The 144,179-nt window shown below is 40.8% G+C and overlaps 6 protein-coding genes and 1 pseudogene across 15 annotated transcripts in view; 2 read left to right on the top strand and 5 right to left on the bottom strand.

Annotated features, from left to right (window-relative positions):
- Positions 1–3,491, bottom strand: part of SAAL1 (serum amyloid A like 1) — a 23,067-nt gene extending 19,576 nt beyond the window's left edge. For both annotated transcript variants that reach the window (XM_007174849.2, XM_007174850.2), the window contains exons 1-2: positions 3,322–3,491; positions 1,769–1,882 (exon numbers count right to left, since the gene is read on the bottom strand). In XM_007174849.2, coding sequence (XP_007174911.2) covers positions 1,769–1,882; positions 3,322–3,456 — 249 coding nt within the window. In that variant the 5' untranslated portion in view covers positions 3,457–3,491. The remainder of the gene's footprint in view (positions 1–1,768; positions 1,883–3,321) is intronic.
- Positions 3,492–7,363: 3,872 nt separating this feature from the next.
- On the bottom strand, positions 7,364–11,230 carry LOC103021129 (serum amyloid A-2 protein-like). The gene is made up of 4 exons (XM_007174848.3): positions 11,157–11,230; positions 10,485–10,579; positions 8,033–8,171; positions 7,364–7,642 (listed from the first exon to the last, which is right to left on the bottom strand). The coding sequence occupies exons 2-4, from the start codon at positions 10,573–10,575 to the stop codon at positions 7,480–7,482; spliced, it is 393 nt and encodes a 130-aa protein (XP_007174910.1). The 5' UTR covers positions 10,576–10,579; positions 11,157–11,230; the 3' UTR covers positions 7,364–7,479.
- A 19,756-nt stretch (positions 11,231–30,986) lies between these two features.
- On the bottom strand, positions 30,987–34,234 carry LOC103020590 (serum amyloid A-2 protein). The gene is made up of 4 exons (XM_007174846.2): positions 34,128–34,234; positions 33,708–33,799; positions 31,661–31,799; positions 30,987–31,270 (listed from the first exon to the last, which is right to left on the bottom strand). Exons 2-4 carry the CDS (start codon positions 33,793–33,795, stop codon positions 31,108–31,110), a joined length of 390 nt encoding a protein of 129 aa, XP_007174908.2. The 5' UTR covers positions 33,796–33,799; positions 34,128–34,234; the 3' UTR covers positions 30,987–31,107.
- Positions 34,235–47,797: 13,563 nt separating this feature from the next.
- Positions 47,798–51,036, top strand: LOC130708843 (serum amyloid A-2 protein-like). Its single transcript, XM_057552979.1, has 4 exons — positions 47,798–47,904; positions 48,224–48,315; positions 50,224–50,362; positions 50,753–51,036. The coding sequence occupies exons 2-4, from the start codon at positions 48,228–48,230 to the stop codon at positions 50,913–50,915; spliced, it is 390 nt and encodes a 129-aa protein (XP_057408962.1). The 5' UTR covers positions 47,798–47,904; positions 48,224–48,227; the 3' UTR covers positions 50,916–51,036.
- Positions 51,037–63,574: 12,538 nt separating this feature from the next.
- On the bottom strand, positions 63,575–108,962 carry HPS5 (HPS5 biogenesis of lysosomal organelles complex 2 subunit 2). Of its 9 annotated transcripts, none has more exons than XM_057552273.1 (25): positions 108,802–108,962; positions 108,105–108,368; positions 104,220–104,334; positions 103,454–103,617; positions 101,617–101,727; positions 101,382–101,446; positions 100,729–100,921; positions 99,269–99,402; positions 95,520–95,732; positions 95,140–95,211; positions 91,180–91,268; positions 89,960–90,138; positions 89,358–89,516; positions 88,585–88,771; positions 87,782–87,905; positions 86,601–86,750; positions 85,306–85,383; positions 84,419–84,999; positions 80,161–80,281; positions 79,808–79,963; positions 78,918–79,037; positions 77,617–77,730; positions 76,112–76,218; positions 65,839–66,109; positions 63,579–64,414 (listed from the first exon to the last, which is right to left on the bottom strand). In XM_057552273.1, exons 4-25 carry the CDS (start codon positions 103,559–103,561, stop codon positions 64,354–64,356), a joined length of 3,393 nt encoding a protein of 1,130 aa, XP_057408256.1. In that variant the 5' UTR covers positions 103,562–103,617; positions 104,220–104,334; positions 108,105–108,368; positions 108,802–108,962; the 3' UTR covers positions 63,579–64,353. The 9 variants fall into 9 exon arrangements, with proteins under 9 accessions (XP_057408262.1, XP_057408256.1, XP_057408257.1 ...); XM_057552274.1 differs by lacking the exon at positions 108,105–108,368 and adding an exon at positions 105,425–105,548; XM_057552279.1 differs by lacking the exon at positions 108,105–108,368 and having other exon boundaries at positions 63,575–64,359.
- Positions 108,963–109,181: 219 nt separating this feature from the next.
- On the top strand, positions 109,182–143,166 carry GTF2H1 (general transcription factor IIH subunit 1). The gene is made up of 15 exons (XM_007174844.3): positions 109,182–109,412; positions 117,029–117,197; positions 120,594–120,786; positions 121,650–121,815; positions 122,767–122,860; positions 124,777–124,926; positions 126,461–126,540; positions 129,999–130,126; positions 130,240–130,327; positions 133,326–133,414; positions 133,796–133,913; positions 137,885–137,975; positions 138,455–138,570; positions 139,648–139,740; positions 142,141–143,166. The coding sequence occupies exons 2-15, from the start codon at positions 117,044–117,046 to the stop codon at positions 142,225–142,227; spliced, it is 1,647 nt and encodes a 548-aa protein (XP_007174906.1). The 5' UTR covers positions 109,182–109,412; positions 117,029–117,043; the 3' UTR covers positions 142,228–143,166.
- Positions 125,009–126,284, bottom strand: LOC103019826 (heterogeneous nuclear ribonucleoprotein A1-like; annotated as a pseudogene).
- Positions 143,167–144,179: the final 1,013 nt, after the last annotated feature.

Below are 144,179 nucleotides of genomic sequence, written 5' to 3'. Positions count from 1 at the left end.
AAACACACTAACTAGAACTGGTTATCCTTAGGCAAAAAAAAGTGAAATTCAGTTCATACCTTACATCAAACACAAAAATTAAGTCAAAATGGATAACAGCCCTATAAATAAAACCTAAAATCATAAAACTTACAGGAAAAACAACAACAACAACACAATTAAAAAGTGGGCAAAAGATTTAAACAGCCCCTTGCACTAAAGAAAATACACAGATTGCAAATAAGCACATGAAAATATGCTCACCGTTATTAGTAATTAGGGAAATCCAAATCATAATTACAGTGAGAATCACAACACACTTATTAGAATGGCTGAAATTAAAAAGACTAACCATACCAAGTGTTGGTAAGGATGAGAAGAAATTGGAACTGGACTGTATCTCATACACCACTGGTGGCAACGTGAAGTGTAAAAAACACTTTGGAAAACAATTTCATCTTTTCTTTAAAAGTTAAACATACACCTACCATATAATCCAGCCACACTACTCTAGGTACTCACCCAAGAGAAAGGAAAACATCTATCGATACATACTTATACACAGACATTCACAGAAGCTTTATTTGTAATAAACTGTAAACAACTCAAATATCCATCAAAGAATCAATCATGGTATACACATATAATGGAATACCATTCAGCAATAAAAAATAATAAACTATAGATATACACAACAACAAGGATGAATCTAAAATACTGATGCTGAGTGAACGAGCCAGACTCATCCGAAAAAAGAATGCAATCCCATTTATACAAAACTCTAGAAAATGCAAACTACTCTGAAGTGACAGAAAGCCCATCAGTAGTTGCCTGGAGAGGGTAGAAGCAGGGTGGGGTAAGATACTGGGATTACCAAGGGGCATAAAGAAACTTTCTGGGGCTGACAGACATGCTCTCTGTCTTAATTATGGTGATGGTTCCATGCGCAAATACATACATTAAAATTTTTCTAATTGTACACTTTAAATATGTGCAGTTTTTATACTTCAATTATACCTCAAAATATATGCAGGTTTTTTGTGTCAATAATATCTCAATAAAGCTGTTTTAAAAAATGGTTGAAGACAATGAGTAGCCATTGACAAATTTTAAGAGAGAATTTTAATACAAGTAAATCTGTGTTTTAGGAAAAAGATAACTTGGGTAGCAATGTGGAGGACAGAGGGAGGTGAAAGAGACTAACACAAGGATTTTAATCAGAAATCTACTGCAAAAGTCCAAGTAATAAAATGAGAGATTATGTAAATCAACCTCTTTTTTTGTCTCTTTTCTTACCTGTAAAATAAGGATACTACCTATGTCACAGGGTTACTGTGAAGAGCAGATAGAAGGCTTTCAAACTACAGAGTCCAATACAAATGTTAAAATATTATTGCAATTATATACATGTAATTCCTTCTTGTCCCTTTCTTCTAGTTTAATTGTGGTACCTCAGTGGTCTCCTAACTCCTAACCTGCTCTCAAATACAAGGCCAGTATTCTTTTTAGGTAGATAAGTATCAGAACTTTCCTGGGCTACAAGCATTCCCGCATTCATGAGAACTATCTACATAGCCCAAATCTAATGACACTCAGATTTTCTGCCTTCAAAGACAAAAGTTCAGCATTTACAGCTTCTGGGACCTCATCCCTGTACCATAAATAGGAGTGACTACAGACCTTAAAGTTTTTCCCCAGAGACTTAAGGACTGAACCTAAAAAAAAGAAAAAAATCCATTCACCACCTCCTTACCCAACAGTCTTTTCAGTTCCATTTCCAACCCCATACCTCATCCATTGACATATCCCACACTCTGCAGATTTCATTCTCCATTTCTTCATCAAGCTCCATCTGCTGCTCCTCATCATCTGAGCTGGATTTGGAGTTTTCAGGGCTAACAATCTTCAGAAACACAAAGGAAGGAGATGAATAAAGGCTGTCCACAGTTCTCCTCAAGTACTATTATCCCACAATCATTTAGAGATCACAAAAAAAAAAAAAGGGGGGGGGGGGAATTCCCTGGTGGTCCAGTGGTTAGGACTCCGAGTTTCCACTGCAGCAGGCACGGGTTTGTTCCCTGGTTGGGGAACTAAGACCCCGCATGCCACCCGGTGCCGCCAAAAAAAAAAAAAGGGAAATTAGTACCTTGGGTACCTTGGGTAAACACTGTTGCTAGGCACTGGGTAGAAATACAAAGATAAACAAGATTTAATCCCTTACTTCCAAGTAGTTTAGGATCCAGTGGGGAAAAGACATATAGACTGATAATCACAACAGAAAGAGCTAAGTGATCCAACTGAATTGTGGACAAAGAGCCGTGAGAACAAAAATGATGGACCAATGACCTACGTCTGGGAGAAGTTTTCCCAAACTTCTCTTAGGAAGTGATACTGAAGCTAAATCTTTGAGGGGTGATCGAAGTTTGTCATGTGAAGAAGGGAGAAGAGCATACAGAAGAAAGTACAAGAGTTCAGAGTTAAGAAAGGGCCTAGCATGTGTGGGGAATGGTGAGCAGTTTAGTGTGTCATGGGCAGATGAAGCTGGAAAAGTTGCAAAGAGTCCTGGATTCCAAGCTAAGAAATATGTATTTTTCTCCTGTAGGCAAAGGTAACTCTGAGGAGTTCCCATAGACGGCCTTTTTTTTAAAGATTATTCTCGCAGCTGTGTAGAAGATAGAGTGGAGAGGACAGTGATTGGAAGTAGGAAAAAAGTTAGGGAAACATAAGAACGTTCATATTTACTGAGAGGTTCCTATGAGGCAAACACTACAGTAAGCACTCTATGGCTATTATAATCTTACATAATCTACGCAGTAACTCTATATACAATAATATAAATATTACCCCACTTTATAGAAACTGAGAAAGAAATCGGTTAGGCGACTTGCCCAAAGTCACGCTGGGCAAGCCGCGCTGTTGACAACAGGGCTGTTTGACCGCAAAATCACCATTTATTCTACTACAACGAAAGTCCTCGAAACAGATCAGTTAGGACCTGGGCTTCAGAAACGACAGTGGGAATGAGAAGCAAAAACCCTAGCAATGAATTTACATGGTCACGTAGTTTTGGAAAATTTTCAAAAGTAAAACATTTTAATTAGAATCATTCCAGCATCCCTGCCATTACACTTCCCTTCGTGTTGAGGGGTACAGGGAGTGGCGCCCGGCAGTTTTGGGGTCCGGGAGACGGCGAGGACGCAAAGGGTGAGGCCCGGCCGCTGGGGCCTGGGGAGGGGGTCGCCGTGGGGACGGCGTCTCCCCCGGTAGTAGGGGGCTGCCAGAGGCGGGGTGGGGGTCTGGGGGAACGCACAGGGAGCCCACGCGAGGCGCGAGTTTCCGCACCTGGATGAGCCCGCTGAGGACGCCGAAGAGCCAGTGCTTGCTGTAGACCGTGCTGCCTATGCAGTCCCCCCCGGCCGCCTCCTCCTCCTCGTCCCCGTCCCGACTCAGCGGCGGCGGAGAAGGATTGCGGTCCATGACTTGGCCGCCTCCAGCGCGCGAGAACCGCTCCGGAAGCCGTCGGAGGAGGAGAGAGGCCTCCAGGAGCCAGAGGGCACAGCGCGGCTCCCGCCACAGCGCCCCCTGCTGTCGGAGCCCTGCCAGTCCGAGTGCCCGAGCAATATGCCCATCAGACTAGGGAGCCCAGTTGTCTTGACTTACCCGACGCTCTACCCAGGACCCCAGCGCGGTAATATTCATAATTGTTATTTGTCACCCTCACTGGACCAGATATTCCATCTCTCCAAGAGCCCTTAGTCTGATTGGAAGGGACGAGGGGTGCGGGCACGGAACAGGACAATGTCTCTAGTACAGACGTGAAGCTATCGGACCTCTGACCTCTGGGCACACTTGCCATTCTTAAAGACATCATTCTTCCCCAGGTGTGGAAAAGACGAAAGTCACCAGGAAGAACGTCAGTATTACAACTCCCTGTGTTTTCAGTTCCTGCTTCTATTTAGTTTGATGGTACTCAACATCAGACCCAACGCTCCACCAAACCCCACAGCAAAAATTTTAGAACACCATTTTTTAAATTTTTAATTAATTAACTTATTTATGGCTGTGTTGGGTCTTCGTTTCTGTGCGAGGGCTTTCTCTAGTTGCGGCAAGTGGGGGCCACTCCTCATCGTGGTGCGCGGGCCTCTCACCATCGCGGCCTCTCTTGTTGCGGAGCACAGGCTCCAGACGCGCAGGCTCAGCAATTGTGGCCTAGTCGCTCCGCAGCATGTGGGATCTTCCCAGACCAGGGCTCGAACCCACGTCCCCTGCATTGGCAGGTAGATTCTCAACCACTGCACCACCAGGGAAGCCCCAGAACACCACTTTAATGAAATGAAATTTATAGATGATATAACCTACCTCAACATGTAATTCCAATAATACCAATATGATTCCCTTACAGAAAGGAAAAATAAAATTAATTTTAAATAAATATGTATTTTAATGTTTTAAATGCTCCGGCACAAATGTAGTAGAAGATATAACAAAGATCTCCGATTTTGGCACATACACATCAAATTACTGTGAGCCCCACATTTACAAATGCAGAATGACATACGTGTGGTTCCTCAGGGACCCTGCTTCTCAAAATCATGAACAGATGATGGTAAAATTTCTAACAAAATAATGTTCCAATTTACACAGCAATTGCACTTATGGAAATTTTTAAGGTATATTAAAACAGGACAAAAAATACTCTGTGTTAATACATAAAATACAACTAGATCCTAGGCTCAAATAATTATAAACATTTTTTCACCTTTTGTGCAGGGGCAGACCCAGGTTTTGTGGGGCCTGAATTATGCAATTTCAGAAGCTCCTTTTAGGGAAAACAGTACAAAATTACAAATATTAAATTTGTTACAATAGGAAATATTTATTTAGAATGGGAAAAAAGAAATCACAGTAAATCACCAATTGTAAGAAACCAACAAATACCTTAAAATGAAATCCAGAAAAATATACAACTGTTTTTATTAGTAAGTAGCCTGACACACTTCTACAATCCTTTTTCTTTTTTTAGTAGACTTTATTTTTGGAGCAGTTTTAGCCACAGCAGTACTAAGCAGAAGGTATAGAGATTTCCCTTAGAACCCTTGCCCCCATTCATACATAGCCTCTACCATTATCAACATTCCCCACCAGATACAATGTACAACATTTGATGCAACTGATAAACCTACATTGGTGCATCATTATCACCCAGAGTCCATAGTTTACATTAGGGTTACTCTTGGTGTTGTACATTCTATGGCTCTGGAAATTTATAATGGCAGATATCTACCATTATAGTATCATACAGAGTAATTACTTTCACTGCCCTAAAAATCCTCTGTGCTCTGCCTATTTACAATCCTTTTTTAATATACTTTTTGCTGAGGTTTCTTTGATCATTTTTTTATATAACAGTGACCTTGTAAGATCATTTTCTGTAACAAAAAATAGGTAATTCTGTCTTTAGCATAGTTTAAATTTTTTTTTTTAATTTTTATTTGTTTATTTATTTATTTATTTATTTATTTATTTATTTTTGGCTGTGCTGGGTCTTTGGTTCGTGCGAGGGCTTTCTCCAGTTGCGGCAAGTGGGGGCCACTCTTCATCGCGGTGCGGGGACCGCTCTTCATCGCGGTGCGCGGGCCTTTCACTATCGCGGCCCCTCCCGTCGCGGGGCACAGGCTCCAGAAGCGCAGGCTCAGCAGCCGTGGCTCACGGGCCCAGCCGCTCCGCGGCATGTGGGATCCTCCCAGACCAGGGCTCGAACCCGTGTCTCCTGCATTAGCAGGCAGATTCTCAACCACTGCGCCACCAGGGAAGCCCTAAATTTTTTTTTTAATAACACTGCCATATTCTTTTTTTTTTTAACTTATTTTTTAAAATTTATTTATTTATGGCTGTGTTGGGTCTTCATTTCTGTGCGAGGGCTTTCTCTAGTTGTGGCAAGCGGGGGCCACTCTTCATCGCGGTGCGCGGGCCTTTCACTATCGCGGCCTCTCTTGTCTGGAGCACACACTCCAGACACGCAGGCTCAGTAATTGTGGCTCACGGGCCCAGTTGCTCCGCGGCATGTGGGATCCTCCCAGACCAGGGCCCGAACCCGTGTCCCCTGCATTGGCAGGCAGACTCCCAACCACTGCGCCACCAGGGAAGCCCAGTTTAAATTTTTTAAAATTATTATTGGTAGTTTAGGAAATTATCAGTGGCTGAAAGTTTCTTTCAGCTTCACAACTTGTTATTGGTAATATTCTGTAAAGTTTTTTTTTTTTTTAGCTACCTAGTTTTTTAAATTAATTAATTTATTTATTTTTGGCTGCGTTGGGTCTTCGTTGCTGAGCGCAGGCTTTCTCTAGTTGCAGCAAGTGGGGGCCACTCTTCGTTGCGGTGCGTGGGCTTCTCACTGCGGTGGCTTCTCTTGTTGCGGAGCACGGGCTCTAGGCATGCGGGCTTCAGTAGTTCTGGTGCATGGGCTCAGTAGCTGTGGCTCACAGGCTCCAGAGCGTGGCTCAGTAGTTGTGGCGTACGGGCTTTGTTCCCTGGGAGCATGTGAGATCTTCCCAGACCAGTGCTTGAACCCGTGTCCCCTGCACTGGCAGGCAGATTCTTAACCACTGTACCACCAAGCAAGTCTTGTAAAGTTCTGACTGCTTAAATTTTCCTTCGATTTTCACGGTGTCAAATTTTCCTACCCTCACAGAAAGGATGGGGATATTTTCTACTCTGCAGAATTGTTTGTACAAAAAAACAATCATTTGTTTTTTTGAAGTGTTAAATTGTCTATAGAACCATCTGGGACTGCTGTTTTCTCTGGGGGAAGATTTGATCTTTTATAATAATTATAGAATAATCCAAGTTTTCATTTCTTCTTGAGTCAGTTTTTGTAAGTTGTATTTTTCTAAGAATTTGTTGATTTTTATCAAGTTTTAAGCTTTATTGCCAAAGTTGTTCATGGTATTCTTATTATCTTTTCCATGATTTGGAACAGGGAGTTATGGACTGATAATTGGTCCATATAATGGTACATATATGGTTTATATAGTAGAGTCTGTGTTCTGGGCATACAGCTGACCTGCTCTCCACATGGGTGGGTTCCACTCAGCGGATGTGGAGAGCCAACTATACTATGGCATTTTATATGAGGCACTTAGTATTTGTGGATTTTGCTATCCGCAGGGGTCCTGAAACCAATCCCCTGCAGATACCAATGGATGACTGTGTAGTTTTACCCCAAATTATTACTATTGTTTATTAGTGCGTTATCTCCTTTTTAAAAACTGTGATGTTTATTGATCATCCCCATGGTATTAAATAGGCTCATGTTCCCAAGAAGACTGTCATATGCTGTTTCCAAATGCCAAGGACAAACTGGATTTCACAAGCATTTGTTAAACATTTTTATGTGCTCTTTATCAACTATAAAGAACTACAGATACAGAATATAGCAACCTAGCTCAACACTGTCCCCACTCCCTTGAGCCCTGTCTCCTGAGCAGAGGGAGAAGTAGCTCAGTACTTGTCGGGCAGGCCGGCAGGTCTGAAGTGATTGGGGTCTTTGCCGCTCCGGCCCCATTCATTGGCAGCCTGGTCAGCCCTCGAGTCCTCCAGTCCGTGGCCACTGTCTCCATGTTTTAAAAAGTCTGTGACTCTCGGAATCATCTCTCTGGCATCGCTGGAATGGAGGAGGGCAGGTAGGGGATTACTCCAGGGCTGACGAGCAACAGCCCACCCTCCCCATCTCTCCTCTTTCCAAGGAATCAAGGACTCTGACAGGAGCTAGGAAAGAGGGGATGAAGCCTGAGGCTGCCCGGGCTCAGCACACCTCAGCCCTGCGGGTCCCCTTATGCTGGGTGAACAGCACCCATGGGGGAGGCTTGGGAATCATCTGTCCCACCAGCCTTGCTCTGCTCTTCAGCCACTCAGACCCCGCACAGGACACAGCGGGTGAGGGTGGATAAGAGGAGGAGAGGCCACAGCCCTACAGGAAGTTCTCCAGGGCTTGGCCCCTCCTGGCTGTCCGAGGCTCTCACACCCACCCCTGCCTCCTCAGGGCCCCTGGTACCTGATCACTTTAGCAGCCCAGACGCCCCCAGGTCCCCTTTCGGCAGCGTCACGGTTGCCCCGGGCGTGGAAGTACTTGTCTGAATTTTTGTAATTGGCTTCTCTCATGTCAGAGTAGGCTCTCCACATGTCTTTAGCCCCTGGGAGGAAAAGAAAGTGATGATATGAACGTGATCACGTCTCAGCAAAATAGAGAAAGAAAACATTTCCCTCCCACTGGGTCCAGATTTCAGCCTTTGACTAAGCCCTTGGAGATTATTATATTGGTTTGAAATGAATATTCCTTTACTTTTCACTTCCCTGGGTTAATGTTATGAGAATCATACTTGGTGCAAGTTTTACTCTGTTTGATTCCATCCTAAGTCTCTTGGTACTTCGTTTTTGGTTGTGTGTGATGTGTGTGAAGAGGAGGTTGGATGCTCTTTAAGGGATGTTTGGTTGTACAATGAACCTCTACCTGGAAAGATACAGGAAACCCTCTGACCAGAGTTTGAGAACAAAGGTGATTCTGAGGGAGGCTGCAGACATAGGATGCTCCCAACCTAGTCAAGGGGAGAAATCCATCCCTGTGGACAAAGTGAGGACAACTCGGTCCTGAGTACATCTGAATGTCCGGGGCATATTTGGACCTGGCCAACTGTCAAAATTCAATCAGCAGGTGATAAAGGTGAGTTCCCTAAGAGAGCTTTGGAGAAACAGGGTAATCAGATGCAGAAAAAGGGCAACCGATGCACCAACTCTAAAGCTCAGTGTCCTCTCCAATAAAATGGAGGAGTATTGCCTCCCTCAGAGTGGTTACACGGAAGAACTGAGGAAATACACGTTTAACGGCTAAAACGTTGTAGGTGCTCAGTATACTATGACCTCTCTAATCCTTAGGAAGAGTGGGACAAAAAAAAAAGAAAAAGAATGAAGATGAGGAGCAGGGAGTTATGGACAGAAGGACTCTGATCAGCTAGAATTAAATGGCAAAGTTAAAAAAAAAACTTATCAGGACAAAGAGAAAAATCCAATGTAGAGTTATAATCAGGGTTTATATAATGACTCTATGAAATAACTTATCTTCATATTATATATTTGTCATGTCTGGCATTTGGAAAGATAGTTTTGTTGATAGTTATGACATTACTCCTATACTTATTCCCACTGAGTTACTGATTTAAGTAGATCCTTGAAGTCCAGACTTTCTTAAAAAGTATTTCCAAAATGCCTGGCATATCATGTCACCTAAGGTCAGCAAAACCAGAGGTACTGTGCACACTTCAGTGTGCATAAAAATCAACTGGGGTGCTTAATAAAGGCCAGATTTCCAGTCTCAACCCCAGGGATTGTGACTCAGGGGAAGGGTTGTGTGTGGCCCCAGGCACCTGCCTTCCACAAAGCACCCCAGACCACGGGTGATTCTCATGCAAGTGGCCCTAGAACAGCCCTTTGAAAAACACTGACCTAAGACATGAAAAAATATTTTTAGCTGGATCTGTGAGAATTTAGATAGAATGGCCAGCAAACTCTTAAAACAATTATTCAGTAACTATCACAGAAAAATAATAACACAAAATAATTCTGTGAAATAAACATTTTTGCTACTTCACTCTGGCTAGTGAGGTACATATCTCTTGCTATTGGTTTCTGGCCAGGTCTCAGCCTCAGTAGAACCATTGTCAAGGTAATTCATTGTGCCATTTATGATGGGGAGAGGAGCTCTATCAAGTTGCCTTCTAAAGGCACCACATCCCTACTATTTGCCATTTGCTCAGATACAGAGCAGGACATGTGTTCACAAATCCCTCACTCTCCCACGTGTACTCTTGTCTGGGAGGCATATAGTACCTTGGTTAATAGCAAGGTCTGGGGGAGCTCAATGTCTTGGGTTAAATCCCACTCTGCTGGAGGACTTTGTTAGGTGTCTTAATCTCTTGGTGCCTCAGTTTCTCTGGTAAGAGATAATGGTACCAACATTGCAGGACTAAAGGATTAAAACATGAGGATGACAAGGAGTTCACTCATGCATGCAAAACTCTTAGAACAGTGCCTAGCAGGTATTAAAAGCTCAGGTATTTTAGTTATAATTATTAAGTGGATGGGGAGGGTGAACATTCCCCACCCATTTAATGCATCCACTTCATGGTACCTGAGACTTGGAAATGAGCCATCCCTGCTTGCCCACAAGGGGGCAGCGGAGCCCCACTTGTATTTAGGGAACATGCACCTCCGGAACCCAGATCTCTTCCTCACTCCTGCTGAAAGTTGGGGCCCAAACTCTATGCGACCTCGGGCTTGGGAATCCCAAGGGTGCAAAGCTGGCCAGAAAAACCTGGGGAAGTGCTACCACGATAACCAAGCTCCTTTTTTTCCCTCTTATGGCCTTTGCCCTGCGGGGATGTGGCCTCTGCTCAGGTGAATCCTGGGAGCTTCAGATGCATCCTTCCCCTGACCCATCCTTTGATCCTTACCCTGACCAGCTTCCTTGAGGAATGTAGCCCATCTCTGGCTGCTGACGCCCAGGATCAGGAAGCAGAAAATGATGCCCGTGGAAAGCTTCATCCTGCTGCAGGGAGATGAGCAGACACAAACAAGGATGACTGGTCTGGGTTTTTGTTCTTGTTTTTGTTTTGTAATGTGGATACACCCTTGCATTCCAAAAATAAATTCCACTGACTTTTATCTCAATATATAGACGATAGATAGATAGCATTACAGAGGATCCAGTTCTCATTTCCGTGTGTCTCATTGGAATCCCAATGATTTCCTGTGTGAGGGATTGCAATGGGCGGGCTTTTGGTATAAACCACTTTCCAGTCTGGTCATCCCCTATCAGCCCTGAAACCCAACTGCACAGCAAGTTTCCCAAAGGCATTAGGAGTTTGGGCACTATACCTCTCTGTAATATGAGATGAGGTAAACAATGCACAAGCATTTGTAGACTGCCTGCTCTACCTATCACTGACTTCACCCAGAAGAAGCATATGGAACCCCTACCCCCCAAAGTATTCACAGCTGGTGAATTCTGATTGTCAGAATAGTAGATTCAGGAAGGAAGCAGAGGGCTGGGCTGCAGCACAAGAATGCTGGTGAAGAGAGAGAATCTCCAAAGAGGAAAAGTTTGGAAAGTTCTAGCACCTCACCTTTGGCTGTGCCTTCCTGCTGAGGCTGCCGGCGAAGCTGAGTTGCCTGTGCTGCCTGCCTGGGAGACGGGGCTGGTGCTTTATATACTGACACTTGGCTAGTGGAGCAAATGAGAAGACAGGTTTGAACCAAAAGAAAAAAAAAACAAACAAGAAAGAAAGAAATTTGGGAAATCCCTCTTGACAGCATTTCAAAACAGCAGGGTTATTCTTCACACATCTAATTTTCCTGGATTGTGCAATCTGGCAACTTTCAAGAGTGTAGCAAGGTGGGCTGCTTCTATCTGTTTCCAGTCTCACTCCTGGTGGGGAAAGCTGTTTTTCCCCACATGATAATGTACTGACATTTGCTGTGAAGGGTAATCAATATGAGAAAAAAGAGTTGATTGCCTAAAGAATGTGAGGATACGGGGCAAAAGGAAGAGCAGTATGGGGCCATTGCAAGGGACAGCTCAGGATGAAGCTGGGACCCCAGGGTACAAGAGTCAGAAAGGAAGGAGATAGAAACCCAGGAAACCCGTGGGTGTAAGTCATCAGGAGGCGGAAGCGCAGCAGGGGTGGGAAGGTGGTAGAATGCTGCATTGAGCTCGGTTTGCCGGTCTTTAAGTGGTCGTACCCGCTTGGAGAACACGACCAGAAGGCGAAGCAGTCCCGGGCTCTCTAGCCTCGAGGTGACTGTAAAGTGCAAACCACTTGCCACAGAACATAGTTGAAACAGAAAATAGGAAGAAGGCAGCAAACCCTTCAGGACAAGAGCATTAAAAATTCACCCCAGAGACAGCCTCATCTACCAGAGGGCAGACAGCAGAGGCAAGAAGAACTACAATCCTGCAGCCTGTGGAACAAAAACCACATTCACAGAAAGATAGACAAGATGAAAAGGCAGAGGGCTATGTACCAGATGAAGGAACAAGATAAAATCCCAGAAAAACAACTAAATGAAGTGGAGATAGGCAACCTTCCAGAAAAAGAATTCAGAATAATGATAGTGAAGATGATCCAGGACTTCGGAAAAACAATGGAGGCAAAGATCGAGAAGATGCAAGAAATGTTTAACAAAGACCTAGAAGAATTAAAGAACAAACAAACAGAGATGAACAATACAATAACTGAAATGAAAACTACACTAGAAGGAATCAATAGCAGAATAACTGAGGCAGAAGAATGGATAAGTGACCTGGAAGACAGGATGGTGGAATTCACTGCTGCAGAACAGACTAAAGAAAAAAGAATGAAAAGAAAGGAAGACAGCCTAAGAGACCTCTGGGACAACATTAAATGCAACAACATTCACATTATAGGGGTCTCAGAAGGAGAAGAGAGAGAGAAAGGACCCGAGAAAATATTTGAAGAGATTATAGTTGAAAACTTCCCTAACATGGGAAAGGAAATAGCCACCCAAGTCCAGGAAGTACAGAGAGTCCCATACAGGATAAACCCAAGGAGAAACACGTCAAGACACATAGTAATCAAACTGGCAAAAATTAAAGACAAAGAAAAATTATTGAAAGCAGCAAGGGAAAAACAACAAATAACATACAAGGGAACTCCCATAAGGTTAACAGCTGATTTCTCAGCAGAAACTCTACAAGCCAGAAGGGAGTGGCATGATATACTTAAAGTGATGAAAGGGAAGAACCTACAGCCAAGATTACTCTACCTGGCAAGGGTCTCATTCAGATTCGATGGAGAAATCAAAAGCTTTACAGACAAGCAAACGCTAAGAGAATTCAGCACCACCAAACCAGCTCTACAACAAATGTTAAAAGAACTTCTCTAAGTGGGAAACACAAGAGAAGAAAAGGACCTACAAAAACAAACCCAAAACAATTAAGAAAATGGTCATAGGAACATACATATCGATAATTACCTTAAACGTGAATGGATTAAATGCTCCAACCAAAAGACACAGGCTTGCTGAGTGGATACAAAAACAAGACCCATATATATGCTGTCTACAAGAGACCCACTTCAGACCTAGGGACACATACAGACTGAAAGTGAGGGGATGGAAAAAGATATGCCATGCAAATGGAAATCAAAAGAAAGCTGGAATAGCAATACTCATATCAGATAAAATAGACTTTAAAATAAAGAACGTTACAAGAGACAAGGAAAGACACTACATAATGATCAAGGGATCAATCCAAGAAGATATAACAATTATAAATATATATGCACCCAACATAGGAGCACCTCAAAACATAGGGCAACTGCTAACAGCTGTAAAAGTGGAAATTGACAGTAACACAATAATAGTGGGGGACTTTAACACCTCACTTACACCAATGGAAAGATCATCCAAAATGAAAATAAATAAGGAAACAGAAGCTTTAAATGACACAATAGACCAGATAGATTTAGTTGATATTTATAGGACATTCCATCTAAAAACAGCAGATTACACTTTCTTCTCAAGTGCGCACAGAACATTCTCCAGGATAGATCACATCTTGGGTCACAAATCAAGCCTCAGTAAATTTAAGAAAACTGAAATCATATCAAGCATCTTTTCTGACCACAATGCTATGAGATTAGAAATGAATTACAGGGAAAAAAATGTAAAAAACACAAACACATGGAGGCTAAACACTACGTTACTAAATAACCAAGAGATCACTGAAGAAATCAAAGAGGAAATAAAAAAATACCTAGAGACAAATGACAATGAAAACACGACAATCTAACATCTATGGGATGCAGCAAAAGCAGTTCTAAGAGGGAAGTTTATAGCTATACAAGCCTACCTCAAGAAACAAGAAACGTCTCAAATAAACAATCTAACCTTATACCTAAAGGAACTAGAGAAACAAGAACAAACAAAACCCAAAGTTAGCAGAAGGAAAGAAATCATAAAGATCAGAACAGAAATAAATGGAATAGAAACAAAGAAAACAATAGCAAAGATCAATAAAACTAAAAGCTGGTTTTTTGAGAAGATAAACAAAATTGATAAACCATTAGCAAGACTCATCAAGAAAAAGAGGGAGAGGACTCAAATCAATAAAATTAGAAATGAAAAAGGAGAAGTTACAACAGACACCGCAGAAATACAAAGCTTCCTAAGAGACTACTACCAGCAACTCTATGCCAATAAAATGGACAACTTGGAAGAAATGGACAAATTCTTAGAAAGGTATAACCTTCCAAGACTGAACCAGGAAGAAACAGAAAATATGAACAGACTAATCACAAGTAATGAAATTGAAACTGTGATTAAAAATCTTCCAACAAACAAAAGTCCAGGACCAGATGGCTTCACAGGCGAATTCTATCAAACATTTAGAGAAGAGCTGACACCCATCCTTCTCAAACTCTTCCAAAAAATTGCAGAGGAAGGAACACTCCCAAACTCATTCTATGAGGCCACCATCGCCCTGATACCAACACCAGACAAAGATACTACAAAAAAAGAAAATTACAGACCAATATCACTGATGAATATAGATGCAAAAATCTTCAACAAAATACTAGCAAACAGAATCCAACAACACATTAAAAGGATTATACACCATGATCAAGTGGGATTTATCCCAGGGATGCAAGGATTCTTCAATATATGCAAATCAATCAATGTGATACACCATATTAACAAATTGAAGAATAAAAACCATGTGATCATCTCAACAGATGCAGAAAAAGCTTTTGACAAAATTCAACACGCATTGATGATAAAAACTCTCCAGAAAGTGGGCATAGAGGGAACCTACCTCAACATAATAAAGGCCATATATGACAAACCCACAGCAAACATCATTCTCAATGGTGAAAAACTGAAAGCATTTCCTCTAAGATCAGGAACAAGACAAGAATGTCCACTCTCACCACTATTATTCAACATAGTTTTGGAAGTCCTAGCCACGGCAATCAGAGAAGAAAAAGTAATAAAAGGAAAACAAATTGGAAAAGAAGACGTAAAACTGTCACTGTTAGCAAATGACATGATACTATACATAGAGAATCCTAAAGATGCCACCAGAAAACTACTAGAGCTAATCAATGAATTTGGTCAAGTTGCAGGATACAAAATTAATGCACAGAAATCTCTTGCATTCCTATACACTAATGATGAAAAATCTGAAAGAGAAATTAAGGAAACACTCCCATTTACCACTGCAACAAAAAGAATAAAATACCTAGGAATAAACCTACCTAGGGAGACAAAAGACCTGTATGCAGAAAACTATAAGACACTGATGAAAGAAATTAAAGATGATACCAACAGATGGAGAGATATACCATGTTCTTGGATTGGAAGAATCAATATTGTGGAAATGACTATACTACCCAAAGCAATCTACAGATTCAATGCAATCCCTATCAAATTACCAATGGCATTTTTTATGGAACTAGAACAAATCATCTTAAAATTTGTATGGAGACACAAAAGACCCCGAATAGCCAAAGCAGTCTTGAGGGAAAAAAACACAGCTGGAGGAATCAGACTGCCTGACTTCAGACTATACGACAAAGCTACAGTAATCAAGACAATATGGTACTGGCACAAAAACAGAAACATAGATCAATGGAACAAGATAGAAAGCCCAGAGGTAAACCCACGCACCTATGGTCAACTAATCTATGACAAAGGAGGCAAGGATATACAATGGAGAAAAGACAGTCTCTTCAACAAGTGGTTCTGGGAAAACTGGACAGCTACATGTAAAAGAATGAAATTAAAACACTCCCTAAAACCGTACACAAAAATAAACTCAAAATGGATTAGAGACCTAAATGTAAGACCGGACAGTATAAAACTCTTAGAGGAAAACATCGGAAGAACACTCTTTGACATAAATCACAGCAAGATCTTTTTTGATCCACCTCCTAGAGTAATGGAAATAAAAACAAAAATAAACAAATGGGACCTAATGAAACTTCAAAGCTTTTGCACAGCAAAGGAAACCATAAACAAGACCAAAAGACAACCCTCAGAATGGGAGAAAATATTTGCAAATGAATCAACGGACAAAGGATTAATCTCCAAAATATATAAACAGCTCATTCAGCTCAATATCAAAGAAACAAACACCCCAATCCAAAAATGAGCAGAAGACCTAAATAGACATTTCTCCAAAGAAGACATACAGACGGCCACGAAGCACATGAAAAGATGCTCAACATCACTAATTATTAGAGAAATGCAAATCAAAACTACAATGAGGTATCACCTCACTCCTGTTAGAATGGGCATCATCAGAAAATCTACAAACAACAAATGCTGGAGAGGGTGTGGAGAAAAGGGAACCCTCTTGCACTGTTGGTGGGAATGTAAATTGATACAGCCACTATGGAGAACAATATGGAGGTTCCTTAAAAAACTAAAAATAGAATTACCATATGACCCAGCAATCCCACTACTGGGCATATACCCAGAGAAAACTGTAATTCAAAAAGACACATGCACCCGAATGTTCATTGCAGCACTATTTACAATAGCCAGGTCATGGAAGCAACCTAAATGCCCATCAACAGACGAATGGATAAAGAAGTTGTGGTACATATATACAATGGAATATTACTCAGCCATAAAAAGGAACGAAATTGAGTCATTTGTTGAGACGTGGATGGATCTAGAGACTGTCATACAGAGTGAAGTAAGTCAGAAAGAGAAAAACAAATATCGTATATTAATGCATGTATGTGGAACCTAGAAAAATGGTACAGATGAGCCAGTTTGCAGGGCAGAAGTTGAGACACAGATGTAGAGAATGGACATATGGACACCAAGGGGGGAAAACTGCGGTGAGGTGGGGATGGTGGTGTGCTGAATTGGGCGATTGGGATTGACATGTATACACTGATGTGTATAAAACTGATGCCTAATAAGAACCTGCAGTATAAAAAAACAAACAAAACAACTAATACTAAACTTTCATTGGGTTATTTGTATGGAAATATGTTAATATAAATGTTTCAGACATTAAAAAAAAAAAGAAAAAAGAAAAAAATGTGTGCTATGACCATATCTTTTGTTGAGCAGTTTTAGAATTTATGTAATTTTGTTCATATGAAGGATCAGTGGCAGAATAATTAAACTTAATATATTACTTTACCATCTAAAACTTTTAAAGTATCCCCCCTCTGGAAGTCCCCCAAGCAACACAGGAAAAAAGATATTACTAACATCGCAGAAGCCCCTTGTGTCCCTCTCTCTGCTGCATGCTTCTCCCTGCCCTTTCTCCAAAGGTAAACTCCTTCCCAAACTTTGTGTTATCATTCCCTTGCTTTTTTTTTTTTTTAATTTAGTGGGAGATTTTTGAATGAAATTGATATGGGCTAAAGTTTTTTTTTTTTTTTAATTATTAGCACCTTTAATTATTATTTATTTATTTATTTTTCGGGGCTGTGTTGGGTCTTCGTTTCTGTGTGAGGGCTTCCTCTAGTTGCGGCGAGCGGGGGCCACTCTTCATCGCGGTGCGCGGGCCTCTCGCTATCGCGGCCTCTCTTGTTGCGGAGCACAGGCTCCAGACGCCCAGGCTCAGTAGTTGTGGCTCACGGGCCCAGTTGCTCCGCGGCATGTGGGATCTTCCCAGACCAGGGCTCGAACCCGTGTCCCCTGCATTAGCAGGCAGATTCTCAACCACTGCGCCACCAGGGAAGCCCTCCCTTGCTTTTTAAAAAATTGTTTTTTTAATCACATATGCATATCCATAAACAGTATATTTTTACGATTTTTCCAGGTTTTGAACTTTCTGTAAATAGATTTCTATTGTATGGACTCACTAGTCATTTGTTTATTTTGGTCAACAATATGTTCTTTAGACACAGGCATGTTGATGACTGTTGCAGTAGTTCTTTCATTTTCAATGCTGAAGACTATTGCCAAGTATGAATGTATCACAGCTTATTTCAACATTTGGGTTTTTTCTGTTTTGCTATTACAGTGTTGCTTCTGGCAATCTTGTGCAAATATCCCATTACAAGAGTTCAAATGGTACAGACCTAGAATTGAAATAGAATATGATTATTTTGAACTTTAGTTGGTAATACCAAATTATCTTTCCAAAATGGTTATATATATATATATTTACAATATATGTTTATATTCCCACAAGTAGTGGATACATGGCTCCCTTGCTCCACATCCTAGGCCATATTTATTTTTTATGTCAAGTTGGTGAGTGATAAATAGTATCACATTGTAGTTTAAATTTGTGTTTTCCTGATTGTCAATGAGATTCCCCATTTTTACATATTGATGAGCCATTTGTACTTCCTCTTCTGTGAAATTTATATTTATTTCTTTTTCCTTTTTTATTGATTAGTAGGAGTTCTTTATATACTTCATATAAAGCCTTTTTGATTATGTATGTTACAAATATCTTCCCCCAGTTTGTGGCTTTTATTTTCATGTTTTCAGTCATTTTTATGGGAGTAATGTATTTGGTTTTATATTTAACAGACTTATGATTCAACAAAATTATAATGTACAGGTATGCACTAATTCTTTTAAAATGCTTTATTTCCCTTTATTTATCAATTTTTAGAGTAATAAGTTTAATCCTAGCAACTGCAAAGTTGTCTAATAAATTTGCTTTTTTAAAAAGTTTCTTTATGGTATCTTTTGATGAGCACTAATGTTTACCTTTGTTGTAGCTTTTTTTCAATTAAGAATTATCTTTTAAAGTGGAAAATTATCTTATTCATTCTCTGACAACCAACTTCTATAACTTATTAATGTATTTGCTCAAGGTACAGAATATATATAACCTATGACGTAGCTATCTTTGCAAGCACTGTGGGAAGTAAACTTTAATTTTTCTCTCAAGAGAGTTTTCTTAAAAAGCCAATACTTTTCATTATTTATTTATTTATTTATTTATTTTTAAGCCATGCTGTGTGTCATGAGGGATCCTAGTTCCCCAACCAGGGATCAGACCCGTGCCCCCTGCATTGGGAGCTGAGAATCTTAACCACTGGACTGCCAGGGAAGTCCCAAGCCAGTGCTTTTTAAAAGAGTTTGGTTTGCTTCCTATTTTCACCTGGGAACTCTTTGAAACTTTCAACTTAGTTTCAAAGGTATAGCTGGTAGTCTCTACCCTTTGGAAGTGGATTACCTTCTGGTGTGCTGGAATCAGCTCATACTAGCTCAGGAGAGCTAACTGTTAAATTTTCTGGGATTTTGCAAGCCAACTGTTAAGTCTTGGTCATTTGAAATTAGCCGTGGTGGCAGTATTTACACCATGGAAATTGACAAACACTTAAGTCAGGGTTTTTGTTTTTTGTTCTTTGTTTTTTCTTCCAGAGAGCCACCTCTTAATTCCCAGCGCATGCCTGGGACTACTTCTAATTCCAAGTTCCACAGATCCTTTCTTTGTTCTTCTAGGCACTGACAAACCCATCCTTGAGGCAAGGGCAGCTTCTGCAAATACACAGCTTCAGCACCAGAAAGGGTGGATTCCCCATTCCCTATCCTTCAGTTCACTCAGGGAGATTAAAAGAGAATATTACATTCAAACAACTTAAGAAATATTAAATTCTTGTGTACACTCTTGATTATATGACTGCATTTTCTCCCCAAGAAAACAAACATGGGGGGCAAATGCATACATCAGAAAAGGAAACATTTTTTGCACAGCTGCTCTGAGCTTCCTGAGACGAGGACCTACACTTACCTATATGTTTATCTGGTAGAGGGCAGCAGCTCCCTAATACTGAGGCGAGGCAACCTGCTAGAAGGTGGGTGCTTTGTGCTGTGGGGGGCTCCTCACTCTTCCCATGCTCCAAGAGTGCAGGAAAACAGCCTCCACTGGACTGCAAGTGTCATAAAGAAATGACCGACTTCCTAGAATCACACACAAGTCTAATACAACTCACTATCAAACCTAGAAACAACCATTTAAGAGAATAGATCTACCATGTTTCTCCTCTCAGTCAACCACTGGTGGCTCACAGGTAAGACTGCACCTGCATTCTTCTGGCAGAAGCCACAAGACAGCAATCAACAACGACTGGACTTCCCCGGAGGTCCAGTGGTTAAGACTCCATTTTTCCAATTCAGGGGACTTGGGTTTGATCCCTGGTTGGGGAACTGGGATCCTACCTGCCGCATGGCGCGGCCAAAAAAAACCAACAACAATAACTACAACACAACCAAACCCAATAATTATCCTACCTTTAAACGACTATAGCATTTCTCAGCATAAAAGCTCTTCAGCAGCATTATTCTGAGCTAGTTAGAACGAGTTCACAGAGACAGAGAGATTCCCTATATAGACCCAAATGAGATTAATCTGAGTTCCCCTTTCCTTGTTCAAATTTGGGCTTAATACAGAGTCACTGTTCTCAGATCTTCATATAATCAACTTACCGGTGACACACCGTTTGTTAATTTAGATGAACTAACACCCTCAAGGTTATTTGTTTAAGTAAGCATCCTTTTTTTAAAAAATTTATTTATTTATATTTATTTTTGGCTGTGTGGGGTCTTCGTTTCTGTGCGAGGGCTTTCTCCAGTTGCGGCGAGCGGGGGCCACCCTTCATCGCGGTGCGCAGGCCTCTCACCGTCGCAGCCTCTCCTGCTGCGGAGCACAGGTTCCAGACAAGTAAGCATCCTTTTGATGCAACGAGACATAGACATCTTTAGGAAACCAAATAAGTATTAGATAAGTTGAAGTGGTTGTCAAAGATCTCTCCTCCCAGTATCCCCCACTAAGGCCAGATGGTTTTTCAAGACAGTCTGCTAAAATCTCAGGGGATGGTTAATTCTAAGTTACACAGATTGTTGTAGAAAACAGGTAAAGAATGAAGTAGGACAGCTCATTTTAAAGAAGCTAGAGTAACTTGGTTCTAAAACAAGAGATGGGCAATACAAGAAAACAATAGTCCCATTTCAATTCCAAAGGTGCAAAAAATTCAAAACACAGCATAGTGTTACCAAACCAAATATGTGCATTAAAAATGCCTCATAATTGAGTGTGGTTTATTCTTGGAATGTCAACATTACAGAATCAATGTAATTCACCACAATGATAGCTTAAAGGAGAAAATAATATTATCTCAACTGATTTTTAAAAAGCATTTGATAAAGCTGAAGGCATATTTATGGTTTCTTTTTTAAAATCCTTTAGAAAACTACATATCAGAGTGAAATTTCTCAATTTTATAAGGTTATTTGCCAAAAAGCTACAGCACATATTTTATTTAATGGAAAAACCTTTAATTCATTGCCGTTCAGGATCTGGAATGAGAAAAGGAATGCTACTATCACCACTGTTGTGTAACACAGTTCTGGAAGCCCTGGCCAAAGCCACAGAAAAGTTTCAAAAGTAAGAGATACAAGGATTGGAAAGGCAGAGATGAAACTGTCATATTTGCAGTTAGTATAATCTTCAACCTCAAAAAGCACACAAAATCAACAAACTGTAGAATTACTAAGGAAATTTAATAAGGTTGCCCAACACTTGATCCAAAAACCAAAAGCATTTCTCCATAGCAGAAATAACCAAATGGAAAATATGATTTATAATAATAAACAATTCATGGTAACAACATAACTATAAAATTCCTAAGGACTTTTTTCACCAGTAATACACAGCACCACAATGGAGATTTCAAACCTCTAATAAACACCTTAAAAGATGATTCAAACAAATGGAGAGAAGTTCCTGGCTCACTGATGGGATGACTTAATATTGTAGACATGTTGATTCTACCCCAAATTAATCCACAAATTTAATGCAATTCTAATGATAATTCCAGTTGAATTTTCCCAGAACTGAAGAAAATTACGCCAAAATTCATATCAAGAAATAAAGGTTCATGCATACAAAAGTCAATCCTAAAAAAGGAGAATATTAAGAAGAGGCACTTACCATACGAGGTGTTAAGACATACAGAAGAGCACAGTAAAAAACAGTAGTATTTGCTCAACAAAAGATATATTGACCAATGGGATAGAGTGCAGAGCTAGGGTCACACATATAGGACATTAGTATATGATCAAGGAGACATCACAAATCATTGAAGACAGGATGGGTTACTTAATAGTTTTGGAAAGAGAAAAATAAAACTGGATCCTTACCTAATACATATACAAATGTTGACTTCAGAAGTATTAAATATGTAAACATGAAGGTAAAACTATAAAGTTAATAGAAAAGAATATCAAATATTATATTTGTGATGTAGAGATGGGGAAAAATTCTTAAACAAAACTTCAAAAGCACAAAACATAAGACATAAAATGGTGAATTTCATTACATGAAAATTAAGAATTTATTTTCAGGTAGAGAATGGGAAAAGGCAACGTCTAAATTACGGCAAGGGATTAATATTTCAAATATACAAGGAACTTTTGTGAATCATTAAGAAAAAGACAGCAACCCCAATAGAAAAATGGGTGAAAGATACGCAAAAAATAGTTTACAGACAACACACAATAAGTAATAAGCTCACAGAGGGATGCACAAATCATTAGTAACCAGAAAAACGCAAATGAAACAAGCAGACGTTACATGCATTAGACCAGAAAAAAGATGACATCCGCAATGTGCCATGTATATCAAAGGAGTGATATTGCTGGTGTGCATATCCTTATTTTCACTGTGAAGTGTCACTCTGCTGTCCAGGAGGACAGCCCTGCCCACATGCCCTCCAGCAGTTTTTTTTTTTTTTTTTAAAGGATTTTCTTATTTATTTATTTATTTATTTTATTTATTTTTGGCTGTGTTGGGTCTTCGGTTCGTGCGAGGGCTTTCTCCAGTTGCGGCAAGCGGGGGCCACTCTTCATCGCGGTGCGGGGACCGCCCTTCATCGCGGTGCGCGGGCCTTTCTCTATCGCGGCCCCTCCCGTCGCGGGGCACAGGCTCCAGACGCGCAGGCTCAGCAATTGTGGCTCACGGGCCCAGCTGCTCCGTGGCATGTGGGATCTTCCCAGACCAGGGCTCGAACCCGTGTCCCCTGCATTAGCAGGCAGATTCTCAACCACTGCGCCACCAGGGAAGCCCCCCTCCAGCAGTTTTGAGGACTTCTATAGCTCAGTGCCGTTGCCTTGGCATGACCCAGCTATCCGCTTTTCCAGTCTAAAAGCTTCCATCAAAAAAGAATTTTGCTTCAAATACACAGATTAATGTCTAAATAATAAATAAAATATTACAGGGTTGCTCTCACAGGACACAGTGACAATCTCTGATGTCTCTTTTGTTGTTTTTGCTTTTTAAAAAAACTCCTCTGTTAGAAATAACTTTTCTGGATACAGTTTTTGTGATCCTATCTGCTATTCTTGCAGCTCCAGGATAGAGGGAACATTTTCTATTTCTTATCTTGAGGAGACTTCTTTCGCCAGAGGTGAGTAGGGCCTGTAGTTTTCAAGGTCAAGTGCTGGAAACACATTGTTTAACACTGAAAGAGATGCAGTCCTGAGAGAAAAAGAAATCATATGGAAAAGAAAAGGTCAGAATAGGATTATTAACAGATGGAATATGGCACATGAAGATTAGGGACATCTTTTTTCCTCTTATCTTCCATTATACATTTTTTATGTGACTCTGACACGTTTATCGATTCTTATCTTATAATTGTGGTTAATTTGGGTGCATTATTTATGTGTATGTATGTGTTTGCACATTTAGTGTTGTTGTGGGGAGGTGTGTGTGTAAAGAGAGAGAGGCATATACAGGTCAACTATATTATAAATGGACATTTGCTGTTTTTCCTTGTCTCATCCTTGGAATCCCAATCAGGACAGGAACTGGGTTGTTGGTTTTCTTCATCATCATACTCAGTACCTAGGAAAATGCCTAGACACAGGCAGACTTAATGAATCTTATTGGACAAACATGTTCACTGAAGAAAATTGAAAATTTTAAAATAAGTATAAAGATGAAAATAAAAGCAATACTAATTTCATCAGCCTAGACGGGGCGGTGTGGGGGGGGGGCCGGTGTGCAGGAAGAACCTCTGTAGAAACTTCATGTTTCCAATCTGTTGTCTCAGTGCATGTAGACATATGAACCCCTACACAAAAACAGGGTGATATAATACTATCGTTTTATGTTCTGCTTTTTCACTCCACAGCTTATCATAATCATTTTTGCATGTTACTACCCTTACCTACCACAAAGTCAGTGGCAAAGCCGAAATTCAAATCCAGCCTGTGAAGACTGAGCGTTTGGATTCTTAGCCATAGGTTATAGAGTTGACACCTGAACTTGGCAGCTGTTATAGCACATAAACAAATAACTGGACAATATATTTTAATTCAATTTCATTAAATACTGATTAGCTTAATAATACCTCTCCAGTGAATTGTACCTGCATGAGAGCACTGATCTTGTCTATCTCAGATTCTCAGGGCCCAGCACAGTTCCTGCCACATACTGGGGGGATCATTAAACGGGTGTTGAATAGTGAATAAGAGGACGAACGAGTTCTGTAGGTATCTTTACCGGAAGGATAAATTGAGGCTTTTAGAGACTCTTTGTTAGAATCTTTTGGACAGTCCCAAGTCCACCCTGCAGAGAATAAAGGATGATCTCAGTGCACCGGCTCCCTCCCGGGTCAGTTGGTTCAGGCACCAGGCACGTGGGCCAGCCTGAGTTATTGTCTGTTTGCCCAACTCTTTCAGGAAACGTATCAGTGGGTCATTGAAGGGAGATTTTGCAAATACGGTTTAAACAGAGTGGTTTGACAGGGCTCCACAGGTAATAAATGTGTGTGTAAACCAAGCACACTATTCTCAGAGAGGACCTGGGTCTTCTTTCCCATAATTTACAGATTTCAAAAAGCAAACCTGGGAAACTAGAGAATTGTGAAAGGGCTCCCTCTGCACCCGAGAGTGAAAAACAGGCTGTTGAGTGATGCTTCTTTTCCATCACCCACAGCTGAGGACACAGTGGCTCCAAGTACGCCACACCCTAGAGAGGGCATCCAGGAAGCAGGGCCAGACCTCAGTAAACTCCCAAGGCTGACAAAGAGGCAGCAGTGCCGGCCTCTGCAATCAACACCTCCCCAACCCATTCCACCTCTGGTCCACTTAGGAAACGCCAGAGGAAAGGGAGGGAGAGACGGCAGGCTTGTCAGTCTTGTGGGGAGTGCAGTATTTGTGGAGAGAGGTGATTTCCTCAAATTGGTTCAGGGTGCCAAGAAGAAAAGAAGAATGCCTGTTCAGTTCTCAGCTGGGTGCATGCTCACTGCAAACACTCCCAGCTCATTCTGGTGCCCCTATCAAAGCAGAAGGGAGTGTGGTGAGGGAGTTCTTGAGAGAGTTGACATGTGTAGGAGCCGGTGACTGCTCTGGGGATTTCTAAAGGGTGGAGTACCCATGCCAGCAGAGTTTAAAGAGGCGGTGGTGGAGTGGGACTAGGAAGGAGTTGGGGTGAGCTCTTTCCCATCTGCCATCTCTGCAGGAAGAGAAGAGGCCCTCAGTCATTCTGGGGGCTCCACTGGAATCCATTGGAAAGACCCCTGAGGTTAGAGGAAAGGCAGTGCTGCGCCAGGTGAGGCGACCCCTCAGCTAGGGAGGGAGCTTGGAACGTGGACCATTGTCAGGACCAGTTGTGGATAACCTGCTCCACTCTGGGGAGGTCCTCCATAGCTGAGGGGCTGGTGTGAAGCTGAACCTCACCTCAGGAGCACCCCCATCACACCTGATGATTAATAACAGCTCAAAGCTTATTATTATTTCTTCTCAGTAAAAAGAGTGAGAGAGAGAAAACTTGTATAGGTTTACATTTAAGTCTCATATTTCATCATTTCTAAACCACACATTTCTTGATTATACATTTCTGAAACTAGGACGTGTCTTACATTCACTAATGACCAGGCAGCACTCATGAAATTGTTGTCATTGCTTTAGGATTCATTTTGTGTATGCTTTCCTTTTTGTTTATACACAAGAGTGATGTAAGATTAAAATCCATGTCTAAGTTTAAAAGAACTCTCTCAGTAAGTGTAAAATAAAAATTCAGAGTGATAAGAAAACATTATGTCTGAATCTAAATGGTAGCATCTTTTTTCTTGGTGGTGTATAAATAGTAACACATCTTTCATTCTAGGGGTCTTAGACTCGGAGAAATACAGTGTGTCCTTTTTCCCCCTCCTCTAGTCTCACAGAGTGTTCTCTGCTAACTTGCCCCTCTGATAATCAGCACAGTACTTTGGAAATTCAAAATATTCATTTATTTCTCCCAAGGGTTCTCATCAGCTACCACAATGACTAACAGTTTATTTGCACATGGTGTTCCTAATTTTCATTTCTATGAGAGAGTGTGCACAGTATCGTTGGAGAAAACTAAATATTTTCTATGATGAAGTAAAATTATATCATTTTGCCTGGTGTCAGTATGATATTTGTACAGATTTAGTAGTCACCTCAAAGTGACTCATTACCACATTCTGCAGATCCAGACCACATCCATACTTTCTACAACTCCCAAACCCTCCTCCCAGTTCTGTTGACTTCTGAACAATACCTCTTCTCAGACTTTATTCATTCATTTCAACAAATATTTATAAAGCAACTACTATTTGTGAGGCCCTATGACAGGCACTGTGGATACAATGACAACACACAATAAAAGAAAGAGACAGGCCTTTGCCCTTGGATTCCCTACCTATTGGCTCTAAAGACAGACAAGAAAACGGGCAAACACACTGGAGTGTGACGAGTCCCGGGGACAGTCACCTACAGCAAGAGCAGGTACAACCAGATTCCCGCAGGTCCCTGTCGTCCATCTCAAATGTGCTGCATCCCCTGACCCCACTCTCTTCACCCTCGTTCCTTTCTCAGAGCCAGAGAGCTTTCTGCTCCCCTTGGGGTTAACCATCCTTTGTGGGCTTGATCCCTCTGCCTCTTGCTTCCCCTTGACTCTGCTCTTATTCCTTCTTCTTTATCTTTATTATCTCCCTCTTCCTTAGCTCCTTCCTGTTCCTTATAACTAGTCTGACCTTCTTTGAAAGAAAACCTTTCTTGTATTAGTAAAATAAAAAATTAGGTCAATCATTCATTTATTCGTTTTCAATAAGCATTTGTTGAGATGCCATTATATGCCAGGTACTGGATATTAGGGGTGAACAAGAGAGAAATAGTCACTTTTCTCACTGATTTTATAATACAGGGAGGAAGATGAACCAAAAGAAAATCCAAACAAAAATCAGAAGAATAAACCAAAAAATTTAGTAAAAGAATCCCACATGTTAAAAATTGGTAAAATGTGAAGAATAACCAGAGTAGGTCAGCCAGGATGATCAGGAAGGCCTCTCTCAAGAAAGAGTGAATTTGGGAGAGCCCCACAGGTGAGACATTCCCATCCATGTGAAAAGCAAGGAGAGGAGTGTGTGGGCAGAGAAAATGTCACCTGCAAACGTCCTGTGCCAAATAACATCTTGGTTTGTTGGTGATACTGGAGAGTGGGGAGCTTGGGAGGGGGTGGCGTGAGATGCTGCTGGAGGGTGGCCAGGGACAGATCACACTGGGCTTTGTAAGCCATGATAAGCACCTGGGTTATATTCTAAGGGACATGGGAGTCCATTGAAGGATTTTAAGCAGGGGAGAGACATGATCTGAGTATAGTTTGTATGCTAGACCGAGAGGTAGGGTAACTACATGCCCTGTTTTGCCCAGGACAGTTCCAGTTTATTCCTGTGATCCAGGTATAATTATCAATAATGCCCCTTTCACAATGGAAGGTGACTTGGCTTAGATGATAAACTATACAGTCACACTTAAGCAGAGGCGGAAACCATGAAGATGGGGAGACTACTGAGACAGCTGTTGCAGGAACCCAGGTGAGAACAGGTGTGGCCAGGAGCGTGGAGGTGCACGTGAGACCAAGCTGATGGGCTAGAGATGAATTTTGGAAGTAGAATCACAGGGCTTGCTAGTGGATTGGATGTGGAGGTAAAGGCAAGGGAAGCATCAAGCACATTTCCCAATATCTGGGGTGAGCCACAGAGGGAAGAGTCGTTTCCTTTGCTGAATTGGAGGGGCCTGGGGGTGAAGAGTTCTGGAGGGGGACGAGCGCTCCCTTTGGACGTGCAGAGTGTGAGATCTCTGGAAGCCATCCAATCAGCGGTTTCAGGAGGCCAATCAGATAAACAAGCACGGAGCTTGGGAACCAGGTTCTGAGGGGGAGATATAAGTTTCAGAGCCGTCAGCATGTAGATACTATTTGCTGCGCTTGTTGGGGAGAATACAGAGAAATAAAAAGTGTGAGCCCAGAACCAAGTCTGAGGGACACTTAGAGTTTGGGGAGATGAAAAGACCCAGCTAAGGAGGTAAAGGAAAACTGAAGGGAAGCAAAAGGAGAGTGTGGTACTGTGAAGCCAAGAGAGAACCTTCCAGGAAGGAGGGAGAGGACAACTGGGCTGAGCATGGCTCAGAGGCCTCCTGATACGAGGAGAGAAACATGTCAATTGTTTTGGCAACATGGAGGTCAGTGGTGACCAGAGCTGTTTTGCTGAGTGGTGGGGACAGAGGTCAGGCTGGTGTGGGGTCAAGTGTGAGTCAGAAGCGAAGAATCAGAAAGTGCAGATGGGCAGGTTTTCAACAAGTCTGACTATAAGAGGAAGAGGAAAACGTGCAAGAGTGAAGAGTGATGCGGATTGAAGTCAGGGTTTTCAATGTGGTGCTTTATTAGGAAAGCTGTTACTGACTGTCTGGACTCTGCAAGGTTTTGCCCATGTGAGGAACAAGCACATTTTCCTCCCTGGCGTGAGTGTCACTGGGTGTCCTGTGCAAGAGGAGAGCACCACAGGAGCTGGGCAGAAGGAAAGCACAAACCAGGAAGTGTTTGTGTCCTGCAACGTCCCTCCTGCGCCCTGAAAGGACAGAGATTAACACCATGCCCGGCTGGCACAGAAGAAATGATCACAGGGTCCAGTTCCAGGATCACAAGCGGGGCAAAGAAGGGTGGATGTGGAGCTCAGAGTTAATAAACTGATAACCGGCACACACTTCTACTCTGAAAGTGGGATTGAGGAGCACTCCTAAGGGGAGATGACTAATGATGAAATGATCTCTATCGGGGAAAGACAAGTTTAATTTCCTTGTCAAGGAGGAAGAAAAAGTGTGTCTATAAGGTAGTTAGTCACAAGAGAACTTTCTCATCCAGTTCCCATCAGAAGGCACTGTCAGAAGTGTACGTAGAAGAGGTTTAAGGAGGATTAAGGCTGTGTCTCAGAAAAGTGAGTGTGACAGAATAAAGCAGGGGCAGGATAACTGGGATGAGGGAGAGTGCGGTGGCAGATTGGCTGGCAAGAACAGGCTCAAAGCACTGCTGAGTTTAGGGTTCTAGTGGTAAAGTCTCAACAGACCCCAGGTTGTAAGGAAACTCCTGTTACAAGAATGTTCACGATTAGATTTCTATCCCAGGTGCTGAAGGTATAGATTTTTGCAAAATGAGGGGAAAGAAAGGAAAAGCAGGAGAAAGGATGACTTGAAAGTTTGGATAAAGCAAGTTCTCCAAATTTTTGTAAATAGGAAAAATTTAATAATCAGCCTTTTTATTACTTGAAATAAAAGTTGGATACAGAAGTCTATTCACCATTCTTTTTTTTTTTTTTTTGCCTACCTTGGGTCTTCATTGCTGTGCGTGGGCTTTCTCTACTTGCGTCTAGCGGGGGCTACACTTCGTTGGCGGTGCCTGGGCTTCTCACTGCGGTGGCTTCTCTTGTTGCGGAGCACGGGCTCTAGGTGCCTGAGCTTCAGTAGTTGTGGCGTGTGGGCTCAGTAGTTGTGGCTCACGGGCTCTAGAGCGCAGGCTTAGTAGTTGTGGTGCACGGGCTTAGTTGCTCTGCGGCATGTGGGATCTTCCCGGACCAGGGCTCGAACCCGTGTCCCCTGCATTGGCAGGCGGATTCTTAACCACTGCACCACGGAAGCCCCTATTCACCACTCTTTAAAGTGTTAGATCATTTTAGTTCTTGGAATCTGTAATCTGAAAAAACCAAACACCAAAACCAAAGTTTTTATCCAAGGAAGAAGGTTCTTGGTTTATCTAGGAATTTGTGATTTATAGAGTCACTCATAATTCCTGGGCTCTAACAGGCTCAAACCCCTTTTATTAGACACTGTTTTCCTCAATAAGAAGTAACATGCTGGGACTTGCGTGGCAGTCCAGTGGTTAAGACTTGGAGCTTTCACTGCCGTGGGCCTGGGTTCAATCCCTGGGGGGAGAACTAAGATCCCACATGCCATGCGGCATGACCGGAAAAAAAAGTAACGTGCTGCTGGCTTTCCTCTGTTGGGAAGGGTCCAGGGAGGGAAAATGACTTCTTCTCAAGGACCTGATACATATCCAATGCAATACAAAACCTCCTGATACTTAATCTTGATGTTGTCCCTATGCCTCCGTTTCTTGACATGTCTGTTCCTGGACACTTGCATAAGGCACGGAATATAGAGCGAAGGGAAGCTGCTTTGGAGGCACTTCTGGATGGCACAGACAGAAATTGGTTCATAGATGGATTTGTAGGTGTTGCTGAGAAATGAACAGAAGATCAAGGTGCAGTTGCTGGAGCAGGATTCCACGATCCAGTCCTCCCGAGGCTGTGTCCCCTGCCCGCACACAGGCACCACTGAGGACAAACTAAGGGGACTAGACCCCAGGGCAGAGAAGCTGACAGGACACAACTGCCAGGGAGTGAAGAGGCCTGAATAGAGAAGGGCCTAGAAAGAGCACCACTGTGACCAGAGGGGCCTGGAGGGGCGCGGGTCTGATTAGGGGAAGGGGTGGAGCAGGGTGTCTGCCCTGTATGATGCTGAGATTGTGTCCCCGACACCCAAGACACAGGCACAGACTCGGCCTTCACGTGGGTGTCCAGCCATCACCCCTTGGGAACAAACAGGCTGTCCTTATATCAAAGAATAACACACAGTTTTCAACATTCAATCTCTTAAGCATTTATTAGATCTGCTGGCATCTGTGGACAGAGAACTCACTAGCTCAGCGTCCCTGCCCTTGGGGACTCACAGCCCCGTCGTCTCCTGAGCAGAATGAGAGGCAGCTCAGTACTTGTCGGGCAGGCCGGGAGGTCTGAAGTGATTGGGGTCTTTGCCGCTCCGGCCCCATTCATTGGCAGCCTGGTCGGCCCTCGAGTCCTCCAGTCCGTGGCCACTGTCTCCATGTTTTAAAAAGTCTGTGACTCTCGGAATCATCTCTCTGGCATCGCTGGAATGGAGGAGGGCAGGTAGGGGATTACTCCAGGGCTGACGAGCAACAGCCCACCCTCCCCATCTCTCCTCTTTCCAAGGAATCAAGGACTCTGACAGGAGCTAGGAAAGAGGGGATGAAGCCTGAGGTTGCCCGGGCTCAGCACACCTCAGCCCTGCGGGTCCCCTTATGCTGGGTGAACAGCATCCATGGGGGAGGCTTGGGAATCGTCTGTCCCACCAGCCTTGCTCTGCTCTTCAGCCACTCAGACCCCGCACAGGACACAGAGGGTGAGGGTGGATAAGAGGAGGAGAGGCCACAGCCCTACAGGAAGTTCTCCAGGGCTTGGCCCCTCCTGGCTGTCCGAGGCTCTCACACCCACCCCTGCCTCCTCAGGGCCCCTGGTACCTGATCACTTTAGCAGCCCAGACGCCCCCAGGTCCCCTTTCGGCAGCGTCACGGTTGCCCCGGGCGTGGAAGTACTTGTCTGAATTTTTGTAATTGGCTTCTCTCATGTCAGAGTAGGCTCTCCACATGTCTTTAGCCCCTGGGAGGAATGCATATAGAGAAAGGATTATCAGGTGGACAGAAAGCTGTGACACACCTTAGAGAAGAAGCAAGGAATGAAAAATCTTCCACTGACTCAGTTTCATCCTGTGGCCATAGCACCATGAGTGCCATAGGTTGAGAAGAGCATTCTTTGTGCCTAGTTTCCTGCTCCTGGTAACTCGAATGAGAGTCGTTATGGGGGGAGGGGCACAGCTGTGTTGGACCTGGTTGTCTGGCCCCTATGATGCCGTCTCTGGACTGCATCTCACTTAGGGCTCTGTGTGATATGTTTAAAGGAGAGAAGGGAGCCATCATTATAGGGCAGGATTCCTCAGCTTCATACTATTGAAATTTTAAGCCAGATAATTCGTTGTTGTTCAGGGCTGTCCTGGGTATTGTAAAACGTTTAACAGCATCCCTGACTTCTACCCACTAATGGGCAACCTATTCCCCAAGTGTGACAACCAAAACTGTTTCCAAACATTGCCAAACATCTCCAGGACACAAAATTGCCTTGGCCCCGAACCACTGTTATAAAAGGAAGTTGCATAGGATAAGATCCAGGGGACTTGGGTGAGTGAGGAGGTGACATGGAAGACAGATTCTGAGAAAGGGGCAGACATGCAGCACCTCTGCTCTCACGCCTAAGAAATGTATTCCTGCTGCGCGAATGTGCTAATTGTGACTTGATTCCCCTGCCTGTTAGACACGTGAGTGGCATCTTGAGAACTTTCTAGTGGACGGTATTGATGATGTGGGCTGCTTGAGGAAGCAAGCCCTCGAGCAGTGGGTCTTTTCCTCAGCCTGGTTACACTTTCCAATCATCTGGGGAGGTACTGAAAGTCCCATGAGACCTACCTCACACCCCAGGCCAATTACCTCACACACTCTGGGGTGGGTCTCGGGCATCAATAGTTTTCATTGCTCCCCAGGTGAATCCAACATGCAGCTGAGATTGACTAGCCCTCAGCTTGACAAAGTGGTACTAGGACAAGTCTACCCAGCAAGAGCTTTGGCCTCATGCACAGCTGGGTTCAAACTTCTGTCCTGCCACCTGCTGACTGGCACTTAGTCCCTGGGCAACGGACTCAGCTGCTCTAAGCCTCGGTTTTCGCCCCTTCAGATGGGGGAAGATGCCTCCCTCACGGAGATATTCTGCAGGTAAGTAGGTGACCAACTGTCCCAGCCTAACCAGAACTGCCCCTGTTTTCCTGGAACTGCCCCAGTTAACGTTGAAAGTGTCCTGGAAAACTCCTCAGACCTGGGCAAAGCAGGAGAGTAGGTCACCCTGAAGTGCATGTAAGGGCCGAGTTCCTATTGGAAGCTTGATATATGTTATTAGGTTCCCCCCTCGGTCGCACACGGGTTTTTTTGTCAGTTAAAAGGCTAGAAAAGGGTGGGAAACAGACTAAACCAGGGACAGTGTCACTGAGTATAGGAAGCAGGAGCAAGAGCTAAGCTGAAGGTCCCTGAATTATCCAATTAGGAAATGGAAGGTAAGAAGGAAGCGAAGAAGAAGAGTGGAAGGAAGGAAGGAAGGAGGAGAGAAAGGGAGGGAGGAAGGGAGAAATGGATGGAGGGAGAGAAGAAGAGAAGGGAAATAGATGGATAGCTTTCATCCTACTTCATGCAATTGGTCTGAGGGAAATGCTGTACCATTTCAAGACTTACTTTGTGTCTTCCAGTCAAACTTCCATTTCAGCTGGGAATGAGGATTGTTCTTTCTCTAGTAACTGATTGACATAAATCCTGTGGTTTTCAATCTGTCTGAATAAAAGCTCCCCAAACACCTGGCACCTTCTACCACATAGGGCAGCACCGCCTAAGACAGTAGCTCCAACCCTTAAGAGTGCTCAGGGTGAATCCCAGAGGCCCTTGGGTGCCATCCCCCCTCCACCAGCCTTACCTTCATAAGCCTCTCCGAGGAAGGAGAACCATCGGCTGTGGACTCCCAGCACCAAGGAGCAGAGAACGAGGCCTGTGAAAAGCTTCATTGTGCTGAAACGAAAGGAGAGGGTCAGGGAGACACGGACAAGCCTTGCACACCCACTTTGGGGTTTGTATGTCAAGGAGAGCCCATCTGTTCTTTTCCACTTGTTCTCATTAGACTCTCAGTGGTCCTCCTAGGGAACATTGCAGTAGGACCTCACTCGGAGCCGCTAGCCCTCAGTGCTGAACCCACCAACCCTGAACCCAAGACTGTCTAAGAGGTCACCAAGGTGTCTACGGTGGAAGAAGAGGGCAGCTGGGGCCTAGCTGTGTCTTGCTAAAGCAGCCTGTAATTAATCAAAAAGCATTTCCCGTGCACCACTCTGCCAGCATTCACCTTATACAGGACAAATACAAAATAGAAGAATTAAAGTGTTTTCAAAGAAATCACTCCTTGGAGAAGTTTCTCACCTGAAACCGGTGGAGCAGACCTGCTGGGGACAGGTGGCTGTATTTATACTGAACCATCCCTGCTGGGGTCATGGGGTGAGAAGGAAAGCTGGACTGGTGCCTGGGGGAGAGTCCCTGCAGGTCATTTCTCCTACAAAACTGCAAAGGGTAACTTACTGGAGTCCAATGGCTGTCCTCATCCACAGGTCATTTTCCTCATTGTGCAACCCTGAGAAAATAGGTAGGCCTGTTCTGCCTGGTGGCCACTGTCAGGGGTGGAGGTGCTGAGGCCCGGGCCACCCGGGCTGCGGAGAAGAGGGTGTGGAGCTGCAGGATGGAGGCCCCCTGGCTGCTGGAAGGTGTGCGGTTAGAGGATGTTCCTTCAGCCTGGACCTTGCTTTCCTGGTCATTTCCTCAGGATGGTCCCTGATGGGCCAGACAGCAGATGTGTCAGAAATTAAATCCTTTGAACTCATGTGTAAAGCCCTTGAGCTTCAAAACTGACAGGCCACCCCACCGAATGTTGTGGGTGCCCTGAGCACTTTCCACCACTCTGTGTACCTGTGCTGAGCTCTCAGCTCCAGGGCAGAGAAAGCCCTCTCAGCCTCTCAGCCATGCATTTCATAAGGGTCAACACCTATTATGACAAAAAAAAAAGAGAGAGGTATAATAAAATAATGAGAAGCTTTTTGACTTGATAAAGGTTAAATACCAATAATCTATAGCAGCAGTTCCCATAGTGTGTTCTAGGGAAACCTGAGGGTCTCTTAAGACCCTTTCAGGGGGGTCTGTGAGATCAAAACTATTTTCACAGTAACACTAAGATATTCTTTTCCTTTTTCATTCTCATTTTTTTCATGAGTGTGCTGGGTATGAAATGTTCATTGATATGGGTTTAGATTTCTACATTGCAACTGACCTTTAAGAAACTACCACTTGTCAAGTTTTGGTATCATATCAAAGAATTGCCTGAATTATCTTAAAATGCTATTAAAATGCTCTCTTGTTTTCTACCTATATGTTATATCTGTGTGATGTTGAATTTTTTCGTATACTTCAACCCAAATAATGTATTGTGACAGATTGAGTGCAGGATCAGACATGAGAATCCAGCTATCTTCTATTAAGCTAGATATTTAAAATTTTTCAAAAACGTAAAGCTACTATTTTTGTTATTATTTTTTTTGTTTTGGAAAAAGCTTATTTTCATTAAAATATATTATTTATGTTAACGTAATGGATTTATTATTGTGTTTTTATTTATTCATTTATTTATTTGACCATTTTTTAAGATACTCTGCGAAGGGTTTTTCATAAATTAACTCCATCCTCATAAAACTTCATAACAGCACAATATATTATTGTGTTTCTAAATGCTTAAACATTTTTTCTTTGCAGTGTGTTAAATCCTGATAGAGTCAGGATAAATAAAAGTTCTTTGAGGTCCTCAATAATTTTTAAGAGTATAATGGGACCCTGAGACAAAAAAGTTTGAGAATCATTGCTTTATAGCAAATATTATGTGTAAAGAAGAAACTTTAGGTGCATTCTCAAGAAGGCCAAGAATGAGACATGGATGTCCTATTCTGATCACCTCAGTTTCACATTCTCCTGGAGGACCTGCCCATTGCTAAGACAAGAAACATGAGGAGGATAAGAAATGGAAGAGAAGAAATGAAACTATCATTAGTTCTAAATGATGCAACCTTTTACGTAGAAAACCCATCAGAATCAAATGGCACACTAATGAAGCCATTAAGAGAATTCAGTGAGATTGCCATGTTTCACATAAAAAATCAATTGTGTTTCTCTACACCAATTCATTTTTTTTGGCTGCGTTGGGTCTTCGTTGCTGCCCACGGGCTTTCTCTAGTTGCAGTGAGCAGGGGCTACTCTTCAATGCGGTGCACAGGCTTCTCACTGCGGTGGCTTCTCTTGTTGCGGAGCACAGGCTCTAGGTGTGCAGGCTTCAGTAGTTGTGGCTCGCGGGCTCAGTAGTTGTAGCTCGCGGGCTCTAGAGCACAGGCTCAGTAGTTGTGGCGCACGGGCTTAGTTGCTCCACGGCATGTGGGATCTTCCCGGACCAGGGCTCAAACCCGTGTCTCCTGCACTGGCAGGCGGATTATTGACCACTGCGCCACAAGGGACGTCCCAACACCAATTCTTAACAGTTAAAAAAATACAATACAAAATAGTACCAAAAACATTAACTATCTAGGGAAAACTTTAAAAATACACAAACATTTACAGAGAAAATTTAAGTTTGTTAAGGGATAAAAAGTGGGGGATGTATGTCATGTTCACGGAGAGGATGTTTGAACTTAGTAAAGATATCAGTTCTCCTTGGATTAATTTATAAATTCAGTGCAATGCTAATCAAAAATTCCTAGTGGAATTTTTTAAGGGACACAACAGATTTATTTTTTATGGGTGAATAAAGGTCCATGAATAAGTAAATGAAAAAAAATAAGGGCCAAGAGGGGACATGCACTGGTCTCTGAGATGCGTGATCTTGGGATTTACCCCAAGGGGGGAGACAACTGTGACTGCTATCTCTGTCTTTGGGCCAGAGGGCATCCCCAGGGACCAAGAGAACGGAGAGATGTTTGCAGCACCAGTTATGTCCCTAATAGGCACCAGAGAGGTAGAGCCACACAGCTTTGAAGATCATCCTTAACCCAGGTCTGGATGAAACAATTTCACATCAAGCAATGGGGACCCACGGAGAAGTGTGCGTACCACCCTCCGTCTCACCATCCTACAGGCAATGTTAAAATGGTGTTGGACTGCACCTGGGGACGGTTCATGGGAGATGTGGCAGAGATGGTGAGGACCCAATGGGCATCCGATCTCATCCTCCCTGCACAGGCACAAGTAGTGCAGCCAGTGCTCTGTGGCATCAAGGTGACCGGATTGTTACTTGAGGTGTGGTGCAGACCGGGGAAAGAAGAGTGTGAACAGTGGATGGAACACACTGGGGATGTAGGAATGGAAGCTTCCGCGGGATGGATGCAGGCAGGTGGCGGAGGACATAGAGAGTGCACTTTTTGGGTTGTGATTGTGGAGTGGCAGGCTGGGGACAAAAATGTGTAAAAGCCGAGAAAAGAGGAGGCACTTGCACTTTGACTGACAAGAACTCTAGAACATAGTTGAACCTGCCATTGAGGAGTTCACTAGGTCCTTGACCATTCTGCAGAGGAGGAAGAGTGGACCGCTGGGTGTGGATTGAGACTGGAGACATTTAGGTAGAGGAGTAGAGATTACAGGGATTTACAACAAGATAAAGCAAGCCAGGCAAGGATCCAACATCCACTGATAAGAGCCTCATACAGCCTGGCTCATCTGGCAGCAGCGGGATGCCTGAGCCACTCCAAGGATGCCTCAGAAGTTGTGTTAAACATGTTTTTCCATTCTGTATCTGTGTTTTTGATGCTTTCACATCCTGGGGCCTCCCTGCCCCTGAAGGGACTGCTTCTCCCAGAGGTAGCCAATTCTTACAGGTTAGTAAACTACCCTGTGATAGTAAACTAACCTGTGAGTGAGCCTTTCAAATACAAACCAACCAATCCAGATCTCACACCTCAACCACCTCCTTTATTGCGCCCTCACACTCTGGGCCACTATCCACCTGCCCTAATCACACCAGAGCCAGGTACCAGACAGCTAGGAACCAGCCCCTATGCCGAGCGAGAGCCAGCTGAAAGTATTCAAAGGAGCCAGTCCTAAACCCGCTCACCCTGCCTCACTGGTCCTCCCACAGAAACCACCATAAAGGCGTTTGTCACGTTTTCTCCCACTCTCTCTGTCCCCTGGCCCACCCTGGGTGCTTCCTCGTGTGGCCACCCCGTCCCCCTTGGTGTGATGTGTCCCCTTCTTTGGGGATCTGTGAGTAACAAACTGTGTTTTTAATGGCAGTTGTCTCCTGATCTGTTGGCCTTACCATCCATACCTGAATAATAAGAAAACCTATATTTTGAACAGAAATCGTCTTATTGTTACAAGTATTTCAAGAAGAAAAGAAAGCTAAAACGTTGAAAATAGAAAAAAAAGAAACAACAACCAAAAACCCCATACACATTGTAAGAGGGACAGAAAGCATCTTGAGTCAGCCAGGCGGGAATACTAGTTGAGAGGCAGGGTGAGGTGCTAGCCCTGACGCATTACAAAAAGTCAGGATTTATTTTTTTTTAACTTTTTATTTTATATTGGAGTATAGCTGATTAACAATGTTGTGATAGTTTCAGGTGTACAGCAAAGTGATTCAGTTATGCGTATACAGGTATCTATTCTTTTTCAGATTCTTAGAGCTTATAAATCTCATTGGAGTTGGGATGGGATTGGGGTGAAGGTCTGAGGAAGCACAAAGTATTTCCTTCCCCAGCTGATGACTCCCCATCTGTCTGAGGGATCCCACAAGATTAGAGTTGGGGAAAAGAGAAGTCCTGGTGGAAGTTGAGAAGCACATTTAGGACATGCGGTAGCCAGCTGGACCACAGGAAGCCATGGCTGTTTTTCCTTGACCCTAAAACCTTCTCACTGGTCCAAATGCCAGTAATTCCAGGCCTTTCTCAAGTGTACAGGTCCTGGAGGTGGGCAGGTCTGTGCGCCAAGAAGGGCAGGTATGCCAAGCAGAGGCTCATGTCATTATCCCCAGTCTTTCTCTGAGTGGCACCTGCCCCAGCTTCCCTTCTGACCTGGGGTCAGGTCTCCATGCTGTGCGTTACCCATCCCTGGAAGTAACTGGTGAGCCTGGAGCTCCTGAATCAGGCTGGGGGCTTCGGAGAAGTGGGGTCTCTGCTTCTGGGCAGTATGCTCATCCAGCAAGTCTGACCAGAGGATACACTGCTGGGAGTAAGGCAAGACACAATGTATCAAGAGAGATGTGAGTCTCCATTTAGGCAGAGAATCAAGTTAGTTCAAAGAAAATTGGAAGGCGAATCACTTGGATCTGGACATACTTCGTTTATTGAACCACTGTGTTGTAAGTCACATTTCTCGGAAGAAAGACTAAGAGAAACCAGGGAGTTCCAGGATGTTTAGGACAGAGAGAGATAAACAAGCACTCCTTGTTTTGTTAATCAGGTTGAGACAGACTCTCCTGTAAAATCTAAATGTTTGACTTTGCTCAATCATAAGCAGTAAATTTCCCAAGTTGGATTTTCCTGCCAATGAATGTAGAAGGAAAAGGACTCTCTTTTTGACATAACATTTTATTGTTCATCTAAAATGAAAACCTTTTCTATTTTATAAAATTGAAAAACATGCTTAACAATTTGAAGAGCCTAGCAAGTACAGAAGGTTTAATATGATTCATAAGATATACTTACTGTTAATCACTTGAAATTTAAACTAAACTTAAGAAGAATTATTGGGACTTAAAAAATTTCCCCTCCCACATGATATCACATATATGGAATCTGAAATATGATACAAATGAACTTATTTACAAAATAGAAAGAGACTCACAGACATAGAAATCAAACTCATGGTTACCAAAGGGGAAAGGGGGTGGGGGGAGGGATAAATTAGGAGTTTGGGATTAGCAGATACACATTACTATATATAAAATAGATAAACAACAATGTCCTACTGTATAGCACAGGGAACCATGTTCAATATCCTGTAATAAACCATAATGGAAAAGAATATGAAAAAGAATATATGTATATATACAAATATATATGTGTATAACTGAATCACTTTGCCATACATCAGAAACTAACACAATATTGTAAATCAACTCTACTTCAATAAAAACAACAACAACAAAATTATCCCTTCCCCAAATGAGTTCTTAGTTTCACCAATATTACACAATTCCATAAGAGATTTGGAGCTTTGCATTGTCTATAATTCAGTACTCCCTTTTGCAAGTGTTTAAAAAGAAAGAAAATAAAATATTTTAAAACACAGTGCAGAGCTTTTTGGTATGTTGACAACACCAGTTGCCGGCTCTGAGGGTAGCCTTGCTGTTGCTAACAGGGGGCTGGTGACATAACCCCCACCGTGCTCCCCTGCACGTCCATTATCTTGATCCATTCCATCAGTTAGAATCCAGGAGGCTTCAGAGGAGCAATACAACAGCCTTTGGGGGAAGAGACTCAGAACTAAGTACAGACAGGTTCAAACCGGGATTTCCTGGTGCCTGGAGGATGCAGATTGGAAACTCTGTGCTAGTAGGAGAGTGTTCTCTCTCATGAGGAGGTGTGGGCTTTGCAAGAAGGGACACACACCAAACAGAATTAGGAGTCCATATCCTTAATTAAATTGTTGGTCCTGGACTTCCCTGGTGGCGCAGTGGTTAAGAATCTGCCTGCCAACTCAGGGATCACGGGTTCGAGCCCTGGTCTGGGAAGATCCCACATGCCGCGGAGCAACTAAACCCGTGCGCCACAACTGCTGAGGCTGCGCTCTAGAGCCCTCAAGCCACAACTACTGAGGCCGGAGCGCCTAGAGCCCATGCTCCGCAACAAGAGAAGCCGCCGCAATGAGAAGCCCATGCACCACAACGAAGAGTGGCCCCCGCTTGCCGCAACTAAAGAAAGCCTGTGTGCAGCAACGAAGACCCAACGCAGCCAAAAATCAATAAATAAATTTATTTTAAAAAAGTGTTGGTCCTTTTACGTGCTTAATGATGAACATGTTAGGTAGAAGAAACAGGAGGAAGATCGTTTCCCCCGCCCTCCCTACCACAGTAATGGAGAGCCTGCTGGCTGGAGGAAGTAAAGGCGCAGGGAACCTTTGACAGCTGAGCCATTTCTGATTTTATTAATTTTAAGGAGGACAGGATGGGAATGAGTCATGAAGTTAATATCTGAGGATTGTTGTTCTTTGGGGGAGATAACAATCTTAGGGGGATGAGTGACACCTTGCCTTCTCTTTTCTTTCACTATACTTTTTGTACATAGTCTTTCCATTTTATTTATTGGAATCTTACTGATTTTATCATAAAATAAGTATGAGCTTTCTCTCCTATGCATGTATAATCATTTTTCTCCCCAATTACAAGTCTCATTTTCATGAAGGCATAGCCTGGACCTGGTTATTTCTTGTCCCCTCTCCCTGCAATATATGCCCAACATCTAGTGTAGTGGCTGTTGCATTGAAGGTTGAATAGTTGATGAATGAACATATTGTAGGAAATCCTAAAAACCCAGAATAAGATGAACACTTCCCACTACCTAGAAACGTGGATACCATTTGATATACAACTTCCTAGGTTATCTTTCACAGTCAGAGAATGTGTTTTAACAAACGTGGGATCATATTCTATTACATTATTTTCTCCTTAGATGTTAACTATGCTTCTCCAGGTCAGTAAATGCTCTTCCACAATATGAGTATATGACAGAGCAGAAGTCATACTAGGTGTGCCCAAATCCAGGGCTTGGCTCTTAATGCTGCCTCTAAGTCCAGGTGGCTGGGTTTTAGGGTCTGTGATGGGAACTCAGTGTCACAATCTCTACTGGGATGGTATTCTGGTGTTTCGTAATGAATCTTTCTATCCAAGATAAGCGTGGAAAGATAGAATGGGCAAAGTTCTGGTTTCTACTGCCAGAAGCTCAGATTGCTGTGTCCAGTGGCATTCTCCCAAACCAAATCATGCAACCTAGAATTACCATAAACCATCCATCATATTTTTAAGAGGTTTGCCAGTTCTCAGAAGAGAGAATTTGTTAAGTTATGGAGACAAGGGACTGGAGTAGAAAGAACCGGCCAAACCTTTGTGTGCATTCTTGGTTCTGGTACTTGAGTAAGCCATGTATATTCTCTACAGCTTCTCCATCAGAAAGGAGTTTGGAAGTGGATTGTTTCTTTCTTTTTTTAAAATTTTTATTGGAGGATAGTTGATTTAAAATGTTGTGTTAGGGGCTTCCCTGGTGGCACAGTGGTTGAGAATCTGCCTGCCAATGCAGGGGACGCGGGTTTGAGCCCTGGTCTGGGAAGATCCCACATGCTGCGGAGCAACTGGGCCCGTGAGCCACAACTACTGAGCCTGCGCGTCTGGAGCCTGTGCTCCACAACAAGAGAGGCCGTGATAGTGAGAGGCCCGCGCACCGCGATGAAGAGTGGCCCCCGCTCGCCGCAACTAGAGAAAGCCCTCACACAGAAACGAAGACCCAACACAGCCAAAAATAAATAAATAAATAAATAAATTTTTTAAAATGTTGTGTTAGTTTCAGGTGTACAGCAAAGTGAATCAGTTATACATAAACATGTATCCACTCTTTTTTAGATTCTTTTCCCATATAGGCCGTTACTGAGTATTGAGTAGAGTTCCCCGTGCTATTCAATAGGTCCTTATTAGTTATCTATTTATATATAGTAGTGTGTATATGTCAACCCCAATCTCCCAATTTTATCCCTCCCCCACCCCTAACCCCCTGGTAACCATAAGTTTGTTTTCTACATCTGTAATAGTATTTCTGTTTTGTAGATAAGTTCATTTGTATGGAAGTGGATTGTTTTCTTAATGAGTAAAAGAGAGGCATTCCCAGGAGACCTGGTATACATGTGAGAAAGAATGAATTGGCTGTGACTCTATAAAAGATGAATTCATAGATAAATAGAGCACCCCTGCCCTAAGGAGAAAATTGGGATCCTCTTCCCAGTAATTAGAGATCTCGGAAGGTAGAAAGACCTGGCCTATTAGGCCTATAGACACTAAGTTTGAACACTGTGTGTCAGCTTGAAAGACCAACTTCTCATAAATATTTCATAGTAAACATGTATTGGGTGTATACCTTACCTACTCTCTCTAACCTCTCTTTCCTACCCTGCTCCTTTGTTGTTCTAGTCTCTCTAGAACTTCTGTTAATAGGAGGAGGGGGAGATCAGAAAGGCAACCCCATTGTTTCATTTTACAGTCCTTTTGGACTTTGGAGTGGGGGGCAGTTCTACTGGCTCATCAGTATCAGCTTTCCACAGCACAGCACTGCACACTCAGCACAAAGCAGTAAATGATCCCAGCCTGCTGTCACTAAACAATACTCTAAACCACTATTTCCTTTACCCCTGTCATCCTGTCCCTTCTTTCACTTAACAGAAACTAATTGCTCTATGGGTCAGACTCAGACCTCTTTACATTCTACCTGCCCTTCCTCTGAGCCCTGGGTGAGAAGGCTTTGTGGTGAGTACTCCCCTTTATCTTTGCCTATTTCTTTTCCCTGTTAGAAAAACCTGAAACTTGCCTTTCCCATGTCGATTCCACTTTATTGTCACCTTCTCCCCTGGGGTACACCTCCTGCAATTCCGGAACAATAGAATGGGGAAGAGGGGGGTCTCCATCGCCTTTTTCCTCCACTGCCATTTCCGCAGAATTTACCCCCGATGCTCTTTGGAGTGTCTTCCCCTAAGTCCCTGTCAAATTCTTAACTGCTCTCTCTCCAGACCAATGTTCTCTACACAAGTGATTTCCAAAACAGGGATATTTTGAAACACAGGCATTCAAACTTGCTGAATCAGAACCTTCAAGATTCTGGCCCATGACTCTGCATTCTTCAGACGCCCACAGGATGCTTCTGAAATAGACAATCTGATTAGCAATATTTGGGGGCAAAGCATGTCTCTATTATATTTGCTGATAGATCTCCCCAGTCCTCTCCCACCTTCCTGGAAAATTTCCTCATGTCACTTACAACCCTCATTTCAACATATTTGCTGCCAACACTCTTAGTGACATTAATTATGTTGTTGAACCTTCTTGCATCCTGAAATTTAAGATCTTGCTCTTCCCAAAGCCCCAGTATGCAAATATCTGGGAAAAGAATGTTCCAGATGAAAGGAATAAATAACTAAGCCCCTGGGGTGAAATGTGCCTGGAGTGTTTAAAGATCAGGGAGGAGACCAGTGTGGTGGATGGAGGGAAAGGAGTGAGAGGAGAGACATAGGCCATGAGGTGTGAGTGAGACAGAGCAGAGTATTGTAAGCCATTGCAGAGCTTTGGTTTCAGCTATGGGTAAAACTGAGATCCTCTTGAGCAGAGAGTGACATGATTTGCCTTGTGTTTTAACAGTCTGGGTGCTGTATTGAGAAGAGACTAGTTGGGAGCCAGGGTGGAAATATGGAAGCCAGTTAGGGATTCATCACAATAATCTAGATGATGGTGCAGAATAATGAGATGGAAGCTGTGGAGGTGGTGAGAAGTGTTTGCTTTCTGGATATATTTTTTTTGACCGTAAGTTCAGCCATTCAAGTAGGCTGGGTTTTCACTGCATATAAACAATGTCCATATTCATCTCTAAATGACTGATACTACACAGTGCACATCATTTCAAAGCTTTTTCATTCTTCTTAACTTCCAAACTCTACCTACACACGACCTCTAACAGTCTCCTCCTTCATTCACTCATTGATTCATTCAATCAATAAAAAGAACCTGTTATAGTTGGGGTGCTGTGCTAGGTGTTAGAGATACAGCAGATTGTTCAATAAGTCAGACAAGGTTCTTACCCCTGGGTTTTGTGCACTGTGGTGCCAAACTCAGAAATGCAAACAGGTAGAGAGTGATGAGTCCTGTGACAGGTAAAGACAGGTGTTCCTGGTTTCCCTCAGTTCTCTATCCTCTATCTCAAAATACATCTTCCTCATCCTCTCTCCTTTCCTTCCCTTATCAGAGAAAGACCTGCTCTCCTACTACACCTGGGCAACCACATCCCTAGTGGTCCTGTGGACTCTTGGACCTTGGAGTATCTGTTATGCCCATCTTTCACTCTCAGTCACTCTCCCTTTGTTAACTCTCTGCCTCTATACTTTAACCCTCCCTCATCTTTAAATGAATTCTCCTTTGACCTTTGCATGTATTAATTCATCCAATGATTCAACTAGTATTTAATGAGTGGTGATATCCAATTCCCCACTTACTTCAAGTCTACACTTTGGCAACTGAATGTGGTCTGAGAAAAACACACAACCACAGTGACTGGTCTCACTTTCAATTCATGGTCATTAACCTCGAGCTGCCTTGCAATCTGACTACACTTCCTCAGTTCATTCCCTGTGCCATTCTCCTAGATGATGATTTTTCACTTTTCTCCTGAAACTTCCAACACCTATTCCTCCTCCATCCTCCTCTCAGTTGATGACTTTGCTCCATATTTCACTGAAAAATAGAAGCAATCAGAAATGAACTTCCAGGGCTTCCCTGGTGGCGCAATCGTTGGGAGTCCACCTGTCAATGCAGAGGACACGGGTTCAAGCCCTGGTCTGGGAGGATCCCACATGCCACGGAGTGACTAAGCCTGTGTGTCACAACTACTGAGCCCATGTGCCACAACTACTGAAGCCTGCGTGCCTAGAGCCAGTGCTCTGCAACAAGAGAAGCCACCACAATGAGAAGCTCGCGCACTGCAACGAAGAGTAACCCCTTTTCACTGCAACCAGAGAAAAGCCAGCACACAGCAATGAAGACCCAATGCAGCCAAAAATAAAATAAATAAAATAAATAAATTTATTAAAAAAAAAAAAGAAATGAACTTCCACAAGGTCCCACCACCAAATCCACTGACTTACTTGCATTTATTCCCAGATACTCTGCTATCTCTCTGGTATGTGATATGTGTGATGTGTGTCAATATCTCTACCTAAGGCCACCCTTAGGTTTAGACCCTGCAGACAACAGTGATGCCCATTGCCAGAGTGATCAAGACACATTAAACATTAATATCTATTCAAAAATTTAACTGCAAACACAGTCTCATATTATCAGGGTGATAAAAAGTAAAGGCAATATAAACAGACGTCCATTTAACATGTTTGTGTGTGCGTGTGTGTGTGTTTCAATAATTGCATCATCTATAGCTTCAGACCATTGTTTACAACCATCTGTATACAGAATTTCCAGTGCCAGGTAGAAAAGACTGTCACCCAGCTCCTTGAATTTGGACAGAGATTAATCTTAGATGTGTATTTTTTAAGTTATTCTGTCGCCAATATTCCTGTATATGTTATTATACAAAAATTATTGGCATTATCTTTAAAATTTTTTTAATTTTTAAAATTTACGGTGCATATTTGTTGCAGTATAGGAAGAAAACAGAATTTGTGTTCGACTTTCTAGAGTATTAGTGTGGATTTCACACAAGACACTGACTAATGGGCTCATTAATTATTAAAAAATTAGGCAATTGGTATTTTGTTTTATATTGTGTAGATATCATTGATAGATTGTTAAACAGGTGTTTGAGTATTTCTGATATTATTTGTAAAAATTGGCTAGGGAGGGATTATTATTTTTTCTCTTGTAATATAATTGATATTCAAAAATTTGCTACCCTTGACCCCCAAAAAACCACTGCTCCGCAACACACTGTCAGGAATGGATTAGATTTAGATAATGAGGGATGTCACTATTTGTGTTATATACTTATTGATTAATCACTACAACATAAACACCATGTGGCTAGAGACATCCAGCACCCAGGTGAGTGCTGGCATGTAGGGACAGCTCAGCAAGTAACTGTAGAATGAGTAAAGTAATGAAAGAGTGCCTGTTATTTACCAGATAGCATGATAAGCACTATATGTACAAAGGTGACAAGACAGACATGGTTTGTGTTAATTTAAATTTAAATTGGTCCTTGGAAGAGGTTTTTAAAAATAGTCCTATAAGGCACCTGGACTTGAGAAATTGTTTGCATTTCTTGTACTTTTTAATCTCCAGGTTAGGATGAGGCACAAAGGATTTTCCCTTGAGAGTTGAAAGCTCTGTTCATATATACACAGGCCTCATCTGCTGGGAAGACCCTGCTGATATTTTTGACTCACAGTGACACCCCACACACACCCCGACCAGGAAAATACAGCAGACACCTCCACCATTCCCCTGACTAGGAGCCTGGCACTTCCCCAGTTGGGCTGCCATTTTCTATAACAGCTGTTAACACCCCTCTGTCCTATTAGAGGTTTCTTAGAGTTTACACAGTAGCCCCTTGCACCAAAGCACTCTCACTCCCACTATGATGCATCTCCAGGGTGCAGGAACTAGCAGGAACTCCCCTCTACTAAGATTACCCCCATCTCAAGAGCCGGCTTAGACAATACACCTCCTGTTGGCTAGGAGGCTGAGAGGGCTCTCTATTGCGTTGGAGCTGAAAGCTCAGCATAGGCACACAGAGTGGTGGGAAGTGCTCAGGGCACACGTGTGATTCGGTGAGGCTGGCCTGTCAGTTTTGAAGCTCAAGGGCTTTACACATGAGCTCAAAGGATTTAATTTCTGACACATCTGCTGTCTGGCCCATCAGGGACCATCCTGAGGAAACGACCAGGAAAGCAAGGTCCAGGCTGAAGGAACATCCTCTAACCACACTCCTTCCAGCAGCTGGGGGGCCTCCATCCTGCAGCTCCACACCCTGTTCTCCGCAGCCCGGGTGGCCCGGGCCTCAGCACCTCCACCCCTGACAGTGGCCACCAGGCAGAACAGGACTTCCTATTTTCTCAGGGTTGCACAATGAGGAAAATGACCTGTGGATGAGGACAGCCATTGGACTCCAGTAAGTTACCCTTTGCAGTTTTGTAGGAGAAATGACCTGCAGGGACTCTCCCCCAGGCACCAGTCCAGCTTTCCTTCTCACCCCATGACCCCAGCAGGGATGGTTCAGTATAAATACAGCCACCTGTCCCCAGCAGGTCTGCTCCACCGGTTTCAGGTGAGAAACTTCTCCAAGGAGTGATTTCTTTGAAAACACTTACCTTAATTCTTCTGTTTTGTATTTCTCCTGTATAAGGTGAGTGCTGGCAGAGTGGTGCATGGGAAATGCTTTTTGATTAATTACAGGCTGCTTTAGCAAGGCACGACTAGGCCCCAGCTGCCCTCTTCTTCCACCTTGGGGACCTCTTAGACAGTCTTGGGTTCAGGGTTGGTGGGTTCAGCACTGAGGGCTAGCGGCTCCGAGTGAGGTCCTACTGCAATGTTCCCTAGGAGGACCACTGAGAGTCTAATGAGAACAAGTGGAAAAGAACAGATGGGCTCTCCTTGACATACAAACCCCAAAGTGGGTGTGCAAGGCTTGTCCGTGTCTCCCTGACCCTCTCCTTTCGTTTCAGCACAATGAAGCTTTTCACAGGCCTCGTTCTCTGCTCCTTGGTGCTGGGAGTCCACAGCCGATGGTTCTCCTTCCTCGGAGAGGCTTATGAAGGTAAGGCTGGTGGAGGGGGGATGGCACCCAAGGGCCTCTGGGATTCACCCTGAGCACTCTTAAGGGTTGGAGCTACTGTCTTAGGCGGTGCTGCCCTATGTGGTAGAAGGTGCCAGGTGTTTGGGGAGCTTTTATTCAGACAGATTGAAAACCACAGGATTTATGTCAATCAGTTACTAGAGAAAGAACAATCCTCATTCCCAACTGAAATGGAAGTTTGACTGGAAGACACAAAGTAAGTCTTGAAATGCTACAGCATTTCCCTCAGACCAATTGCATGAAGTAGGATGAAGGCTATCCATCTATTTCCCTTCTCTTCTTCTCTCCCTCCATCCATTTCTCCCTTCCTCCCTCCCTTTCTCTCCTCCTTCCTTCCTTCCTTCCACTCTTCTTCTTCGTTTCCTTCTTACCTTCCATTTCCTAATTGGATAATTCAGGGACCTTCAGCTTAGCTCTTGCTCCTGCTTCCTATACTCAGTGACACTGTCCCTGGTTTAGTCTGTTTCCCACCCTTTTCTAGCCTTTTAACTGACAAAAAAACCCGTGTGCGACCGAGGGGGGAACCTAATAACATATATCAAGCTTCCAATAGGAACTCGGCCCTTACATGCACTTCAGGGTGACCTACTCTCCTGCTTTGCCCAGGTCTGAGGAGTTTTCCAGGACACTTTCAACGTTAACTGGGGCAGTTCCAGGAAAACAGGGGCAGTTCTGGTTAGGCTGGGACAGTTGGTCACCTACTTACTTGCAGAATATCTCCGTGAGGGAGGCATCTTCCCCCATCTGAAGGGGAGAAAACCGAGGCTTAGAGCAGCCGAGTCCGTTGCCCAGGGACTAAGTGCCAGTCAGCAGGTGGCAGGACAGAAGTTTGAACCCAGCTGTGCATGAGGCCAAAGCTCTTGCTGGGTAGACTTGTCCTAGTACCACTTCCTCAAGCTGGGGGCTTATCAATCTCAGCTGCATGTTGGATTCACCTGGGGAGCAATGAAAACTATTGATGCCCGAGACCCACCCCAGAGTGTGTGAGGTAATTGGCCTGGGGTGTGAGGTAGGTCTCATGGGACTTTCAGTACCTCCCCGGATGATTGGAAAGTGTAACCAGGCTGAGGAAAAGACCCACTGCTCAAGGGCTTGCTTCCTCAAGCAGCCCACATCATCAATACCGTCCACTAGAAAGTTCTCAAGATGCCATTCACGTGTCTAACAGGCAGGGGAATCAAGTCACAATTAGCACACTTGCGCAGCAGGAATACATTTCTTAGGCGTCAGAGCAGAGGAGCTGCATGTCTGCCCCTTTCTCAGAATCTGTCTTCCATGTCACCTCCTCACTCACCCAAGTCCCCTGGATCTTATCCTGTGCAGCTTCCTTTTATAACAGTGGTTTGGGGCCAAGGCACTTTTGTGTCCTGGAGATGTTTGGCAATGTTTGGAAACAGTTTTGGTTGTCACACTTGGGGAATAGGTTGCCCATTAGTGGGTAGAAGTCAGGGATGCTGTTAAACGTTTTACAATACCCAGGACAGCCCTGAACAACAACGAATTATCTGGCTTAAAATTTCAATAGTATGAAGCTGAGGAATCCTGCCCTATAATGATGGCTCCCTTCTCTCCTTTAAACATATCACACAGAGCCCTAAGTGAGATGCAGTCCAGAGACGGCATCATAGGGGCCAGACAACCAGGTCCAACACAGCTGTGCCCCTCCCCCCATAACGACTCTCATTCGAGTTACCAGGAGCAGGAAACTAGGCACAAAGAATGCTCTTCTCAACCTATGGCACTCATGGTGCTATGGCCACAGGATGAAACTGAGTCAGTGGAAGATTTTTCATTCCTTGCTTCTTCTCTAAGGTGTGTCACAGCTTTCTGTCCACCTGATAATCCTTTCTCTATATGCATTCCTCCCAGGGGCTAAAGACATGTGGAGAGCCTACTCTGACATGAGAGAAGCCAATTACAAAAATTCAGACAAGTACTTCCACGCCCGGGGCAACCGTGACGCTGCCGAAAGGGGACCTGGGGGCGTCTGGGCTGCTAAAGTGATCAGGTACCAGGGGCCCTGAGGAGGCAGGGGTGGGTGTGAGAGCCTCGGACAGCCAGGAGGGGCCAAGCCCTGGAGAACTTCCTGTAGGGCTGTGGCCTCTCCTCCTCTTATCCACCCTCACCTTCTGTGTCCTGTGCGGGGTCTGAGTGGCTGAAGAGCAGAGCAAGGCTGGTGGGACAGACGATTCCCAAGCCTCCCCCATGGGTGCTGTTCACCCAGCATAAGGGGACCCGCAGGGCTGAGGTGTGCTGAGCCCGGGCAGCCTCAGGCTTCATCCCCTCTTTCTTAGCTCCTGTCAGAGTCCTTGATTCCTTGGAAAGAGGAGAGATGGGGAGGGTGGGCTGTTGCTCGTCAGCCCTGGAGTAATCCCTTACCTGCCCTCCTCCATTCCAGCGATGCCAGAGAGATGATTCCGAGAGTCACAGACTTTTTTAAACATGGAGACAGTGGCCACGGACTGGAGGACTCGAGGGCCGACCAGGCTGCCAATGAATGGGGCCGGAGCGGCAAAGACCCCAATCACTTCAGACCTCCCGGCCTGCCCGACAAGTACTGAGCTGCCTCTCATTCTGCTCAGGAGACGACGGGGCTGTGAGTCCCCAAGGGCAGGGACGCTGAGCTAGTGAGTTCTCTGTCCACAGATGCCAGCAGATCTAATAAATGCTTAAGAGATTGAATGTTGAAAACTGTGTGTTATTCTTTGATATAAGGACAGCCTGTTTGTTCCCAAGGGGTGATGGCTGGACACCCACGTGAAGGCCGAGTCTGTGCCTGTGTCTTGGGTGTCGGGGACACAATCTCAGCATCATACAGGGCAGACACCCTGCTCCACCCCTTCCCCTAATCAGACCCGCGCCCCTCCAGGCCCCTCTGGTCACAGTGGTGCTCTTTCTAGGCCCTTCTCTATTCAGGCCTCTTCACTCCCTGGCAGTTGTGTCCTGTCAGCTTCTCTGCCCTGGGGTCTAGTCCCCTTAGTTTGTCCTCAGTGGTGCCTGTGTGCGGGCAGGGGACACAGCCTCGGGAGGACTGGATCGTGGAATCCTGCTCCAGCAACTGCACCTTGATCTTCTGTTCATTTCTCAGCAACACCTACAAATCCATCTATGAACCAATTTCTGTCTGTGCCATCCAGAAGTGCCTCCAAAGCAGCTTCCCTTCGCTCTATATTCCTTGCCTTATGCAAGTGTCCAGGAACAGACATGTCAAGAAACGGAGGCATAGGGACAACATCAAGATTAAGTATCAGGAGGTTTTGTATTGCATTGGATATGTATCAGGTCCTTGAGAAGAAGTCATTTTCCCTCCCTGGACCCTTCCCAACAGAGGAAAGCCAGCAGCACGTTACTTTTTTTTCCGGTCATGCCGCATGGCTTGTGGGATCTTAGTTCTCCCCCCAGGGATTGAACCCAGGCCCACGGCAGTGAAAGCTCCAAGTCTTAACCACTGGACTGCCACGCAAGTCCCAGCATGTTACTTCTTATTGAGGAAAACAGTGTCTAATAAAAGGGGTTTGGGCCTGTTAGAGCCCAGGAATTATGAGTGACTCTATAAATCACAAATTCCTAGATAAACCAAGAACCTTCTTCCTTGGATAAAAACTTTGGTTTTGGTGTTTGGTTTTTTCAGATTACAGATTCCAAGAACTAAAATGATCTAACACTTTAAAGAGTGGTGAATAGGGGCTTCCGTGGTGCAGTAGTTAAGAATCCGCCTGCCAATGAAGGGGACACGGGTTCGAGCCCTGGTCCGGGAAGATCCCACATGCCGCAGAGCAACTAAGCCCGTGCACCACAACTACTAAGCCTGAGCTCTAGAGCCCGTGAGCCACAACTACTGAGCCCACACGCCACAACTACTGAAGCTCACGCGCCTAGAGCCCGTGCTCCGCAACAAGAGAAGCCACCGCAGTGAGAAGCCCACGCACCACAACGAAGAGTAGCCCCCGCTCGACGCAACTAGAGAAAGCCCACGCACAGCAACGAAGACCCAAGGTAGCCAAAAAAAAAAAAAAAAAAAAAGAATGGTGAATAGACTTCTGTATCCAACTTTTATTTCAAGTAGTAAAAAGGCTGATTATTAAATTTTTCCTATTTACAAAAATTTGGAGAACTTGCTTTATCCAAACTTTCAAGTCATCCTTTCTCCTGCTTTTCCTTTCTTTCCCCTCATTTTGCAAAAATCTATACCTTCAGCACCTGGGATAGAAATCTAATAGCGAACATTCTTGTAACAGGAGTCTCCTTACAACCTGGGGTCTGTTGAGACTTTACCACTAGAACCCTAAACTCAGCAGTGCTTTGAGCCTGTTCTTGCCAGCCAATCTGCCACCGCACTCTCCCTCATCCCAGTTATCCTGCCCCTGCTTTATTCTGTCACACTCACTTTTCTGAGACACAGCCTTAATCCTCCTTAAACTTCTTCTATGTACACTTCTGACAGTGCCTTCTGATGGGAACTGGATGAGAAAGTTCTCTTGTGACTAACTACCTTATAGACACACTTTTTCTTCCTCCTTGACAAGGAAATTAAACTTGTCTTTCCCCGATAGAGATCATTTCATCATTAGTCATCTCCCCTTAGGAGTGCTCCTCAATCCCACTTTCAGAGTAGAAGTGTGTGCCGGTTATCAGTTTATTAACTCTGAGCTCCACATCCACCCTTCTTTGCCCCGCTTGTGATCCTGGAACTGGACCCTGTGATCATTTCTTCTGTGCCAGCTGGGCACGGTGTTAATCTCTGTCCTTTCAGGGCGCAGGAGGGACGTTGCAGGACACAAACACTTCCTGGTTTGTGCTTTCCTTCCACCCAGCTCCTGTGGTGCTCTCCTCTTGCACAGGACACCCAGTGACACTCACGCCAGGGAGGAAAATGTGCTTGTTCCTCACATGGGCAAAACCTTGCAGAGTCCAGACAGTCAGTAACAGCTTTCCCAATAAAGCACCACATTGAAAACCCTGACTTCAATCCGCATCACTCTTCACTCTTGCACGTTTTCCTCTTCCTCTTATAGTCAGACTTGTTGAAAACCTGCCCATCTGCACTTTCTGATTCCTCGCTTCTGACTCACACTTGACCCCACACCAGCCTGACCTCTGTCCCCACCACTCAGCAAAACAGCTCTGGTCACCACTGACCTCCATGTTGCCAAAACAATTGACATGTTTCTCTCCTCGTATCAGGAGGCCTCTGAGCCATGCTCAGCCCAGTTGTCCTCTCCCTCCTTCCTGGAAGGTTCTCTCTTGGCTTCACAGTACCACACTCTCCTTTTGCTTCCCTTCAGTTTTCCTTTACCTCCTTAGCTGGGTCTTTTCATCTCCCCAAACTCTAAGTGTCCCTCAGACTTGGTTCTGGGCTCGCACTTTTTATTTCTCTGTATTCTCCCCAACAAGCGCAGCAAATAGTATCTACATGCTGACGGCTCTGAAGCTTATATCTCCCCCTCAGAACCTGGTTCCCAAGCTCCGTGCTTGTTTATCTGATTGGCCTCCTGAAACCGCTGATTGGATGGCTTCCAGAGATCTCACACTCTGCACGTCCAAAGGGAATGCTCATCCCCCTCCAGAACTCTTCACCCCCAGGCCCCTCCAATTCAGCAAAGGACACGACTCTTCCCTCTGTGGCTCACCCCAGATATCGGGAAATGTGCTTGATGCTTCCCTTGCCTTTACCTCCACATCCAATCCACTAGCAAGCCCTGTGATTCTACTTCCAAAATTCATCTCTAGCCCATCAGCCTGGTCTCACGTGCACCTCCACGCTCCTGGCCACACCTGTTCTCACCTGGGTTCCTGCAACAGCTGTCTCAGTAGTCTCCCCATCTTCATGGCTTCCGCCTCTGCTTAAGTGTGACTGTATAGTTTATCATCTAAGCCAAGTCACCTTCCATTGTGAAAGGGGCATTATTGATAATTATACCTGGATGACAGGAATAAACTGGAACTGTCCTGGGCAAAATAGGCCTGTCTGTCTAGCATTCAGACTGATCTTTGCAAACCATAATCTGATCATGTGTCCCTTCTGCTTCAGACCCTTTAGCAGATCTGGTCACTGGTCACCTTCCAGCATCATCTCATGCCACACCCTCCCAGCTCACTGTTCCAGCCACACTGGTCTTCCCTCAGTCCTACCAACAAGTCAAGCTCTAATTTACCAGGGTGTGTACACATGATATTGCCTTTGCCTGGAACACTCTTCCCACCTCCCCTTCACATGGCTGCTTCCTTCTTTCCTGTGCCTCTCACTTGAAATCCCTCTTCGGAAAGGCCTTCTCTGACTACTCTGAGTGACCTACCATGACTATTCTTTCTTTCTTAGCAATTATCAATATGTGGGATGATTTTATTCATTTCTCGGTTTACTTTTTCTGTTATTTGGGTCGTTTTTTGGTTTTGATTGTTTTCTTGGTCTGTCTTCCACCCTAGATTGTAACAATTTCTGTCTCATTTATCTAGCACCAAGAAAAGTATCTGGCACATAATAGGACTTCAACAAACACGTATTGAACATGTGAACGATTGAGAGAATTTTTTTTTTTTTTTTTTTTAATTTTATTTATTTATTTATTTATCTATCCTTGGCTGTGCTGGGTCTTCGGTTCGTGCGAGGGCTTTCTCTAGCTGCGGCAAGCGGGGGCCACTCTTCATCGCGGTGCGGGGACCGCTCTTCATCGCGGTGCGCGGGCCTTTCACTATCGCGGCCCCTCCCGTTGCGGGGCACAGGCTCCAGACGCGCAGGCTCAGCAGCTGTGGCTCACGGGCCCAGCCGCTCCGCGGCATGTGGGATCTTCCCAGACCAGGGCTCGAACCCGTGTCCCCTGCATTAGCAGGCAGACTCTCAACCACTGCGCCACCAGGGAAGCCCGAGAATTTATTTTTTAACTTACTAGTAAGAAGGGAATTTTTTCAAGGTAAGAGAAATGCATTACATTTCTTGTAAAACATATTTCCATTATACACATATACCACATTTTCTTTATCTATTTATCCATTGATGGACATTTAAGTACTTAGGTTGCTTCCATATCTTGGCTGTTGTAAATAATCCTGCAATTAACATGGGGTGCATGTATCTTTTAAAAAATTTTTTAAATTGAGGTATAGTTGATGTATATTATGTAAGTTTCAGGTGTACAACACAGTGATTCACAATTTTTAAAGGCTATACTGCATTTATAGTTATTATAAAATATTAGCTATTATTCCCTGTGCATCCTTGTAGTTTATTTTATACATAGTAGTTTATACTTCTCAATCCCCTACCCCTATCATACCCTTCCCTCTCTCTACTAGTAACCACTAATTTGTTCTCTATATCATGAGTCTGTTGGGTTTTTTTGTTGTTGTTGTTATATTCAAGTTTGTTTTATATTTTAGATTCCACATGTAAGTATGTAAAAGTTCTCATCACAAGAAAAAAATGTCGTCACTGTGTATGGTAATTGATGTTAATTAGACTTATTGGGGTGATCATTTCACAATATGTACAAGTATCAAAACATTATGTTGTATAACTGAAACTAATGTAATGTGTTAATTATATCTCAATTAAAATAATAATAATAAAGGCCATTCTAATCAGCACCCAGAATCACTGGAAGAGAGGAACCAGAGAGCCTGAGCTTGTGTTTGATCCAGTTGGAGTCAAGTTCCCAGGCACAGAAAGTTTATTTAAGCCTAAATAAACCGAGAACAGAACAAGCTGTGAGACTGTCACCTGGGATCCTGCCAGAAATGCAAAATCTCAAGTTCTACCTCAGATCTACTATAGCAGCCAGGACCAGTTACATAAAGTGTGGTACCAGTGCCAAATAAAAATGTGCGGACTTTGTTCAGAAATTATTAAAAATTCTAAGATGGTGAAAGCAGGGCATTAACCAAGCACTGGGCCGTGCTAAGCATGGGGCTCTGCACAGCTGCATAAGCCTCATGCCACAAAGATGGGCAGTTTCCTAGGAAAAGCTACACAGACAGCCAGGGGATTAAAAACTCTGATACAAAGTCACTAAACCCAGGCTTTGCCTATTAGTATCAGATAAAATCATGCTTAGATTGCTAGAAGACTATATCAACTTGAATATTCAGATTGATTCAGAGTCGTCCATCTGGAATAATGTATTATTACCTGGGGAAGATGGGAAAAGCACAATCTGGGAAAACATTCTCTGTATTTAGGACACGGCAGTGCCAGTTAGTATTTTTCTGAACCCTCTGGGAAGAAATGCCAAGCAGGAATTTTCCAAGCCTCTCTGGTGGTTTGTATTTGATCCACTAGACCAGGGTTGACTGGAAACTCCAGGCTGGTCACCTCTGCACAGCAGCGTTGTGTTGTAATTCTGTATTGTTGCTCAAGAAGTGTCATGGTATCCAGATTTCTTCTAAATGAAGGGGAGGGAAAAGCTGGGTTTTGCTCTGACCTTACTCTAAAGTTACTGTTCCTGGTGCAAGGGATGATTTCAGCCCCTTGTGCCACAAAATGGTTAAGATGGTAAATTTTATGATATCTTTAGTTTACAATTAAAAAAACCAACTTGACATGTGGAACCTGAAGAAACAGAACGCTGGTGGAATTTCAGCAGGTGGACCCTGGGGCAAAGGGCAGCTCAGGGTTGGCTGAGCAGGGGCACAACGGGAGGGCAAGTGCAGAGCGTGTCCAAGAACAGAGCCCAGGAGGAGAGACAAACGTGGGCTCTGAAACTGAAAACGAGAGTCCGGGAACAAGTCGCGGCCTTGTCGACAAAAAAATTTTAATCAGTAGTCAATCCAAGAAAGAAATAGAGAATTTTATTCCAGCCAATATGAAGATTATAACTCAGGAGACAGTCTTTCAGAAAGCTCTGAGGGGAATTCCCTGGTGGTCCAGTGGTTAGGACTCTGCCCTTTCACAGCCGAGGACTCGGGTTCGATCCCTGGTCAGGGAACTAAGATCCTGCAAGCCATTCCACCCATTAGAGGTCAGAGCAGTTATATAAGTTTTTGAGGCAAAGGGTTATACATCAAAGTGACATCTTGACTATGTAGTCCAACAGGCAAGTAGTGGGTCATTGTGATTCCCTACAGGATTAAAAGGAAATGTTAACTCCTAAAGAGTTACCTTGCTGGTGCCAGGAGGAAATTGCTTTTTTTTTTTCTTTTTGGCAAGTAGGCATTCCTGTGTCTTTTAAGGGAACCTAGTTAATGTGTAATACAGATGCACAATGTACACTAAAGGGGAGGGGATAGTGGTTCAAAAAGCAGAGAAAATTTTACGTTAGATTTTTTTTCTTGTCCTGCCTTAAAATAATTTTGTTTCATCAGTTTAAATGTCAAGCTCAAGGATTTGGGCTTTATTTTGAAAGCAAAGGAGAGCCATCGAAAGTTTCTGATTGGGAAGTGGCTTAAGGCTATGCCTCAGAGGACAAGGATTCTGACAATATATCTCCAGTTAACTTCCCATGAGACCCAGGGAATCACTCTTTCTCAGGGGCCTAGGTTTATCTACAAACTAGGATAACTCTACATCTAAATTTAGGAATAACATGGGGGTAGCAGACAAGCTGAAGGAGGTAAAATTAGTCCTTAGATCTACAAGTTCCAGGTCTGGGGCAGGATCCCTGTATTTTTAACGAGCTCCTGTGATGATTCTGATGCATGGCAAGTTCGTGAATCACCTGACTGGGTGATACTTAATGCTGGTTCCATTGTGATGTGCTGAGACTCAGTGGTGGTGGTGGGGGGGAAGGCAGTGTTTAGAAGTGTTAACAAGAAAACCACAGGCCCAAAATGGTGTCACTTGTGCTCCCATGATGCCAAGCCTAGACTTAATACTTGACTTAGTTGCAGTTTCAACCCTCCCCAGAAATGTAATCTTAACCAGTGGAATTGTCACCACCAAAGAGGTAATCTGCATGTGGGCCCTCTCCATCCACGCCCCCGACCCCAGAAGAGGTAACATGCATGATAAAAGTTTTGATGATCCCTTTCCCCCAAAAAGAAGATATCCTGACCTAGAAATAACCTTTTTTCTTTTGTTAATAACTCCCTTGTCCCACCCTTCTTCCTATAAAAGCTGTTTCGTACACCCACTCAGAGCACTCTTCTAGTTGCTAGATGGGATGCTGTTTGATTCATGAGTTGTTGAATAAAGCCAACTAGACCTTCAAATTTACTGTTGAACTTTATTTTTTTAACAGAAGTGAAGAAAGTTCCCTGAAGACTGATGTAACTGTCTCGGCAAGAAGTAATGAGAATGTGGGATGGTGGCAATAGAGAATGGAAAAATAAATGACTAACGGAAAACACCACCAATGTAGAATTGAGGGAATTTACCTAGTAACTGGAAGTGAGGGTTGAGGAAGGGGGCAAGGATGACAACAAGGTTTTGAGCCTTGGCCAGGGCAGTGACAAATTAAATACATGCAAGGAAATTATTTCAAATTTGGTCTTCCCACTCTCTTTCATTCATGAAAACCAATTTACATGGCTCTGATCACTACTGGGTGAAACGATTTTCCAAATCTTTCAAACGACAACTAATATTTATTACCCAGACACTATGCCACAGGCACTATGCTCTGCATTTTAGTCTCATTTAATTGTCACTATGAGGTAGCTCTGGTTCACATTCATTATCTCATTTAATCCTCAAACTACCCCCAAGGGGACTGCTACTATTATCCATATTTGACAGATGAGGAAGCTGAAATTTGGAGAAACAAAGGAACTTACCTAAGGTCATCTAGATAAAGAGCAGACAGTCAAAGCCAGATAGTCTGCCTCAGAACCTGCCAACTAAAATTTGGCATTGCCATCTACCTCTACAAGGATTAAATCATGAGCCACTGCGGCTGCTGATCTTCAACACCCCCTGAAAGGAGGTCAGGGTGGAGATCAGGAATGAGGCACTCTGTGATCTGGGAAAACTTGGCAAAACAGGTTTTCATATAGTTAGATATTTTCAGGAGATTTTATGAGCTCCAATTCTTGCATCTACTCACATCTAGAAAAGTACTAAAATCATTAACTGTGACATCTGCTCCTCCTGACTAGCAGCAAGCCTCTGCCCAATTGCATGCTTGACTGCACGCACCACCCCCCCCTTCACTATAATCATTTACAACACTGACCTTCCCCCAACCTCTTTGGAGCAGTTTTTCAGAGCTATCTGAAATGCTGTCTCCCGGGCAGTAGTCCTCATTTTGCCCTAAATAAAACTTAACTCACAATTCCCACATTGTGCTTTTTTTTTTTCAGTCGACAAACCCAAGCCCTAAGCCACTATGATACCCTGAAGCCCTGTTAAACACCAGTCAAGTCTGGATGCAAAAATAAAAGTGAGGCAACCATGAATCAATCTATCATTTTTAGGCAAGTGAAAGATTACAAGTTGTATTTGAAAACACTGCCTAATATCCAAGTAGACTGTTCAAATTTAAATGTTTAACTGAAAGGGATTTTCGTTTGTTTTCCTTAGAAAATAAATTCAGATGATGCGGGGTTTCTGGGGGGGGGGTTTGTTTTGTTTTAATGCTAGAAAATTCTGTTACCCTTTAAGTAAATGAGGATTGCTGTAACGTGCCCTAGAAAGATCTGTCGGGAAATGATTGCCCAATTGTGCCAGTTCAGAGTGTCTCCTCCTCCTGAGATTTCCTACACACCCTCTTTTGGACAGTCATTGTGTAATGACAAAAGCTGAAAGTGACAGGAGAGCTCTCACCCTTTACCTTATAGACTTACAGTCAACTTAATCCAATACAGCCACAATCCAGCTTAACTAGTGGGAAGGTGTGATATTGTGATAAGAAATTTATATTTGGTCTTCATCTTCTTTCCTGGCACAGAGTTCCTAAAACCCTTGGAATTTCCAAGGTGATGAGAGGGAGAAAAGTGTCTTTCATTATGTTAATGAGGTGAGTTTTGGACCACACCTAAGGATGGGGGCTGGCTGCCAGTGGAGCCAACCATGTGATTAGAGAGTTGGAACTTTCAGTCCCACTCTTGACACTGGCCACTGGCAACTGAACTCAACCTCCAGCCCATCTCTGTTCTCAATGCTGCCACTGCTTTATCTAGAGCTTCCAGTCAGTGAACATGTGGAGATTGGTCTAGAGCGGCACTGGGAGAGGGCATGGAAGCTCCTTGCCCCTTCCCCATACCTTACCCTTCCAGCCAGCTGTTCCTGAGCCTTTTATAATAAACTGATAATCTAAGTAAGTAAAATGTTTCTCTGAGTTCTGTGACCCACTCTAGCAAATTAATTGAACTCAAGGAGCGGGTCACGGGAACCTCTGATTTATAGCCAGTTGGTCAGAAGTACAGGCATACCTTGGAGATATTGTGGGTTCGGTCCCCAGACAGCAATAAAGCGAGTCACATGCATTTTTTGGTTTCCCAGTGCATATAAAAGTTATGTTTACACTATACTATAGTCTATGAAGCGTGCAATAGCATTGTCTTAAAAAACAATGTATATACCTTAATTTAAAACTGCTTTATTGCTAAAAAAAATGCTAACTATCTTCTGAGCCTTCAGCAAGTTGTAATCTTGTTGCTGGTGGAGGGTCCTGCCTCCATGTTGATGGTAGCTCACTGATCAGCATGGTGTTTGCTAAAGTTGGGGCAGCTGTGGCAACTTCTTAAAATAAGACAACAATGAAGTTTGGCAGATCACTGACTCTTCCTTCTCTTCCTTTCACAAATGATTTCTCTGTAGCATGCAATACTGTTTGATAGCATTTTACCCACAGTAGAACTTCTTTCAAAATTAGAGTCATTTTTCTCTCAACCCTGCCACTGCTTTATTAACTAAGTTTATGTAATATTTTAAATCATTGGTTGTCATTTCAACAATCTTCACAGCAATCTTCACCAGGAGTAGATTCCACTTTCTTTGCTAACCCATAAGAAGCAACTCCTCATCCGTTAAAGTTTTACCATGAGATTGCAGCAATTCAGTCATATCTTCAGGCTCCACTTCTAATTCTAGTTCTCTATTTCCACCACATGTGCAATTACTTCCTCCACTGAAGTCTTGAACCCCTCAAAGTCATCCATGAGGATGAATCAACTTCTTCCAAACTTCTATTAATGTTAATATGTTGACCTCTTCCCATGAATCACGAATGTTCTTAATGGCATCTAGAATGGTGAATCCTTTCCAGAAGGTTTCCAATTTACTTTGTACAAATCATCAGAGGAATCATTATCTATGGTAGCTATAGTCTTACAAAATGTATTTCTTAAAAAATAAGACTCGAAAGTTGAAATTACTCCTTGATCCATGGGCTGCAGAATGAATGTTGTATTAGCAGGCATGTAAACATTAAACCTGATGTACAATTCCATCAGAGCTCTTGGGCAACCAGGTGCATTGTCAGTGAGCAGTAATATTTTGAAAGGAATCTTTTCTTCTGAGTGGTAGGTCTCAGCAGTGAGCTTAAAATATTCATTAAACCATGTTGTAAACACTTGTGCTGTCATCCAGGCTTTGCTGTTCCGTTTATAGAGCACAGGCAGAGTAAACGTAGCATAATTCTTAAGGGCCCTAGGATTTCCACCATGGTAGATAAGCATTGGCTTCAACTGAAAGTCACTACTTGCATTAGCCCCTAACAGGAGAGGAAGCCTGTCCTTTGAAGCTCTGAAGCCAGGCATTGACTTCTCCTCTCTAGCTATGCAAAGTACTAGATGGCATCCTTTTCCAATATAAGGCCATTTTGTCTACACTGAAAATCTGTTGTTTAGTGTAGCCACCTTCATTAATGATCTTAGCTAGATCTTCTGGATAACTTGCTGCAGCTTCTACATCAGCACTTGCTGCTTCACTTTTATGACGACTGCTTCTTTCCTTAAACCTCATGAACCAACCTCTGCTAGCTTCAAACTTTTCTTCTGTAGCTTCCTCACCTCTCTCAGCCTTCACAGAATTGAAGAGTTAGGGCCTTGCTCTGGATTAGGCTCTGGCTTACGAGAATGTTGTGACTGGTTTGATCTTCTATTCAGACTACTAAAACTTTCTCCGTATCAGCAATAAGGCTCTTTCACTTTTTTCTCATTCTTGTGTTCACTGGAGTAGCACTTTCAATTTCTTTCATGTACTTTTCCTTTACATTCACAATTTGGCTATTTGACGCAAGAAGCCTAGCTTTCAGCCTATCTCAGCTTTCAACATGCCTTTCTCACTTAGCTTAATCATTTCTAGCTTTTGCTTTAAAGTGAGAGATGTACAACTCTTCCTTTCACTTGAATACTTAAGAGGCCATTATAGGGTTACTAATTGGCTTAATTCCAATATTGCTGTGTATCAGGGAATAGGGAAGCCTGAGGAGAGGGAGAGAGATGGGGAACGGCCAGTTGGAGCAGTCACAACACACATTTCTCGATTAAGTTCACCATCATACATGGGTGCAGTGGTGCCACAAAACAATTACAATAGTAACATCAAAGATCACAGATCACAGATCACCCTGACAAATAATGAGAGTGAAAAAGATTGAAGTATTGCAAGAATCATGAAAATGTGACAGAGACACAAAGTAAGGAAATGCTGTTGGAAAAATTGTACTGATAGACTTACTGAACACAGGGTTGCCACAAACTTTCAATTTGTTAAAAAAAAAAAAAAGAAAGAAAGAAAAAGAAAAACACAGTATCTGTGAAGCACAATAAAGCAAAGAGGTATGCCTGTACAGTTAACAACCTGGACTTCTGACTGGCATCTGAAGTGGGGGCAGTTTTGTGGTTCTGAGTCCCTAACCTGTGAAATTGGATGCTATCTCCAGGGAGATACTTTCAATTGAGTTGAATTGTAGGACACCCAGCTGGTGCTGAAGAATTGCTCGGCATGGGGAGACACCCCACACACACTCTGCCACACACTGGTGACCAAAATTGTTAGGGTTTCCACACTTGCCAAAATGCTAAGAAGCTTTGTGAAGCCTCCCTTCTCTGATCATCTCTTCAACTAATCTGGTTACGTCATATCCAAATGTCACATGGAAGTATGACAGCAATTTGTGTCTATAGTTCTCTGGCTGTGTTATAAATGAAAGAAAGAAGTGAATCATTCAATGTACCCAACACTTTGCTTATTCCACACTGAGTATACACCACACCTTCCTGCAAATTGCTCACTATAAACCTCATGTCTACATTCTACTCAAATAAATTTTTAAATTAGATTTTACATTTATTATTAATATAATATGCTGTGTAAGTATACAAGAGCCTGAAAATGGCAATCTAGTACTTGGCTTAAATAATACAAGCACTTGCTGCAATCTTTATCAGTACTCAGCCTTCCTTTATTATGGCTTTTAAAAAACAAATTTTAAAAGTGCATGATTCCTTTAGACTGCTGTTTAGGAAAGACTGGAGTAAAACATTTCCAGTAATGAATTAGTTGTATATAGGTTCAGATTAAAAAATGTCAAGCACTGGGAAAAAAATACATTTTAAATTAGCTCAATTTAAATATGGGGCCGTTTCATTTAAACATCTGATTTGAATCTTCAGTGTTTCACTCATTTTATGTGTTAATTCCATTATACCAGATCTTACTTTGGTAATTTCTCAAGTGTCCCAGAGAAGATAAAAAAGGAATTCAATTTCTGTCAATTACATTGTATGTCTTCATGTGACCAGGATGAGAAACTTCTGCTCCCTACATGGCAGTCACGACAGGAGAAGAATTCCCCCAGTCCACCAGCAAGGAACAAGTAACACTGTTGTTCAGAATAAGGACTGCATAGCTGGGGATATTCACGTTCTGATTCCTTCCAGAGCACTTCATTACAGCAAACAAGGACTGATTCCTTTCAAAATTCAACTTCAGTTGAAAAACACTGAGGTACAGATAGAGCCACAAATGCAGAGGTTACAGACACGGACAAAAGTGCTCCCAATAAGGTGGCAGGGATCTCAGGTGGGGCCTTTCCTTCAATAACAAATGCATTCAGAAGGTTCCGGAGCACGATTCAGTTTTTCTCAAAATGTCATGACACCCTGTTGAATCTTCTTCAATTAGGCCTGCTGAGACCAGAGAAACCGATCACATTTTTCAAGCATGCTTTGTATCAAGGCTCTGAAATCCCAAAGAAAAGAAACAGGCAAATTTAGCTGTCATTGTTCATTCTTTTCAGAAGAAAGGATTAAAAAAGCTGACTGACTCTGTGCATCAAAAGACACAATCAACAGAGTGAAAAGGCATCCTGTGAATATGGCATCCTGTCCTATACAATAGGAGAAAATATTTGCAAATCACATATCTGAGAGGTTAATATTGAAAATATGTAAAGAACTCATATGACAAAAAACAAATAATGCAATTTAAAAATGGGCAAAAGACTTGAACAGGTATTTCTCCAAAGATGACATTTAAATGGCCAACGAGCATATGAAAAGATGTTCAACATCAATAATCACTAGGGAAATGCAAATAAAAACCACAATGAGATATCACCTCATGCGCATTAGGATAGCTACTATCCAAAAAAACAAAACAAAACAAAATAAAAATCAAAACAAAAAAAACAGAAAATAACTAGGGTGGTGGGGATGTGCTATAATTGGTGGGAATGTAAAATGGTGCAGGCTCTATGGAAAACAGTATGGAGGTTCCTCAAAAAATTAAAAATAGAAGTACCATCTGATCCAGCAATTCCACACCTGGGTATACACCCAAAAGAACTGAAAGCAGGGTCTCAGTGAGATATCTGTATACTCATGTTCATAGCAGCATTACTCACAATAGCCAAGAGGTGGAAGCAACCCAAGTGTCTATCAACAGGTGAGTGGATAAACAAAATGTGGTTACATACATACAATGAAATATTATTCAGCCTTAGAAAGGACGGAAACGCTGACAAATGCTATAACATGGATGAACCTTAAGGACGTTATGCTAAGTGAAATAAGCCAGTCACAAAAAGACAAACACTGTATGATCCCACTTATATGAGGTACTTAGAGTAGTCAAAATCAGAGACAGAAAGTAGAATGGTGGTTACCAGGGGTTAGGTGGAGGGGGAAATGGGGAGTTGTTGTTTAATGGGTACAGAGTTTCAGTTTCGTAAGTTGAAAAAGTTCTGGAAACTGACTGCACACTGATATGAATATACTTAACACTACTGAACCAAGTAGTTAAAAATGGTTGGCAGGAAATTTTATGTTATCTGTATTTTACCACAGTTTAAAAAACAAAAAACAAAAAAAAACCTGACTGAGACAATTAGGTATGTGGTACCAATAATATTCTTAAAGAATTGAGTACACATCATATTTGGGTATTCACATTAACCTAAACAGTGTTTTGGTCATGACTGTGAACAAAACATTACTTTAGCCTCTTCCCTTAATCACCTTCATCAACAGAGGAGTCTCTGTCCCCTCATCTATGAATGAGGGGTTGGGACTATGTGATCTCTACAGTCCCGTCCACCTCTGAAAATCTGTGCAATTCTACATTCCCCAAGTGCCTGTGGATAGGGCAGGACAGACATACATTACCTCTGCCTTTTCTCGGCAATCCTCAGGATATCACAGGTTCTGGTAAACCTCTCTGACAGCTCAAGGGTCAAACCACATTCTTGTAGCAGTGACCAGGCCCGGTCTGGGCCCATGGACTTAGCTAACAGGAGTGCCACATTCTCCACATTGATAGGGGAAGGCCCATCGCTGAAGTTCCCATTTGGTGACTTCTGGGGGGCTGGCTTTGTGCTCTTGTTCTGTACCAGATGTAGGAGAAGCTTCCATTCCTCCACAGTCTCTGGGATCCAACCTACTCAAACACAGAGAAACAATGTGGGCTCTGACTGCTCTTAGCACTCTGCCTGCATACAGGAGAAACCATTCGTGACAATATTTCATACCAAAACATAAAAATATTAAAGAATATAATCTCATCACCCCCAACACAGAGTTGTTTTCTGAATATTTGTTGAACAAATCGCTCACGAAAAGGAGAAGCCATAAAATTAGCTTCAACATTCCTTCTTTTGCTCATGCAGTAAGTAATTACCCAGGGCACACTCCATACGAGGCACTGAATGTGAATGAGGAACAAACAGACATGATGAGCCCTGCACTCCTGTGGAGCTCATGGTCCAGTAAAGGAGACAGAACTTAGACAAACACATAAATAAATCTGTGCTTATAAACGGTGCTAAGTGTTTGCTATGAAGGAAAATATCAAAGAGCCATTAGAGAGATTGGCAAGTTTGGGGGTTTTTTTTATTTTGAGGATCAGAGGAGGGCTCTATGAGAAGTGACAGTTAAGCAGAGAGCTGAAAGATGAGCCAAGTTTAGCAAGCATGTGCTTGTGGCCCATATGTGTACAAAAGTGCAGGGAAGGTGTCAGGAATGGAGGGTGAAGGAGCCTGCATTTCTGACAAAGGAAACATGGAAAATGACTCGACACAGGAAGGAACTAGGTGAGTTCAAGGAACTCAAAAAAGGCCTACAATGCACAAAGGTGGCAGTGAGGAGTGAGAATGAGATGATAGGGCCAGGCCATATGGGAACAGCTTAAGAATCTGGATTTTATTTTGAGTCCAATGTAAGGGGTTTCAAGGAGGAGAGCCACATAATCCAATTTTTGTTTAAAAGAACCATTCTGAGAGTCAGCAACATGGTGGAGTGAAAAGCTACCTCTGTCTCGCCCCTTAATCTACAACCAGTAAAACATCCACAACACAACAAAGGTTCTTGTGTCCGACACGCCAAGAAACCAGAGAATTCTCCACATATCTATACAACTAAAGGTGATGGACTGGAACACATAGAAGAGGCAGAACCAAGGGAACAGTGGAGGTGGTGTCTGCAGTCCCAGCCCTCCAGCCCCAGAGAAGCTGACGGTAGCAGGGGAAGCACTGCACATGACCCCAGCCCCCAGCCCCCCACTCGAAGTAGCAAGCCCATGAATCTTACAACACTGGATATGGCAGGGCCACCTGAGCGATCCTAGCTATTGCCCCCACCCCTTCCTCCCCAACAGCAGTGGAACTTGCCACTCAAGGGCTCTTGGACAGGAGGGAAGAACCCACCATGCTGGTGCACCAGGTGGCAATGTTAGCAACACTGGCAGAAGTAAGGCGACCCTGCAGGTACCGGAAGTGATAATGAAGGCATCGAGCCACACCACAGATGGAGATGGTAGAGGGCACAAAGTGCAGACTCTCAAATATAACCAGAGGCAGCTGAGGTAAGAGAAACCCAAAACTTGTGCTATAGCGCCACCTACTGGAAAACAAAAGAAAGGCCTCTAATTTCTAACCTTTTGGATCATTAGAATCAAGTAGAAAGGTGCTTGCTACTTTAAATGTGTGGCAGAGGAACAACTTCACCAAACACTGTGAAGTACCATAGTAACACTGTACCACAAAAGGAAAATGACAATTCTCCAGAAACCAAACTTAAAGCCACAGAATACTGTGATCTAACTGATAGAGAATTCAAAATAGCTGTCATGAAGAAAGTCAAGGAACTAAAAGAAAACTCAGATAGGCAGTTCAATGAACTCAGGAATGAAATTAATGAACAGAGGAATACTTTACAAAAGAGATTAAAACTCTAAAAAAGAAAAACAAATTCTAGAACTAAAGAATTCAATAAATGAGTTGAAGAATACATTAGAAAGCACTGAAAATAGAGCAGATCACATGGGAGACAGAATTAGTGAGCTTGAAGATAGAACTACAGAAATGACACAAGTAGAAGAAAAAAGAAATAAGATATTTTAAAAAATAAAAAAATTCTATGAGAACTATCCAACTCCTTAGGAAAGACAACATTAGGGTAATGGGTATCCCAGAAGGAGAAGAAAGGGAGAGGGGAGCAGAGAGTTTATTTATAGAAGTAATAGCTGAGAGCTTCCCAAACCAGAGAAGGAACTGGATATACAAGTCCATGAAGCTAAGAGAACACCTAATTACCTCAATACAAAAAGACTTTCTTCAATGGACTTCCCTGCTGGTGCAGTGGTTAAGACTCCGTCTGCCAATGCAAGGGACATGGGTTCGTGCCCTGGTCCAAGAAGATACCACATGCAGCGGAGCAACAAAGCCTGTGTGCCACAACTACTGGTCCTGTGCTCTAGAGCCCGCGAGCCACAACTACTGAGCCCACGTGCCACAACTACTGAAGCCCACCCACCTAGAGCCCGTGCTCCGCAACAACAGAAGCCACCACAATGAGAAGCCAGAGCACTGCAATGAAGAGTAGCCCCTGTTCACCGCAACTAGAAAAAGCCCGCACGCAGCAACGAAGACCCAACGCAGCCAAACATAAATAAATAAATAAATAAATGTATTAAAAAAAGACCTTCTTCAAGACACATTATATTAAAACTGTTAAAAGTCAATGACAAAGAATTAAGGCAGCCAGGGAAAAAAGGAAGGGTAACCTACAAAGGAACCTACAAAGGAATTAGGCTATTAACAGATTTCTCAGCAGAAACTCTACACTCCAGAAGAAAGTGGAATGACATTCTCAAAATACTGAAAGATAAAAACCATCACCCAAGAATACTCTATCCAGCAAAGTTATCATTCAGATATGAATGATAAATAAGGACTTTCCCAAACAACAGCTGAGGGAGTTCATCAACACTAGACCTGCATTACAAGAAATGTTGAAAGGGGCTCTTTACCAGAAATAAACAAACAAAAAAAAGCAAAGTCCACAAATCTTTGAGTAAAGTGATAAGCAGAGAGAATCATAAAACTGCAACTCTTTATCAGAATAGGTTTTTTAAACACTTTAACTACAGCATAAAGGCTAAAGGGCAAAGACGAGTAGGAAAAGTAATTATAGCTACTTCAATTTGGTAACAAACTCACAATATAAAAAGGGATAATTTGAGGCAAGAAAAATACAAAAGGAGGAGAGGAAAAGGGTGGAACTTATATAGGTACATAAAGATAAGATGCTATAAGCAGAAAAAGGACTACTTTATGTATGACATTTTTTTTTTTTTAAAGGCTCAGTAGTTGTGGCGCACAGTAGTTGTGACGCACAGGCTTAGTTGCTCCACGGTATGTGGGATCTTCCTGGACCAGGGCTCGAACCCATGTCCCCTGCATTGGCAGGCGGATTCTTAACCACTGCACCATCAGGGAAGCCCTATGACATGTTTTATACAAACCCCATGGTAACCACAAAAAATAAATCTAGAGCAAAGACACAAAACATTAAAAAAGAGGAAAGTGAGGAAAACATCATAAAAAACCACCAAAGCAAAATGGCAGACAGAAATACAAGGAAAAAAAGAAATAATGAAGATATAGAGCAACCAGAAAACAAAAGATAAAATAGCAGTAGTACCAAATCCTCATCTGTCAATAATCATCCTAAATGTAAATGGATTGAATTCACCAATCAAAAGACACAGAAAGGCTGGGTGGATTAAAAAACAAGAGCCAACTGTATGCTGCCTCCAGGAGACTCATCTCAGAGTTTAAGACAATTATAGGCTCAAAGTAAAGAGATTGAAGATGACACTCCAGGCAAATGGCAGCCAAAAGAAAGTGGGTGTAGCCATACTTACATCAGACAAAATAGACTTCAAGCCAAAAAAGATAACAAGAGACAAAAGTGGATAGTATAGGGATTCCCTGGTGGCGCAGTGGTTGAGAATCTGCCTGCTAATGCAGGGGACACGGGTTCGAGCCCTGGTCTGGGAAGATCCCACATGCCACGGAGCAACTAGGCCCGTGAGCCACAACTACTGAGCCTGCGCGTCTGGAGCCTGTGCTCCGCAACAAGAGAGGCCACGATAGTGAGAGGCCCGTGCACTGCGATGAAGAGTGGCCCCCGCTTGCCGCAACTAGAGAAAGCCCTAGCACAGAAACGAAGACCCAACATAGTAATCAATCAATCAATAAATAAATCTTTAAAAAAAAAAAAAAAAAAAAAGTGGATAGTATATAATGATAAAGAGGATAATTCATCACGAAGACATAACGTTATTAATATATATGCACCTAACACAGGAGCACCAAAATATATAAAACAATTATTAACAGACTTAAAAGGAGAAATTGACAGCAACACAATAATAGTAGGGGAATTTAGCAGCCCACTGGCATCATGGATAGATCATCCGGACAGAAAGTCAACAAGGAAGCAGCAGCCTTAAACGAAACATCAGACTAGATGGATTTGATAGATTTGTACAGAACATTCCATTCAATTGCACCAGAATACACATTCTTCTCAAGTGGACATGGAACTTTCTCAAGGGTAAACCATATGTTGGGACACAAAACAAATCTCAGTGAATTTAAGAAGACTGAAGTCGTACCAAGCATCTTTTCCAATTTCTATGAAACTAGAAATCAACTATAAGAAAGCTGGAAAAATTACAAATATGTGGAGACTGAACAACATGCTACTGAACAACTACCGAGTCAATGAAAATCAAAGAAGATATCAAAAGTTACCCAAAGACAAATGAAAATATGACATACTAGAATCTATGGGATGCAGCAAAAGTGATACTAAAAGGGAAGTTTAAGCAATACATGCCTACCTCAAGAAACAAGAAAAATCTAAAATAAACAATCTAACCCTGTACTTAAAGGAACTAGGAAAAGAACAAATGAAGCCCCAAATCAGTAGAAGGCAGGAAATAATTAAGATCAGAGCAGAAATAAATGAAATAAAGACTAAAAAGACAATAGAAATGATCAATAAAACTAAGAGCTGGTTCTTGAAAACATAAACAAAATTGACAAATCTTTAGCTAGACTCACTAATCTTAGAGAAGGCTCTGATAAATAGAATCAGAAATGCAAGAAGACAGATAACAATGGACACCACAGGAATAGAAAGGCTTATAAGAGAATATTATGAACAGCTACACGCCAACAAATTGGACAACCTAGAAGAAATGGACAAATTCTTAGACTCATAAAACCTTCCAAGACTGAATCATGAAGAAATGAAAAATCTAAATAGCCCAATCACTAGTACAGAGATTGAAATAATAATCAAAGCTCCTAAAAAACATGAGTCTAGGACCAGATGCCTTCATAGGTGAATTCTACCAAACATTCAAAAGATTTAATACCTATCCTTTTCAAACTCTTGAAGAGAAGGGAATGCTTTCTAACTCATTTTACAAAGCCAACAACACCCTGATACCAAAACCAGACAAAGACTCAAAAAAAGAAAAAATTACAGGTCAGTATCTCTGATGAACATAGATGTAAAAATTCTCAACAAAATATTAGCAAACCGAATACAATACATAAAAAGAATCATACACCATGATCAAGTGGGATTTATTCCAGGGATGCAAGGATGGTTGTATCCACAAATAAATTCACGTGATACACCACATTAACAAAATGAAGGATAAAAACCATATAATCATCTCAATAGATGCAAAAAAAAAGCATTTGACAATATTCAACACCCATTTATGATAAAAAAAAACTTTCAATAAAGTGAGTATACAAGGAACATACCTCAACATAATAAGGCCATATATGACAAACTCACAACTAATATCATTCTCAATGGTGAAAAACTGAAAGCTAGCCCTCTAAAATCAGGAACAAGACAAGGATGCCCACTCTTACCACCCTTATTCAACATAGTACCAGAAGTCCCAGCTAGAGCAATCAGGCAAGAAAAAGAAAAGGCATCCTAACTGGAAAGGAAGAAGTGAAACTGTCACTATTTGTGGATGACATGATTTATATATAGAAAACCCTAAAGACTCCACCAAAGAACTATTAGAAATAAACAAAGTTTCAGAGTACAAATCAACATTCAAAGATCTGTTGTGTTTCTATACACTAACAATGAGCTAGCAGAAAAAGAAATTAAGAAAACAATTCCATTTACAATCACAACAAAAAGAATAAAATACCTAGGAACAGATTTAACCAAGGAGGTGAAAGACCCGTACACGGAAAACTATAAGACACTGTTGAAAGAAACTGAAGAAGACACAAATAAATGGAAAGATATTTCCTGCTCATGGACTGGAAGAATTAACATTGTTAAAATATCCATATTGCCAAAGCAATCTATAGATTCAATGCAATCCTTATCAAAATCCCAAAAACATTTTTCACAGAAATAAAACAAAAAATTCTAAAATTTACATGGAACCACAAAAGACCCCAAATAGCCAAAACAATCCTGAGCAAAGAGAACAAAGCTGGAGGAATCACACGCCCTGATTTAAAACTATATTATAAACCCATAGTAAGCAAAACAGCATGGTAGTGGCAGAAAAACAGATACATAGATCAATGGAACAGAACTGAAAGCCCAGAAATAAACCCATACATATATGGACAATTAATATACAACAAAGGAATAAGGAACATCCAATAGAGAAAGGATAGTCTCTTCAATAAATGGTGTTAGGGACACTGGACAGCCTCATGCAAAAAAATGAAAGTAGACCACTACCTCACACCATACACAAAAATCAACTCAAAATGGATTAAAGACTTAAACGTAAGACCCAAAACCGTAAACTCCTAGAAGAAAACATAGGCATGACACTCTCTGACATCAGTCCTAGGAATATCTTTCTAGCTAGGTCTCCTCAGGCAAGGGAAACAAAAGCAAAGATAAACAATTAGGACTACATCAAACTAAAAAGCTTCTACACAGCAAAAGAAACCATCCACAAAATGAAAAGATGACCTATTGAATGGGAGAAGATATTTGCAAATAATATATCCAATAAGAGGTTAATAACAAAAAATACATAAACAACTGGATGAAAAAATGGGCAGAGGAGCTGAATAGACATTTTCCCAAAGATGACATACAGATGGCCAAGAAGCACATGAAAAGATATTCCACATCACTAATTATTAGGGAAATGCAAATCAAAACCACATGGGAGGACTTCCCTGGTGGCTCAGTGGTTAAGAATCCACCTGCCAATGCAGGGGACACGGGTTCAATCCCTGGTCCAGGAAGATCCCACATGCCGCAGAGCAACTAAGCCCGTGAGCCACAGCTACTGAGCCTGCACTCTAGAGCCTGTGAGCCACAACTACTGAAGCCCGTGCACCTAGAGCCCGTGCTCCGCAACAAGAGAAGCCACCAAAATGAGAAGCCCGTGCACCGCAACAAAAAGTAGCCCCTGCTCGCCGCAATTAGAGAAAGCCCGCGTGCAGCAACGAAGACCCAACACAGCCAAAAATATATAAATAAAAAATAATAAATTTATATAAAGAAAACCCATATGAGATATCACCTCACACCTGTCAGAATGGCTATCATCAAAAAGTCTACAAGTAACAAATGTTGGCAAGGATGTGGAGAAAAGGGAACCCTGTGCACTGTTGGTGGGAATGTAAGTTGGTGCAGCCACAGTGGAAAACAGCATGGAGGTTCCTCAAAAAACTGAAAATAGAACTACCATATGATCCAGCAATCCTACTTCTGAGTATTTATCCAAAGAATATGAAAACACTAACTGGAAAAGACATATGCACCCCTATGTTCACTGCAACATTATTTATAATAGCCAAGATATGGAAGTAACTTAAGTGCCCATTGAGATGAATGGATAAAGAAGATGTGATACACACACACACACACACACACACACACACACGTAATGGAATACTTCTCAGCCATAAAAAAAAAGAAGAAATCTTGCCATTTGTGACAGCATGGATGGACCTTGGGCATATTATGCCAAGTGAAGTAAGTCAGACAGAGAAAGACAAACACCATATGATCTCACTCATTTGTGGAATACAAAAACAAACAAAAACAAAATAAATGAACAAACCAAACAAAAACAAACATGCAGATGCAAAGAACAAAGTAGTGGTTACCAGAGGGGATGGAGCGGGGGCAGGGTGAAATGGGTAAAAGGGAACAAACACGGTGACAGATGGAAACTAAATTTTTAGTGGTGAGTACACTGCAGGGTATACAAAAGTGGAAGTATAATGTTGTACACATAAAACTTATATAATGTTATAAACCAATGTTATCTCAATAAAAATTTTTTTAATTAAAAAAAAAAGAACCATTCTGGCTGCTGTAAGGAAAATCGGTTAAAGATGGGCAAGAATGGAAACCAGAAGGCCAATTATAAAGTTACTGCAGTAACCAGGCAAGTAGCTGGGATCTAGTTATGACCGTGGTGGAGCCAAAGAAAGTAGATAGATATGAGATATATATTTGGCAGCAAAATCAACATTCTTTGAAGTGAAATATAAGTTAGGAAAGGAAAATGTCAAGAAAAGACTCCCATTTAGGCCTTCCTTGGTGGCGCAGTGGTTACGAATCCGCCTGCCAACGCAGGGGACACGAGTTCGAGCCCTGGTCCAGGAAGATCCCACATGCCGCGGAGCAACTAAGCCCATGTGCCACAACTATTGAGACTGCGCTCTAGAGCCCGCGAGCCACAACTACTGAGCCCGCGTGCCACAACCACTGAAGCCCGCGCACCCTAGAGCCCGTGCTCCACAATAAGAGAAGCCACCACAATGAGAGGCCTGCACACTGCAACAAAGAGTAGCCCCCGCTCACCGCAACTAGAGAAAGCCAGTGCGCAGCAATGAAGACCCAACACAGCCAAAAATAAAAAAAATAAAATAAAAAATAAAATAAAATAAATTAAAGAAAAAAAACTGAAAAAAAGACTCCCATTTAATATACCAAGGGTAAGAATAGCTATTATTATTATATTAACAAAATATTAAGAGTACTTTTATCTGGGTGGGAAGAATTTTAGGTGATATTTTCTTCATTCTTCCTAGATTTTCCATCTTTTTCTATAACAAACATCATGTTGTAACTTTAAAAGCATAAACCATTTATATCTTAACTTTCCTGGTTATTTTTCCAAAGTGAACACATCTATAGTTCTACAAAACCATGTGACCCTCTTGTTTCATTTTTGAAACAAAGATGATTCAGTTATTATTGCTGTAACTGTGACACCTGAGGCTATCTCTTTGCCAGTCATCTGGTTTCTTTGCTCGGTTGTAACTTTTCTTCTTCTACAGCAACAGGGCTGAAAAAGGCTGTAGGTCACACTGCTAGATGAAGGATCCTGATGTCATGTTGCTGGCATCTCTGCACTGAGATGAATAAAGCAACACTACAAAACAGACCAAGACCACCTCTCTGAGTGCAGGATGAACTCTCAGACTTCAGAAATCAGTGTGTCAAAGTCCTGGCCTCCTGACTGCCATTTTATCTGTATTGAATTGACGAAAATTAAAAAAAAAAAACAAAACCTAAATACCTGTAAAGGCTTAGGAAAATCTGACTGCTACTCTACTCCAAGTTCATCTTAATGATCTCTAACTTCGGGCTGTGTAAAATGGCAACATGATGCAGATCAAAAAACCTGAGCACAAGCTTTAGAGATGGTCAGACCTGGTCTGAACACCAGCTCCAGCATTAACTAGTTGTATGACTGTGGAGAAACTAATTATCCTTTTTCTGGGCCTCAATCACAACTTTTGTAAAATCGAAATAATAGTAACTATCCCACAGGTTTAATATCTCATTTAAACAGCATATGGAAAAGCATCAGGTATCAATATAATGCCCCACACGGTAGGCACTCATGAAACAGAAAAGTTGCCTGTAGTTTATTTCTAGTTATGATTTCATGGTATACCAAATAGTACAGATCAAAAAAAAAAAACCTCCAAAAATGTGACAGCTAGCTAGAATAACATAAATGATCATTGAAATATTTATCAAATTTCTTTATTGAATAGTCTGTAGTGACTTCTAAAATACTCTAACCAAGAATAACCCATTGGGATTTACATACCATTGTCCCCTTCCATCAGGCTCATATCATTCAGATACACAATATTCGTGAAGGCCTCTCTTCTTCTCCCCAGCTCCAAACAGAGAATAAGATATCCAGGCCAGAAACTTTAAAGAGACCAAAGTTGGAGAAAGGAATAAAAGGCAGTGAATTTATCTGGAGCGGTGCAGTCCAATACTGTAGATATTAGCCACGTGTGGCTATTTACATTTAAATTAAATAAAATTTAAGTCAGTTCTTCAGTTGACCAATACATATTTCAAGTACTTAATGGCCACATGTGACTAGTGGCTACCATACTGGACAGCACAATAGAATATTTCCACTGCCTCAGAAAATTCTATTAGACAGCCCTGATCTAGAGCATTTAAGAAAAAAATAATGCTAGTGATAAATACTGACATTTGAGGCCAAGCCCCAATTATGAGACATTTAAGCTTATACACTTCATAAACTTTAAGGTTCAATAACAAACTAGCATATTTCTTCCCCAAGTATGCAAACTTTGGAAGTTCTCCTTGACTCTTCCCCTTCCTTCATTTGCTATACCCAGGTCCCACTGCATTTTCCTTTGAAATGTGCCATTAGATGTGCTCCTTCTGCTGACCTAGAATCAATTTGGTCATACCTGAATTACTGCACCAGCTTCCTAGCTGGCCTTCCTTTCTCATCTCCAATCTTTCTCATGTATGAAACCAGAAATGATCTCCAGAAACCTCCATTTTATCATGTCATTTTTGTACCAAAAAGGCTAAAAGGATCTCTCCTGATAACTAAATTCTTCTAACCACCTTACAAGGTCCTATATGATCTCATGACCCACCACCTGGCCAGTCTCATCCCTCATTATCAGTGAACAAATATGTACCAAGTGCCTACCACTTTATGAATTATGCATCATGAGGGAAAAGAAAGACACATGTCCCTATCTCCAAAAGACTGTAATCCAGGTAAAGCCATAAGATAACATCTTCAGGCCATGAATAACTGACGAATATGTGGTACAGATAAAAAGCAATGTCAGTTTTTCATGGCCTTGCTCTTGCTGTTTCTCTCACCTGACTTCCCCTCCTCCTGGCTCCTGTTTGAATACAAATCCTACCCAGCCTTAGGGCTTACCTCAAAGTCTCACCTCCTGAGTCCCTCACCAGCCATTCTACCGAGCCCATTCTGATCTCTCCCTTCTCCGAAACTATATCAATTATAATTTGTATCACACAGCCTGGTGCTTAATTAAATAAACCTGAGAACTAGGGCTAACAACTAAGCAAAAGGGGGAGAGAGGAATGAGCAAGGACCAGTCTCTTCCACACACAAAATAAAATACGCTCAAAATTTAAGACAAAAAAAGATGTTTATTATCACTTAAAACAAAAAGCCACCTTTATGTAGCAAAAAAAAAAATCCCAAATGACAACGCATATCCATTCAGGCCCCTAACTACAAAGTTACTAACTAAAATGATTCTAATCTTAACTTCCGCTTCTAGGAAAATTCTCACTTACCCATGAGACCTACAGATGTCAGTCACTTTCTCTTTGGTTGTAAAATCTGCAGGAAGTTTAATTAGATGAAGGATTAGCTGACTGTAACCCCAGGAAAACAAGTGGGAATGAGGCCTGAAAAATGAAAAAAATATCAGTAAATTAGACAGGAAATAAACTCTACAAAAATGCTTATTCATCAGCTGATAGGTAAGACCAGAGTTTAATTATATTTTTTTCCATTATTATATTTTTCAAACATTTCTACTTGGCCTTTGAAAAATTAAAACAGCTATTTTTCCAATGACAAATACCTGTTTTTTTTAAATTATATATTTTAGTAATGAAAAGCAAAAGAAAGAAGCTCATAATTCCATCACTCACAGATAGCCATTTTATATCCTTCCAGACCTTTTTCCCTAGGCATATAAGATAGGCATTTTGGGAGCTTTTAAAAAGTTTCTCCTGGAGGAAAACACAAGGAATATTTCTGATAGATTACAAGTAACAGTGTGTATTTTTTATGAATTCTGTTTTTTTAAAACTCCTAATCAGGGACTTCCCCAGTGGCACAAAGGTTAAGAATCTGCCTGCCAATGCAGGGGACACGGGTTCGATCCCTGGTCCGGGAAGATCCCACATGCCGTGGAGCAATTAAGCCTGTGCTCCACAACTACTGAGCCTGCAAATCTAGAGCCCGTGAGCCACAACTACTGAGCCCGTGTGCCACAACTACTGAAGCCCACACGCCTAGAGCCCATGATCCTCAACAAGAGAAGCCACCGCTCACCACAACTAGAGAAAGCTCATGCGCAGCAATGAAGACCCAATGCAGCCAAAAAATAAATTAAAAATTTTAAAAATGTACTAGAAAAGCTTTAAAAAAAAAAAAGAGTCAAAGTTAAAAAAAAATCCTAAATCAGGTTACATCTAAAAATCCCTTGGCAAATTTCTAGGAAGAAAACACACACACACACACACACAATTTTCTAACAATTTTCTTCTAACACAGTTTTAATCATCAAGGTCTCTTAATGTTGGTCCATGAAAGAGTTTCAATAGCCCAGTTTAATTCTCTGCCATCATGTGCAAAATTCTGCATGAATGTGCATTTTTCTGAGAGGAATCATCAGATTCTTAGAGGGTCTGTGATTCAAAAAATGTTCAGAACCACTAAGCAGTACACTCAATCTGATTACTACCATGACTTGGGTCAGTCGCTTCCACAGCTGTTCCTGAAGTAAGCCCAGAATGCTATATGTGAATAAACTGGTTCCATTCCAAAGGAGCAGCAGAGCTTAGAAACAGGACTCCTTCTATACCTGGGGTCTCCTTCATCGTCCATAGTGCTGGTGCTTGGGGGAGCATCATGGGACACTGCCAACAGCAGCCAATCCAATCTTAAAGACTCTGGTTGTAGGAGGGACTCAAGGAAGAATGGCCTAAGAGAAAGTTGGGGAAAAAAATCACCAATATTCATGCTGAGAAAGGAAAGATAAAATGTGCAGATGTGAAGAAAATGTTATTAAGGGATCAAGACAGTGGATGAAATAACTTGAAAACTCTTCTGCTACAAAATGTACAGAAATGCTGGTGAAAATCTAATAGCCTTTTAACTGAACAGTTGAGCTTCAAGATAATAAGGAAAATACCAAAGGGCCAAAAAAAAAGGAGAAATAAATACCAGTATAGCAAATGCGAACCAATCAGAAGAAACAGATGGGGGAAGTTGCCATTCTCAATAACCAAAGGACATGTGTGTTTACTGCCATGTGGAGATACGAAGTGAGGCCTCAGCCCAAAGAAGTTAAGAGCTGGAACTGAGATCCACCCACAGAAAGCTGGGATATATCACCAACAAAAAGGTGGCAGAAAATCCACTCACTGGCAGAGACAACAAGGAAGCTTATCTGTCTTAGCCTAGGCATTGAAGCGGAGTTTAATTTTACACTGTTGATCTGAGAATCTCTGAGAGGGAGAGAGGGAGGAAAGAGAAGTGTGGGTTATGCGCACATTTGTGGCGTGTGCTGTGAATTGTGAAAGAATGGAACATAGCTGCCAAAATCCTCCTCTTCCATAGCAGGTGCCTCAATCCTGTGGCAGTTAATAGTAAAAATGTTCCAACTGCTTATACTAGAGAAACAGTGCCTTATCAAAAGAGAGTCCAAAAAAAAAAAAAAAAATGGAGGGTCCGCAAATATTCTCTCCTCACCGTTGATCTTCAGGCCTTGATTTTACCAGACTATCTAAATAAGCCAAAAACTGAGCAGGATGATGATGACAAAGTTGCATGACATCTGAAGGCAAAATGGATGGATAAAACCTGATTAAGGATCGAAGGGCAGATTCTCCAAATTTCTCATACAATCTGCATTTAAAAACAGAACATGTTAGTCTTCAACTTCAGTAAGATAACTTGGTTACATTTTCTACGTATTTATTAGAAATGAAAATAAATATACTAACAAGAAGCTGCTCAACATGTAACAGAGTAAAACTTTACAGACTGAGACGAAGAAAATGTCTGTGCTTTAGTTCACAAGAACAACATACAGGACCACTCACCGGGTAGCATAAGCAATCAGCAAAGGACTGTCAAAAGGGACCAAGTCATCCAATAACTTTAATCTTGTTGGAAGGTCTCCTTCTTCCATCTTTATATATGTAGGATTGGAACTTGCCATTTCTAAAAGACAAAGCACACCCCTTTCCCTTCATCTCATAGTGGTAAATATTTTTTTCATGAACACATTAATCAACAATCATTAGTCATGCACCTACTGTGTGCAAGTCCCAACATTTGTAAAGCATCATAGGAGAGACAACAACAGAACAAGAGACAACCTCTGCTTTTAAGGACTTTAAAATCAAATTGGGTAATCAAGACAGTATGGCACTGGCACAAAAACAGCAATACAGATCAATGGAACAGGATAGAAAGCCCAGAGATAAACCCAGGCACATATGGTCACCTTACCTTTGATAAAGGAGGCAAGAATACACAGTGGAGAAAAGACAGCCTCTTCAATAAGTGGTGCTGGGAAAACTGGACAGCTACATGTAAAAGTATGAAATTAGAACACTCCCTAACACCATACACAAAAATAAACTCAAAATGGATTAAAGACCTAAATGTAAGGCCAGACGCTATCAAACTCTTAGAGGAAAACACAGGCAGAACACTCTATGACATACATCACAGCAAGATCCTTTTTGACCCACCTCCTAGAGAAATGGAAATAAAAACAAAAATAAACAAATGGGACCTAATGAAACTTAAAAGCTTTTGCACAGCAAAGGAAACCATAAACAAGACCAAAAGACAACCCTCAGAATGGGAGAAAATATTTGCAAATGAAGCAACTGACAAAGGATTAATCTCCAAAATTTACAAGCAGCTCATGCAGCTCAATATCAAAAAAACAAACAACCCAATCCAAAAATGGGCAGAAGACTGAAATAGACATTTCTCCAAAGAAGATATACAGATTGCCAACAAACACATGAAAGAATGCTCAACATCATTAATCATCAGAGAAATGCAAATCAAAACTACAATGAGATATCATCTCACACTTGTCAGAATGGCCATCATCAAAAAATCTAGAAACAATAAATGCTGGAGAGGGTGTGGAGAAAAGGGAACCCTCTTGCACTGTTGGTGGGAATGTACATTGATACAGCCACTATGGAGAACAGTATGGAGGTTCCTTAAAAAACTAAAAATAGAACTACCATACGACCCAGCAATCCCACTACTGGGCATATACCCTGAGAAAACCATAGGTCAAAAAGAGTCATGTACCAAAATGTTCATTGCAGCTCTATTTACAATAGCCAGGACATGGAAGCAACCTAAATGTCCATCAACAGATGAATGGATAAAGAAGATGTGGCACATATATACAATGGAATATTACTCAGCCATAAAAAGAAACGAAATTGAGTTATTTGTAGTGAGGTGGATGGACCTAGAGTCTGTCATACAGAGTGAAGTAAGTCAGAAAGAGAAAAACAAATACCGTACGCTAACATATATATATGGAATCTGAGGGGAAAAAAAAAAAAAGGTCATGAAGAACCTAGGGGCAAGATGGGAATAAAGACACAGACCTACTAGAGAATGGACTTGAGGATATGGGGAGGGGGAAGGGTAAGCTGTGACAAAGTGAGAGAGTGGCATGGACATATATACACTACCAAACGTAAAATAGGTAGCTAGTGGGAAGCAGCCGCATAGCACAGGGAGATCAGCTCGATGCTTTGTGACCACCTAGACGGGTGGGATAGGGAGGGTGGGAGGGAGGGAGACGCAAGAGGGAAGAGATATGGGAACATATGTATATGTATAACTGATTCACTTTGTTATAAAGCAGAAACTAACACACCATTGTAAAGCAATTATACTCCAATAAAGATGTTAAAAAAAAAATCAAATTGGGAGGCAAAGCATATTGGAAGTTTTAAACAAGATAAAGGAACAGATAACCAATACGTGACTATTACCATTGAAAATGTCCCCTTTATATATGTAATATACGTATTACATATATAAGCTATTATATATGCAAGCTAATATATATATAAGCTATATTTCTACCATCAATGCCAAATTCTTCAGTTTTTTTCTAGAACTGGTATCCCTAATCCATCTTTTGGGAAAAAATTAGTTAATTAAATTTAATTAAATTAACTTAAAAATATTTGACCTATTTTTTAAAAACATCAGTTATAACAAATCTTCCTCCAAAGGAAGATCTGACTTTGGGGAATAGCCAAGTCATTTAAAGCCAAGTGTGTAAATAAAGTGAGTGAAGATCTAGTTAAAACTACTTGTAGTTAAAAAATATATATGCTTACATATATATGAATCGAAAGTAAAATGAGTTTTTTCAAGAAGTTTTCAACTAGGTCTGAAGATAAATCCCAAAGAACAGTTCCAAAGCTGTTTTCATGATTACAACATCATTAGAAGAGTGGAACCTGTTCAACAGACCATTTCTAAAGAGCCAAACCTTCAATTTGCGATATATTTGTTTAAAAAAATATATCAATTTTTCCCAGTTTCATTATTTCCAATTTGATTGGGTCAGACAGTAAGTATTTAAAGGGATTCAGAGGAGAAGGCCATCATTTAGAGCATATGAAGTGAGGGAAAGCTTTATGATTGGGTGGGCGCTAAGCCAAACTTATCCCCTTAAATTTAATTTGGAAGCAGCTGCATCATCTCAAACACCCACCACACTTGCTCCAGCCAGCTCCGGCAATAAGTTAACCACTCAGGTTGATGAAGTGGTTATTTTTTTTGCTATTTTCCTGTAACCAAGGTTGGGTATAATCACATAATAGAGACAGATATAGCAAACTTCCAGTAAGTAATATCAAACATTTGAACTTATTTGAAAAGAAATAACTTTTCTTACTTCAATATAAAAGACAGTCTACCTCAATTCAGAAAAAGAAGCTGAAATCATTTCTTATGGTTTTAACTGCTAAATGTGAACTGAAGCAGAACTGTAACCATAGATCCTTTTTTCTAGAAACCTCAATGATCTTTAAGTCAGATAATATAAAAATGTATCTCTATTTGTGACTACTCACTTTTGGTAATGAATGAAAAGTTTGCTTAAAGTCTACATCAATTATTGGAAACATGACATCTGTTATTCAGAGTTTTGCGTTAAGAAAATCCACCTGTTCAAAAACATGGGACTATGTAGTAGAAAGGGCAGGCATGGCCTCTAGGGTATGAAAGCTGGTTTCTACATGAGGATGACCAACAGTGTGACCTTCAGTCAAGTGTGAAGTAGAGGCTGCTGACTGCCCACCAAAATCTCTGAGGCAGACATGCAAGCTCTTGACCCATGTCCATCCTCTTCCTTCTAGACACCTGGAGAGGTCATTTCCCAGACTCCTTTGCAGTTAGGTGGGGCCATGAGATAGAATTCTCACCAACAGAAGAGATGTAAGCCACTACCAGGCCACACCTCCCTGTAAGAGCCTGTTTGCCTCTTCCACATGCTTCCCCCTGGACATAGCAACCCAATCTTAATCATCAGCCCTAAGGGAGGATAGAGATCCAAAAAATGGAAGGAAAAAAAAAAAAAAAAAAATGGAAGGAACTTGGAACCCTGAGTTACCACATGCAAGAGAGCTGCCCACTGACCTGGAACATCTGTCCTGGGCTGATATATGAGCAAGAAATAAACTACCATATCTGAGTTATTATATTGTATCTGAGTTATTATGAGATATTACAGCAGTTTAGCCTACTCAACTATTATAATCTCTCTGTGCCTCAGTTTTCTTACCTATTAAACAGAACAACACCATCTACTCCAAAGTGTTGTAAGGATGAAATGAAAGAATGCTGGCAAAGTGTTTAGCATATTATCTGGCACTTGGTGAGTACTCAATAAATGGTATATATTATCTCTATATTAGTAAGTTACATGAGGGATTTTCTGGTTTTCATATATCTGCATTTATAGAATTTTACTTAAACCCAACTTCTCCAACATTGCTGTCTCATTTTCTGAATATGACTGTGAGAGAAATAAAACTTCTTATAATAGTTGCAAGAACTATTACAAATTAAATTGAGTTGTAAATCAACTATATTTCAATTAAAAAAAAAAAGTGAGCAATCTCAACAGAAAAAAACAAACAAACAAAAAACTAAATTGAGTGGAAAATTGAATGGATGGTTGACCAGAACAGAGGTGATTTTCTACTTAAATCTTCTTCTTTAAACTCAAAAATGCCAAGATGCTACTGTCCTTTATATAAACTTCTATCTTTGGTAAGGCAATCTGATTATTACCTTTCAGTCCTTCAATAAAAGTATCCCAAACACAAGGACTGTTAGTATAACTCAGCTTGATGCTCTCCTTTGCTCTTTTCAAGTCCAGAAGAAAAAAGTACTTCTTTAGGAACTGACAAGCCAGAATTTCAGGAGAGCACTGTTGCAAAGTGAGGTCTACATGTCTACTTGCACTTTTGATCTCAGAATTCAGTACATTCAGTTCCAAACACAACGTTGTCATTTCAGCCAGGTCCTTCTGAAGACTGTCTGCTATACTGCATGGAGAACATACTTGAAAAATGTCATCATCCAGGGACTCCCTCAGACTATTTACAGATTCACATGCTGCTTGATCAACAGTTTCTTCATTGCCTGAAGAGTCCCTTCTTTCTTTTTCATCTTCTTCGTCTAATATTCCCTTTTTGGACTCATCAAGCAATAGCATACCCTGGTTTGATTCCATGGATGAGTTGCCAGTATCTGAAATGCCTGAAAAGTCCTTCGTGGCAAATGTTTTTTCTAACTGTGAAAGCCACTCCTGTAAAACCATTCTCAGAGACTGTGGTTCAAACAATACCAGTGGGTCCTGTAGCTTGGTCCTATATAAGACAGACAAGTATGAAATTTATGTTTTATGTGGTTTTTCAAAAACAAACTGTTTCATGCTAAATAAGCCTAACAGATACAACATTACTTATCCAGAATAAATGTTACTTTTCAACTCTTTAAATAACAATTATCTCAGTAGCAAGACAACAACACAGAGAACATTACCTCTGTATTAATTCATGAATTTCAAGTCCAAATGAAACTGCCTCTGCCCCACACTGTCTCAGGACCACTACTAATGATCTCAAGAAGTCATTCCCACTCACTATAAAACTTTCTCACCCATAAATACTCACATTGCTTCTGCTGTTGCCATTTTGAGCTCTTGAAACTTGTCCTCTTCTGGAGGTTGACTAGTTACTTCTTCTTTTCCCCTAGAAAAGTGTGAGAAGAGTTAAAGGGGATTAGAACCTCCTTGGGCAAATATTTCTAAGTGCTCACTAAGTGGTAGGTATTGTACTTAATGATACATGAAACAAACAGATGAGTATAAAAAATGGTCCATGGCTTCAAGATGAGTAAGTTCAAGCCAGAGTAAGCTCTAGTCAGAAAGAAAGACAAGAGAACAACTGTAATATAAAAGAGAATAGAATGAATGCTAAAGAGCAGCACAAGCACTGTGATCTGAAAGCACAGAAACGGGAATCATTATTCTGACCAGGCAATCAAGAGAAGCTTTCCTGAGGGGGTGTATTTGCGTTAGGAAAAATGGGCGGAAAATACTGCAGGTGGGAGAAACAGCAGGAAGAAAGTAGTGAGGTGTACACACCCACTTCTCTGACGGGACTGGAATTTAGAGTGCTTAGAAAGATGTGGCTGGAAATGAAGCTGGAAAGGTGGGCTAACGTCAGACGGAGGGCTGCCTTAAATGTCACAGCACTATCTACACTTTTTTCCTGATATACATAGGGATTCATAATTAAGTTACTCTAAGCGTAACACACCTTTTTTCTCATCGGAATGTCCAGTCAGTATACACTGGCCCTGTGGGTCTATCTCAATTCCTGGGTGAGTGCTGAGCTTGCCTGCCTCCAATGCCCAGATCCCCTGAATTATGAGAAAAGGCAGAGACCAGATGGACAAGATACTTCACACTGTGCCAGACCAAGGGCTCTGCTACAACTCCACTACATAAGGACTATGCCACCAGCATATCATAGGAAGGCACGTGACGACATTAATGCCAATGCTCTCATCTTACAGGCCAGAGGGCATGAGTCACCAACGTCACATGCTAGTCAGAAGCAGAATCAGAACAAGGCCTATATCCTTGGTTATCCTACTCTTACTCTAATACTCCTTCTCTAACATCGCAGAAGTTTGAAGAGATTTGGAGGTGAGGGAAGTTGTTCAGGAGAAAGATGGAAGAAGAGGTGCTAAATTAAAATTCTGTCTCAACAGACTTGCTATGGGTTGATGTAATTTTCCAACACCTACTCTGTGGTATTCACAGTTTTTATAAGCTATGCAAATAATCTACAATGAACAGAGTCATACATGTGTCTTCTTCAAGAGGACATGGTTTATGGCTCTCTTCAAACCGACAATTGTGTCCTCTAGAATTTACACAGATTTCTCTGCAACGGCTTACTCAGTGTCTTCCTCCTTTGGGCAAGTGACTGGACCCACATCCTCTTCACATGACTGCTCATCACCCCTGGGTTCTGGTCTCACTTTCAGATCAGGGCTCGTATGAAGGGTGCCAATCTTCTCAGTAGTTTTACGCACAAAGCTAGAAACGCTGGAAATCAAATACCAATAAACTAATATAAAAAAAATCTCATTACTGCCAAGAATGAAAATTTCAGTATCTGAGTTCTCTATGTTCCTGTCAGTCCCTGAAGGCAACCTGGACTTAGCAAGTCTTTCTTTACTTCCTATAAAGAAAGACTCTTTATAGCAACTTCCCTAATCAATTACATATTTCACATAAGGCCCATGTAAAATTTATAATAAGGATTCACTTCATTTACTAAACTACTCTGATTCAATCCTAAAGAAAAGGTCTTTAATTGCAGCTGTGCCTGCAATGTTTCTGTCTACTTAGGCAAAGAAAGCCATGTGAAAACCTGCCCCATCCTAGCCAAAGAATTTCTTCAGGAAACTCAGCTGCTGATTTGTCACAATATATCCTTTGAAAAAGCAAAATTTGTATCCAGTAAAACTCCCATTAGCAGTGAAGGAGCTGCAGAACGTCTTCTCTCTCAAACTCAAATGTCATTTTTTTTTTTTTACAGAAATCATTAGTTTATTCATAATACAGGGACTCAATGACACATTGTATAATTATTAAGTTATAATTATGAAGACTTTATCCTATTATGGTAAAACGTTTAAGTGGAAAAACTTGGACATAAATTCATGTAAGTCAGTTCTGGGCCCATGGAGTAGCTAGAAAGACTTCTGAAGAGTCTTCAATTCTGAGCCCAAACTGAGAAATGATTAAGTTAAGAAATGACTAATGATGTATGGAAATTGTTCCTATCAGGGATGAGGAAAAAACATTTTTAAACTTTTGCTCAGCCTGAGGGGGAAAAAAAACACATTTGTAACAACTCAAATATCCAGGTACTCAAACAAAGAGGGAAGATAAATTCCCCAAGATTGAAACGAGAAGTAAACGGCTTCGTATAACAGGCTATATGAGGAATAATCTAGAGACTTTCTTTTTCCTCATTTAAAATGTCTTTCCATTCTCAGCGCAAAAGTGCCTAACATGACAACTGAAGTAAAACCAGAAGTGGGATTAAATGACAAGACTAATGAGTTTACCTTTCCTTGACAGCCTGAAGAGACACAAGAGGAGATGGAGAACGAAATGACAGTGGAATGCCGAAGGGGCGAAAAGTTTCATTCTTATCTGTCTCAAACATCACTGAAGCGTGTGAAACATTGTCTGATGAATGGAATTGGGGAGAAAAAACAAAATCTAATCACATGAAGAGTTTTTTAATCTTTAAAGAAATTCTGAAATGAATAAAGCAAAGGAAATGAAGGATTCAATACCAAAATCACAACTGACCCAAACACAAATGAGTGGAACACAGGTTTACAAGATGCACGGGATGGCCCACATATAAAACACTTGGACAGGTACCTTCATTTTTCCTACTAACCCTGAATCCGCATAAGTTGGAAAGGAAGCTTAGAGTCTCTATTAATCTCTTCTCAACAGTTCGGTCACAGGAATACTTGAACATCGAAAAGTGAAGGCAATGACCCCCAAAACTGTAGTAATTTTTCACTCCGAATGGAAAATAATTTGGTTAGGATAAAATCGTTCCACTCTTTTGGTTAATGACCTCCTTTCTTAACCTTTCCAGCACTTTGACGCATGATAATAATTAGGTACTTTACCAATGTTAGCTTAAACAGGAGGGGAAAAATAACCCAACTGAACATAAATCCATTCTTCTAATGGTGAACAGATCAATAGGTCTGGATGGAAAGTCTAACAACTTAATAAAATTATTAACACCTTGTAGAAAACTCTATGCATGAGATAATCTTGGCAAACAGAAGTCACAGAAAATAACTGCTTCACATCAGCAACCAATAAAAGACACATTCCTCACCTTCATTTCCATGTGAGCCACAACACTGATCTGCTTGGTCCTCTTCTTGATGTGAGGTGAATTCTTTAAGTCTCTCATCTTCTGAGAGGGTTTGGCTGTGAAGGGAACAAGAGTCTTCATCTGACTGACTGCCTCTTCTACTATTAATGATACGATAAATACCAGAGTCCAAGATGCTGAAACTTTCCTAAAAAGAAAAAGAATTAGAGAAAAGTTAAACTTTTATAACACGATATAGCTTTTTAAGAGAAAAATCAACACTAAAAGAAACAAGTCATTAACGACAATTATGGCTTATTAGAACAAAATGGTGAGCAAGGTCTAGGCTCCTGGCAGCCAGGTCCCTCTCACCTGCTCATGGCATCATGCTACCATATTTCTCTAGCGGGTCTCCATGAAGTCTGGCTGTGAGAATGTGAGAATGAGGATTAAATGAGACAATCCTGAGCTGCACTGAGACTCAAGCTGGCATGAAGCATCTGAAATCACATATTAAGGGTAACTTAACTTGTTCTGGAGGCTATATGAGGTATATTTTCAAACAGAATATAATAAACAATGACAAAACAAAATGCGGCTCTAAGACACACCTAAATGAAGGCTTCATAAGGTTGTCCAACAGCTGAAAGAAAGCCCCCTCTTCACCACCCCCCCAAACAATATACAACATGGAAAGGAAGGTAAGTTTTGGGATCCTAGAGGTAAATGAGTACAACCTAATGTAGAACAATCTTACTGTACAGCAAAACCCTTTTAAAAGTGAGAATACCTACATGTGATGAAATGGAGCTTCTTCTACTGCTACAAGCTGAATCCAAAGGTTCAAATTTTAAGATCAATTCTTCCAGTTGGGAAATCAGATCACCATAGGTTGTTAAGTCCAGCTGAGATTTCAAATGTTCCAATTTATCTATAGTCAAAGTTTTTCTTCCCTAATAAAAGGATAAGTAGAACCAATAGGAGAGCTTTCTGTTTGTAACTAAATCTATATTCAAATGGCCAACACATTGAAAGAGGTCTAACATAGAACATAAAACCTCAAAGGTGCTTTAAAAGGGCTTTAAAAGCTAGTAAAAGACTTAGTAAGAATTCTCTTAGGAATTAAGAATTTAGAGTTACTGTACATATAATAATTTCACTTAAAACAAGGCGTGAAATTCAAATAAATTTGTGGGTAAATTTGATTTTTTTAAATGGAAAGTATACAGTTTTTCTCACCCCCCCATCCCCACTCCAGATTTATTGGTCATGCTTCCTTTGGGGATTTACTGCTGCTTAATCTGCAGGCTAATAAAGACAAGCAACTGTGTAGCACAATCCTGCAAGCTAGAATGGTTTTAACAACCCAGATGAACATGTAAGCTTTCTGACTCACTCTGCTGGCGATGACAGAGTTCTGGAAAAGACAGCAAGTTTGAGCAGCCAGGTTCCACAGGCCTCTCCTTAGCAGGCGTTCCACACAACGTTCCACAGATAACAGGGAAAGATGGGAGACCTTCCCATTTAGGTGCAAACAGAACAGCTCATTCTTCCAGACAGCCACATCCTGAATATCTACAAAAACCACAGGGGTGAACACACAGGACATTAACCAAGTACTCCTTTTCCATTTTTGCAATGGCTGAAATTATTCTAATAAATTCATTTTCTATATAGAGTTTGGCTTGATTGAATTTCACCTCTATTTTTATACTTGCATTTCAATGAAGAAATCATATCTTAGACACTATTCTTTTAAAAAAGATCAAGAATAAAAGATAGAGAAAGAAACATCTCTCTGATCTAAAATTCTGTTCTTAAAAATGCTATTTTTTGTGAAAAGAAATTGCGACTTTAAAAGTGGGCACTTCGGAGGCCAGACCATCATGCTTCTGAGTTACGAATCTGATACCTGTAACAGATTTCAGTGCAGTGTGTAAATCAACAAACTGTTCGTGAAAAAAATACCTGTCTTGGCAGAACACCATGAAATGACCTAAATGACTAGTTTTCACGGGACACCCTTAGGAAGCTTAATTCACGAGAAATCAGTGTTGGTCAGATCAGTAAGTAATGGTTCCTTCATCTTTTTTATGTTTTTACAAAGTAGAAAATGACTCAGAAGTCAAGATACACTCTCTGAGCAGTCATGCTAAAAATGCTAGATTTATTTCCTCCATTTCTGGTTTAAACCAGAAGAATATAGAGATTGACTTTCTCTGCCTCAGCCACATAAAATGGCTATTGTTCCCACAAGGACTTTTCAATCCTAAATTATTAAGACACAAAACAGGAGTTAAAGCAAGACTTCTAACAGGGATAAAGATTCAGGATAAGTAGAGGAAAAAAATTAACCCATTCAATCCTTAGCAGTGGTTGCTAATATTTAAGAATAAATGAAAATTGTATTTAAAATAACTAAATAACTATACATAGATTCACAAATGTATACTTTGTAAGTACCTTATAATGGGATACATCTATGATGTTAATCTTTAAAAGAAATGTCACCTCATTCTATTTTCTACTTCTTACACTGCAAAGAATCCTCCTACAATAATTAAATCTTTCACAAGCATGCGATTAAAAATTACATAGGAAGAAAAACACAATTACCCTTGACTTCACTCCAAAGAAGAACTTGAACATTCTGAGGAAGGAAAATATAAATTCCTCTTTCTGTCCAAGTCAGCACACAGTGCTCACTGCAAGAGAAAATGGAAGAGGTCAAGAGAATTCTAGTTTGCTCGGAATCAGAAGTTTATAATTCCCTGATTTCAGACCCTCACATTAGCTATTAAAGCAAAATCAGCCTGTACAAAGAAAACACAACAGTTGATCCAGCCAATCACGTCCTACCACCTCTTTTCTGTCTGTAACAACAGGCCAGTAAAAGATAGCATAATATGACACCAAAGTGGGAAAAATTCAGATACACGAAATACCTTCTAGAAAAATAAAAGGCTGGTATCTTACCTGACGTTTGTTACTCTAAACTTCCCATATCTGGTATGACATCTAAAACAAAGACTAAACATCACATCTAACCACTAATCACTGCTCTAGTGAGCCACTTTTAGGGAGGGTAATATATGTATTTTTTTTCATGTGTTTATTTATTTATTTATTTTTGGCTTCATTGGGTCTTTGTTGCTGCACGCGGGCTTTCTCTAGTTGCGGCGAGCGGGGGCTACTCTTCGTTGTGGTGTGTGGGCTTCTCGTTGCAGTGGCTTCTCTTGTTGCGGAGCACGGGCTCTAGGCCCGCAGGCTTCAGTAGCTGTGGCTTGCGGGCTCTAGAGCGCAAGTTCAGTAGTTGTGGCGCACGGGCTTAGTTGCTCCGTGGCATGTGGGATCTTCCTGGACCAGGGCTCGAACCGTGTCCCCTGCGTTGGCAGGCGGACTCTCAATCACTGCACCACCAGGGAAGTCCCAGAGAGGGTAATATTTTGATGTCCTTAGTTGTATGTGGGCAATAAAAGGTTGAAAACTACCAGTCAACTATGGGAGTTTATTTTTTTCATTAAAGGCTATACCTATATTATCTAACCTTGTAGCACCTCATCAAGATAGGAGTGTTATCCCTATTTTATAAAAAAGAAAAACTGAAGCTCAGAGAGATAAACAACACGTTGAAGGCCATTCAGCATGAATACAGAAGAGTCAGAATTTATACCAAGGACTGTCTGGCTCCAACACCTGGACTTTTTTCTCCGTACCTCACCGAAGCTACTTCTACCCTCATTTATCCTCACTGACCCACCCACTGTTATCTGGAATCCTGATCATTCCACTTAACTACATTCTTGGAAAGTCACAGATCTCCTAACTGCCAAACCCAATAACCTACTTTCTCATTTTCCTTCTTGATCCCCAAGCAGAGGCCAACCCTGCAGACTGTTCCTTCCTTCCTGAATCTCGCCTTCCTAGACTCTGGACACTACTTCTTGGTCCACCTTCCTTTCCAGTCCTCTGGTACTCTCCATCTCTGCTCATCTCCTTCTATACTCCTTTGCTCATATATCTCATTTACTCTCTCGAGGCTGCTATTATTATTTTATACACCACTGGTAATCCCCGGTTAGAGCATTCCCCATATAACATTCTCATTCTACCCACCACTTAAGCATCAGCAGCGGTTCTACTGCCCTTTGAAATCCTCCCCGACAGCCCACAGCACTCCCCCTCCTGCACGCAACCTATTTCTCGTCAACCCCGCTCAAACGGCACTTCATCATGTATTGCACTGTCACAACTCTTACTTTTTATTGTTGTTAAACATTTTCTAGAAATAAACTACATCTCTCCAACAAACTATAATCTTGAGAACAGGGACTTTTTTTTAAGTTTATGCCTCCGAGAGTACTAAAAAAGGTTATCATGTGGCAATGAAACTAAGAGCAATATTTAACAGGAATTCGGTCCTCACACAAATATTAAACATTCTGCCAATATAAGATCAGATCACTGTCCCTGTGGGAAAGTAATCTTTGTCACAAAGAAGGAAGAAATGGTCAGAATCCTAGTCCAAAATAAGTAGAATTGGAAGGCTGCCTTTAGGAGCCAGAGGGGAAAAAAAACCCAGAGGCCAGAAGATCCCTGAATAAAGAGATACAGGATCAGGATTTTGACACTGAACTTGACATTCAGCTTGGAAAGATTCCTCAAGAACAGGTGGGGGGTGGGGGGGACTAATATCAGAGCTGAGACTTGGTAATTTACACACCCCTCATCCCCTTCCCCTTCACTGATAATAAACAGACAGGGACATAAGCCTAACAACATTGTTTAAAAAGTTAAGGAAGAGAAAGTGACACCAGTGTACCCCAAAGAAAATGAAGCATACAAATTTGCTTCCCCGTAGAATTTGTGGGTGTAACAGTGAAGGTTACCATAACACAAGTGTACACATGGGAAAAAAAGTAAAGAAAAGCCCTCTTACTCACGTTTTTTCAAAAAAATCTTTGTGAAACTCTTTACTTTAGCCATTATGTGAGAACCTTCTATGTGCCTAGCACTGTGCCCATAGCAAAGGAGTTGACAATCTGGTACTGGGATGGATATTCATAGTACAGTGAAACAGGGTGGTGACAGAGAAATGAACAAGATGTGACAACAGTGCAAGGGAATAAGTGTCTAACGTGAGCCACTGGAGGAGTCAGTAAAAGCTTCAAAGTGGCATTAATTATTGCTTAAGCTGAGGAGTAGGCAGAGCCAGATCATGCAGGGCTTTGTCTGCTATGGCAGGAACTTGTATGGGAGCTTTAAATAGTTTAACTCAAAGGAAAAACACTACCAGGAGAACCAAGCAGACTGGCCTTGCCATTAGAAAACATACTCCTGGGTAGGGGACTTCCCCACACCCCACATATCACACCACAGCCAACAAATGTTAAGTGTCTATGATGTGCCAGGCATTATGCCAAACGCTGAGAATAACACAGTGAACAAAACGACATGAAGCCCTCAAGGGCCTTACTGTCTAGGAGCAAGAGAGGCATAAATACTGTTTGAATACGTAATTATAAACTGTGATAAGCGCCGTACAGAAAGAGTGTTTAATATGCTTTATCTAACTATGGGCAAATAAATAGTTGTCTTTCTCCAGTAACTTTTAGGATGAATTATGGACTTGTGAAAGAGTTATACTGTTTACAATTTATTTTCAAATACTGCATTGTAGGTAGTGTGACATACACATACGTTAGTTAGGGGCAGTTAGTTAACATTTCAAGTGTTTTTTAAAATTACATTCAAAGCATGGTTAGTTAGCCTTTGAAAGAACTCGATCAGGAGCCAAACTCCAGAGTACCCTATACCAGCTCTAAATAACATTCTCTGAATCTGCATTAGGGATCTTATTAATTAGCCTAAGAAATATTAGAAATAATATTCTGCTGTTGAAATAAGAAGAGTTCAAGACACACAGATTGACTGGAAATCATACACTGGTACGCCCATGCTTGTACAACAAGTTGTAAGAACTGGCAAGCCCAGCAGTTGATAGCTTTAAGTGGCACTCTGTGCTGCCACTTAATAGTGGACTTTTTTGTACCTAATCCAACTAGAAGGCTAGCTGAACTCGGATGTTAGAATATGGCTGGCTGGATCCACCTTGAGCAGATCTTTCATGCAAAGTACCTGAAGAATAGAGAGCTGAAATTTCACCAAGCTTAAAAGAACAAGTTCTACAACTACTTTTGTGCCTGCCTGCTAAGAAACATACCTATGCAGCAGACTTCAGTCTGAGACTTGCTTTCATTGGAATATCCCACTAGGGAGAGGAGGTTATGAAAGAATGTGTATCTACAGCTCTGAGCTCTATTTGTCAAAAGTTCTCAACAACTGTGAAGTGTCCAACTGGTTTAGGCCAGTTCAAAACAGAAAGGGAAGCATATTTCTATGCTTTTTTTCATTCCTCTTATATGTAGAACACTTCACATAACACAGTCATTTCCTAATTTTCTAAAAATGATTTAGTACAAAAACAAACTTGAAAAGCTAACTGCCTTGAACAAGAAACAAAGAGGAAAAGTTAAGTGTTTTTTTTTTTTTAAAGGATCGAAGGGAGAAACTTACCTAAGATATAAGAGTTTGGGGAAAGACAAAGACTGGGAGGATCCAACCGTATGATCATACTGAGGTTCTGATCTAGGAAGTAAACATGATTAATGATTTAATCAAAATATAAAAGTATCTTTTTCCCTATATAGGAAAATTTCTGCCTCCAAAACAAATTCAAGAGCCTAACTGCATTTGCCCTTATTGAATTTGCTTTAAGCATATGAAAGATAATTGATTAAAGACTTTTTGGTTTCTCTGAATCTTTTAATAAAAATTCTACTTCACTCTTAAAAGGCATGATAAAATCTTTAACGCATGTAGAATATCAGAGGTTTCAAACCAAATCCTCCCTGTAAGTTCCTCAAATACTCCCTACTGGCCATACAAATCATTACCTTAGATTAATCACAGGAAGAGGTGGTGATGAGAGGAGTTTCTTAAACTGATGTGTACTTATAACTTCTCCATCAAAGTTCACTTCCCACATCCTGGAGCCAGGGCGAGCACAGTATATTAGGGGCTGCTGGCCGGCAGAACATCTTCCAGGGAAGAAACAAGCTCCGTATTCTCCATCTCTTTCCTTGTTTCCAATTTTCCAAAATTTTTCTCTAATACCCGACCCCCGCAGAAAAGAGAAAGCATGTTTACTCACAAAAAAGTCAAAAGCAATGGCACTACATATCGGCATGGTCATAATAACCCCACCCACAATGTCCTCTCCTCATATTAGCAATTTACTGGAAAGAACAACAGAATGGAAAGGTCAAAATAGGGTTCTAGCTCTGATTTGCCATTAACTATTTGTGTTACAGAAAGCAAATGACTTCAAGTTAGTACTCAGTTTATTATCCACAGAATGTGAACGCTCTTTTCAAAACTAAAAAGTAAGTGCTACCAAACCATTTCCTACATCCTTAAGTCCTACTGACTGCTTCCCAAATCACCTTGTTCTTCGGCCACTCCATGGAGGCTACTGATCTACCCTGTCTCCAGGCCACTCCTCTGCCACATATACCCAATAAATGCCTCACTCTTTCCTCAAAATGCTAAGTCCTTCTGAAAGTCTGTACCTTGGAACATTCTGTTCCCTGAGGGTTACATGAGCTAGATATATAAGAGAACTGCATATACAAAACTGCCTGAGAACATGGAAGGTGAGAATGAGGATATCTCTTTCCAAACACTCCTTTACTTATTCTTCATAAATTAGCTCCACCATTCCTCCTCTGACAGACTTCCCTGACCCCTATAAGCAGAACGATATGCTTCCCATGCTATGTTTTCAAAGCATTCACCACGTTATATACGGTAGTTGTGTCTATTTGAACAGTAGGTTACGACTTTCTTCAGGACAAACGTCATTTCTTTTTCCTCTTTAGTTGAATTCCCAGTGCACAGCACAGTACCTGGCCCACAGAAAGCACTCAATGCCTTGTAGTGCTCCGTATACCCAAACTCTTTATTTGGACAATGGCCTGATATGGTCTCTAGCATGAACTTACTACGTGACCTTAGATAATCCAATAAATATCCCTGTACTTATTTGCTTTATGAATAAAATATAGCATCAGCTTTACTAGAAGAATATGGATGTGAAAGTGCTTTAAAATGTATACAGAGCAATACAAGAAGTTACGGTTTTATTACCTATGTTCCTTATTTGGGAGATAAAATATATTTCTTGCTTATTTCACATCCTCTATGGTGCTTAACAACAGTGCTACTAATTCAGAGGAGTGCCGTAAACATTTCCTGAGTAAACCAATACAGTCAACTCATTCTCATTTGTATGCTCATTAATCTTGCTTTCCACATTTTCAAACGACATGTGACAGGCACAAGGCTAGGTATTTCCTATACATTATCTTAGTTAATCCTTAAAATTATCTCTACATTCTGGATGGGGAAACTGACATTTGGCAAGGTTTAAGAAGCGGCAGAACTAGAACTTGAAACCATATTGTCAGGCTCCCTTATCCAATGTTCTCTCTACTACAACATAATTCTTGTTTCTGTTTGTTCTATTTCCTCCTGGGATCCACCCCGTTCATTAACAATACTGACAGAAAGTAGCAGGAAAAGCAAACTCATATCTCACTTTGGTTAGTTATTAGGAGCCTTTGTTTAAAAAAGAAAAATGCTTCTTTGTTTGGAAGGGAATATACCTTGAAATGAAACTTAAAACATACATAAAATTTTTCAATTATTGTACTATCCATGTACCCCCAAACTGAACTCTAGCTAACAAAGTAGGCACTTCTAAAACATGTTATTTTTGCAGTTAGTTATTCTCATAACCAACTCTAGCCACAATCTTGTAAAATGGGAGTATAAATGATTAGGAACTGTACTGCACACAGGGAAAAATAAGCCTCCACTTATTTAGCTCTTTATACCATTTCACTAGATTCTCAAAACAACCCCAATAAGGTGTTCATTCAATTCAGTGTTCTGACCACTTGTCAGAATTTCAGCCAAATTTCTGAATTGGGCTGTTTGGTAAACTCGAAAACCTATAGATGAAGAATATTTAAGAAATTTGTGAAGCTAACAAATATTTTACCAAAATCTCAAGGATGGATTTGATGGTCAAAGGTCCAATGTCAAAGAATATACTAGAGGTAACTGAGGTAACAGGAAAGGCACAAAATCAAGACAGAAGGATTCTAGTCTGCCTCCTCCCAGCTGCATGATGTGAGGCAAGCTCTATCACTCACTAGGCTTTCTGATCTGCAAAAATGAAAGAGTGACACTACATGATCTCCAGTTCTGTAAGTCTAACTTCACCACCGATCTACAGTCTGAAATAAGTCAGAACCGAGTACACCATCCTTCCTACTAATTCTATGTAAACTGATCCTTTGCATCAAAGCCTTGCGCCTCTGCTGTACAGCTAGGTTCTCTGATACCAGACATCTGCAACCTACTATTACTGGTCTCCTTCCCACATACCTTTCTCATCCCAAGAAAATAAAAACAAAGTGCATCCTCTCCTCATCCTTCCCTCTACTAACCCTGACAGTCAGCATACATTCCTTCAAAACTTTTGGAATCCAGTCTCCTACTTTCTAGAATAGCAGTCTTCTATCTGAGACACAAGAACCCCTGGAAAAACATTAAAAGTTTCCAATCCTGAATAGTTCTAAGGGAATCAATTTCCAAACCCTGATTTTCTACATGTACACTTTCTTAAAATGATCTGAGAACCCACGTACTTAATTAGTGTGACATTTAAGACTGTCACTCTCCATGTGGTGCTAATTTACCAACGTGATCTCCCACGACTCCCCTACTCAAGCCAGAGGACACATTTTAGAATATGCCTAATTCTTTCTCACTTTTCCCCAAGAGGCTGTTCCTTCCTGCTAGAATATGCTATCCCCTCTTACCTCTCTTCCTTCAAACTTCACCTATTAAATATCCTCAACAAATTACTGAAGCTGGCTAGTGGGCTCACAGTGGTTTATTATGCAATTCTCTCTTCTTTTGTGTGTGCTCAAAATTCTCCACAATAAATTTTTAACAGAGGGGCTGGGTCCTGAGGAATATGGTAGCTGGACAGGGCCAATGGAGGGGGAAAAAAAATGCCCAGTGAATATTTCCCTGCGGTGAGAATGGCTGAAGAACTTCAACACAGCAATACACAACATTCATTTCAAACCATTTCCTATTCTGTTCTGGTATTTCACAGCTACCGCCAATGTACTCCTTTGCCATTCATTGGACCTTTGGTTCCACTGTTGAGATTTCATTAAATATCTGTCAGCTTCATAAAGTTCTTATTTTTCATCCAATTTTACCCTATAGTAAAATTCTATTAAATACACAACAAATTTCAACAACAACAAACTCAATCAAGGAAGACTTCCCAATTCCCCATATAGAAACAGGCCTTTGTTCGGCCTTCCTTCATGACACTTAGACCAGGCTTCTTGGTAGAGTTAACTGAATATTTGTCTTAGTCAACCACTGGACTATGTCACTCTCCTCTACCTCCTCTCTACTCACTAACATCAGCTTGCACACAGCTGGTTCCTTATTAATATCTGTATAACTGAATTGAGGGGTTTGGGCGAGATGACTTCCAAGTCCCTTCCAGTTCTAAAATTCTGTATTTCCAATGACTCATGGTTAGTCAATATACCTCTCAGTATCACACAAGAAGCATCGAGTAAGTGAAGATATAAGTAATCTTCCATCCAAATAATCTAACTGGACAACACAGGAGTCAACTGTTGTTATTGTCTGAACAGGAAACATCACAAAGGCAGCAGCCGCCTAAAGGGGATGTGACAAGGAAATAAAGTTTATTTATCTTTACGTATACACATAATCCCCTTCTCTTTACCTTTTACATGAAAACAGCTTAGACAGCAAAATTAAAACTTTAAATGGGCCAAAATTAATTTGCCTGTTAGAATATCAAGTTTCGCTCATTTAAGTTTTGTGAAATAATTTGCTACATAACTGCAGAAGAGAATTCTTAAGGCTCTGTTTGTAATTATCTATTCTTAGAAGTTGGGGAGAAAAAGATGAAGCAAGTTTTAGAATATGTGAGACAATTTTTCACCTGTAGACAGTACTTCTCCCTTTGGAAAAAAGACAAATCAGAGCTATAATAAGTGTAGAATTCCAACTGTATATCAAAAATATGTTAGGAATCAAGTAGTAACCTTGATGGGTCATCATGAATATTTAATTAATACATCAAGAATATTCTGATGTGTTGATTAAAATAACTTAGCCAATAGTAGTTAGATCTCTTTTTCTCTACCAGGATCCTACATGCAAATAAGCCAATGAGAGACAAGTTCCCCATTTCTGATATAATAGCTTTGGAGGAGAGGGACAGCGAGGAGCAGGTTGGCTCTGCCTTAATGACAGACCGGAGCATTCTGTTAGGGTAACTTGAGACTCAACTTTTCTACTCCAACAACTGTGGCAGGAAGCCTGGGGACCCACACTGCTTAGCGCAATCCAGGAGGTGTCTTTAAGATTCCATTCACAACAAGTTACATCCATCCTGAGAAAAATATACCTAGACTCATGAGTTTCTTCTAACCAGGGACCAGGAGAATAGGACCCTGGGCAATTGGTACCATTTCTATGTTTGCCATTTTATTCACACAACTAATAAACAGGCATCTTTTCTTTTTTCTTTCTTTCCTTTTTGTTTTTGGCTGCGCCGTGTGGCATGCGGGATCTTAGTTCCCCAACCAGGGATCGAACCTGTGCTCCCTGCATTGGGATCACACAGTCTTAACCACTGAATCGCCAGGGAAGTCCAGCCATCTTTTCTTTCTTAACAGCCTAGTATTAAAGAATGCTTTACTTAAATGAGCCATGCAGGTGAATTATGGAGTAATATAATAGACAACTGCAAATTACTGAAGTTAGCTCACAGAAGCCATTCTGTAACAGTGTCAAGCTAAACCAGGGTACCATATGTACTACATGCAAACAAGTCTTCTCAAAATTCATAGTCTGAGCTCTAGATCAGTCCCCAAGAGATACTGTAGGTCAAATTGTGTCCTTTAATTGAAATTCTGTAAGACAACACCTTATATCTCACCTACATACAAAAAGAACTGGACTGGTTCTTACCTTTGCTTGTTTAGAAGTGTTGAGTTTGATGGCAGAAACTTTCCCCATATGATCACCTATAAAAACTCTAAGAATAGCTGTATCCCAACAGAGAGCTGTAACTTTTTGGCCTTTGTGTTCTGAAGACACATAAATTCGTTCTGGTTTCCCACGACGCTCTTGATTTAATTCCCAAACAACTACAAGACCCTGACTGCAAGAATTGAGACACAAAAGCAAATTTTTGGCAATGGTGAAAAAGGTACTATTTCAATGCATCACAATATCAACTATATTAAATATATAAGCAAATTCTTATTCTTCAGAAAAGAGGAAGCAGAAAGCCAAGGTATTAATTTCCTTGCTTTAGTCCACCAATCCAATATAATAGGAGAACTTAGATGTTCTAAATTATCCCTGTTACCTTTCTCTTTTAAGGTCACAGAAATGTTGTTTTCTCATATTAGTGTTTTCCACAGACCCTAGGGTGACCAACTGTCCGTCCTGGTTTGCTTGTGTCTAAGAGGTTTCCTAGGACACGGGACTTTCAGTGCTAAGACAGGGTCAGGCCCAGGCACACTGGGATGGCTGGTCACCCTAACAAACACACAACTACATTTGTCAACTTCAAATGCATTTGGAAAAGATCAGACAGTTTTAGAACAGTTTCTTACCTGGTAGCCACAGCAACATAATCATCATCATGTAAACAACAGGCGACCTGAGAGATTGCACCTTCCTAGAGCACAAAAGGAAAAATATTAGGCAGCTCCTCAAAAATGGGTAATTTTTTACTTTTAAATCTCAAGTTTTACCTTCTTTTAGTCCAAATGATCACTGATAATGGAGAAATTCGAATTTATGAAAGATACTCCGGATGGTACATGACAGGGCTACCCTTAATCTTACCCTGTGTGAAAGGAAAAGCCTGTGCTTCCATCCTTCTTTCTGAATGAGATTGAGTCCTCCTCCTGAACTGCCCAAAGCCAACCATTTTCGAGACACAGCTATGCTCGTGCACTAAAAAACATGGCAACAGACAAGTGTGAAACTGTCACAGTCATTTAACAAATAAACTATCTACTGGAAATAAATACTGAGGATCTGTGTCAGGTTCCTCCCCGCACCTGACCCACCCGCCCAGTTAAGACACCACATCATGGCACTCAAGCTCTTATTCTAGATGGTGAAAGATACAGAAGAAAGAACATTTTGGTTTTAAATTTTTAATTGAATCTCAAAATTGCTGAATAGGCTCAATTGTATAAATGAGTAATTTTCCCTTGGCAAAAGCCAGTTACTAGCCCATTCATCTTCTGTGCAATTCAGCTAGGTCATTCCAATACTGACCACAATGATGGAAGATCAAGTAAGTCTCTAGGGGATAAAGCAACCACTTTAATCATCTGCTCACATAAATCACTTCTAGTCTGTATAATCGGCACAAAATGTCCACAGCTTTGAGAGCAAGTGAGACTGCAGAGGACACAAATGCAAGTCACTGTACTATTACGTCTCCCCACACCTTCAGCCTCCTGATTCTTCTCCTTACCCACCAGAGAAAGCTGTGGCCCGGCTGTGCCCAATACCCTGTGACAAAAATTATTGGCTGGTGAACGAACAGGCATTCCCAATCCTCTTCGACCTTGTTACTTTCTACCGTAGAAGCTGGAAAACCTAAATCTTCACTTAGCCAGTTTCTTTTGCAGCTAGGGGGAGCCCTGTGACTCAAATCCAGCTAATAAGACTAAGCCCTACTGGGGCTTCCCGGAAAGCTTTGCCCTCCCAGATAAATGGCCGAAGCTGAAGAAAAAAAAGCCTTTGTTCTCGGCCACCTCTTTCTTGCTTGAGATGCTAATGGATACATCAAGACTGGAGCCAGGACACTTATCTTGCAACTGTGACCAATAGTCAATATACAGATGATGGTAGAACAGGAAAGATGGAGAGCCTGGGTCCTAAGGAATATCAAAGGCCACTACACTAAACCCAGAAACGATAACCTCCAACCAGGTTATAAACACCTTTACTGCTTAAGCTATTATTGAGAAGGTTTTCTGTCACTTGCAGCTAAAAAACGTCTGATATCAACCCTCATAATTGTTGGCCATATTACTTTGCCTATTACTTCCTATTCTCCCTTTGCTCAGAGACTAGAAAGGTGCTTTGGGGTGGGAACAAAAGGATAAGAATGAAATTATTTTGGAATTGGTTATGAAACTGTTCTTTACCATGTTATTCCTGAGTTTATCAAACGAACTCAGGGTTTGAGGGAAGCACATACTCCTTCCCACAGAGCTAATTTTTAGCTAATTTTGTAAAGCTAATTTTTAGCTCTGTTCCCTAAAACAGAGGGGGTACATCAAACTCCTTGTTTTGGAACGAACTTAGTTTAATAGCAATGGTTCGTGTTGCTCAAAATGCAATGGGGTATACTCATTTATACTATTTTATTTTCAATTGAATACATTACTTTCTGAGAGAAGACAGCAAGATTAGAGGCGGGAAAATTCAGTAATCTATATCATAGTTTCCAAGGATGGGAAAGAAGAATTCAAACGATCGCTTGAAAAATAAATCAAGAAAGCGCTATGAACATACTACTTCTATGTGAGGTATTACTAGCACAGGTAAGAACACCCAAGATTCTATAAAACATAAAGAACGGGGTGGGGGGGCATGTAACCGAGAGCACACAAAAATATGAACGTGAAAATAAAACTGATATAAGGATCAAGAAAATCACCTTTAGACGAGTGGAGTCCAGTCTCAGGGCTGAAAGTAATGGATCCAGAGACTCAAATTCTGCAAGAACATGGTTGTAGGACTCTGGTATCACTGGCACGAAAGTCATTTACCCAGAAAGATGAAACTACGTTGAGGGATAGGCACAGTATTCCTGAATAAAACCTGCAAAAATATAATTTAAGACGCTCACCACTCCTTCCCTGGAGAAAACAGGGAAACATGAGAAAGGGACACGGATCCCTATTCTGGAGCTCCTTGGCATCTAGGTGGAAAGAAAACACACGCAGGTGACATTATAGGTGACCATCACCTTGTACTGATTATTCCCTGACTCCTAAAACTCCCAGAGAATGAAATCCAGATTCTCAAGGCCCTCCACAATCCTATCCCACTCTATTTACCAAACAGTGTGAACAGGTAGAACAGACGCTTGCAGGATATAAGGGGAAATTTTGTCAAGCTCCTCTGTGGTAAAATAGCAGCTCCAGCTGCAACTCTTTGAGCTGTAAATCTTCTGTTTTTAAGTCTCTTGTTAAATTCAATGGTTATCAGCCCACATTTTAACCGTGCTTAATAGGAAAGGGCCTCTGGATAGCTTCCTCCAGCCTGTGAATAAGTGAAAAGTCAGGCGTGGGGAATTAGCGCAGAAAGAGGAATAAGAGCTTCAATAAGAGGCCTGATAGGAAAGAATAGGAATAAGAATACAAGGTATCAAATGCCAACTACCCAGTGAAGACTTTGTAAACTAACACAAGAGTTCTTACCTGTTCAACAACTCTCAAGTGTACTTTTTTCTCAAATTATACCAGTTTCCAGAAGAAAGCAGAATTTAAGAAAATTCTATCCATTAATTTTAACTTTTCCTCAATCCTCTGTTACCTACCAAATTGAGAATAAAAAACAAATACTACAAAAAAATTCAGAAACAATTGTTTATGCTTAATTGTTTTTAATTTATACTTTGTGGTTTTAATTTTTTTGTTTCAGAAACACATGTATTCACTCACTCATTTATTCAACAAATATATACTTAGCAACAACTATGTGCCAGGCATTGTTCTAGGTCCCAGAGATAAAACAGAGGACAAAACAAAGTCCTAACGTTCACGGAGCATACTTTCCAGGGGCAAACCATATATAAACTTACAATACTTTTTACTGCATACACATAATATAGTCTTATTTTCTGCTGGTAATACGGTTCTTTATACAGCTGATCTCTGCAAGGAGAATGGTGTTCTGAAAAAACAAAATTCTTTAGTAGTCCTCCTATACTCAAATATTTGAGAATTCCTAATCTAAGAAAAATCTTCTCTCATCCTTTTCACTCATTCATTTTATTAAGTACTGTAGATACAGAAAAATCAGGATTGCTAAGACAAATAGTGTTGCTCGCCATCCAGTTCTACAAGGGTTAAGTCGTAACCCACTACAGTTGCTGACCACCAGTGCACTCCGAAAGGATTAACAACAGGATGAGGTCCTCTGCTTTGGACAAAGCAGGCCCTTAGTAGACATATATCTCAGGAAGAATTTTACTCACCCCAGATTTTTGCACCTTCCCATACATAGAAAAGCACTAAAATCATTAACTTGAGATTTCTATTCTTTGTGATTAGCAGTAATCTTTTACCAAGATGTAGGCTTAACTGCACTTATTTCCTAGCCAAAAATCATATATAAACTGTCTTCTCTATATACACTATTGATAGTATATATAAACTAGATAACTACTAGTATAGAGTTACTAGTACTGAGAACCTACTGTATAGCACAGGGAACTTCTACTCATTGCTCTGTGGTGACCTGAATGGGAAGGAAACCCAGAAAAGAGGGGATATATGTATACGCATTGCTGATTGACTTTGTTGTACAACAGAAACTAACACAATATTGTAAAGCAACTATACTCCAATAAAAATTTAAAAATAAAATAAGATAACATAAAATAAACTGTCTTCTCCCCTACCTCTTCAGAGCAGTTTCCTCCAGGCTGAGTGGCTGTTAGCTGGGCTATAGTCCTCAGGAAGACCCTGAATAAAACTTAAACTCACAACTCTCATCTTGTGTGTCTTTCTCTGAGTCGACAGTTTCTAGTAAAATATGAGGCACAGTGGTGCGAACAAGACAAATAAAGTAATTCCAGAAATCAGTCACTTTATAATCAACTAGGGAGAAAAAGACAAATCACACACACACACACACACACACACACACACACACACACCCCTCATAAGGGAAACATAAGCAAGGTCCTATGTCGGAACTTAGAGGACAGAGGGATCACACTGAGTTAAAACCAACCATAGAAAACTTCCTAAGGGAAGCAGCACTGGAGCTGAGTAGGTTTTATCACAAGGAAAAAAGAAAGGGTAGCAGGTACAGCAGCAATAAGCAAAGATATAGAGGATATATTTGGAGAATACAAGTTTAGTCTTTGGTTGAAACACAGGATACAAGCAACAGAAAAATGAAAGATAAAGCTGGAACAGTATTTCAGTCACAAGGTACAAGGCACTGTGAATCTCAAACTAAGGAACCTGCACAAATTTTAGTTTGGTAGGCAACAGAAAGGCATTGAAGAATTTGGTGTTGGGAGAGCACACAATTTCTGTGAAGCGCTGTGGTTAGACACTAGAAAACAAAGACTTGAGAAAAGGTGGGAAGGGTGGTGAGGAACTAAAGACAAGGCCTTTCAATTACTCAAGAAATCTGGTGGAGAAGGAGAAAACCTCTCTTGACCTTGGGAGCAGGGGAGATGCAAACAGATTTGTAGGTAGCAGCCAAAAGAAAAGGCTTTAGAATGAAAGGGACTGAAGGGACTTCCCTGGTGGTCCAGTGGTTAAGACTCCGTGCTCCCAATGCAGGGGGCCCAGGTTTGATCCCTGGTCAGGGAACTAGATTCCCTCAGGCCGCAACCAAAGATTCCACAGCCACAACGAAGATCCTGTGTGACCCAACTAAGACCTGGAGCAGGCAAATAAATAAATAATTAAAAAAAAAAAATGAAAGGGACTGAAGATACAAGAAAAAGAAAATAAAATCACTGTACAAGATCCTAAGGAAGATAGAAAGGAATGACATCAGGACCACAGTGCCTATCTCTTCCACTTGCAATCTTAAAACAATCTCTGAGACAGATAGACCATTTGGTCTTGATCTCAGTGAAGAGAGAATGACCTGGAAATTATGACCTAACAGGGTAAAAAACCTAGTAAGTTTCTCTTTTTTCTGAAAAAGACTTAATAGAGATGAGAATGAAAAAGGAATAGCATAAACAATGTCAGTTCTCAAGAGAAGTTGCTAGTGATAGTGTTAAGCCAACTCCAAATTTATATTTTTCTTTGTGCTTACTCTCTCTGAAATGACTCCTTTCCCTCCAGATCTACTTACTAAAATCTGCCCAGCCTTTCAGGCCCAGCATAAGTCCCACTTCCCAGAATTCTCAAGATGGAAGACTCACAGGTAATTCAGTGCACACATCCATGTAATTCAGAAATTAGTCTTGCCCTGGATCCCTGAACATTTTCAGCAAGGGAAAGGAAATGCTCCCTCTCATGAAGCTGCCCATTCCACTCCTCCACAGCTCTCACTGTTATAAGGTACTTTTTCTACTATTGGGCTGAAACCTGATGACTTGGAGCTTTTATTTCCAACTGTGGCTTCTGCAGTTTAAGGAAATAAGTTCACTCCTTTCAAAACAGTCCTTCAGTATTTGAAAAGTGTTATGAGGTCTTCTAAAAATTCATCAACCCCAGTTCTTCCTGACCTGACAATTTCCAAATTCCTCTCTGTTCTGATCAGCCTTCCACACAAGAGCTTTAGTTTGCCTAAAAATGTGGTCTCCAGAACTGAACATAAAACTCCTTATAGAATAGAGTAGAAACACTAAGTTCCTTGACCTGGACACTAAATTTCTATGTTACATCCTAAAATAGTATCAGACTTTTTTTTCCAGATATGTTTTTAAAGTAGCCATGTCACACTTTTTTGGTTTTTTTTAACATCTTTATTGGAGTATAATTTTTTTACAATGTGCCATGTCACACTTTTGATTCAACAGAGCAAGCAGTTAACTAAAACCCAAAGAAATTTTCAAACAAAATGAATATAATCTTCCTAGCCAGTATCTAGATACAGTAGAATCAAGCTCAAATTGAAAGCTGCCATTAATCAAATGTGATAATGGATATAAAAAGTACCTAGAAAATTTAAAACTGCTCAAACAAGAACAGCAGAATGCTGATAACTGTTAAAGTTTGGTTAGGTGTACATGAGGGTTTGTTATATTATCCTGTCTCCTTCTGTCTATGTTTTAAATTTTCTTGAACAAGATTTCTTATTGAAGTATAGTTAATTTACAATGTTGTGTTAGTTACAAGTGTACAGCACAGTGATTTCGTCATACACATATATATTCAAGATTTTCTTAAGTATGTGCTTAACAACAAAAAGCTCTGTACAAACCTTTCATTCTATAAACTTTCTGTGCCTCCATGGTTTAATATATGCTGTTCCTTGAATCTTCCTCCATCTAACAAAACACTATCTTCCTGCAGAACCGAGTTTAACTATTACTTCTGTTAAGTCTGTCACACTGTTAGCCTAGCAAAAAACTAAGCAAATAGAAGGTGGCCATAAATGCTTACCAAAGTCAATGAAAGAACTTTTTGAAGTGTTGGCTTGCCCAAGGTCACAGAGTTCACAAGTAGAGCTGAGACTAGAATCCCCTAATCCTGAGTCCAAATCTAGTTACCTTTCCATTTCCCCGCATTGCTTGATGGTAACTAAAGGAGCAGTAGGATCAAGAAAAGGCTTTTCTCTTCGTCCTAGTAATCATTTTTATTCATTTTAATGGACTAGTGTTTGCTGCGCGAACACCCAATGCAAATCACAGCTTTCTTTCTTCCCCACTAGGGGCGTGGAAGGAAGGGGAGGCAAATGAGAAAAGAAAGGAAGCAAAAATTAAAGATATTATGCGGAGGGGAAGTACGAGATTCCCTCATTCCCGTAATGGGGATCTTTAAACCCAAGTAACAGGAACAACTCTCCACCTCAGACCAAGAAATGGCGACTCACTCACTCATGCACTCAGCATGCTTTGCACACACCAATGCAGACAGTTCCTGACCACAAGCTCCCTGACTAGCGGAACTCCTAACTTTTTAACAGCAGTAACTTTAATACTATACTCAGATCTCTTGAAAGGAGCCTCGGTAATCAAGTTTTCAAAGCCAGGCTCACAGCCTGTAGGTCTCAGCCCCTCTCCACCATCTCCAGGCCGGTAGCCCCCAAATTCCAATAGATCACACCCTCTAGCTCCCGGTTGGATGCCGTAACACTCACCGCGCACTAAGAGCCGCACCTGAGCTTCAGTCTCCCCTCCTACTCCTCCCCTCCCTGGCTTACGTCATCCCGGAGCGCCGGGGACGCTGGGACAAAGCTGTTAACTGTACTTCCTCGTCACGTGACAGGTTACGCCCCTGCTTGCGCGTGGTCCCTCCCCCTCAGGCCGCGGTCGCGATTACGCTCTCTGGGGCCTGCAGTAAGCGGGCCGCTGCCGGCCGAAGACGCAGCGCTGATCGGGACCGGAGGAGCTCTAGGCCAAAGGGGTGAGCCAGGCAGGATCCCGGGACCCTTCACCGCTTAAAGCCGGCAGGAGGAAATGAAACAGGAGGGCACCGGCGGGGAAGGGAGGGAACTAGCGGAAGGTGTCATGGCGGCCGCGCTCTGGGGTCACGTGCCCCGCAGGCCCGCCTTGGCACTTCCGGTCACGTGCCTTCAGAGTTCTCGCAGCCAGCGATGGAGGCGAGACCCCCCGGTAACAGAGGCGGTGGCGACGGCGGCGGCTGCTGGGTTTCAGCCTCTTCCCGGCAGCGTCTCTAAGAAGCGCAGCGGAGCTCGACTCGACCCAGCTCAGTAACTTACTCCTTGCCCAAGGCCGTAGCTCCCACCTGGTAAGTTTAGACCGAAGAATGGGGGTGGGCGGGCGGGTGAAAAGCTGACAGGCCTGGGGGCCGCAGGACGGCAAGGAATCTGCCCATTTTTCCTGTGTCCCTGTCGCCGTTGCCACAACTCCCAAGCCTGCGGTCTCGGTAGCCCTTTATTATTCTGAAGTGAGGAAGAGGCGACCCCTAATCTACTTGTCTGTAGGAAGCCTTACCTCTCCAGTGAAAGCAGGGACTCGAAGATTTATTCAAAGACGGGATCAGACTTGGCTCATGAGGATGAAGGACGCGGAGGCCTCTTTGCGGCTGAGGAGCCCTTCCCGTTAGAAAATGTGCTGTTGAGTCTTTCGGTTTCTGTAAGGGAAAAGCTTTTACCTTAGTGTCCACACACCTTTTGCTTTACTTGTCAAACTTACCACTATTAAAACCTTCTTAACACGTGTGCCAGGCCAACCCCCCCCCCCCCACACACACATCACATTTTGGTCTGTGCCCAATTTGATCATCTTTAAGCACCAACACATGGAAATAAATAATTATTTTAGAAATTCCCTAGTGTTCTCAGAGACTACATTGTCTAAGGAAGTGTATTCAGTTGACTCTTAAATGTCCGCTTTAGGGTCTGTAAAATGGGGGGCGGGAGGAGAGAGATAAAAACAACCTTTTGCCCATTAGAAGACCCAATTTTAAAAACATACAAAAACTAAGTGGTTTAAAATATACCTTGCAGTAAATACTGATTCCATAAAGGAGTGGAACAATTTTTCCCGTTGAATTCTTACCAGAAACCCCAACATACAAAGCAGCATGCCATGGTGGAATTGAGTTTGGGAGCACTCAGCCTCCCCTCTTGGAACACAGTGTGAATATCATGAACTGGGCTTTGGTAACTAAGCCAAAGTTGCCAACCCTAAGATCGATTTTTAAAAATCAAAACTAGAACAAATGAGATGGAGAGGTCACAACAGAGGGGAAGGTAACCTCTAGTATCAGGCTTATGGCTTACAAAAGATCTAGACTCTGGAAAGAACTTTGTACCTTTTAGCAGACCGAAATCCGTTGTTTGGAAAGGAGGGAGAGATAATTTGGAGGCATTAAACCTGTTCTGCTACTCTCACTCATCTAACACTTGGCAGTGCATCAGACTGATGAGCTTTGAGTCTCTCCTAGGTGATATTAAATACATATTGGTAGTGCTAATGTTAAAAAAAAATCCACACAAATGCAGAGAGGGCTCTTTAAAAATACTAGGAAGGTTGGTGCGAAGAGAGAGGAATCAGTTAAAAAGAATATACCCAACGATCAGCTTCAGTCAGTTGTGGCTGCTTCCTGTACGTACTGCTCTCAAGGCTTATATCTTATCCCTGCTGGGCTGTCTTTACACCTTTTAGCCCTGCTTTTCTGTGCTGCTGGTTTTTTCTTTACCATGAGAATGTTGTCAGGTGTACCTTAAGCTTTCCTAGCATTTTGACCACTATTTCTGCTTCATGGATGCTGCTACTAGTAGTGTCTTTGGGGACTTCCCTGGTTGTCCAGTGATTAAGACTCCCCGCTTCCACTGTAGCATGGGTTCGATCTCTGTTCCGAGAACTAAGATCCCACATGCCACATGGCACGGCCAAAAAAAATTTTTTTTTAATTAAAAAAAAAAAAAAATTGTCCCTTTCTGCTTTCTCTCTTTCCTGCCTGCAATGTGGCAGTGTCAGGCATCCATCTAATAGTCCCTCCTTGCTCCACGTATGATTACCAACTGATTGCTCCTCTCTCAATTTTGGTATCGTACTCTGTCAGCATGCAGTATTTATTAGTGAATATGAGCATACTGCTCCCTCTATCTTGCGTCTCTGTCGCATTTTTCTCCTCCTGCCTCTCCCATCACTGCTGTAAAATGAAAAAGTGCTCGGTCTTAAAATTGCTACCTCAGTTATTCTCTTTAATATCTTCTTTATGTGTGTAACTATCCTTAAAACAGTACATTTTGGTCACTCTCTACATACTTCCAAGGTCTTATTCCCTGTAGTGCTGAATTGTTAACATTTTTTAGGATTGCCCGATGGCAAGCAGCATTCCAGTCTCCATTTTGTATGCTGGCAGACACAGAAGTGCTTTCTCTAATAATAATCCTCCTTTTAGAGAGTGAGAAGGAGTTTATATTTCACTTGTTGCCTTTTTTTCTTCTGCCCCATTTATCTCTGCACGTTGGAAAAGGAGATGTAGGTAATGGAAATGCAGAGACACGAGATGTAGGAAATGGAAATTTAAAGATTTCTCCTGAATAGTTTCAGATTCTTCCTAACCCTGTTTACTTATAAGCCAGTTATTGGAATCTGTGAGGAATGATACTCTGATCTGTGAGTTGAGAGCTTTAGTGCTTCCTGGAGTTTAGCCAAGGATGTATGTACAATGGTTTCTTGTTATGTCTTAACCAAGACTGTATTCTTTTAACAACAGAGATCTTAAATTGATGTCATAGGTATTTATTGGACTATTTCTATGGGCTAAAATATGCTGCTGGGCTCTGTATTGCCATGAACACAACACATGCAGCCTCTGCCCTTCTTTATGAAGCTTGCAGTCTTTTGGGGAGAAAGGCATTAAAAGAATTACTTTAAAAATTAATTGCAGGGACTTCCCTGGTAGCGCAGTGGTTGGGAATCCGCCTGCCAATGCAGGGGACACGGGTTCGAGCCCTGGTCCGGGAAGATCCCACATGCCACGGAGCAACTAAGCCTGTGCACCACAACTACTGAGCCTGTGCTCTAGAGCCCGCGAGCCACAACTACTGATCCCACATGCCACAACTACTGAAGCCCATGCACCTAGAGCCCGTGCTCCACAGGAAGAGAAGCCACTACAATGAGAAGGCTGCGCACCACAACGAAGAGTAGCCCCTGCTCGCGGAAACTAGAGAAAGCCTGCGTGCAGCAACGAAGACCCAATGCAGCCAAAAATAAATAAATTAATTAATTTTTAAAAAATTAATTGCAGTAGTGATAAGTGCTGTAAAGAGAAGAATACTGATAACTTTGAAACTTAGAGTAGACAGAAAATGAGTAAAAGCTCATTGATGGAAAGGGAGGAGAATGTGCAGAGGCTTAGCACAAGGCATGCATGTGCCTTTAGCCTCAAGCAAGTAAATATTTAACTGCAAATGAATAAATGCCTTTACTGGAGGATTTTGCTATTTAAAGAAGTCTTGTGGCAGATTATTTCATAAAGTAAATAATCTTTTAAGTAAAGCTAGATCTTCATCAAGCCGCTTTGTTTAAATATAACTGCACCGATGTTTTTCATAAACAAAATATTCTGTGGCTCTTACAGAGTTCTACTAGAAAGAAGTTTTTGCCACCCAAGGAGCCACCTTCAAGAAAAATCTAGAAATCATAGAAGCCATTGTAGGATGGTCCTACTGGTTCTATTAAACTTCCTAAAACTGGTCCTTGTACAATTAACAGAGGTGCTACAGATGACCAGGGAAATTTGCCAAGCAGATTAGCTGTGAGGCAATTGACTAGTTATTCCCAGTGTTCAATAACTTATCTCTGATTTATTTTTAAAGCTCCCTCTAAATGGATTTTAATATGAATGGTTTTACATGCTGTGCATAAGAGGCTATGTTTTTCCCCAATTGATTTAAAGTAGCCAACTCTAATAGTTCTATTAATCTAATTTATTCTCCACTTTACAGTTTCTGTCTTCATTCATCTTTCTTCCTTACCTTCCCATCTCAGAAAGGTTTTTCTGTTCTTTTCCAAAGTTAACACTTTTTATTTGTGCCTGTAAGCCCAGTTAATTGGTGACTTGCTCTGTCAGCTGTAACCTTGCATTTCCTCCATATATGGACATATTTAAAATTATCCTGTAATTATCTACTTATCCCCCTCCACACACGCACCTCTCCTATCTTTCTCAGATTTTAATTCATGTTTCCTAAAATGTGGTTCATATGGTATGCAGTTTAATTTTACATAGTATAGACAGGTTTTTTAAATGTTTTTAATAGTTATGTGTTTATTATAATGAATATTATAAAATTAATATTAAAATATTTAATGGTTCCATAGATGTTATAAAAATTATTATAAATTAAATTAGTATTAGTATATTAGTATTTTAATACTAAATAAAAATAATACACATATTACAGAAATTGAAAATAACAGTTTTAATTCTTACCAACCCTAACACCTTCGCATGTTACCTTATAGATGTGATTTGATAGAGAATAAACTCTTGGAAAGACATTTTTAGTAACTGCTTTTGTCATTACAAAATACATATTTATTGTAGATAGTCCAGAAAACAAAAAGAACATTCAAATCATCTGTAGTCCTATCACCATCGGTAGCCACTATTAAATTGGGTGTATGTCTCTCCAGTCATATATATTTGCAGAATAGCATAATGGAACTCCAAGGTCAGACTGACCCAGATTCAAACCCAGTTCTACTTCTTGATGCTTTCGGAAAGCATCTTGATCTCTCAGACCCAGTTTCCTTTATCTGCAGAATGGAACTAATAATAGAACCTACCTCAGGATTGTTAACTGGGGACTGAATGAGATAATGCCTATAAAGAACTTAGCCCAATGCCTGGCACATATTACAAGCAGTCAATAAATTGTAGAAGATTTTTTAAAATTTAAGAATATGGAATCAGACTACATGCTTTTTTTGCTTGCTTTGATCACCTAACAGTTTATCTTTTCATGTCATTAAATAGTCCTTTAAGGAATTCCCTAACGGTCCAGCGCTTAGGACTGCGCACTTTCATTGCCAAGGGCCCAGGTTCGATCCCTGGTCGGGAAACTTAAATCCCACAAGCTGCGGTGCAGCCAAAAAAAAACAATAGTCCTTTAAAACAGTGGTTTTCAAACTTTTTAAGCAACAGTAATCCTCTAATCAAAATCTTTGGAGGACATCAAATAAGTAAATCAGTTAAAAGATGGTATTATATATTAAGAATTTTGACCCTTTATCATATATGTATGGATATTAAAACTGGAGATTGTAAAGTAACATGGGAAAATGTTTTCAATGGCAAATAAACAAGATAACTTGGCTGTACTTCATGATTACATTTGTAAGGTGAGTACAGATAAGCACAATTTAAAATTAAGAAAATTGATGTTAAAGTTGTGAGATTGTGGCATTTTTTAAATCCCTTTTTGTTAACTGAACTTACTAGGCTCTGTCCCAACATTTATAAATGCCCACATAATACAGACTATTTCTACCTGCGTGACTCAACAGCACCTCACACTCATTTTCAGAGCTGAATTCCTTGCCTTCACTTTCAAACTTGTTTTTCCTTGTTACTGTTTCTGTGAGTGGCATCACTGTACTCATGTCAGTTAGGCTTAGAAGTGGGGTGTGAGCAAGCAGCTGTGACACCTCCTTCACCTCCTTCAGCACAGTGTCTATTCATCCTGCTTCCTCAGTACTCCTCCTTGTCCCTTCCTCTCCATTCTCACTGCCAGCAGCCTGGTTCAGACCCTTTCTGGTCCTCTCTTCAGTCTCTCTCATATTGCCTCAGATTAATTTCCTAAAATACAAATCACTTCCTTACTCAAATCTTTAGAAGTTTTCTGTTGTCTACCACATAGGGGGGTATTCTCCACTATCTGCCTCCATCTTAACTGTCCAACTTCATATCCCACTGATCCCCATCATGAACTTTGTGCTACATCCAGAGTGGACTACTAACCATTCGCAGAGATTCTAGAGCCTTTGCCCCAAGCCATTCTCTTTGCCTATAATGCTTATTGCCATTTCTCTGTCAAAACCCTCATTCAAGACCCAATTCATAACTAACTTATGTATAAAAAAGAATAAACTACCGATACATGTAATAATATGGTGAATTTCCAGAAACATGTTAAGCAAAAAGCCAGAGACAAAAGCATACATAGTGCCTGAATTCCATTTGTATGAAATCCTAGTACAGACAGAAACTAATCTGTGGTGATAGAAATCAGAAAACAGTTGCTCGAGGGTGGGAGGAAGAGAATTGACTAGAAGGGGACGTGAGAGAACTTGGGGGGTGATGGAAATGTTCTCTGTCTTGTTTTGGGTAATGGTACATGGGTGTATACAGTTGCCAGAATGCATCAAACGGAACACCTAAGGACTATGCATTTAGTGATTTGCATTTTGTTTGTTCAGTTAATTGTAACTGAATTTTTTTTATTGCCCTAAGATATCTGTGACAAATATTTGACAAAGCCTCTCGTGAAGAAGTTAATTGCCTCTGAGTCCTAATTCAGAACTGTTTTTTGTCTCCCTTTTGGGACTTTACACATTCTAATTTGTATATACACACACACCCATCTTGCTCACTAGACTGGAAGCTTTCTGAAAGCAGAAATCACTACTGGCAGACATTTGTCTTCGGGTAATCCCTAGACTCCTTGGCTCAGTACAGAACTATTGAATAAATGTATTCACACTGACCCTTTTCCTTTCCATTTTTGGGGTGGAGTAGCCTGTAAGGAAACTAAAAGGGAAGATCTGGCTACTCAAAATTCAGGTAGTCAACTTCAGAGAAATTAAAATTTCACTCTTTTTTTTTTTTTTACTTGTATTTTTGATTTTTAAATCACTGTTTCAGTGAATAAGAAACATTACAATAAAGCTTCACTTGTTTGCTCAAATTTAATTCTTATGACACCTAGATATGCTAACTTCTCTGAAATTATAATTTGTACCTGAAGAAGTAAATATTTTTAAGTTATATTTTAAATCATTCCTTTGGGAATGAAAACTAAAGTCATAACTTCACCAGAAATGGCATATATGTGCCATTTGTGCCACCACTTTCCCCATCGCAGCCCATGGCAGACTTCATCAATCATGGCATCTTTCCTGTTGAGCCCAGACGGCCTCAAAATCCTTTTCAGCCTCATATTCCAGACAGCTACACTCAAGACTCTAGGATTTGGGTTGGGTGGTTAAGATTCCCAGGATGGGGTGAAGTTGGGGGGAGCTCCAAGCTGTTTCTTCCTAGGTAACAAATTAGCCATATACAAATGAATCTTCCTCCTAGACTGGAGAGCAGTTGAAGACATTTGATTGTTAAAAGATGTGGAAGATAGCATCTGAAGTGTTAAGTGTTAAATTGTTTCAGTTTTATGTTTATGCATAGGGGAACAGACTTAGACTGGGTTTTTAGATCTAGGAGTGGTTTTAGGAAGGTCACACAAACCCTTTGACTCTTAGTTTTTTCAGTTGAAACAAATTTGAACTAAATATCCAGTAGAGTGCTGTGTAATTCTAAAGTTCTGCAGTGTAGGTTAGAGACCGCATATTTGTAGTGAAATCATGTGTTTAAGATTTAATAATATAACAGGAAAATAAAAATAAATTGAAAATACTCTGATTAGCATATATGGAAATGGTTTGAAAACTGCCAGGTGTTGTCAACTTTAAGTGTTGTGTAAATTCATACCTGTGGTATGAGCAAAATGAAATTTGATTTTAAAGGAATAACGCCATACAGCTTTATCTTCAACTCTGAATGAGGGAGAAGACTTTTTTCCCTCCTTATTACTCATTTTAGATTTGGAAGGGACTCAAGTCAACGAATCCAACCCTAATTGAGATGTGAAATCTTTTTGTCTTTTTTAGCACCTTCTAGCCATCATGGCAACTTCATCTGAAGAAGTTTTGCTGATTGTAAAGAAGGTGCGACAAAAGAAGCAGGATGGAGCTCTGTACCTCATGGCAGAAAGAATTGCTTGGGCACCTGAAGGCAAAGATAGATTTACCATCAGCCATATGTATGCAGATATTAAATGTAAGTCAGCTATACTAAGTCTGATGTATGTCATATTTTTTAGTAACTTTATAAGAAGACTGCTTATACAGTCTTTGTGGGGTTTTTATTATAATGTCAAAAAATCAGCTGTATAAAAATAATTATAGAGTAGGATCATTGAATATAATTCTGTAACCTGCCTTTTCTACAATAATAGAGTATGTACAGCTTTACATGTGTAAATCTACCTCACATAAAGATCTCCACACATTCCTTCTTTTAAGAGTTGCATAATAGTCCACTGAATGGATTTACACTTATGTATTTAACCAGTCCACTATCGAAGGACATTTAGGAAGTTTTCAGAATTTTGTTATTGAAAACAATGTTGCAGTATTGATCTATGCACTAATATCTTTTTGAGGTTGTATGTATGGGATACATCCTTGCAGTGGACTTACAGGTTCAAATGGTTCATGCATTTAAAATCTTGATAGATGGACTTCCCTGGTGGCGCAGTGGTTAAGAATCCAACTGCCAATGCAGGGGACATGGGTTCAAGCCCTGGTCCGGGAAGATCCCACATGCCGCGAGCAACTAAGCACGTGCACCACAACTTCTGAGCCTGTACTCTAGAGCCTGCGAGCCACAGCTGCTGAGCCTGCGTGCCACAACTACTGAAGCCCGTGCGCCTAGAGTCCATGCTCCGCAACAAGAGAAGCCACCGCAATGAGAAGCCCACGCGCCGCAACAAAGAGGAGCCCCCGCTCGCCGCAACTAGAGAAAGCCTGCATGCAGCAGCGAAGACCCAACACAGCCAAAAATAAATAAATAAATTTATTTTTTAAAAAATCGTGATAGATGATGCCAGATTGCCCTTAATAAAATTGTATCTTTTAAGTCGTCTAATTAATCTTTGCTTATGTGGCCATCATCTGTTGAGAAAATAGACTTAATTTTATACTAAATGTAGATGGGAGAAATACAGAGCATAATATTTTTATATCCTTTTTCTTTTTATGATTTTCAAGTATGAAGGCTAACATCAAAACCCCTTCTCTTTTCAAATTTGCAAAATTAACTTTGAATTTATTACCCAAAGGGTATGGTACTTTGTGGCTCAATAATAATTAGGTTTAAAGGCACCAAGTGAATCCTGGGATTTAGAACCTTTACTCTGAAAGGGATTTCTGCAATTCACCTAACTAAAAGACCTTGAATAGGAGGGACCCCAGGGGAGTTGGGCAACAAAGCCCTCAACAAATTGTGGTATCTTAACTGTGACCATCAATATGGATTCATTTATTTTCCTGGATATGAGATTCTTCTCCTAGATAAAATCCTCAACGGATTTCAAGGAACATGACACCTCAAAACATAGACAATCCTCAACTTGCAAGTGGTCAGTTTACAAATGTCCTTTGTGTATGAACAGTTGCCCTAAGGACTTACCTCTAATTTGCTGCTGGAAATGACCAAGATGCTCATCTTTCTCCACTGAAATAACTTAGAATCTTAATTTTCAAAAGGAAATGCTGTTTAAAATTCATCATAATTCAGTACTGCCTAAACTATCTGGTCTTTGTCCACTCTCCTGGTAACACTACTTCCTTTCAAAACTTTGTTTCTGTGGAGAAATGCCTCACGAAGTTTCTAACAATAGTCTTACAAACTAACATTTGTTCTACAATAGACTCATAAATTAGGAACTGCCTGTATTAGCATTTCTCGCCTTATACCTTTGCAAAACACATACTCAATGTGATGCTCACAGCATGCAATAAAGAATATGCCTGTCTTCTGTATTTCAGCAGTTCTTCTCAGCTATTGGGGAGGAGAGCACGTACCCAAATTTAGATCTGCACCAGATCAGTTTTCATTTTAAGCTGAATATTTGAAAGAATGCTCATTTCTGAAAGAAGCCATTGGAAGTTGTCAATAATAAATTACTAAGGTGAAAATTAGCAGTTAGATAGTTAAAAAACTTCAAAAGTAGGTCTCTCAGAGGCACATGCTAAGATAGAGCAAGAATAAAGCAGTGACTGAGAAAAGATAGGTAGAGAGGAGTGATAGATGGTTTTGGAGGTATGGAATAATGGAACAGGCTGGCTGACAGTGTAAATTGCTTCATATTGCTCTTTTTGGCAGTAAGGTATTTCATCTAAACTTGGTTTGGAAGCAGTATCTTCATTGAAAAAGTTTCTGTTTATTTAAGTGTTAGTAGGTTGCTTGGGGCAGAGAGCTCTAGGTAATGGGTTCACACTACCATTAGTCACCCATTTAGTGAGACAAAGCCCCTTCATCTCTGTTTCCCTTATGAAGAAGACAAGCCATGAGGCCCACTTTTTAAGAATACAAGATCTCTATTATGTAGGTATATTTTGACATTTCCAGCTCCAACTTATTATGAAAATCTTCAAAGTTACAGAAAAGTTTAAAGAATAGTACAATGTATACGTGTATATTGTATCCCATCTAAATATTAGTTATTTTGCCATATTTGCTTTTTTATGTGAGTGTACACTTTGACTGCTTATAACATTATGACACCAAGAAAATTTTAATAAATATCCAGACCATTGTTGCATTTCCCCAGTTGTCCAAAGTTTTTTATAGCTGTGATTTTTTTTTTTTTAACCAATACCTAGTCTAGGTTCATGTATGTAGTTGTAGTCTCTTTAGTCTGTTCTTTAAGAGTATGGGCTTGTAGAATATCACACATTCTGATTTTGTCTGATGGTCTCCTCAAGGTTTTGTTTAATTTTTTTCCTGTATACCTGTATTTCTTATAAATTAAAAGTCAGGTCTACAGGCTTGATTATACTCAAGTTAAACATTTTCAGCAAGAACAACACATAAGTGGTGGTGTTGCTATTCTGTCACCTCAGAAAGCCCATAGTGTCAGGTTGTTCCATTTTTAATGAGGCTAAGTTTGATCACTTGGTTAAAGTGCTGACACCTGATCTCTCAAATGTAAAATTACGTATTTTCCTTCGCAATTAGTAATTAAGCCATGGGCTATGTTTTGGAGTTTTTTGAATCATGACAAATCATTTTTATTAATGATAATGTCGGAAGCAGGTGTTCAGGGTGGATTCAGGACTCTGAGTTGGCTGTTTAGAAAGTTTTAAAGAAAGCTGCCCAGTTGAGTGGAAACCAAAGCCCTTTAGTATCCATAGGTGGAAGCAGTGGGTGAGAAGTGCCACACAAAAAGGATACTGAAGAAGGAAGCCAAGTGTTAGCAGTGAATTTGTTGAACCATGCTCTGGTTATATGGGGTTATTTGAGAAGTGTATATTTCTGCTGAAGCATCAAGATTGGAATAGGGCAACTAAAGCCCAAAGGAAGCCTGAGTCTTCTTGAGAGAAGTAACTTATTGTATGGCTTTCCACAGTGTGAGTGTCCTCATCTAACTAGCCTCATGCTTCTTTTTAGGCCAGAAAATCAGTCCAGAAGGAAAAGCTAAAATTCAACTTCAGCTGGTCCTGCATGCAGGGGACACAACTAACTTCCATTTTTCCAATGAAAGCACAGCAGTGAAAGAGCGAGATGCAGTGAAAGACCTTCTTCAGCAGTTGCTGCCCAAATTCAAGAGGAAAGCAAATAAAGAACTGGAAGAGAAAAACAGGTGAAGGAGGGAAAGAACAGCCTTTTAAAGAGATGCTAGGTTCTCACCAGTCAAGTAATAGTTTATTTCTCACCCCTTGTGCTTTGACAGTGTAGTTTAGGAAAATTTGGGCTTTGTTATCTTTACCTTTACCTTTACCTTTGGTTATTAACTTTAGCATCTTACTAGCATTATTATTTAGCATTAACTTTAACTTACTTAGCATTAACTTTAGCATTTTACTAGCTTTGGCTTTCGACAGATTAGATAAACTCAGACGAACTGCCTCAAGCCTAACGTCTGATTAGGAACAGAACTGCGATTCGAAGGTGCTAATAAGGTCCCTTAATTCTCTAGTTCTCTGTCACAGAAAAGATACTAAACCATTAGAAATGTGTTTGTGAATAAGAAACCTGAAAGAAGTCATACTGTAAAAAAGTTGAGAAAACATCTAACATAATGAGAATTTCTGATAAGATGAATTATCTTTCTGTGCTTATGGCTCCAGGTGCTTATCACCATGAAAAACTAGTTGCTAGAAAATCTCTCTTCCCCATTCACCTTTTTGTGAAGGAGAATACAGTACAGTACAAATACAGCCTTTGTATCACTGGAATATAGGGATGAATAAGACCCAATCCATGCCCTCAAAGCGTTTAGCCTTTGCTTTTTCAGACTGACTTCTGTTTATCTGCACTTACGTCTGTTCCTCCAAAAATGTTTTTTTTGCTTTTAATTACTAACAAATGAACTAAATGACCTCTGCCGCTCAGCCATCACAAAATGAAAGTTGGGTGTTTCATGTGGCTAAAGTCTTTTTTGAATGTTACCTAAATGGTGTTTTATTCTAAAAGTTCAATATGTTCGATATATTCTATCACCAGAATGCTGCAAGAAGACCCTGTTTTGTTTCAGCTTTATAAAGACCTTGTTGTGAGTCAAGTGATCAGTGCTGAGGAATTCTGGGCCAATCGTTTAAATGTGAATGCAACAGAGAGTTCTTCCACATCTAATCATAAGCAGGATGTTGGCATTTCTGCAGCATTTCTGGTATGTGACCCTTCTAGATTTCTAAAGGGAAAAAAAAACATGGTATATGTGTTAACGATGCCATTTCTTTTGTAAAATTTAGCATTTTCTTCAAGTAAATTAATGGATACTTCAGTATCCATGGTATTCTTCTAAAATAATTTTTTAAATACATACAGTATCTTTTTTAATTTATATATTTTTTGCCAATGGTATTTTCTTAGTTTTTTGGACTTGACCCTAGTATGCTGGAAATCAAATGGACTTTTGAAAAAGAATCTTTTAGCAATTGGACTAATGCTTATTTCCCCTAATACTTTTAAATTTAGGGCTTTCAGCTACCTTTTTTTTAATGATTACAATATTTTACTTATAATGCAAAGTTTAAATGTATAATGACCACCATGTTATAAAAAAGTAAGATCTCTAAAATGTATCTTAAGAGGAAAATTGAGACTACCTTATGTGTGGAATTAGAAAGTGAAATTCAGTCTATACTCTGGTAAAACCAAAGCAGTATTTATACATTTAACAAAAATTTGAGTACCAGTTAAATGTTTGGCATCTTTCTTAGTGCTTAGCAGTGAATTGAATTAATAAGGCCTTCTTAAAGAAACCAGTCAGATAATATTTAACTACTTAGTAACCAAATAGTTAAATATTTGGTAACTGTATAAGTTTTATGTTAAAGCTCCACTAGATATCTGCCTTTGGCCACACTTAAATGTGCCTATTTGACCATGTTGTATTTTCAAAAAGCAGATTTTACAGTTCACTAAAATTATGTGAAACCAGCTCAGGCTTCTGTGAGCCCTGTCTCTATGCCAAAAGCATAGGTGAGGGACTTATCTCTGTCTCTGTATTTCATTCAGAGAGTCTGTTTTTCCACCTTTGTCCAATGTCCATTGGGTTCTTAGACATCTTCCCCCAATATTCTAACAAATACAGATATATATGTGGTCTTTATTTTAGGCTGATGTCCGGCCCCAAACAGATGGATGTAATGGTCTGAGATACAATTTAACAACTGATATCATTGAGTCCATATTTAGGACCTATCCAGCGGGTAAGAAAAATCAGTTCTTTCAGATAGTTAAAATATTTGTTTGGATGAATTCAGTAATGTATCATTGAAAAACAAAAGGCTTTACCTTTATTCCTGATGAAGTGCTATAAAATATGTAAAGTACGTTATCCAGTGCCTGACATGTGGTAGATACTAATGGCTTAGCATATAATGTGCTGTCATCAATCCATTGGTATGATGACTTTCCCATTCTTTCCACCGGTGGTTCTTAAACTTTTTTTTTCTTTAATATTTAAGTTATTTTTTTCTTTTTTATGTATATTTTTTTTTAATTAATTTATTTATTTATTTTATTTTTGGCTGCATCGGGTCTTAGTTGCGGCGCATGGGCTCTTCGTTGCAGCGTGCAGGCTTCTCTCTAGTTGTGGCCTGCTGATTTTTCTCTCTCTAGTTGTGGTGCGCAGGCTCCAGAGCACATGGGCTCCAGAGTGTGTGGGCCCTGTAGTTTGTGGCACAGGGGCTCTCTAGTTGAGGTGTGCGGGCTCAGTAGTTGCAGCACGCAGGCTTAGTTGCCCCGCAGCATGTGGGATCTTAGTTCCCCGGCCAGGGATCGAACCTCCGTCCCCTGCCCCTGCATTGGAAGGCGGATTCTCTACCACTGGACCACCAGGGAAGTCCCTAAACTTTATATACCCTTTAACATACATGAGTAAGATGACATGCTCCAGAGGCATCAATAAATGAGTCTCTGCAGCACTAACTCAGATCATCCTTCATGCTGCCTCCCTTGCGGAAATCATCCTAAAAATATAAATGTTTTGATTCTAGCTCTAGTGATTTATGATGTGCAGCCAAGGTTGAGAGCAGCTGCTTCAGTCATTCTTCTAACTAAACAAAGCTCTCAAGCCATACACTATTCTCTCTTTCTACTTCCTCACTCCTGCCCCTTTAGTCCTTAGGAAACATCTCTCTCCCACAGGACTCAGCTCAAGCATCACTTCATTGCCACTTCTGTAAAATCCTGACTGTCTTAGGCAGATATAAGCCCCCTCCCCACTCCTTCCATAGGGCCCTGTTTCTTACCACATTATAATGTAATTATTTTCTTATCTTTCTGATAATAACATAATTATGTAGTGTTTACTATGTGCCAGACACCATTCTAAGGCCTTTATGTATGTTAACTCATTTAATCATCACAGATAGTACCTATGAAGTAGGTACTATCATTACCCCCATATTACAGATGAGGAAGCCAAGATAAAGAAAGATTAAGTAATTTGTCCAGCATCACACAGACAGTAAGTGGCAGACCTAGAATTTTAAACTTAGGCTCTCCAGCTTAAGAGACCTAAACCTCTTAATCTCTTTGCTTATTGAACAATGTAAGCATCTGGAGTGCCAAACTGATAGTCCAGTGGGTTATGGAGATCTTAATTTCCCCAGCACCTAACACGGTGCCTTGGATTAAAAGTGTCCATGTATAAGTGATCAAATAAGCAGACTCAGGTCTCACTCCAAGAAGCTTGGTGTTTCCACTAACACTTTGAAACTTGTTAATTTTCTTGGTACACAGTAAGGTTTTGTGGGGCTTCCCTCGTGGTCCAGTGGTTAAGACTCCGCACTCCCAACGCAGGGGGCCCGGGTTCGATCCCTAGTCAGGGAACTAGATCCCGCGTGCTGCAACGACAATCCTGCGCGCCTCAACTAAGACCCAGCACAGCCAAATAAATAAATATTCAAAATAAGGTTTTGTTTGTAATTTGTTAAGATTCATAAAGGTAGTGCCTCACCTAATCTCTCAAGTTATATTTTATATTTACGATTATTATATACAGTTTGTAGAGTTGAATACTTTCATAATCTAGTTTTGCTATTAGTCTATTTTGAAACTAATTTCAGAGGTTTTAAGAATTGGAAATTCAGTATGTAACTATTATGGGTTTTTTTCACAGTAAAAATGAAATATGCAGAAAACGTTCCCCACAACATGACAGAAAAGGAATTCTGGACACGTTTCTTTCAGTCCCATTATTTTCACAGGGACCGGCTGAATACTGGGTCAAAGGACCTCTTTGCAGAATGTGCCAAAATAGATGAAAAAGGTAACTGTTTATCCTTGACACACTCTAGTCTTTATTTATTTATTTTTATTTATTTATTTTTTAAAGACACATTTATTCAGCGTCATGATCAGACTATTACATTTAGCAATCAACAGCATGGGTGCAAAAAAAAAAAAAAAAACTACATTAAAACCCTTTGTTGGAATGCTTTACACTTTCCACAGAACAGAAACTAAAATAACCTGTTATACAATTAGTCACAAATATAGTCCTCGAGTTTTTTTGCCCGTACACTTGAGTATTGTCTAAAACATGTCTTCTTTGTAGCAGCTAGGCCCTGCGACCAGTGTGCTTGGCTGAGTTCACAAATCTCTTGTAACCTGTAGCTTCCCTGTCACTTCTGTGGCTCTCCTCTCCTGCTAAGCTTTGTTTCCTGGCAGTAATCAAAACCTTCTGCCACTGCCATAGCTACTGCTGCTGCTGGAACCACCTTGGTTTCGGGGTTTGGCAAAGTATTGGCCTCCACCACCATAGGGGCCAGAACTTCTGCCTCCAAAGTTTCCTCCTTTCATGGGTCCAAAATTTGAAGATTGATTGTTGTAACTGCCAAAATCATTGTAGCTTCCACCACCTCCAAAATTGATTCCATCATTACCAAATCCATTATAGCCATCCCCACTGCCACCATATCCACCACCACCGTGGCTGCCACCAAAGCCACCTCAACCACTGAAGTTTCCTCCACGACCAAAGTTGTCATTCCCACCAAAACCGCCTCCACGACCACCACCAAAATTTCCAGAACCACTTCGACCTCTTTGGCTGGATGAGGCACTAGCCATCTCTTGCTTAGATAGGGCTTTCCTTACTTCACAGTTGTGGCCATTCACAGTGTGGTATTTCTGAATGACAGCCTTGTCTACAGAGTCATGGTCATCCAAGGTTACGAAAGCAAAGCCTCTGTTTTTGCCACTGCCTCGGTCAGTCATGATTTCAATCGCTTCAGTTTTCCCGTACCGTTCAAAATAATCTTTTAGGTGATGTTCTTCAGTGTCTTCTTTAATGCCACCAACAAAAATCTTTTTCACAGTTAAGTGGGCACCAGGTCTTTGAGAATCTTCTCTTGAGACGGCCCTCTTTGGTTCCACAGCTCTTCCATCCACCTTGTGTGGCCTTGCATTCATGGCCGCATCCACCTCCTCCACAGTGGCATATGTGACAAACCCGAAGCCTCTGGAGCGATTGGTGTTTGGATCCCTCATTACCACACAATCTGTGAGCGTTTCCCACTGCTCAGAATGGCTCCTCAGACTCTCCTGGGTTGTTTCAAAGCTCAAACCTCCGATGAAGAGCTTCCGCAGCTGTTCAGGCTCTTTGTGTGACTCTGACTTAAACATGACGGCAGTGGCGGGGTGGTGGGGGAGACGTCAACGATGCTTACTCGGCGGCGTCCATGGGCAGAAAGCACACTTTAGCATTTAGTTTGCTGCTCTCATCATTAATGCTGTTAGTGAATTTTTTTATTTCTGAGAAAGGAAAACTTGATCAACTTTTTGTTTCATTGATTTTCTAGGGTTAAAAACAATGGTTTCATTAGGAGTGAAAAACCCACTACTTGATTTGACAGCTTTGGAAGATAAACCATTAGATGAGGTAAGTAGTAAAAGGATTTACGAGAGAAAACAGTCTTTTCCTAGTCTTCGACATTTGTATGAATTTAAAATTGCCTTGAGTATAGATATTCTACTTGTGAGAAGGTAAAACAAACAAAATACTGTTATTTGGAGTGGTTTATCAAAAGTGCTTTTCAAGAGCACTGTTTATTATTAAGATTGCCTTGGAGAACCGAAATTTCCATATGAGTTGGTAAAACATTTTTTAAAAGAATTTTCTAGCTCCCCCATCAACAGTTGCCTAGGTATTAATGAAGGTTTAACACGATGTTTTTTATGCTGTATCTAACAATCTAAATAAATGTGACTTAATATTCGTATACAGGGAAAAATTAACAAACGTTGTTGGTTGCCCACTATTTGCCAAATCTTGAGCACAGTCATGACCCTTACCCTATATTAGCCCCAATATGTTTCAACAGCTAGACCATCAAGTATGAGCTACCTACCTCAGCATCGTGACTCCAGACTGAGAAGTTTATACAGTCACGGAGAAATAGGTGATCCCTTCTGATCAAGGCTAATTCTATCCCTGCCTCTATCTTCTAGGCTAGGAAGGAACCTGCTTTCCTCAGGTATTCTCTTGACACTGTTACCTTTTAATTTTCTTGCCCTTCCTTTGGCTCCCATTCTGTTGGCCATATACACATGCTCATTCCTTCCTTCCCCCCCCCCACCTTTTTCCTCTTAGTGTATGCGTGCACCAGGTGAGAAAACCAATGTTAAAATTGTGTCCTAAAAAAAAAAAAAATCGTGTCCTATTGTCTAAATTATTAAATTAACAGAAGGTAATCCTTGGTGTCCCAGTGAGTTATTTCCCTAATGAAATTCAGTTGTTTTCTTGAAAATTCTCAGCATTCAGTCACTTCCTTGGTGAATCTCAACACATTACAAACGTGGCCCTCTTTAATCACCTGGAGAAAATAAAGCTTAAGATACAGCTTAAGGGACTTCCCTGGCGGTCCAGTGGTTAAGACTCCGCGCTTCCAGTGCAGGGGGCGTGGGTTCAGTCCCTGGTCGGGGAGCTAAGATTCCACATGCTGCGCAGCGTGGCCAAAAAAATGGTGGTATGTTATGCATACCTTTCTTCACTTTTCCTGTTATCACTATCAGTCTGAGCTAAATATACCACACAGTTGTTAAGTACATAGACTTACCTGGCTTAAACTGTAGTTTATAAACATTTTTCTAAGTTTTCTTGTAAAATGAGGTTAATAGTTCTGACCTTGGAGAGGGGTAGCAAAATTGGAGAGATGTTGTTTAAGGGTACAGACTTGCAACTAGTGTTCCCTTGTATGAATATATAAAAATTTATATAACCAGTCCTTTTAATTAAAATGTTGGTTGATTGAATTGTTCCTTTAATGCCTCTTTTTTTTTTTTTTAATTTTATTTATTTATTTATTTTATTTATGGCTGTGTTGGGTCTTAGTTTCTGTGTGAGGGCTTTCTCTAGTTGTGGCAAGTGGGGGCCACTCCTCATTGCGGTGCGCAGGCCTCTCACTGTCGCGGCCTCTCTTGTTGTGGAGCACAGGCTCCAAATGCGCAGGCTCAGTAATTGTGGCTCACGGGCCTAGCTGCTCTGCGTGCGGCATGTGGGATCTTCCCAGACCAGGGCTCGAACCCGTGTCCCCTGCATTGGCAGGCAGACTCTCAACCACTGCGCCACCAGGGAAGCCCCCCTTTAATGCCTCTTTTTCCCATATCATCCTCTAGTAGTTCTGTCCCAGGATACAGACTTGGGCCTCCTTGTAAATACATTCTTTCCATTCCATTGCTTCAAATTCGAATTATGTAATGATGACTCCCAGTTAGTCCTGGTCTGTCTAACCCCAGAACTCCAAAATCATATATCCAACTCCCTACTTGATATCTTCACTTAGGTAGTTCACAAACACCCTTCAACATAACATGTCCAAAATGGAACCTTTGTTTCCCATTCTCAAAAACCTATTTCTTCCTGGGTCTTCCGTATGTCAGTTTAAAAAAAAAACCATTACCATGGACTCAGTTACTCAAGCCAAAACCTAGGAGTCTCCTTGATTCCTCCCCTTTCTTCACCTCCAACATTCAATTGATCAACAATTACTCTACAACACATCTCTGATCTGTCTGCATCTCCTCTGTCTCCATAGACACTTACACCCTCTTGCTTTTAGGGTACCGTTGCTTCATTGCTTGCATTAACCTCCTAATTGATCTTCTTATTTCAACTTTTGTTCCCTATAGTTTATTCTTCCCTAGCAGTAAGAGTTACAAATCAGATCATAATGCCCCCCTTATGTAAAAATCTTCAGTGGTTTCTCATTGAACTTAGAATAAAATCAAAACTCCTACCATGCTCTTCTTGATTTGGCCTCTGCCTACTTCTCCCTCAGTTGGGGCTGTTTCCACTCGATTCGTGCTCCAAACATAATTGCCTTCTTTAAGGTCCATATCAAGCTTTTTCTACCTCAGGGCCTTTGCACTTGCTGTTCCTTCTTCCTGCTCTTCTGCCTAACTAGCTTCTACCCATCTTTTGGACATCTGTTCTAATGTTACTTCTTCAGTGAGACCTTCCCTAACCTCCCTATCTAAAGTATCTCCTCCCATTCCAGTCACTACACTATGTCTTTATTTTCTCCATTTCTTTTCTTTATTTTCTTCATAGCATCTGTCACTTTCAAAAGTGGTCTCATTTTTACCTTGTTTTACTTGTCAGTTGTCAGTCTTCTATCAGTAGACTATAAGTTCCATGAGGCTGACTGTTCCTATTACTGGCCTATCCCCATCACATAGGAGGTATTAGGCACTCAGTAATTATTTGATAAATGAATGAATGGCATATGAGTCTTTTTATGATTTTTCTCATACCTCTTTAACCTTATGTCTCACCAATCCCTGGCCCACCCTTCATTCCAGGTATACCGAACTACATACAAACCTATGACACAATATGTATTACATTACTTCTATACCTTTGTTTAGTTTCCTCTTCCTGAAGTGTCTCCATTTTTGCCTTGCAAGCACCTATTCATCTTATGGTGCTCCATGAAGCTTTTTTGAACCTACCCTACCCTCCCTGCACCCCACTCTGGTGAGAGTGACCACTTCTTCTTTCGTAGCCCCTATGAGTTTTAACTAAGTGTACTGGCTTACAGCCCAGCGTCCCACTAACTAGTATTTTAATCTAGATCCAAAATTACTCTTCAGGAAAAAATGCAGCACTTAACAGTTAAGGTATTTTTGTGATACTAAAAGCAGTTAGTAGTATTTCTTCATTTTTTGTGTGTATAATGTCACTTATTTTTAAATGTTTACCTGTAAGTATTTGATAATGCTCAGAATTAATAAAGTCCTGTCATCCAGAAAGTTTTTTCAGCTCAACATGTCTCTCATAATAGATAAGAAAACCAGAAGTTTCTTTTAATTTTTAATCTGCTAAATTGTTTCTCACAGGGCTATGGCATTTCCTCTGTGCCATCTACTTCTAATTCTAAATCCATAAGAGAGAATAGTAATGCTGCCATCATCAAGAGATTTAACCATCACAGTGCCATGGTCCTGGCAGCAGGTCTCAGGAAACAGTTAAGTACACACGCTAAGATGCAGTAACTGGGTTTTCCGTGATAGCCAGATGGAGTTTTGTTGTTGTTCTGCCTGTGGTTTTCAACATTAATTTTTTTTCCTTTGTTTTCAGAGAAGCACAAAAGGAGCAAAATGGCGAGCCCAGCAGCATTGATGGAAATTCTGGAGATGTAGATTGCTTTCAGCCAGCTGTAAAAAGGGTATGGGTAAAAAGTCTGGGACATTTACGGCTCACATTTCTCCAGATACCTTATATAACTGCTAGTACCTTATGTTGACCCTTGATCAGTTCAGATGACTCAGTTCTTTCTGACCAAGATGTTAAGCATTTGGCTTAAATTGTAGAACATTTTAAAGAGAACTTCCTCAGTTTTGGCTTGCCAGCCTGCTTTCCATGGACTCAAGTCTGTTAACTGTTTTTATTGTTCTGTTTTATTTTTTTCCTTCACCTGTAGACACACACACATATTAACATACAGTTTTATTTTCTGGGAAAGAGTATTCAACAAAGACAATATGACAGAAAGAAAAAACTAAAGGTTAGTGTATGTGATTTTAAAAGATAAGATTGGCCCTCATGTTAAACCTGGCATTTCAGAACTGGAAATATCTTTCATTAAATACTGAAAAGGGGTTGTGGGGGAATATGAACAGTAACCTACTTGTATATTTCTTCTCTCCCTGCAACTTTGCCAAGCTTTGCTATCCCTCAGGTTTTTTAAGTTCTCCCTCCCTAGTTATAAAAATAAGTTATGATAAAGCTTACTTAGAGTGCAATCAGGCAATATGTATTAAATTTTTAAAGGTTTATACCCTTAATTCCACTTCTGGACAGTATTCCACTTCGGACATTTATTTTTTAAAAAAATAAAGATGTGGGCTTCCCTGGTGGCGCAGTGGTTGAGAATCTGCCTGCCAATGCAGGGGACACGGGTTCAAGCCCTGGTCTGGGAAGATCCCACATGCCGTGGAGCGACTAGGCCCGTGAGCCACAATTGCTGAGCCTGCGCGTCTGGAGTCTGTGCTCCGCAAGGGGAGAGGCCACGATAATGAGAGGCCCGCGCACCGTGATGAAGAGTGGCCCCCACTTGCCGCAACTAGAGAAAGCCCTCACACAGAAACGAAGACCCAACACAGCCATAAATAAATAAATAAATAAATAAATTAAAAAAAAAAAAAATAAAGATGTGTGCAAAGATTCAGATACAAATGCTCATGGCAGTATTATAATTGAGAAAATAGCAACCATCCTAATATCCGTGATACATCCATACAATGGAGATTGATGCATGCAGCAATTAATGGCTTTTTAAAAGGATTAATGGTATGTTGAATTAAAAAGAGTTCACATATACCATGCGATAGTTCAGTTCATTAAAATTAAATTCAAGAAACCATTTTTGAGTTGCCTTACATGCCATATTAGGTGGTGGGAAACAAAAAAGAATAAGATTGGGTTCTTGTCCTCAAAGAATTTAGTGTCTACAGGTAAAACAAAATCAAAAGGATAATTATAAAACAATTTAAAGTATAGTAATTGTGTGATTTACAATAGGAACCAAAGAGTGAGCAAGTAGATAAAGTTCGCAGAACAGACTAATATGATATAATTAAGTTTATGATTTTTAAAAGGGAATTATGGGCGAGTCTTATTTTATATATTTCAGTCACTTAATATGTTTCTACAGGGATATACACCTTTAAAATTAACAAAGTCAGTAAGATATTTCTTTTCTGAACTAAGCAAAGTGAATCTAAAATGTAAGAGATGCTAAAGAAGAAATCTAGGAAGTGATGCTTTTCTTTGCAATATTGCACTAAGTACCCGTGATTCTTGGTAGTGAAAGAATTGTCAAAAATCATTGTGTGAATTTTCACAATATTCAATGATAAACTGACTCTAGATATTTTTTCAAGTCAATAGTTGTCTGCTGTGTGTTCTGCAAGGGATTTATAGAATGAGAGATCCAGAAGTATTAATAGACAGAGTCCTTATATTCATGGAGCTTTCAGTTAAATATGAAAGTTAGGTGAATAACTAGGCCTTGGCAGAGGCTTGGGATTTGGATTTATATAAGAGGTTAGGTTGGGACATGACTTGGGTAAGGCAACAGCAGGGGTAGAAATCAGCTTGACATATGGGAAAGGTAATGAAGACATCAGCATGCCTTGAAGTTGGCTCAAGGGTGTAGAGCTGAGAAAGCAATAAAAGCTTAGGCTGAGTCTAGGTAAGGTGGGACTGATTGATGTGTTACTCTGAATAGCATGCTGAGGTCAGATTTGTTCCTATACTACAAGAGGACTATTCAGACTCTTAAAATAGGGGCAATTTAAAATACTGTTTTCAGATTGATCTTTTTTGAGATATATTTAATATCTTAAACATTTTGATCCTAGTCTGGGAAGCTACAGATGAGAGCTAACCAGATGAATTCCATAGCTCTGTAGGGATGAAATATTGTAAAGTTGTTTTCCCAAATGTTTACATAGATTGTCAACATGTGTCTTATAATTAATGTATTTATATTATAAGGCTATAGAAATATAGCATTTTGTTAACTAGTCCAGGAGAAAACACATTAGTAAAACCAAAATAAAGAATCCAGAAGTAAACCCAAATATTTACATGGAGGGATTAAATACATATATGATAAACATGACATTTCAGAATCAGTGGGGAAAGACATTATTCTACACATGGTGTTAGGGGGACTGATTAATAATTTAATATTAAAAAAACCCCTCAGATTCCCTACCTTACTCCTTATTTCAAAATAAATTCTAAGTGGATCAAAGATTTAAGCAAAAAATTAACCCACAGAAAGAATAAGCTAAAGGGAGTAATTAAAATTGAAAAACACCAAATTGGAAGAAAAGTATTTGCAACACATGTAAAAAAATTAATTTTATTTATTTGGGGGGAAAAATAGTAAAATACACATTTTCATCTACCAGATTTTCAAATATTAAAGGTTCAGTGATGCTCAGTTTGGTCAGAGTGTGGGAAAACAGGTACTCTGTGTAAGTGGATGGTGAAAATATGGGTTTAGCTATTTGTAGAGCAGTCATGTCTAGGAAGTGAGACTCATTTTGGGAAGACTTCATATTTTACCCTCTGTACAGTTTTGCTTTTTCATTCATGTTCATTACTTTTGTAAGAGAACTTTACAATAAAATGTGTTGTGTTGATAATTATAGGCGAAGTTACAAGAGTCCATTGAATATGAAGACTTGGGAAAAAATAATTCCATAAAAACAATTGCACTAAACCTCAAGAAGTCAGATAGGTAAGTTTGGTGACTAATATTAAATTAACTTGAGACAGAATAGTTTTGTATCACAAGTCATTGCAGAATATATTCTGCAAGTATAGAACTCAAGTTTTAATCAGTTTATTACCATAAAATACAGTATCTTATTTCCTTAAAAATTTACTTTGTGCATCTCAGGAAAGGATCCTAAATGATGGAAGCCAAGAAAATAAATTTTTGGCTATCTGTGCTGTTTTCTTCCTATTGCCCTTACAGGAATTAAATTATTTTGTTGAAATATCTTTAACTCTTTACTTTGGGGAGAATGTTGTCTTGAGACTGCTAAAATATTTGAAAGACAAATGTTGAGCACCTTTATTCTGTGTGATTAGTAATTTCTTCTTTGCTAATCTTCAGGTATTATCATGGTCCAACTCCAATCCAGTCACTACAGTATGCAACAAGTCAGGACATTATTAATTCTTTTCAAAGTATTAGACAAGAAATGGAAGCTTATACACCCAAATTAACTCAGGTAGGTGACTTGTACTGTTTGAAAAACAGAATTCCCATTCTGTTTTCTCAGTTTATGAGCACATTCAAATTGAACTGTAAAACTAATACTTTAATGGGGTTCAAAGACATATTTCTGCTTAATAAATTGAAAAAGTCAGAGGTAGAGAAAAGAGGTATTTGGCATACCTGAAGATAAGATGATGATGAAAAGTAAGATAATGAGTTTTGTGATTGCTGACTTTTTCCTTCCATATGCACAGTTTTATTGGAAAAATCTCCCAGATTTCCCAAAATTTCTGGACATCACTCTCTAGATACTCTTTATTTTTCCCTGCCCTTGTACATACTTCAGTGGATCAGCAAGTTCTGTCAGTTCAGTATTTCTTGACTCCATTACCTTGATTTAGGCAAACCTGACTGGTTTTCTACATTGCCACTGCAAGTTACCTTGCTAAAAACATGATTCTGATCACATCACTCTGCAGCTTAAAAACCTTTACTGCCTCCCTTTGCTTTGTTTCCACAGTAATTGTCAGGATGTCCTTGTCTGACATGCCAAGCTCTGTAATCTGGCTGTAACCCACATCTCCAGTCCCAGCTCCAGCCATGTCCCCACCGTTCCCTTCCCCACATAACCAAGAGTCCTATACTCCAACCTAACACACTATAAACTATCCAGAGTTTTTTAATCGTGTCATCCTCATGCTTCCTGTACTTTTGCTCATGCTTTCTCTCTCTTTAGAATGCCCTTTGCCTGTGTCTGGGGAACTAATAATAATAATTCAAGACAGCTCAAATTCCATTGCCTCTGTAAAACAATCCTCAACGTGCCCAGTAATGAGTTATTTTTTCTCTTTTCTTTGTTTTCATAAACACTGAGACACTGAATTCATACTGTACTGTAGTGCTTATCACATATTGGGACTTACTTTTTGCTTTTTATTTTGAAATAATCTCAGATTTACAAAAAGTTACAAAAGTTTTCTGACCCATTTTGAGAGTAGATACCTTTACAGCTAAATATTTCAGTCCATATTTCCTAAAACAAGACATTCTCATAAATAACACAGTATGATTATAGAAACAATAAGTTAACATTGATAAAGTATTATTATCTAACCTGTAGGTCTTACAAAAATTTCACCAATTGTACCACTAATGTCCCTATAGTAAAAGAAAACCTTTATTTTTGGTCCAGCCTCCAAGTCAGGTGCATGAATTGCATTCAGTTCTCATGTCTCTTTAGTCTCCTTTAAAATGGAGTAGTTTTTCAATCTTTGTCTTTCATGACCTTGGTGTTTGAAGAGTACAAGCCAGTTTTTTGTAGAATGCCCTCACTTTCAGTTTCTCTATTTTCTCGTGAGTGTATTTCATGTTATGCGTTTTTGGCAAAAATACTACCAGAATGATTGTGCATCATATCAGGAAGCACATATGTATTTCTCCTAACTTGCAATATTAATGTTTGATCACTTGGTTAAGGCACTATCTACCTGGTTTCTCCGCCAAAAACTTACTATTTTTCCCTTTGTAATTAGTAAGTATCATGTGGGGAGACACTAAATTTTTTATTTCCCATCAAACTTTTACCCACTAGCATTTTAGAATCTGTTGATAATTGCTGAAAACAGTTATTGCCATGGTGGTGGTTAAATGGTGATTTTCTAATTCTATCCTCCCGTCAGTTGACCTTCTGAGCTTCCCTTCCTGTCTCCTGTATTTATTTATTTACATTTATTTATTTATAAGCATGGATTTTTATATTATTCTATGGGTTATAAATAGTTGCTATCAGTTTTTTCTTTTTTTAAACTAAGGTATAACTTACCTACAGTAAAATATACCTTTTCAGGCTATTCCTTGATTTTCAGTGTGCATGTACAGTTGTGTAATCACCAACACGATATAAAACAGTTTTGTCAACCCAAAAAATGTACCCTTGCCCCTTTGTAGTCAGATGCTTCCCATGCCATTTACACTGGCTCCGGTATGTTTCTGACAATATCTTCATCAATTTTTGAGCACCTCCTTACTTCATGGCACAATGAGATAGGTGTTCCAAATTTATCTTATCCTTTCCCTGCCCAGCCACAGAATCTTCCTTTAAGTGTTTAGATTTAGAAACAAAGATGTGAGTACTAGGTGTACTCATTACTGTTGGGATGTCATTTGCTACTGGTTTCATTGTCCCCTCAGTGGACAGAGCAAGGAAATACGTGTTGTACATACTTATGCTCACGTAACAACACGGGATTGTTTGACTACATCTTTCCTTCTAGACTATACTTGTCCAACATCTGGCCCTTGGGCCAAAGTAGGTCCACCTAACTTTTTTAAGCTGTGGTCAGTCTTAAATATTTAGATTCTTCCGCACGCCCCTAAAAAAGTGATTTCATTATCTGAGACACATGAAGAGGTTATCTGCCCTCGGATGTGTATACCTGAGTGTAGCCAGTGACTAGTCGGCAAGCTCAGCAGTCACTGAAACTTCTGGTTACAATGCATTATAACATTTCTAACAAAAGGAAATAGGAATAAAGTGAACATTCATGTCCCCTTGACTCATAGTTGTCCTGTAATGTGCTCTTTACACCAAGTTAAATATTTTTTTCATCCAGCCCGTACACACATAGATTTCTACTTGTAAAAACTCCACTGAGACACACTAAACCTGCGCTTGAGCTATTCAGCAAACGATTTGTTCCTCTCCATGGCTAGCCCTTGGTACTTGTTAGGCACTCAATGAAGAGATAGATCAGTCATGTCCCTAAGTGTTGATACGGATACAGTGGGGAATGTGGAGTTTTTTCCCCTTTTGGCTAGGTGTATTCACTTCCTTGAAAAATGACAAATGATATATTTCTGCTTTGCTGGATTTTCTTATGTCAGCTGCCAGTAAGGATTTAATATTTGTTTTATTGTCTTTTTTTTCTTTCCTTAAACTCAGTTTTACCTTCAGTGCTAAGAGTTCATAAGTTAAGTTGGTACTTAAGTAAGGGCTTGGCTAAGACAGAGAAAGACGAATATTACATGATATCACTTCTATGTAGAATCTAAAAAATAGTACAGGGACTTCCCTGGTGGCACAGTGGTTAAGAATCCTCCTGCCAATGCAGGGGACACATGTTCGAGCCCTGGTCCAGGAAGATCCCACATGCCGTGGAGCAACTAAGCCCATGCGCCACAACTGATAAGCCCGCGTGCCACAACTACTGAAGCCCACGCACCTAGAGCCCATGCTCCGCAACAAGAGAAACCACCGCAATGAGAAGCACGTGCACAGCAATGAAGAGTAGCCCGCAATCACGGCAACTAGAGAAAGCCCGCATGCAGCAACTAAGACCCAACACAGCCATAAATAAATAAATAGATAGATAAATAAATAACTCCCAATCTTTAAAAAAAAAAAATAGTACAAATGAACTTATTTACAAAACAGAAACAGACTCACAGACTTAGAAAACAAACTTATGGTTACCAAAGGAGAAGGAGGGGTGGTGGGCAGGGATAAATTGGGAGTATGGGATTAACAGATACACACTACCATATAGAAAATAGATAAACAACAAGAATTTACTGCACAGGGAGCTATATTCAGTATCTTGTGGTAAACAATAATGGAAAATAATCAAAAAAGGAATATAGATATATACATATATATGTGTAACTGAATCACTGTACACCTGAAACTAGCACAATATTGTAAATCAACTATACTTTAAAAAAGGCAGGGGGGGGCTTGACTAGACAAAAGCGTGTGTATTTTGAGGTACCTATGGACTTGCCTGGTATTCCTGGAAGATTGGTAGGTATTCTGTTTCTACACATACTGTGTTTCTAGCCTCATGGAAAGTGGTTCACTTTGGTTGCTATAACTTATTTATACAGGAATGAAGACTTACTGGACATTTTGCTATAGAACTGAAATGTTAAGTAAAAAAGATGGGCAAAAAAGAGAGAAACCACTTTTTGTGTCTTAATTTCTTTCAGGTTCTCTCAAGCAGTGCTGCCAGTAGTACCATCACAGCACTGTCACCTGGAGGAGCACTGATGCAGGGAGGGACACAGCAAGCCATAAACCGTATGTGCTGGACCTCCTGTTGCTGTCCCTTTACCTAAATAACCTCAAAAGAGCAATTTGAGAAGAGTGCTAAGTTTTATTGGTTTCTCTTTGGGACATTTCTGGGATTTTTGTTTTGTTTTTATGCATCCAGATCCTGAAGCATATTTAGACAAGAGCTTATGTTTCAGTATTATTTTAATATTACAAACAGTGGCACGTTGCTGTGTCACACTAGTAATGTGTGACATTGCTAGTCACACATTTTTTTTCCTCTCCTACCTCTTAAAGCAAAACCTGGAAATTCCTCCAAAACCCCAAGGAAATTTGAATTCTGTGGTCTGTCGGCCACAAAATCAGTAACTTGTCTCAGAATAGCACATCCTGGTTTAGTATTGGTAGAGTGTGCATTCAGATTTATTCTCTGAGTTGTCATTCTTTCAGAGACTACACACATGGGAAAATAGCTTTTATCCTATGGACCACTTTTTCTTTTGCAGAGATGGTGCCAAATGATATTCAGTCTGAATTGAAACACCTGTATGTGGCTGTTGGGGAACTTCTACGGCACTTCTGGTCCTGCTTTCCTGTTAATACGCCATTCCTAGAAGAAAAGGTCAGAACCGATTCCAAACACAGCCAGCTGTTGTGGTAGTGTAACTTAGTGAAGTGTTATCTTGAAGTTGGAAAATTGTATTGAATGTTTACCATGTGCCAAACACTACTTTGCATATATTGTTTCATTTAAGCCTCACAGCATCCTGATGGAGTAGGTATTGACACCCATTTTGTATACGAAGAAAATTGAGATCCAGACCAGTTCCATAACTTACAATCGTGCATCTTAAAAGTTAACTGAATCACTTTGCTATGCACCAGAAACTAACACAACATTGTAAATCAACTATAATTCAATTAAAAAAGAAGTAGTAATAGCTTTACTATATAGATTGCTGTTATAAACAGTCTTTAAGAGAAAGATAAATACCCCATTTAAAATAATAGGCAAAACTCTTTGAACAGGCGATTCACTAAAGAATGCAAATGGCCCAATAAATCTAAGAGGAAATTTTCATACTCAGTATTCAAATAAATTATCTTTAAAGCTACATAAATGCATTTTTCATCTATAATTTGTAAAAGGATAAAAAACTTAGAATGATCAGTGATGGCCAAGTTGCTAAGAGAGTCCTTTCTTCCACTACAAGTACTACCTTTGTAAAACATGCTTTGACCCAGAAATTCAACATTTAGAAATTTAACCTAAGGAAATAATTAAGAATGAATGTATGCAAATATTGAGCCATAGAGATGTTTCTCTACCACTGTCTGTGTAGAAATGGTCTAAATATCTACCAGAAGGGGATTGGTTAAAGATACATCCATTTTAAATGATGACTTAGTATTTAATGACTTAAAGATGTTCTCATTAAACCAAGTGGAATTTTAAAACAGTGTATACTATATGTTTTCTACATATGCATTTATACACATGCACAAAAAACATCAGGAAGGATATGAATTATAAACCAAAAGAATCTAAATATATTCGATATTGCTTCTCTGCCTGGTGGAGCCAGTTAATCTTAAAAAAAAAAAAAGAAGAAAGAAAAAGAAACCTTATGTTTGTTTTTCTCTTGATCCCTGTAGGTTCTTTGAGAGTCTGTAATTCATTATTTCTCTCTTTTTTTAGGTAGTGAAAATGAAAAGTAATTTGGAACGATTCCAAGTTACAAAACTCTGCCCATTCCAAGAAAAAATTCGGAGACAGTATTTAAGCACAAATGTAAGGCAACAATTTAATTTTGGCCTAATAGTTTTCTCTGTGTAGTAAAATGATGAAATTAACTTTGTTTTCCTGTAAATGAGTATATATGTTGTTTTGTTTTCTGTTACTGGGAATACTGGGGGTTATTTTGGGTGTTTTTTTTTTTTTTTTTTTTTTTATATTTATTTTGGGCTGTGTTGGGTCTTCGTTTCTGTGCAAGGGCTTTCTCTAGTTGCGGCAAGCGGGGGCTGCTCTTCATTGCGGTGCGCGGGCCTCTCACTGTCACGGCCTCTCTTGTTGCGGAGCACAAGCTCCAGATGCGCAGGCTCAGTAGTTGTGGCTCACGGGCCTAGTTGCTCCGCGGCATGTGGGATCTTCCCAGACCAGGGCTCGAACCCGTGTCCCCTGCATTGGCAGGCAGATTCTCAACCGCTGCGCCACCAGGGAAGCCCTATTTTGGGTGTTTTAAGGCTGCTTTTTTTTTTTTTTTTTTAAGAGCATTTATTTATTTTATTTTTGACAGCATCAGGTCTTAGTTGCAGCACGCGGGATCTTTCGTTGCGGCGCCGCGGGCTCTTCCTTGCGGTGCACGGGATTCTCTCTAGTTGTGGTGCGTGGGCTCTGTAGTTTGCGGCACGCAGGCTCTGTAGTTGCGGCGCATGGGCTTAGTTGCCCGGTGGCATGTGGGATCTTAGTTCCCTGACCATGGGTCAAACCTGTGTCCCCTGCATTGTAAGGCGGATTCTTTACCACTGGACCACGAGGGAAGTCCCAGGAATACTGTTTTTTAATTGTAAAATGTATCATACATTCAGAAGTGTATGAAATACATTTGCTCTTTTAAATAGTAAAACAAGTATCTGTGTACCCACCAATCATGGTAAAAATAGAACCAGTACCCTGAGTGTCCCTGTCCCACTCTCTCAAGGCCATAACTAACCAGGATTTGTAATAATCACCTCCATGCTTTTCTTTATAGATTTCCAACCTATATGTATGTTCCTAAAGGTATTAATTTTGAAAACGTGAGTAGCAACTACAAATGTAGCAATGCAAAGAAAGGTAGAATTGCCATTCTATGAAAGTAAGCTGAACAGTTCCTGGATTATGGTCTGCCTTCAGCTTCCCTGTTTTTTTTTTAAAGAGCAGGTGATATACAAGCTGGCTTTTTATTTTTATTTTTATTTATTTAAACACTATTTTATTTATTTATGGCTGTGTTGGGTCTTCGTTTCTGTGCGAGGGCTTTCTCTAGTTGTGGCAAACGGGGGCCACTCTTCATCGCGGTGCGCGGGCCTCTCACTATCGCGGCCTCTCTTGTTGCAGAGCACAGGCTCCAGACGCGCAGGCTCAGTAGTTGTGGCTCACGGGCCTAGTTGCCCCGCGGCATGTGGGATCTTCCCAGACCAGGGCTCGAACCCGTGTCCCCTGCATTGGCAGGCAGATTCTCAACCACTGCGCCACCAGGGAAGCCCAGTTGTTTTTTTTTTAACTACCTCAGATTGAATCTAAGTAATTGGCATGCTACAAGGATTTAGGACTTCCTGGTCTCTGTCCCCATACTGCCAAAATTGACTTGCAGACTTTTTATAAGACTTTTACTTCCAACCATGTAAATTACACTGTCCACTTCCGAGGAAACAGATAATCCAAAGACATTCTGCCTTAGGAGTCTTTATCAGCTTAGATCAGTGTGGTCCTGTTGACTTCTAGTTATGTCTGTGATGAGGGTAAAATTTTTTTCTACTCAAGATACGTAGTCCTGACCTAAGGCATGACATAGTACTTGTGTGAAGCTTTGAGACCATTTAGATTTTTCTGTAATCTGCTGAGTTACATTGAAATCCTGAAGTCTTAGACCTGGAAAAGACCCTAGAGAACATAGAAAAGTGCTTCACAGGGTTGGCTGTGCAGCAGAATTAAGTGGAGGAGCTTTTGAAAATCAAAAGATTCCTGGGTCTCATCCCAGACCTGCTGCCTCAGAATCTTCAGGGGAGTGGGGCATTTTTCAAATTTTCTCTGAGTTAGTGTTGATGCCACCCTCTTGACCTTAGTCAAGTGACTAATGTTTAAATCTAGAAATCACCAGTTTAGTTCACCTTTCTCATTTGACAAAAGAAACTAAAGCCTAGAACACAGGATTTCATGTTGTCCTATGACTGGTTAATGACAGGACAGACATACAGTGCAGGCAAAGCAGGTGAATTTCCAGCCTCTACTATACCCCACCATCCCTCTTACCTTTCTATACAAAATGTGTCTGATAACACCTTCACAGAGGGCTTGCATGTTGCCTCTTTGGAGAAATAAAAAAGAGCTTGGGAACAACACTGAAGTATGTGCCAGATCTGGATCAGAAGTAGTAACTTCCCCAGCCTTTACCCCATTGTTGCCTAAGTGTCTTGCTATGTTTTTCAGTTGGTAAGTCACATAGAGGAGATGCTCCAGACAGCTTACAACAAGCTCCACACGTGGCAGTCACGGCGTCTGATGAAGAAAACGTGAAGTGTCCGTGGCTCTCACAGGTTCTGTGAGACTGAGAGAACTGTGACCTGCAGTGACTCTGGAAACCTGGCCTGTCAGACATGCAGGTGATCACACAGAAGTGACAAGAAATATCTGTACCATGCCGACTCTTGGAGCTGATGCTATTGTACTTGCACATTAAGAACTGAAAAGAAGGGAACTATGATTAAAAGCTAGGGAGGTAAATTAAGGCAGAACCAAAATGAGCTAAGTTGCAAATATATATATATATATATATATATATATATATATATATATATTTTAAAAAGACACTGTTTACAGCAGTTACTCAGGAACTGCTTTTGATTCACATTAAGCTGCTTTCAGGAATCTAAAAAAAAAAAAAAACTTTTTAAAAGGGTGCATTGATAAAATCTGAGGATTTTTGGTTTTGTTTTGTTATTGTATAAATTTTTTTTCCTAAGTTTATGGCACAGGGTACACCTTAAGTATTTCTCCTCCATCTTCCACTTGTATCCTTAAGTTTTGCTGAATTCTAGTTGTACCTTACATCAGCAAGTTAAAGAGAGTACTTTAAAATAAAGCAGAGGGAGACTGTTGCTCAGCCATCCAGAAACAGTTGTAGTCAGAAGACATCATTGGTCCTGTGTTTCCTACGGAAATAAGAAACAATAAATATTGCACTGAATGTTTGTGGTTTGGAGTCCCTAAATGATAAAGAGGGGACATATTTGCAGAAAGTCATGTGGGGTTTTTATGCAGAATTTTGTCAGAGGACAATGCGCTGCATGTTTTTCTTTGAGTGCAAATGTACATTGCTAAGATTTTTTTTTAAGATGGCATGTGCTTTGAAAAGAAATTGCATTTTTAAGAGTTTAAAAATCTTATGAGTGAGAGATATAAGAAATCTTACTTATTTTCACCTCTTTAGAAAAAATAAAAGATGTTTCTCATATCTCTTTTTCTCCAGTATCTGACTGTTACTGTCCTTGGCGAATTGATAATCATTGCATAGTGACTGCAAAGCCTAAATGCAAAAAAAAAAAAAAAAAAAAAAGATATGTTCTTGTTTTTGGAATCTGTGCCATATTTTGTTCCTGATAGTATCAACTCACCGTTTATCTAAGACTTTAGATGTCTTGTATTAAAAATCACAGAAAAAAGCAAAACTTTTTATAGATACGCTTTTAACTGTAACACATCTTGTGGATTCTCCTTATGTGTGGTGCTTACTTGAGTGGGCTGCTCGAGGGCTACTCTTTTTTTTTTTTTTAAGCCATTATACAAGCTGTTTATCTTTCATAAAATGGCTACAACAGGTCGAAAACCTGTTCAGACTTTGAACCAGTTAACGGAAAGTAGCAACATCATTCTTCTGCTTCAGCCCTCCCATTTCTCCTTCAGATCAGTTTAGTAATGGTGTGTTACACTTCACAGTTTTACAAAGTGCATTTCAAATGAATTATTACCACAACTACTCATAAGCAATAGCAATCGAGCAGATAGAAAAATGTTTGAAATAGAAGAAAGAGTATGTCTGTTGGGAAAGGCAGACGTAAAGAAATAAAATGCTCTGTTGAGTGCTCTGTTAAAGATTAAGTGATAAATATAATGGAACCTGAAGGAAGAAACCATTGGGGGAATTGGGTAGGCTTCACTAAAGAACTAACATTTTAGCTAAGCCTTGAAGGTTAACAGGGAAGTGCATGATGAAGATGTGAAGACTTTGAAAGACCCACCCCCCGCGTGTTGGGACAAGAGTGTTTGTTGGATTGGAGAGTTGGAAGTGACAAGAGGCTGGGAAAATCAGTTTAATTCAGGTTGCGGGTGGCTTTGTAAGGCCAAGGTAAGAAATTCAGACCTTACCCATTAGGCACGGGGGACCTTGGAGAAAATTTTAAGCACATGAGTTGTTTTTCTGAGTGTAGTTTGCTTGTTCTGTTTGGTTTGTTGGATTAAAAGTCCAGCAG

The sequence above is a fragment of the Balaenoptera acutorostrata genome, chromosome 9, assembly GCF_949987535.1.
Source record: "Balaenoptera acutorostrata chromosome 9, mBalAcu1.1, whole genome shotgun sequence".
In the NCBI taxonomy this organism is placed as follows: domain Eukaryota; kingdom Metazoa; phylum Chordata; class Mammalia; order Artiodactyla; family Balaenopteridae; genus Balaenoptera; species Balaenoptera acutorostrata.
Note: the sequence above shows the minus strand (reverse complement) of the source record. Positions and strands in the feature narration are given on the sequence as shown.

Bases quoted from the DNA above. Each gene is read 5' to 3' on its own strand.
- LOC103021129 (XM_007174848.3), bottom strand. From the start codon at position 10,575: ATGAAGCTTTCCACGGGCATCATTTTCTGCTTCCTGATCCTGGGCGTC. The intron at 8,172-10,484 runs GTAAGGATCAAA...TTTTCCTCCCAG, and splicing joins CCTCAAGGAAGCTGGTCAGG to GGGCTAAAGACATGTGGAGA. The intron at 7,643-8,032 runs GTACCAGGGGCC...CCTCCATTCCAG, and splicing joins TGGGCTGCTAAAGTGATCAG to CGATGCCAGAGAGATGATTC.
- LOC103020590 (XM_007174846.2), bottom strand. From the start codon at position 33,795: ATGAAGCTTTTCACAGGCCTCGTTCTCTGCTCCTTGGTGCTGGGAGTC. The intron at 31,800-33,707 runs GTAAGGCTGGTG...CATTCCTCCCAG, and splicing joins CCTCGGAGAGGCTTATGAAG to GGGCTAAAGACATGTGGAGA. The intron at 31,271-31,660 runs GTACCAGGGGCC...CCTCCATTCCAG, and splicing joins TGGGCTGCTAAAGTGATCAG to CGATGCCAGAGAGATGATTC.
- LOC130708843 (XM_057552979.1), top strand. From the start codon at position 48,228: ATGAAGCTTTTCACAGGCCTCGTTCTCTGCTCCTTGGTGCTGGGAGTC. The intron at 48,316-50,223 runs GTAAGGCTGGTG...CATTCCTCCCAG, and splicing joins CCTCGGAGAGGCTTATGAAG to GGGCTAAAGACATGTGGAGA. The intron at 50,363-50,752 runs GTACCAGGGGCC...CCTCCATTCCAG, and splicing joins TGGGCTGCTAAAGTGATCAG to CGATGCCAGAGAGATGATTC.
- HPS5 (XM_057552273.1), bottom strand. From the start codon at position 103,561: ATGACTTTCGTGCCAGTGATACCAGAGTCCTACAACCATGTTCTTGCA. The intron at 101,447-101,616 runs GTAAGATTAAGG...TTTGTGCTCTAG, and splicing joins GGCTTTTCCTTTCACACAGG to GAAGGTGCAATCTCTCAGGT. The intron at 85,000-85,305 runs GTGAGTATTTAT...TGTCTTATATAG, and splicing joins ATGGCAACAGCAGAAGCAAT to GACCAAGCTACAGGACCCAC.
- GTF2H1 (XM_007174844.3), top strand. From the start codon at position 117,044: ATGGCAACTTCATCTGAAGAAGTTTTGCTGATTGTAAAGAAGGTGCGA. The intron at 120,787-121,649 runs GTGAAGGAGGGA...TTCTATCACCAG, and splicing joins GAACTGGAAGAGAAAAACAG to AATGCTGCAAGAAGACCCTG. The intron at 139,741-142,140 runs GTAAGGCAACAA...TATGTTTTTCAG, and splicing joins GACAGTATTTAAGCACAAAT to TTGGTAAGTCACATAGAGGA.